The 121,896-nt window shown below is 41.4% G+C and overlaps 1 protein-coding gene across 1 annotated transcript; it reads left to right on the top strand.

The window, feature by feature from the left end:
* Positions 1-60,327: 60,327 nt before the first annotated feature.
* MAN1A1 (mannosidase alpha class 1A member 1) lies at positions 60,328-121,589 on the top strand. Its single transcript, XM_028723286.2, has 12 exons — positions 60,328-61,462; positions 72,154-72,250; positions 79,858-79,973; positions 84,106-84,186; positions 90,002-90,096; positions 95,628-95,751; positions 97,405-97,498; positions 102,440-102,555; positions 104,197-104,416; positions 112,559-112,731; positions 114,379-114,494; positions 116,688-121,589. Exons 1-12 carry the CDS (start codon positions 60,818-60,820, stop codon positions 116,809-116,811), a joined length of 2,001 nt encoding a protein of 666 aa, XP_028579119.2. The 5' UTR covers positions 60,328-60,817; the 3' UTR covers positions 116,812-121,589.
* Positions 121,590-121,896: the final 307 nt, after the last annotated feature.

Here is a 121,896-nt window from a genome sequence, read left to right on the forward strand (position 1 = left end):
TGCCACTGCTTCACGTATTATCTAAGCATGCTGATGCTTTGGGTCTATATGCATTGTGATTGCAGTAAAAAATTCAGCTCAGTCCAAGGAGACTAGCACTTATGCCAGCAACTCGTCCAGCACAAGCAAGCAGCCGTCTCTCAACATCAAATCCATGCAAGCCCAGTGTGGCAAAGTGACCAGCAGGTCCAGAACCTGGGTATGCCCACCATATGCTCCTTGGGGAAAAGGTGGGATATAAATGCAATGCAATGCAATAAATAAATATGCTCTGGAAGCCCCACCCTGAGGGTGGTGGGCTGCCTGTGTCCAACAGACAAGTCTGAATTTGATGAAAAGGGAGGCAGTATATGGGAAGGGAAATGGCCAACCTGAATGTGGCCATTTTGCATGTTCTATGTAAGGGGAGCTGTCGATAAAAGAAAGTTTTTTTATATAAAAAATGCAAAAATTTGTCATGGAAATAATTGGGGGGAAATGATAAATGTGGCATCACACTACTTTTAACTGCCTCCTCCCTGTTTGACAGTTTGTTATTAATTTGTTTACCAAGCAATTTATAACAACCTTATGGTCACAGTTTTTAATCACCATTTCACCCATTTAATTATGAGCAAGCTTTCGAAAGATGTCAAAATAGATTACCAGGAGTGCGTTTCCCCTTGCACTTTGCCAGGAAGAAGAAAGTAGAAGACTAGCCTAGAAGGGTGTATTTGGTACCCCCATCTTGTCACCATGAGCCCCCACTCTGAACGGCCCCTAGAACTCTGAGCCGCATTAGTAGGGGCCAATCAGGATAGTGATACCAGAGGCAACAGTGGTGGCTGGTCCATTAGAGCAACTGAGATACTCTCCCATCAACCTCACACCCACGCTTAGCCAGGATCTGCCTGACTACTATCTGACTTGCAACAAGGGGCTAGCCTTTCAGCTTCCTTCTCCTTAGTCTCAGTTTTGTCCTTGTAGAGCTCAGCAAGAGAGAACAGGGAAAGGGCAAAACTAGAGTTTGTTGGCTCAGCCTGTATTGGCTCTGGCTGCCTTCCACCTCTTCAGTCCCAAGGAACACCAGCCACCATGGAGAGACAGAGGTGTTGGATACAAACCCGGAGCCCAACATCCTGCCACAGCATGACAGTTAGGGACTCATAAAACCAGGGGCCTCATAACTGGAACACCTACAACAGGGTCTCTCACACACACAACTTTCCATCAACACTGGCAATTAGCCTGGAGAAACCTAACAGAGAAAGTAGAGTGTGAAGTTCCAGGCTGGACTTCTCCTTTAAGGGCTTCCACCCACTGGGAAGGAGCAGAAACTGGGATCTGGCTCTGCAGGGATTCTTAAAGAGAGAGAAAAGAAATGAAAACTCAAACAAATCTGCCACGGATTGAAATCAATAGATGGATTTCCTATGGACATATTACATGGGGTACAAAAAACCCCAGAAATGTCCATCCTTTCTGCCGGTTTTTGTACACAATGACACTAGAGAGCCATATTTTTATTACTTATGGTGCAGGGCCATCGCCAGCCAGCATGCTAGCAGCCAAACCATGCATGGGGTTTGTTTGTTTGTTTGTTTGTTTGTTTGTTTGTTTGTTTGTTTATATTTTTTATTTGCCACTTTTCATCATGAAGCTCTCAAAACAGTTTTGCAGGCAAAAAAAATCAGAAAACAGTTAAATAATGTACGAGGTATAAAACTCTAAAACAGCAGATAAAACATTGTAAAACATCAACATCCATAAAACTAGGCAGCATAAATCACAGTTTGCCCTTGAGTGCAAGCTTCTTCTTCTTTTGGTATTTTAAAGCCAAATGACACTTGACATTTATTATGTCGTTTGCAAGCTTTCTGTTTCATAAATTTCCAGCCTGGGACAGGGGGCTGTGCAAATCAGGACCCTGGTGTGGAGGTTGGGGGTGGGGCATTAACACTTTGCCCTCAGCTGTGGTCTCGATCCAAATCAGACCCCTTATAACTGCAGTGGGGGGGGCTGTTTGTGGAGAACTTCCATTGAAGTGAATGGAGACTTTCCTTCCTTTGCAAATAGAAGGCAGGGGTGCTGACCCAGGTGAGGACCCAAAGGTTTAAGCCCTCCTACCCACCCACCACACACACACAGGGTCCTTGCAAAGTACATGATAAGAAAGCAAATTCTGAGCTTTGATTCAGATCCATGTTAGTGTAGAAACGCGGAGGGAGGAACAGAAGGAGCAGTTAGAGTGGCACAATCCGACCTCACACCCCCTGTTCGGCATTGGATGGATCTGGTGGGGAAAGAGCTTGCTGGTGTGGGTGACTGCAATGTGTTTTAGGTACAGCTTCACACCCACATTAAAAGGTAAAGGTACCCCTGCCCATACAGGCCAGTCTTGACAGACTCGGGGGTTGTGCGCCCATCTCACTCAAGAGGCCAGGGGCCAGCACTGTCCGAAGAGACTTCCGGGTCACGTGGCCAGCGTGACAAAGCTGCATCTGGCGAGCCAGCGCAGCACACGGAACGCCGTTTACCTTCCCGCTGGTAAGCGGTCCCTATTTATCTACTTGCACCCGAGGGTGCTTTCGAACTGCTAGGTTGGCAGGCGCTGGGACCGAGCAGCGGGAGCGCACCCCGCCGCGGGGATTCGAACCGCCGACCTTTCGATCGGCAAGCCCTAGGCGCTGAGGCTTTTACCCACAGCACCACCCGCGTCCCACACACCTTAGCCAGTCCTCAAATCTAAAGCATGCATTGCGCCTCTGTTTACAGATGGTGCAACACATTCATGCAGGTATCTACGTAAAAATGTAAGAATAAGAATGACAGAACACAGGACCATCGAGGTTCAGCATGCTGCTTCCTACAGTGGCCACCCAGATGCATAGGGGAAGCCCACGAGTGGCAGTTTGAAAGCAACAGTCTACACCAATGGTTGTTTTCCATCAGCTAGTATTCACTGACATGTTGCCTATGAACCTACTGAAGTTGTTTTGTGTAGTCATTGTGACCTATCCTGCATGAAGAGAAATTGGCCGGCATCAGAGCATTGAAAAACAACAACAGCTCTAAGAAGTATTGCCATAGCTGTGAGATTTCCTAACCCTCATCAAATAGCAAACAATCCAGTGCTATTATAGATACTAATACAGAGTTCTTGTGAGTTGATAGAAAATAGATTCCTAACTGTGCTTCTGTGGCTCCCTAGAATATTATGGCACCTTACACAATGAAAACCCAAATCCCAGTGATGAACAGACTTCAGGAAAATAGAAGACTGAAAAACTACTTGTAAGATGTAGCCCTTGAAACAAACCAGGGATCACAATTATCACCTTTTCCTTCAATAACGTGCTGTTTCTTAACATCTCCACAACCTCTCCTAATCCCCAAAGTTCAAAGCTATTTGGATCCGAGTTTTTCAACCCTGACATTTCAGACTGACCCTGTTTTCACTTCGCACCAGTTCTACATCCCTGTGATGCTAGGATTGGCTAATGGGTATGAGGCATGTCTCCAGTGGCGAAATGCTGCACTATTAGAGCTTCTGGACTATTTTTACAATATTGCTTCATCCTAGCTGGCTGATGTAGAACGTGCTGTACCTGCAGGCCGCTCCTAAAAAGAGAGAGAGAGAGAAATCTCAACATGAGAGTTAAAGTGACCTTAAAAATCTTCTGTTCTATCCAATAACATATTTACAGCCCAGCCCTAGACATGTTTACACAGAAGTAAGCCCTGCCGAGTTCAGTGAGGCTCCCTTCCTGGTAAGAATGTTTAGGATTGTGCCCTTAGGCACTTTAATTCCCTACACTTCCACTTTTAAAGATTCTAGGAATTGATTCGTGCCTTAAATGTAGCATCCCTTCAGGCTATTGACAGCCCATTCGGCATTCCAGCATTTAACCAAAATGCATTTCATAACATCAAACACATTCGGAGATACATATCGCTGAAGGGAAGATGGAGAGTTATCGGCTGACAGGATTTCTAATCAGTTTTCCCTCACATGACTCCTGATACATCTTTAATATGCATTCTGGAAGAAGAAGAAATGGCGAGTTTTCTTCTCTAACACACTCAAACAAAGGAAACATAGCACAGCAGAGTTTTTGCCATGGTCCTCAGCCTAGGACTGGTAATTGAAGGGTAAAAGTAGAGATGAAATAATGAACAGCCGTTTTCATGTTCATGAAGTGGATTCACATTTTCAAATCCTTTGATCTTTCTTAAGGTTTATACTCAGTCCCCTGAGAGCTCTCCACTTTCTCAGCTCAATTCTCATACAAAAACTAGCCCACATGCACAGCCCTAGTATCTGGGTGCTTTTCACTCAGTTTGTTAATTCTCCCATTTATTTCTCTGACCATCAATGGTTAATATAACAAAAATCAGGAAAAAGCCTTATTCACACATTCGTAGTTGGGGTTAAAGAATCAGAAGGGGAGGGAAGAGCATGTATGGATATGTCAGCTCCACACTCCCTTCCTTGTGGCCCTACCCAAGTTCAAGGTCAAATCTTACCTGTACTCGTAGATTTAGGCTTCTCTCCAGTTCTCATTGTTCCAGTCTTAAGTTCAGTTCTCCATATTTCCTCATCTATTTGCAATTAAAAGAAGTCCTCGTGAAATTCCATCAGTGCTGATTTCTCACAATATGCACCTGTTGTTTGTGTGCAACTTTGACTAATATACACATTTCTGGAAAGCAATTTCCCCTAATACCATACATATCCATATGTTATTTTCATCAATATACCTTCCCAAAGTATATGCATATATGTGTCCATTACTCAGCTGGAGAAGTCAAGTGCATATTTCAGTGACGTGCATATTTCAAAGAATGACTTGTTTCGGTTTGCATATTGCCTTGGAAAGTTATTGTGTGTGAGTGACATAACACTATGAACTTGCAGCACAATCTTAGGCATGTTTACTCAGGGGGAAATGGGTAAAATGGGAAGAATTGCAACCTTTATCTCATTAATTCTAATCACTTACACAGAAATCCACAACTAAATACATATTTCAACCCCTAGATACACACACAGTCACTTCCTCCTCATGCAGCCCTACACTACTGGAGAATTTGTGTTGTTGTTGTTATTTCAATTAACTACTCACCTTTCATCATCAGGTCCCACAGTGGGTTATCATCAGGTAACCACAGCAGGCTTGCCATATGTCAGGAAAAATCCTGACATGTCCTGGTTTTCGGTTGTAAAAATGGTGGTGGGGGGGGGGGGATTTTGCCAAAACGGTAAAATGTCAGGGGAAACCCAGATGTATGGCAACAAAGAAAGAAACAGAAACAGCTCCCAAAGCTTAAAATCACTAATTTTGGGTTTCCTCAATGAAGCTCAACAATTTGGGTTTGTTCCCAAATAAAACTCAACAATCTTGGGGTGGTTTTGTGTGTCAGGAATTTTACTTTTTGAAATATGGCAACCCTAAACAACAGTTAACTGTGGCAGGTTACAACCATGTAAAATTGAATATTAAAAGCAGTTTGAACAAATTGCAATTACAGGAATATGGTGAGTTCTGAAAAAACATATTTCAGGTGTCAGAGGCCAGGGTGGAGAGGTTCATCTCCAACATACAGCAGAAACTATATATGGACCTGTGTGGGGAGGGACTACCACAGTCTTGGAACTTCCACAGAGAATGCCCTCTACCAGGCAGCCATTCCTTTAACTTTTGAAGGTGGTAGAACTACAAAGAGGGCACCCACGAATAATCTCAACACCCAAAAGTGTCTGTAGTAAAGGAAGTGGTCTTTCAGATATTTGAAGCATAAGCCATTGGGGCCTTTAAACACTAATTTGAACACCTTGAATTGGGCCCAGAAATGAATTGGCAACCAATATTCAGACCAATATCTCAGTCAATTACATGGATCTTTCCCACCTGGTTGGCAAGACACATGTGACTCCTTTGCAACTGGAGTAGCCTTATGCAAGAGAGATTATTGCATGAGGAACTGGCTTCCACCCTGTTGGTCAGGAGCTGGGTTCTCCAGCTCGTTCCTCCCAACATTCCTCTGTGCCCAACCAGTCCATGACGGTTATAGGTATCATCTGTGTGCTAAGCCTTGGATGTATGCTCATGAGTTCAAGAAAAGTCTTGTTTCTGAAATAGGGTAATTCCTTATGTGAAAGGTTGGGGATCTCATAAGCTCAGCATTGCACAGAAGAAGATGGAGCGTACTCAGGCACTGAAGAAAACCTTTCAAGGAAAAGGTGGGCACAAAGCAACGAACACACTAGTTAAGTGGCTAGCACTTAGTTGTAAGGGAAATGTTTCTGACAGTTGCCAAAAGGATAAGGTGGTAACTTTGAGTACAAGGCTGTAAAGAGGTACATGGTTAAAAAACAAGGTAAGGGTCAAGGGGACAAGATTGTGAAAGAAGTTACAGATCTAAGCATTTGCAACCTTTGCAGCTTCTTGCTCCAAAATGAACTTTATGCAGTGCAGATCAGTGGCTCCAACCCCACCTTGCATTTGGTCTCTCTTCTAAAATCTTTGTATCCAAAAGATCAGAAATCTAAATTTTAGGTCAGGAATGTAATATTTATACAGGTTTTCAAAAACTATTTCTGTAAGAATTATTTTTAATTGAGAACTATTAAGCCTGATCCTGCATGTCCCATTAATTACAATGAAACTCCCTCCCACAAAAAGGAGTTGCACAAGGATTGCCTTAAATTGGGGGTTGTCAAAATATACCAGAGAGAGAGAGAGAGAGAGAGAGAGAGAGAGAGAGAGAGAGAGAGAGAGAGAGAGCTTTGCTCCTGCTGCGTACAGTTTTGTTTTGTTTTGTTTTGTTATCACCAAGCCAAATCTCATTGGCTATATAGAGTTGTCAATGAAGCCAAATCAGAGTGAAGACAAAAAACATTGCCTCACTCTGATTTGGTTTGGGGATAATGCCACACAGCTAATTTATTTGGCTACATGATGCTCCCTGAAGCTAAACTAGATGAAAAACAATGGTTCCTGTCCACACATTTTGTGAATAAAAGAAGAAAAACCTGGCAACCTGAAGTTTTCAGGAGTACAGTTACTGCTGCTGCCAAGGCCATGAACAGACAAGAAAGAAGAGGTGGATAAGTTGAGCAAGAGAGTGCTTTCATGACATTTGCACTGGACCCCAACAAGGCCCCCTTCTGTGCTGAAAAGGTTATTTGAAGGAAAGAAAGAAAAAGCTCTTCCTTAGCAAATGTCATTAACACAATGACTTTGAGCAGGTTGTGAGTTTTTGGGGTAGACCACAGTTGTATTTCTAAGCTTGTTGTCAAGGTTTGGTTTATGTGGTAGGGTGCAGGGAAGATGGCAGGACGCAAGTTTGTTTTGTCTGAAACAGCACCTGTTGATGGGGATGCTTCCCCTCTAATCCCTCGTTGCAAGGTTCCCCATGCCCTGGCACTAAAAATAGGTGCCAGAGTTTAGGCCCAGAGACCCTGTAGCCATCCAGACATATGGCATCTGGTGTTGGGCAAGTGGGCATGGTTCGTTTGAAAGGGCATCACAGGCAAAATTGGGATCTATTCCAGGCCACAGGCCTGAGGTTCCCAACCTAAACAATAGCATAAGTAAGTTCCAGTTGTGCTCTTCACACAGGAATGCTCATCTCAGCATTTTAATTGAGAAGGAATGCTTGGACTTTTGACATCCCCAACTCAGTTTTAATATCTGTCTCTTCGAGACCCTAAGCATAGACTATTGGAATGTTTTCAATGTACATTTTTGTTGAAAATATATTATTTTATGTTATACTAAATCCCCAGGCAATGTAACCTACCTTTTTCTTTTACACATAATGTTCCAACTATTAAATGCCTTCTTCTGGATCTCTTCCATAAAGCAACTCTGCAGTGATGGAGATCAATCTATTACCAAGCTATTAATAGGGTCAAGTGTTTATTTCTGTCACTCCTTTTAAAAAAGCAGCAACAACAGGGTTTTGCCTTTCACTCTTTCAGAACATTAACATATATAATTATGTGCATACCCACATGGGAATAAGAACCATGATGTGATCTACTTGTGAGTAAACAAGGAAAGGATCAGTCTGTGGCTCAAATGCCACATTCAAGGTTAATTTAGGCATTCTAGATCTGCCATGTGATGTTAGCTCTGCCCCCTGGTGCCCTCCATTTCTTGGGGAGAGAACTTCTACAGTGGGGAGCCTGATCTCATAGGCTTCCTGCATGATTTAGACTCCTGGTTTTCCAGAGTTCTAAGCAGTGCTGGGTGCGTACATGAGTAAGGAAGGTTTCCTGCTCCAGAAATGAGCATTGCGATTTTACGAGGGTAGTGGTAATGGTGACATAGGGCAAAGGAAACCCATCCTGCCAATTATGATGATAATATTACCTATATTATGGGATAGCCAACACGGTGCCCTCCAGATTGTCTTGGACTCCAACTCCCATCATGCTCAACCAGCATGGCTAATTGTCAGGGATAGTGGAAGGTGGAATCCTCCAATATCCAGAAGGCACCAGTTGGCCTACCCCTGAGACTACCATTAGTCATATTTAATAATCTCTTACAATATTATACACATATAATGTTGTCTGCATATCATTTTAACACTCCTCTGGATCTTATTTTTCCCCGAGAAAAACAGGAAGGCACAAATGCTTTAAATTGTGCCAGACCATCCTACGTTTGCTTAATTCATTATTCTGTACTATTTTTAGTGTGACAAAATACCTTTGTTCTGAACAAAAGAGAGATTCTTTCAAGCCCTTGGGTAATGGCGGATAGGATTTTATGAAACCCTCAGGTGCCTCCAAGCCACTTTTGTCAAAGACTATTAGCAGAACAATGCAGAATTTAAACCAACTCTTGCTATTTTGTAAGCTTTCGTTTACTTACAATCCTGACTGATTTTCTCCTCCCATTGCGCTATCCTATTATTTTGCAAACTCAGATGCCCTGCCTCATTGCTCACATACCACCTCTCAAAACATTTTTACCTTCTTAGCACATAATCATGGCATCCTATTCCTGTCTGTCTGTATTACATTATCAAAGTTATCCCGCCTAACGGATTTTCAGCTTCTTATCCTAATAGCATATCTTTCCTGTTTTGTATTTTAACATATATAGAGTCTCCAGTTATTTTCTTTGCTATCTTTTTATGGAACCCTGCATGCATACATATAGTATTAATGTGGAGTGAATATATTCAAGGACAAAGGAGGATTAGAGTGGGTTAATCTCCAGATGTAGTTCTGAAAACAGCTAAAACAACTCAATTGCAAGCACTCTCAGAGCACCAGAATATGCCCAGAGATGCACAAATATGAACTGGGATGTACAAAATTCCCTTTGGAGGGCTGTTTTCTACATTAATGTATACCCCAAGCATTTTCCCCCCTTCTCAACTGGTCAGTGGTGCATTTAACTTGTGTTTTCGGAAACAATAATATTTCAGATAAATAGAACTGGCAGTGGGTGGAGCTCTTTTGCATAGTGAGAACTGCTTTGATGGAATCCACTAAGTTAGCAGTCCTCTGAACATTTAACTAGAGTCAGTCACATTAAATTCAATGGGAGTTTCTTCCAAATAAACATGCACAATTTTTTGCACCAAACCAGTTTCTGAATGACAGTCAATGGTATCCATCTTCCAGCAGAAGGGACTTGAATTTGTGCAACAGAACACCGCCTTCCTTTCCTCTCTCCTTTGCACTTCTAAAAGGTTGAGGGATGCTCTAAAGCAGAGGCTGTACCCAATACAATTGCTTTGAATAAACTGTGGATTTTCCTCATGCTCAGAGTGTAGCTGATCTCTAAGACACGGAGAAGAAATTGGGCCATCAGTGTAGTGAGATTGCTATATTGGACTGAGACTGTCCAGATTCAGATCCCCAGTCAGTCATTTAGCTCACTGGGTGACCTTGAGATACTTATATCTCTCAGCCCACCTTACTTCACAGAGTTGCTATGAGGATAACAAGGAGGAGAAATGTGTACATTGCCTTGAATTCCTTAGAGAAAAAGTACCTGAAGAGACAGATGCTCCCAAATCTTGAGGTCATCTGCAGGGGCTCTCCTCCAGATGCCGCAAGCATCTCAGGTGAGGTAGGTGGCAACTAGAGAGAAGGCCTTATTGGTGGTGGCACCTCATTTATGGAATTCCCTCCCCAATAAATTTGTTTGGCACCAATACTACAATAATGTCAGCGCCAAGCACAAATGCTTTGTATTCCCAAGCTTCTTTATGTATTATCATTTTAACATCCTACAGTTAACTACATTTTTGTTTGATATTTAAAAATCATGTCTTTGCAAACCACTCTGGATACATTGCTAAAGGGTGATGCATAAATATTTGAAAGAAATGAATAATGTAACAAATCAGGCATGAGTTAATAATCTGCTAGGGACAAATTGAAAGGTAGAGAAATCATCATGTTGTCTTCTATACATTATAAAGTACCTAACTGTTCCCTATACTAAAAACTGTGGCAGATCTTCAACCCAAAGTTTTAAGGCAGCTTCTACCTAAGGACAGTTCTTCTGAATCTTGAATTCTGGATGCTTTTTATATATGATGGCAATAGGTTTGAAATGGTTTATTTCTACATTCTGAAGGTGAGATAATATGCCTATTATAAAAAGCTTTAGTGCTTTCCAGTAAGTTAATGGACTTTGGAATTAGTTTGCTTATGTGTCTCTACACAGAAAGTGACTCAGTGGTGAATGACAGCAGCCCGCACTTTGAACTTAATAGAGCAATACAGCTCACATTCCTGTCTGCACCTGACTGAAGCAGGAAAGGAGGGAGGGTGCTTCTTACCTTCTAGAGCAGTCAAGGTATCATATCCTGCAGTATTCCACAGAGGGAAATAGAATATTCTTGTGTGACAGGGGATGGGGCAGATTATGGTAGCCCAATGCCATAGCCTACCAGATAACAAGGGGTCCAACACAATCCACTGTCAAGTGCACCACAACTAGGGACTCAGCTTTACAGCTGCAAGTATAATGTTTTAAGTGCATTATACAAATTTGACACTAGATGGTGATGGTGAGCTTATGGCAAATTCAATATATTTTTCAAAACGTTTTTTAAAAAAACATTTTCACAGCGTTTTTTAGATTCCACCAGGGAGCAGGAACTGAAACTGTATGCCGGTCGGCAAAAGCACTAAGACTAGCTCCACAATATACACCATGAATGCAATGCTGTAAGTTGATACATTGGCTGATAAGATATAGCAGATGTTATTACTCTGACACTGAGGACAAAACTCAAGGCCTAGATCCTTTGCGCTACCAGGCTACGGTTCTACAATGAGAATGAGCACTGCCAGTCAATGAGTCATCGGTGTGCTTGTTTTTTATTAGCTACATCTGAAGAGGTCCCACTCCAGCTGTTTTCTTTCATTTGAGAAAGACTCACTGTGACATAATTTGTGAACGTCATCTCAACTGGCTGATTCCCAATTTGGTCCCTGGTTGTTTATTATCATGTTTTCAGTTGCTCCTTCCATCCAGCTCCATGATTCCAGCCCTGAAGCCTCCCTGCTCCAGCTGCATTAGAGAACCATCAGTTCACACAGCACCTCAAAGCATGAAATCAAACAGAGGATGGGGAGAGAGAAATCCCTTCCCTTCTTCAGCAGGAGAGGCAGGGAGGGAGAAAGGGCAACTAAAGCAGAGGATAAAATGGTTACATGCCAACCCAATATCCAAACAGTGTGAGATTCCAGGCGCACTTACCCAGGGTCTATGTTTCCATTTGAACAATGAGGCACAGTCAAGACTGTGGTTTCTTTACGATACATTTATTATGATATCATACCCACTAACATTTCTCAGATGAAAATAGGGACATTCTATTCTACAACAGTATCACTGCTTTGGGGGGGGGGGGAGTTGCAGGCTAAGCTTTATTAAAGTTTTTCATGATACAAACAATACCCCCACCGCAGCCCAGTTAGCTTCCTCACCCACCCTCCACCCCTATAACTACCTTGCCCCCACCCCTCAAACTCGAGCCCCTGACAGGCCTGCCTGCCCTCTGCCAGCTACACCTTTCCACATCACCCCCCCCCCAACCCCAGGGCCTGCTCCTCCCCAAGGTCTCCTCCAGCTGACGCCCTCTCTGCAGGCTTGACCTGGCTCACTTTCTCCTCCTTGTTTTTATTTGGCATGGCCAGCTAGATGGGTGGCTGGGGGCCTGCAAGGCCAGAGCCTCCTACATCAGGGATGGTGGAGATATTGGTGGCGTCCCTGTTGCCTTGCTCCTTCTCCCGCTACTGGTGCTGCTGCTGCCTCCCTGGCTCCCTCCTTCAGACCCAGAGTAAGACTCTTCTCTCTTCCCCCCACCTTCTCCGACTCCCGGGAGAGGCAGCAAAGGAGGTGGCAAAGGAGGAGGAGGTTGCCTCAGACAGCAAGTACCTCTTCCCTCCGCTTCCCCCCACATGAAGCCATTTCCAGTTAGTGTACCTCAACAAAGATGGAAATTCAGGGTTCTGTGTGACAAAGTGAGAAGCCATGATGGCTTAATGGTTTTTGTGATGGTCCCAGCATTTTGGGGGCAGTTGGAGAGGATTGTGATATATGGCTATATGATATGTGGTTTATCTACACACACACACACACACACACCCCACACACACACACACACACACACACACCTGAGCCGGGGGGGGGGGGTACCCAGCATTACACAAGGGTTTCGCCTCCTCCATAAATGCAGCTTTAGGTTTCAATAGACACCAGCCATTTCTCTGCCTCCCCAGTCAGCTCACTGCTTGCGAACTTGCTTTGCTCCTGTGTCCTGCTAAGGACACAGCACCCTTATGCTAACACCTCTGCAGGAGGCTAGTCCTGGCTTAATTAGCCTTTCACATGTTGATTCCCTAGGATTAGAAAAGGTCTAATACACAATGTAATAAGTTTGCTGAATGTAATCAAAGGATTAAAGCGTTTAACACACATCTTAAGACACACAGGTTTGACATCCCATTTTAACACACAAACTGTAATTAAATTCTAACGTTTACTGAGCCCAGGCATTTAGCACACACAAACTTATAACAATATCCACAAATTGATGCCACTTAGGCTTTGTTGTGCCAGGGGTGATGACAAAGAAGCTGCGTTTCCACAAAGCAGGTGGATGGCATGCACCCCACCCCCAATATTCAAACAATATATTGCTCACAATGTACATTTTGCTTCCTTGACGTCTCTCCTTTTTGTTTCTTTGTTAATGAACAACTTGTCATGACATTATTCACTCTAGTAAGAAATTACTGACTGACAAGCATAATGAACATTTCCACCCCTCAGAGCTTGAACTTCTGAAAGCTTTTCTTACCAGGAATTGCAAGTTTACACATAAACACCTAACTTTAAAAAAAAAAAAATCCTCATCTTTCCCTACAATAATTTATAATGGAACATTGCACTGTATAATTAAGAGCATCCATATATAATGGAGCATCTCAGTCTGGCTTGCACAAACATTATCTGTATGGCTTGTTTACTGAACTTTACCTAGAGAAATTTAACCAGGTCACCCATCGCCACCACTCTTTAAAAAAATAACTAGTATTTTGGAAATTCTTATCTAACTTCCCCATTTGCTGTAGATGTTTCCTGGGAACAGAACGCTAGGCTGCATCACCAACGCACTGCCAGGTTTATCCTAAGCACTAGGCACTTGTGCCAGTATTGAAAGACAATGCAACATAAATAAGGCACAGGAATGAAATGGTTTCTTACAAGAAAAAGCAAACGGTCAAACCAAACACCAAAACAACAGCAACATTGTTTTCCCCAAATCTTAGTTAGCAACCTTAAGCTCCAGTAAGAGACAATGGTTTGGCAGCCTGCCTTTCTGAGAATACGGCCTATATGTGTGTGTGTGTCCTATACATAAAAAACAGATATAAACACTTAGTTCTTGCTCCTCGCATGCCTAATTTAAACACTAATGAACTACACACGTTAGCAGCAAGACTCAAACTACAGAAATAGACTATTGATTGAGCTGTGTTTGAAGATGGAGAATTCCTGTTGATCTACTTGCTGGGTGGACAATTCAAAGCACTCTGAGGGCCATTTTAATGTATTTATGAAGGGCCACATCAGTACCTGGAGTATATTTGTTTTGCCATTTTAACCCAGTATTTGTTTTTCTGTCTATTAACTGTTATCCCTCTCTGCACTCCATAGCAGCCTCTTGATCGACCAACCTAGGTAGCTGACTTTATGAAAGAGCAACAAACTGTGAGTTGTTTAATTCATTGCTATTGTATTCACTGCCGGGGGGGGGGTGCATGTGGGATTTTCTGCCTCAGGTGCCAAAATTACTTAACTGGCTTTGGGATCTATGCACCTCACCTTGGGACTGGGGTGGGGGCGAGCAGGAAACATCATTTAGGGAACCCTATGTTGTGAGGCCTGATCTGCTTTATACACATCAGCATGATGTTGCAACAAGAGACGCAGGGCAATGTGCTTTGCCAATTGTGCCCACCTCTGCTGTCCAAAGGTAATTTGTTTATGAAATATGAGTCTGCCATGCATTTAGCTAAATGTCAGTGATGGGGCTGACCTTCAGAACAACGTACTGAATACTCAAGTGCAGGGAAAATGTTTTTGTGAGGTTCATTTAGCACAATGGCTTTTTGATCTATAAATACAATGCAAGCATCTTTCATAAAGCTTCAGGGGAACTTCTGTAAAGGGGAGATAATGGGCCATGCATCCTGATCCAGTATGCTCCCGGCAAAGGCCAGCCTTGGTACCCAGGGACCGATTATGCAGCACAAAACCCCCTTTTGTGGTGTAACTCACTGCAGAGAGTGGCCACCTTGCAGTTAAGGACTTTGCAGAGAAATTAGAGAGCATTGCTCTGCCAAATAAGCATTGAAGACTACAAACTCAAAAAACAACAACACCTTAATAGGGTTCATCTAACTCAAGGGGACTTCAATAAATAACCTTAGGATTGCACTTCATTTTCAAGTCAATTGATTAATTGTATTTTCAGCCTTGGAAAAGTTCAAGGCTCGTCGTCTCCCCCGCTCTCATCCTCACAATAACCTTGTGAGGTAGAATAGGCTTTATGAGAGATTGCTTCAAAGTTGCCCTATTGGGTCCACAGCGGAGCATTTGAATCCAGCTTGTTCTATTGCTGAATGGTTGAGAAACATTCTGTAATTCAAGCCCAGCACTTTCATCCTACTCGTTGTTGCATGTGGATAACAATTGTGTTCTTGACCCACACAGCATTTTCTTCAAACTAAAATACATACTCTGTAATTCCAGCCTTTCTCGAAATAACTTTCTACCCACATCATTCATCATCCTTTTATGTCTCCACTGAATCCTTTCAAAATTGTCCAACATTCTCCTTATATGAATGTAGCGCCTACAGCCATGCACAGTATTGTTTGTGGTGGGGTGCCTATAAATGCAACCATCGTCATATAAAAAACAAGGAAAATGCCTGTGTTTCAAATAATCTCATTGGAATGCATGATATCATGCCAGATGAAGCAGAATGCTCACAAAGGCAATTACTGTTACTGCAAAATACAATTTTCATTGTGCTGAGCAGGAAAGAACAAACCTAACTTCTCTATGAAAATAAAATTCTAAATCACAGGATAAGCCAATAAGGCTCTATGCATTCTACATTTCTGATGTTCTGTTTGAAATAGGTTGATTTGTACAAGGATTTCAACTAGCTAGTCTCGAATTCTGATACCCACACCAGTGATTGTTCCAAGTATAAAAGTCCATGAACCATTTATTCTGCTAAAGGAGCTAATATTCATATATATAGTTTCCCCGCATAGAAATGTTGAACAAAGCTAGCTGTGAGATGGCGCTACTTAAGAGGCTTTTATATGAAACTGGCATGAAATGCTTCACTGCAGGGGAACAACATTTAAAACTCTGTTTTCAATTAGCAGGTTATACAGAAAATCTATTTGTTTTGATGCTGGACTGGATATGATCATGCCTACTGTTCAAAGACAGAACTAAGGATGTTGTTCCAAGGCAATTATTCCTTTATCACACGCTTGCACAGCATGAGTCTAAGCTTGGGTGGACTCCCGTTCAGGGTCGCCCAGGGTCCGTTTGATTGTGTATCCTTCCAATAAAAGTAGTACAACGGTTTTAATTGTAGAGAATGAAGGGAAAGAATTGGAGTATATGATTAAGCTTGCTCTGCAACAACCCAGGTGGGAAACAGCAGCATCACCATTACGGCATGTTTGCCATCTTATTCATTATTTAATGAATTCATACCATAGGCCCAATTCATACTTAAGACGTAGCTTAGCACAAATGAGCAAATATGCTGGGTCTTGGAGATCATGGCTGCTCTGCTTCTCCTCCAGTCCTGCTCCTGGTGCATGTTGTTGTTGTTTAGTCGTCTTAGTCATGTTCGACTCTCCGTGACCCCATGAACCAGAGCATGCCTTTAAAAACTCTCACTTTCCTCTCAAAGCTTCTCCTTTTTTATGTCCATGGAGTTTTCTTGGCAAAATACTGGAGTGGTTTGCCAGTTCCTTCTCCAGGTGGATCACATTGAGTCTAAACTCTTGGCTATGACCTGTCCATCTTGGGTGGCCCTGCATAGCATAGCTCAGAGCCTCTTGGAGTTATTCAAGGCCCTTCTCAACGACAAGGCAGTGATCCATGAAGGGGTTCTGGTGCATACCTTGTCTCAGATCACTTTGTCCCTGCTTCTTGTTTGTTCCCAAAGTCAAACTGATGCAGAGATTGCATTTTTTAAGCTTGAGTTCTAACTTTCCAATTCTGTGGAGTTTCACCATATTTTTATCCATTGAAACAATAGTATTTTTTATGTCCATATTTACGCAGAGGTCAAGCCCACTGTGTTCAGTGATCTATCTTCCTGGGAAAGTGGTCTTTCTTTTTTCTTTGGAAGATCTCAGAGTGGCACTGGTTAAAGTTAAACAGCAGTACATAAAAGTTAAACAGCAGTACATAAAGTACATTTCTAAACTGACTATATATGATTGCAGTTGGTTTGGCACTCTTTTAGCTAGATGAATTTGCCACAATCTACCAGAAGCATCCCATTTAGATGGGCTGGAACTGCAGCTGTAATTGCAGCTGTAATGGCTATCTTTGGGGGGGAACTTCCAGACTCAGAGAAACCTTCCTGTAACCATTGCTTCAGTCAGTCTTTCTTAAAAACTATGAATATTCTAGTCAGTCTTTTTTTAACACTATGCAGTTGACTTTTATTTCTTAGATACACCTCATCCTACCACCATTCTCTTTAACTCAATCCCATTGCAATGGAATATTAATTATCTGAACTGAATGTGTATTATATGGTTCAGCATTGTTGTTGTTGGCATCTGTCTGTCTCAAAAGACAATGGAGTGCGGCTCTGGGAGTGAAGTCAAACTGCTGCGTTAGCAGCACCAAAGTGACCTCCCTGGAACACAAGCCTGGGCAATGTGTGTGGAGGTCCTGGGCTGCCCAGATGACAGGACCCCCCTCTTGGCCTTGCTGATGTGGTTCAAAGGAAAGCAGAACAATATGTGTTTGGCACCAGCTTGACTGCAGGAGTTGCTAGAAGGAAGCATACAAGGTGCCATCCAACCATCTTAGAGACTCCACTGGATTAGTGTGGGGTTTACTCCTTGGCCTTTTCTTCACCTGAAAATATCATGCAAGGCAGCAGAGCCTGTTTTCACATGCAGAAAAAGTTCCTGAGACCCATCTGCTCCCCTCACCTAATTTAGCCAGCCAGTCGAAGCTGTTTCCTGGGGTGCAGCCGCTGTTGCAATCTGACAGCTTCCAGGAGCCACAGATGAGAGCTGAGTGAAGGGTGGGGACCAAAGGTAGACAAACTACCCCAGAAGGAGCATGACATGTCCCCCACCAGAGGTACCATCCCCCCTAACAATCCATATGCTCCAGCATTAACCTTCACTGGTTTTTCTTTTATTTATACAAGATCTCCCAACACTCTTGCAACTGATTCTGTTTATCTTACAAGTCCCATCTTGACATCAGCACTATTGTTGAAGAGCTTATCTGCTTTGGACATTCTAATCATACGCACACTCAAATTAAAGCTTTTGTCCTTGCATTCTACAGAGAATTGTCCACACAAGCTCTTAAGTGCTCCTCAAACAATCAAGACAAAGATAGTTGGCTGTGTTTAAGCCCATCCTGTCTTCTCAACACCACTGATTTGTACGTCAATGGAGGATATTAATTACTTAACCCTTACTGCAAGTATGGGGAACCTCCTAAGACCTCTCTTTCTGACCCCCTAAGACTCTCCCCAGGACATACCCTCTCCCTAGCCACACTTCCAACTATCCCTGCTTCACATCCTCCTAGAATATGTCCTTGAACCCTGAATATGCCTTTTGCCTAGATGGATGGAGGATTGAGAGGTGTGTGTAGAAAGCAGCCTGCTGTATAAAGGTAAAGTTCATATTAAATTCTCCATCCACTTTTTGGCATACCTAGAAGGGAATGCAGCCCTTGTTCCTGAAAAAAGTTACCCATCCCTACATTAGCGTTCTGGAGCCCTGCCCTCCTAGCATGTGGAGTGCTGTCCACTATACAGGAGAGTCCGTTTACTATGCAGCAAGGAAATGGAGATTTAAAAAAAACAAAATCCTCCTCTCATCACAGTGCAACAGAGCTACCAGGATAGGAATTGCTTCACAATCCAAGGACTCTGACGCAACAAGAGGCCACCACAACACTGTTCCCTAGCTAAGGAGCAAACTGTGAAAGCCTTTCCTTGATCTATTCTAGAGTTTGGGCAGAGTTGGCTAATTTCTTTTTTCTCAGTGCTAGAGTTTGGAAGCCCACCGATCCCTTCTAGTGATCTAGACTGAGAATGTGGAATCTGTGGCCCTTCATACATTATTCCATCAGATTCAGCTAACATGACCATCGGCAAGGGATGGTGGGAATTATAATATGACACATCTGGAGAGCCACAGGATACCCATTCCCAGTCTAAGGGTTGCATAAATGAAACCCATGTTATATTACTAGAGGACCAGCTTATTTCTTTGGGAGGCTGAATTAGCAACCACAGAATATAGGGCAGCAGAAGGAATGCACTGATCATCTGGGATCTTTTTTTCACAAAAGTGCTAGCAGTGTGCATTGCAAAAGTTCCTATTTGCATGAGGCAATCTGAGAAAACAAGTACTTTTTGTTCTCTGTTAGAGAAGGTTATCTGATGACACAGAAAAGTAAACAAGAATTGTAAATAAAATACCAAACTGAAGTCTTAAATGTTGTTCCTGAAAATGGGTGCAGGTATGTTTCTCGCATAGGGATAGCTTGTAATGTGCATTTATTAGCAACATATATGAATAGCAAATTACTTCATAAAATAAGGTGTTGGGTTACCGTGTGCCAACCCCCTTTTATTCTGCTGGTAGTGCAAATTTAAGAATAACACTTTTGTTACTAGGTCCTCCAACAAGATTAAACACAAAGTGGCATTATGCAGTAATTTGGATATTTTACTGCGTATATATTCCAGCATTATATTTCATGCCTCATTTGTTGGAAAACTCATTAGATTAGTGCGACACCAAGCTTTAATGCAGTAAGTTCAGAGTCTGCCCCCTCCCTTCAACCCCCCATGAAGCTGAACTCTGCTTGTTTTCTTTTGTGCTTGAATTAATAAGTGGCAAATGTGTTCATTCTCTTAGCATTTGTGTACAATGTGGTGGTAGATCTATATTTTGAGAGAATAGGAGGAGCTGTAAAAAGAAATTGTGCCCTTGGGCTTATGAGATAAAAAGTCTCCCCTCACACAGTTTACATTTGCAGGGTACAATCTCCTCATCTATTAAACTCTGCAGGAGTTTCCTTTGACTCGTACATAGATTATGCAATAGTTTTCTGAACTTTTGGTGTGTGGCCCAAGAGCAGCATTAAGCAAGAAACTGAAATGAATAATTGTTGACAAAGAGAAAGAGTGAGCAAGCAAAGAGCTGCACTTAAGCATAGTTTTAACCACTGGCTCACTGAAAGAATTACTATTATTCCATTGCTTTACCAGTGCACTCTAGGAGTGCTTCCAAATGGGCTCTTACTGAGGAGTAGGTACTATTCACACATGCAAATTTTTCATGAGATTCACCCAACATAATTGGCATCAAAACACTGGCCCATATTTTCCCCCATTTAATTCAGATTTCACTCCCCCCCCCCCCGCTCTTAAAAGCATAAATTATGATATCTGAATGAACCATCTGCAGTATTTAAGCTCCCATCTAGAAACCACTCTGTGTTTTGGGGAGGGGGGCATATAAAAATAATATGCCAACAAAAGGTAGTATGATAATCAGATGCTAATGAAGTGGTTAGTAGCAACCAAACCAGACAATTTTTGTTCTGACTACAGAGGGCAAAATCCAGCAGACCTTTATCATGATTAATCCCATTGAAATCAATAGAATTTAATCAAGACACAATCAAGTCACCTTCCACTTATTTTATTTGTTTTTAGCATATATCCCACCTACTTTCAAAGGAACTCAAGGCAGGTAACAAGTCACAATACCAAAACAGTATCTCAACTACAAACTATCTTCAAATTGAAAACAAAATGAAGCTCAGTAATAGTTCCAGCACTGCCAAGCACCAAGCAGAAAGATCAGTCAAAGGCCTTTTTGCCAAAGCACATCTGTTTCTGGTACTTCAAACCATAGAGTGATTGAGAATTGTGCCACTTGCTTGACCAGGCATTCCATGGGTTGTCCACAGAAAATGCTCTAGCCATTGTTGCCACCCACTCTGCTTCTTCACAAGGTCAAGGGATCTAGAGCAGGGCCTCGGATAATGATGGGAGCACATTGGGAGGCATGTATTGAAGAAGGCAGTCCCACTGCTTCCAATGGAACTTAATCACAACACAAAATGACTTCTGTTGGGATATGATACACTGTCAGATCTTTAAAAGGAGCAGTAAAAGAGAAGGGAAGACAAAATGATGCAGGTACCCCCTCCGATCAACAGGGGAAAGGCATGGACGTGCTCCCTTACAGAGAGATGCTTTTGCACCTCTCTTCAGTTCAGAGCAGACAGAAGGGTTGGTGTCCAGTCCTAGCATCTAGTGGCTTAGTTTAGTGTGGCATTAAAAAGGACTATTGAGGAACAAAGACACTGCACAGGCCATAGAGTAAGAATTTAGAGACACAAAACCCTAGTGTGCACTCCAGCATAGCATCCTCTGTGATTTTGGTCTGGAGTTTACTGAGGACTGAAGGGTCTTGGCCAGTTGGAGAGGTGATGATGCTCTAGAGCTTCAGATTCTCTTCTTGAGGCGCGTGAACTCCTGGCTTCGGCCGCAGAGCCAGATTGGGTGTTAAATTCTCTTCCTCTGAGTAGCCTGCAACATGCTCTTCATCAGACAGCATCCTTGTAGGAAGCTCCCACTAGCTCACATCTGCTGCCCAAGCACTGCCTGAGGCCTCTGGGATGTGGGATGCCTGTGCTTCCACACAACGCTCATTTGTTTTCCTAATACTCAATTTGCACTATAAGCCCTAACTGAATGGCTATGAAAAGAAAAATAAAATCCACTCTGAACTCTTGCCTCAGACACGCACAGGGAGGAAAGCTCAGTAAATCATTAGAGGTGGCAGCTGGCCCTGCTGGCACAGAGGTCTGGTATTCCTGGAACTTTTGGATGCTGAAAGTCTCTTATAAAATTAAAAGGTCTGACAAAGACCACTTAGCGCCAGCTGGAGGGAAGTGGCAGTTGCGGTCTGGCGCAGCCACAGTGGAGCTGGTCGGTCTTTTTGCTTCAGCACAACCAAGGGAGGTTGTCACTTGCTCCTGCACCAGCCACATCAATAGCAGCCCATCGTGGGAGAGCTAGGGGGCGCAGCGCTGGATTCCCCACCCCCACCCCTAATATTTATGGTGTATGACTGCCCGTGGGTAAGCGGGCAGGCCCTGCATAAGACCATAGGGAGTGGCTCGGGCAACTCAGTCAGATGGAATAATAAAAACATGATTAATTATTACTTGCTTTGGAAGTCTTCAGCCACCATATTTGTGACCAGGGAGGAATTTGCTTTCAGACAAATTGGGCCTGCCTAGGGCTTTCGCATACCTTACAGCAATTGTGACTACTCAATGGCAGATAAGGCATTGGGTTGCATCCATGGCCTAGATGGATGGCAGGGGTGGTTTGGAGCTCCACTCCCTGCTCCAAGGTATCAGGTTTTCCTGGTAAGGGATCCAAGGGAAGATGCATTTGTCCTGATGCCCAGATGCAGGATGATGGGCCATAGCACTCCCAAAATGGCGATCTTGGAGGGTGATCCTTAACCTTGGTTAACCCTGCTGACTAATCAACCAGCAGACAAGTTGAGCGATTCAGGATAAACAGCCAATGCCTGCTGACATCTGTAATCAATAAAGTTGTTGCCTGTTTTTAATTCTCCCCCCCCCCCCCGCAAAAAAATGGTTGTACTATGTTTATTGCAACTTCACCATGCCTTGGCTCCACCACTCCGCAGCTTCACTATGCTGGACCTGAAATTACAGAATTCAACAAAATGTGGTCTTTAAATCTCTTTGATATTCAATCTCTGGCATTAAAGCAACAGAAGAATGCTGATGGGAAAATTATGCACAAAATCTGGCCTAAGAAATAGTTTTTAGGCGGCTGCCTTGACCTGGTAGATACAGCTTGGCTGTGATATAGACCTGAGGGGATTCAGTTCAAATTCTAATTTTGCAACAGATTTGCTTACATTCTCACTTCTCCCTTTGTAAAACAGTAGCAGTGGAAGCATTATGGGTTGTATACAGAGTTTCACAAGTGGAAAGCAAGTTTGTGCAATTGATCTTGCCCTTCCCATCCCCACAGCCCCATAATCTCCAGAGGGTTGGGGGGATCTATGAACATTGTGGGCTGCAACACGTAGGGCTGTATTGAGACAAGTCACAAGAATATTTCTCAAAATTGGATACAGGAAGCTTGCATGAGTGGAGCTCTATTGATGCAACATAGGAACACAGGAACCCACCATATACTGGCTCAGACCATTGTTCTACCTAGTTCAATATTGTCCATACTGACCAACAGCACCTCTCTGGGATTTCAGACAAAATTCCCTCCCAAATCTAAACTGAGGATTGAACTGGTATTTTCCGCATGCAAAGCAGATGCTTACCATTAAGCAGTGGCATAGCGTGGGGGGTGCAGGGGGGGCCGGCCGCACCGGGCGCAACATCTGGGGTTAGGGCAAATCCACAGGTTAGGGGGCGCAAATCCACGGGTTAGGGGGCGCAAATCCACGGGTTAGGGGGCGCAAATTACTTGCCTTGCCCCGGGTGCTGACAACCCACGCTACGCCACTGCCATTAAGGTATAGTCCTTTGCCTGTGTCAGTCCTCCATTGCTGTCATAATAAACAATTTTTACAACAATTATAAAATTGTTCCCAGACGTTCCTGGGAACATGCCCTATTGAACATAATAGGACTTACTTCTGAGTAAGCAAACATGCATAAGTTTGCACCCCACACCCTGAAAAACAATTTAAATTTCCCACAGTCTAAAAAACCAACAACAAAGAAACTGTTTTTAGGTTTCTCTAAAAACATATGGGGCAAGACACAGTTTTGGATTTAACAGATGAGATCCAGATCCAAATAACTACATGAATCACAATGACACAGAGCAGATCTGAAACAGATTGGTCTGTTTTCAAATGCTACAGATTCAAGGTGAATCTTGTGGTCACCACAAGCCCCTAGTACACACTGTGGATGGGCCAAATTTGTCATTCGGTAAAGTGTGTTCTCCCTCATGGAGAGCACAGGTTGCAGGCGGGGCTGACAAGACACCTCACTGTTACTAGGCAAATGGTTTGGCCATCCTTTAAGCAGGGGCGGGCTGTTACTGGGGAAATCTAGATGTTACCATTTGTTGATTGACAGCCCTATTTGTTAAATACAATGCTCGCAGCGAGGAACTTCCTCTTTTCGCTGCTTACTTCGGATCACCCGCCCTCCCTTCCCTAATTTTAGGCTGTTTGCTTGACCTTGCTATGCCTGTCATGGGGTCGTCTGCTTTGGGGCAGGGGCCTGGTAGGAATTTTGTCCATTTGGCTGATTAGTGTGTGCCACTTGGTTTTTGCCTACTGCATAGCAAATCGTCACAACTTGTAAGGTTTGCGGTTAGGCATTGGTCTTGGAATTGGTTGGTGGAGGGGTATGGATTCGGCTGTGCCTGCCCCTCCAAAATGCTGCTGGTGGTGGAGGGGTATGAATTCGGCTGTGCTTGCCCCTCCAAAATGCTGCTGCTGCTGCTTCAAGGGTTTTCCGTTAAAGGAACCCAGGGGCTCCCCATGCTTTTGTCCGAAACCCCCTGGCAAGGGGCTAGGCCCACGCAAGCCCCTGGGAGCATTCTGGGGAGAGGTGAGGCATGGTTCCCAGTCCCGTCTCTCTCCCCAGGTGACTTACCCTTGCTGACTTCGCGGGGGGTGCGAATGTCAGAGCTGTCCCCGTGCGGGGTCAGTTAGTGCTACCAATGCCTAAGCAACCACTCACATTGCTGTAATTTGAATAAAGTTGTGGCCAAAATTATGCCAAAAACCTTAAACAAAAATTAAGTGTCAATTGTGTTTTTCTTTGGGGGGGTGTCTTGGGGACCTCGACGCACAACAGCCCATCAGGCCTCAAAGATGCTGTTCTGAAAAGTTCCACAGCCTTTCAGATAAATGTTTGTTTGTTTGTTTGTTTGTTTGTTTGTTTGGCATGGGGGACAGGACACTATAGCAGAAGATGAGAGCTTAAAAACCTCCAAGCATCGATAAGAAACTGGATGTGGTGTTTTGGGGTTCAAAGATGGTACATAATGAGACCTCCAGGTATAGGGTGGTATATAAATTCAATAAATAATAATGATAGATATAGCCCACAATCATCTTGGCCTAATCATACTTAACTTGGAAATATATTCTATTGAAATAATTGGACTTATTTCCAAGTAGCAGCAAAATGCATAATATGAAATGTAGGGAATCAGCATGCACATATGTGAACAGTCCAGTTGGCTTTTTTTAATGGGAGAGAGAGTTAAATTGCTAGAATAGGGTGTGAAATTTAAATATTGTATGTATATAACCTGTAAACAAGGGGTTTTATTGGAATGACAGCACCAAAGAGAATCTGTTATCTTTCAGGGGTGTGTGTGGAGGGAATGCAGAAGAGCATTATATATCAATATGATTGATAGTGAAGAAACAAAGAGTGACAATGTGGAAGAAACAGTATCAGTGTGCGGACTAAGATCACCTTGGGCAACACTGATAAAACAAACTCTGCCGGAGCTGCAAAGAAGGGGGGTTGGGGTCTGCTATGGATCCTTGCTGTTTAATCTGATTCCTTTTTTGTAAGATAATGGGTTTCTAGACAGTGGAAATGCTGATGATCCAGTCTATTTGGATTTCAGTACCCCATTTGATACACCACCACATGGGAAATTAATAGTTACACTGGAGAAGATGTGGATTAATACAGGTACTGGAAGATAAGCATGCAGTTAGATAAAGGTGAGAAGGCAAAACAGACTGACAAGCAAATGTCTGAACCAAGAGAGGATCGTAACTCCATGATAAGAGGCCACTCTATTCAACATTTCCACCCCTGTATCTCTCTGACAATGGAATAAGGAAAACATTAACAGAATTTGCTGAGACCCAAGATTTTGAATACATCATTGGTGCGGTTGAGGGCTAGGAACTACTAGAAGAGAATGAAAATGTAATAGACTACAAATTGCAAGGTTATGCATGAAGAGTAGTTAAAGGCTTTACTATGTGTTTCGCTATGTGCTTAGTTATATAGTTACAGTAGTATTTTGGTAGGGTGGTTTTTTTAAAAAAAAGTTTAACAAATTGAGAAGGAGAGAGACAGGGCTGTGAAATTGCATGCCACGGTTGTTCAAAAAGTATTATGATATCATGAGAACTCCTATACAATTGCTCCTTTGTTGTAACTATGAAATCAATGGAAACTTCCTAGTGAAAAATTGCAGGAGTGTGGGTTTTGTACCATGGATTCCCTGATATACTGAGCATACTTTGTTTTCTTGCCTCAGTGCTACAGACTGAACCAACCCCATCTGATGCAACCATCTGATGCCACAAAGGCTTTTGAGAAGAGGAGGTGTTGGATCAGGGTCTCCCCTAACACAATTTTGCCCTGAAATAATAAATGGGGAACCATCGTAGAGTTCCATGGTTAGGACCCTTTAGCTGAGAGAAGAAAACCCAGCAGCTAAGAAGGGCAGGAGGCTCTCCTCTCATGGACTTAATAGAAGTGAAGGTTCTTACAGTGTGTGGCAGATGGGGGCACACACTTAGCAACTTCTTAAAGGGGTTGCTGACACCATTTTGAAATACCCCTGGTTTTGAAGTATGTCAAATCTACCAGGGTGTAGGTGGGTGATGGCCCTTTTTGCCCATCTTGGAGATAATAGAATCATGGAATTGTAGAGTTGGAAGGGACTCCAAGGGTCAGCTAGTTCAACCCTCTGCAATGCAGGAATCTCAACTGGATTGGAATAGTACTTTGGGACTAGCTTGTTGTTGCTTAGTCATTTAGTCGTGTCCGACTCTTCGTGACCCCATGGACCAGAGCACGCCAGGCACGCCTGTCTTCTACTGCCTTCCGCAGTTTGGTCAGACTCATGTTTGTAGCTTCGAAAACACTGTCCAACCATCTCATCCTCTGTCATCCCCTTCTCCTTGTCCCCACCATCTTTCCCAACACCAGGGTCTTTTCCAGGGAATCTTCTCTTCTCATGAGATGGCCAAAGTATTGGAGCCTCAGCTTCACGATCTGTCCTTCCAGTGAGCACTCAGGGCTGATTTCCTTCAGAACGGATAGGTTTGAGCTTCTTGCAGTCCATGGGACTCTCAAGAGTCTCCTCCACTCCTCCTTTGGGACTAGCTAGCCAAGGGAAATAGCCAGAAAAGGTGTGAATTTGAGGACTTTTCTCCCTTCCTCCTTGGCAGATGGGAGGAAAGCAGGTATAAAGAAAGTCAGGTAACATAAAAGCACAACTAGGTGTGTCTATGTTTTGGCTCACTTTGGGGATCATGGACAACAATTACTTTCTCGGCCTTACTGGAGGGAAAGAGTCCACAGCAGACAAGGGATTGTTTTTAAGGGATAGAGGGCCTTGGGCTTGACTTTGTGATACTGCAGTGGGAAGACATTTACAAGTTATAGAGTGACAAACCCATTTTCAGAACAGATACTTGTTTTCCCTTTTAAGCAAGGTGTTTTTTTTTCAGGGGAACTCACAGGAACTCAGTTCCGGCTCCTCTCAGGTGGGCAACATTTCCATTCTAAGAGAATGAGAGGTGTTCATGGTGATTTCCAGCACCTCTTTTTAAATATATATAAATTGCACTGCTTTTAAGTAACATGTAACTCTGCAGATGTTTAATAACACATTGCGATACACACAGCATATTTTTCCTTTGAAAATGTAAGATTTTCTTTCAAAGTCTGGGGAAATAGTCACGGAGGTGTTCTGTGTTTGTTTGATGTGGAACATTCATCAACATTAACATCATGAATCTGTCAAAATAAAAAACAAAAAAGGGTTTTTAATGTTTCAAGAGCATCATGTCCATAGCTTGCATTGAAATTTTAATTACCAGGAAAATCGCCAAGAAATTATATTTCCCACTCAGCTCCAGCTGATTTGCACACTAGTCTTCTCATTTGACAAAATTCCCAGCTATAAAGAAAGAAACTCGTTTAATTATCTTCTAAATTATCACTTTTAAAAGACAAAAACTGATATTTATTCACTTAGAACAACAAATATTCATCAGGACAGACTTGAATGGCAGCCTAATCCAAATAGCAGAAGCAGTTTAACACAGCCATTTCATGATGCAGCAGAAGAAAGAAGTGTAAAATAAAGGAACAGATCTTTTAATCCTTGTAAGTTCCCAGGGGGCACTAACTAAATTCCCTGTGGTTTTCCAAAATACAGCAAGCAAGTTGCCTGCTGGTGCAGGTCAGCAGGACAGGGATTAACAGCAGAAATGACTCTGAAAAATATATGGCAGATTCTGTGGTTAGGCTCTTTTTAAATTAAAGGAGAGAGAGGGGAAAGCCCTTTCCATAACTGGCATCCTTCACAACAACCTCAGCGTGCAAGTGAACAGCTGCATGGATGCAGAATATGAACTAAGCTTCTCATACCATGGAAATCACTTTCAAGTCAGAGATGAGGCACATTTATGAGGTAGGCTGCAAGAACGCTGTAGTTCTATTATCAGTGAAGAGGCGATAAATTGAAAACTTCAGACTTTCTTATACATGTCTACTCAGAAGTAATTCACATGAAGGCTGATGGGTTCCTTGCAGTAAGGTGGTATAGGATTGCACCCTCTTTAAATATCTTTTTAAAGGTTTGGTTGGTGCTTTTTGTGGTAAAATAATCAGAACATTCCTCATGTACATCTAACATAGGAGCAAACTAAAGATTCAGGAAAAATTAGCCAGTTTTTGAATTCTTTAATGCAGTGCAGAATTTTTGTGATCTTGTTATTCAGTTGATATTTTGTGTGTATTGCCTAAATTCCTTATTCTGGATTAGAGCTGAACATTTTATTTTACATATGCATGATGTTGTTATATCTTGAAAGAACCCCCCAAAAAGTGGGGAAGTGAACACTGGACAGCGTCACTACTATCTTATTCTCTGCCCCCCCTTGTTTCTCTTATGAATTCAGCAGGAAATAACTGCATGCCATTAACCTGCCTCAAATTTCATCACTTTACTCCCGCATTTTTCTAGGTTAAAGTGGTTCCAAACGGATTTTTTTTTTCCATGTTTTGAAGCAATTAACACAGAAATGACCACCAAACATTCAACATTTCCCCTATAGGTTTCCAGTAGTGGCTTTTATGTCACATGAAAGCTCGGATAAGGTGCAGAAATTAGAAGTTAGTGAAATGTCATGGAAACAGATTCTACTTCTGTGTAAATGCAGCCTATGTTTCAAACAATACAGACAGTACTGTGTTTCTTTCTCTCCTGTACAAATAGTTTGCCGCTTGCTCCCCAGGCCCTGCAGGTATGTCTGTACTTCTGTCCAATGCTGAACTGGAACTGCCTTTTGCTCTGCAGATTATATGTCCGCTTCTGGGCCTGCAACAGATTAGTTCCATGAGCTACTTCCACTGGGCCCAATTTTCAGCCATATCTCCATTATCAAAGTCCATAGGAGATGGTTGCCAGGTGCTGGAGGCCATCTTTGATATTTGCTGTGGTGTTTTCATCTTGTAGCTCCGCTTTTCTCTGGCCTCTTGTTAGATCCCTGTTTTCTCACAAACAGACAGATACTATCCTGTCTTTGTAACAAGTACAACTTTCATTTGCTACTTTTTCTTTTAACAACAGCATAGTGTGCACTCTATTGCCCTCTCTGGTAGCCTGAGAGAATATTCTGAAATTTCAGTCATTCCTTTTATTTCACTTCTCAGACTTCCACTGCCAGTTGTCATCAAAGGGACAGGGGGATGGTGCTCCAGAGGGTCTGCACACAGATGTCACAATATCAAACCTTGACTATTTTGGATTTCTGAAAAGCTAACTAAAAAAAAACACGTCACCAGATTTTTGAGGGACTAGGAAAGACAGGGAAGTTGCTTTGAGAGAGAAACACAAAATGAAAAAATGTGGCTATCAGGATTCTACCAAACTGGAGGGAAGAGAATTTTTTTCTTCCTCTCTTTTCTATCTGTTTACCTTTGTTGTTCTTCCTTAAATTAATAAACATTTTTGTTCTTGGGGGAAAGTGACCAGCTTCTGTCTACTCACAGCTGCTAACCTACTGAGACTCTGACAGTGGCCTCTAAGAACTCTCATTATTATACAAATTAATAATAATAGGCAAGGTAATGAGATCTGCAAAATGAATTTAAACAGGGCACTTTCCCATAAGGTTACCAAGAGATGGATCTGTTGAAGGTCACAGAACTGGTGCACGTAAGCAGATGAAAGAAAGAAAGAAAGAAAGAAAGAAAGAAAGAAAGAAAGAAAGAAAGAAAGAAAGAAACTTATTTCAGGTTTGTGCTTGGTTTTTCCTTTGGTTTTCATCTCTCCATGAAGCTGGTCTAATCATATCTATACTTTTCTTCTTAATAACACACTTTTTTTTTTCAATTGCAGCAGACTTTTCATTCTTATGCTCTTGTTTGTTTCTCTTTAATTGTACATTTCTTTTTCGGTCATTTATGGGACAGCAATAGCAAGGAACAAGTTTCCCAACCCACTCTGAGGAACCCATTTCATAAATCACACAATCATTTCTGAAGAGAAAATGGCAAAGAGGCTTTACAAAAGTATGTCCGTTTGTTAGGATCACAGATTACTATACAAACACATTCCATATGTTACCATAGTACTGTTAATGTACAAGGGTGAGTCTTTTAAAAGAGGCCCCGTGGAACATGTGTGCTCTGTATCCACGGGGCCACTTTTAAAGGGCTCACCCTGTACTTATAACCCTGCTTTTGCCCTAGGAGCTCAGAGTGGCATATGTGTCTCTTCCCATTTTGTTTTGTCCTATCAACTAACCTCTACAGTAGGTTGGGCTGAGAGAATTTGACTTGGCCCAAGATCACCCAGTGAGATTTGTGGCAGAGTTAGGATTTGAACCTGAGTCTTCCCACACCTTCTCTGACCACTACATATTTCCGTATTCTAAAATTCACAATATATTTCCTATTTATTTATAATATGTATTATGGCTGGGGAGGACGACCCTCCCCAAGTCTCCAGCTGCATCAGCCCATGGCAAGCCAGCTACCTATACCTACTAACATGCACATGATCTAATATTAGCATGCCACTGCAAAGGGGTGCCAAATGCTACACTCTGTGTAGGATGGTAGCTTCACATAGTCACCTTGCATGGGCTAAATTATACAGAGGTGGGCCTATACAAACCTTTACCTACAGTCACTGGGTGCTGCACATATTTGTGGAAACAGGTGCTGTGTTAGGTCTGCCTCAGCACATATGTAATATGCTGGGTGTCATGGTTTCTCTGATGCTCAGTTCCACACAAGCAAACATCTCACTAAAGGTCTCGTTTCCAGCTTTTAGCTACAACACCCTTAAAAGTAAGCGAGACAAATCACAGGACAGCGTTTTGTTGGGTGTGGGTGGGTACAATAATGCCTTTGCATGAAATGGACCCTCAGTATTAAAAATAGCGTGTTCAGCATGTTGTAGAAAGCAACACTTGGTAGCTTGTAAATCATTTCCTTTGATATTTCCCTCCTGATATGTAGCTTAAAAAAAAAAATCAAAATTCCTAAAGGCATAGCCAAACTGAACACACACACACACACACACTGTATGTGTGTCTGTGTGTGTGTGTGTACGCGGAGAGAAAGAGAGAGAGAGAGAGAGAGAGAGAGAGAGAGAGAGAGAACATCAGCCATGGAGGAGGAAGCACTTCCTTCTTTAGTGAGAGTTGCAAACATTAGGGCAAAAGCTTGTATATACAGCTCAAAGGGATATAAAAACAGAAACAGAGATATTCAGTTTTCAAAAATTATTGGCCAACCTAGGACCAATTTTTAAATGACTAAGCCCCCTGTGATTGTCGCCTTCCAGAATTGCATTGGCTCATTCTCAGGCTTTGAGTTTTCTGTGCCCCATCAGTCCGCCAGCCCCTACAGAAATTACTTATTGTGATAATATTGCTACAATTCCTATGGACCCAGAATTATGGGAATTGGTAAAAATTAAACCAAAGCAGGTTGCAAATGGCCTATTTAATTTCAGCTGCCACAGGCAGACAGTTGCTGATTTCTGCAAACTGTTATCCCACCCTCCAAGAATGGCTGTCATCTCTCCGCTGTGTAAGCCTTGGTCATGGGTATCTGTCGCCTCTGTTGCACAAAGCAACAACTGCCTCTAGACTGTAATAGGCTGATTTATCACTGTCAGGGGTTTATTTTTTTATTTTATTTTAAATGACTATCATTATTAAGGCTCCTTTTGAGATTACATACATATTTATAAGTACATTATGCTAGGCTGAGGAAATCATTTCCAGGCTTATAAGAGAGCACTATTAGGGTCATGAAGTTTTTACAGCTTATTTGGTGTTTGTTAAGTGGTACTGGAGCTTTCCCATTCCCTCTGTATGGTAATTGCTGCCTGTAATTGAGAGCATCTGCTGTGTCTACTGCAAAGGGCATTGTTTTCATATTGATCTGTCATTTTCCTTCAGCCAAATAGGAGGAGATTTTTATCTTGATGACTAGCAACCGCCATGTTCATTTGAATGTATCACAGCAAAGAAGGATGTCAAGGTGCCCTCCTATGGAGGCAACACTTCTTCCGCTGCTGTATTCCATCCATTCCCTTCTATGCTAACAGCAGCCACCCATGTCATCCTGGGTTGCTGTTAGGTCCAGCTTCTGTGTAACTGAGGGGGACAAAGAGCTGTTCTCCCAGCTGCTCTGATCCGTAAGCAAGCCTTGACCCACAACTTTTCTAGGGGTCAGAAGGTGCATTACCCATCACACTCTAGCTAGCTTATCAGTGCTGGGAGGCTCCCGTGGCTGGTGTGTCTTTTGACCTATGGACTACACCCATTGATTTCATCTAATAAGCTGCTGCTATCAAAGTCTGTCACAGCCAATGTAATTCTTATTTTTAAAAGTAATTAGACTTAAGACCCATAAAGAAAAAACGGACCATTGCCTAGATTATTTGGATCCATTCCAGTCTGGCTTCAGGCCGGGTCATGGCACAGAAGCTGCCTTGGTCACCCTGGTTGATGACATTTATCAGGAGAGAGAGGCAGGGACCCTGCTTGTTCTCCTTGATCTCTCAGTGGCTTTTGATACTGTTGACCATGGTATCCTTCGAGAGCAGTGTTTCCCAAAGTTGGGTCTCCAGCTGTTTTTGGACTACAACTCCCACCATCTCTAGCTAGCAGGAGCAGTGGTCAGGGATGATGGGAATTGTAGTCCAAAAACAGCTGGAGACCCAACTTTGGGAAACACTGCTCTGGGGCCTCTCAGTAGGTTGGGGGAGCTGTGTTTTAGTGGCTCTGCTCCTACCCCCAGGGTCATTTCCAGAAAATAGTCCTGAGAAGCTACTGTTCAGCACCATGGACAATGCCATGGGATTCAACCCCTCCTCCCCAAAAAATGCTAGTTAACATTTATATGAATTCATAGAATGCTGAAGGTGTGCTTCTTTCCCCTGGTTTTTAACACTTAAGGTGTATATTTTTAGGAACCTCCTTATTTCTGTAATTGTTAATTGTTCTGAGCTGTTTTTTAATATTGCGTGATACTAGATTTTAATATTAATCTTGGGTTTTAATTCCAGTAACCTACCCTGGGACCTTATGGTGAAGGGCATGTAATAATAAACTGTAACAACTGCAACATGTATTATTATTTGGAATTTGGGATGAGCTGAAACTTTTCAAGGTTTTGGAAACAATTTGGCAATGTTAATGTCTCCCTCTTTGATGATTTTTGCAGTCCTTGCCATGGAAAAAAAATATGGCTCAATTACTCATTTAATGCATTTGGTGATATTTCCAAGCCCAATCTGTTTGGATACACAGCATTGTTATGTTATCCAGTTCATGAAGTGAGCCTTGATGGGGAGGAATTGTCCATGTGACTAATCCAGGAAGGAAAAAGGGAAAGCAGCCACGGGAAACATTAACATTGAACAGGATTGGAAATCTAACAGCATAAAAACATAAGAAGATCCCTGCTGGGCCAAACTAAAGATCTATCTTTTCCAACATCCTGTTTTCACAGTGGACAACCAGATGTCTATGGGACCTAAGCAAGACCTAAGCACAATGGCATTCTCTCAACCATGATCCCCAGCAATTGTTATTCAGAAGCATTCTTGCATCTGGTGCTAGAGGTAATATGGCCATTTATGGCCTTTTCCTCCATGAAATAACCTCACTCTTCATTGTATTATTTTTCAGGAGAAATGTCAACGCCACCCAAATGTCTTGTTTTAACCCAAAAATCAAAAGTGGAGAATATTCAGTATTGCTATTTTTAAAAAATATTGTATAAATTCCTCTGGTCATTTACACTGACTATATTGGCTACTCTGTTTTTACCGTTGATCATTATCAGCCAGTTTGAAAACTTTTCCGAGTCAATCAGTATTTCAGTGCTATCAGTGTAATACGCCATTACATCCCAGCCATTATAAATCTTATTCAAGGTTCAACAATTCCGACAGGTGGTAGTGTTTAATTCTGTAACCAATTGTGTCAGCTAGGTATACTCAATGACAAAAGTACCCAAGCATAAAACTTTGAGGTCAGACATTTTCACAAACCTTCTGCTAATGCTTCACCTTCATATTGACTATTGTCGGTTCACATGGAAATACAATGGGCACAATAGTAATAAGTTTGGGCCTCAGAAAGGATTTATTCTGGCTCCCTAATGTACATGATCCAACACATGTTTGCAATACATGCCTAACTCTGTTTTTCACCTCTCCCCTGCCCAAAACTATCTAGGTACACACTGGGTGTGGGGGGGAGAGAAGTAGTTTGTGAATCTGCCTTTAGAAACTAGATGTACTTTCACAGCTGCTTCATACAATACATGCATGACCCTTGCAAAGTTATACATTTTTAAATCCAGGCTCAGTGGGACAAGCTTTCAGTACATGCTTAACTCTCCCATCCAAATGAATAGGACTCAGAAGCTCTTGTTTTTTGGTTCAATCATGCCCTGTGTTTTCAATAACTCAATGGGTTTATGACAAATGCAGATGTCCAACTTTCTATATGAGTTATGTGTGTCATGGAATCAGGAATGGCTTTAGCTCCCACCACATGTATGAATGGCAGAAAACACACATTTTCCTACCATGTAACAGATGACATTGAGACCAGTTTACTGGCAAAGAGTGGGCAGAAAAATGGAAACCAAGACAAGGGGGAGTTGCGGATAGCCTTGCACAATCCTTCTGAGAACTATGTTCAATTTCTGTTCTCCTTTTTTGCACATCACTGCCAGTAGCTAAGCCTCTGCAGGCAGCATTTGGCCCTCATTTACAACTGGTTGTGTGCCTGCATAAATGTGATTGAGGCTTAATCAACTTTATGGATGCACAACTGCTAATAGAATCTTGCTCATTCTCTTTGCTGTATTTGGCTTTGCATCACTAGCTGAATTAAAAAGCAATAAAAGCGGGGGGGGGGGGGGGTTGCCACACAAAAAAAATAAGCAAACCTGGCACTTAATGTAAATAGGGAACAGATATTATCAGAGCAGGATGGTGACTATTCTTTTAATAGCTACCTTTCAGAACAGAATGACACTTTGAAAACATTGCATTAACATTGCGCTGAACTTGGGAATAAATGTAAGTACAATGATTTGACGTCAACTCAAGAGAACAGTGTTTTCGTAAATTTCTGACAAATCTATCTTTAAAGCAGTGACTTGGAAGGCAAAGCCAGATGAAGTTGTATGGCTTCTTCACTCACTGCGCTGCTTGTAGTATTAATGAGCACACTAATTGGAAAGTTGATAACTTTTAACTACTGTTATCTGACGCACATTGTGAAGTAGAAAAAGAATATACTAGAAATGCTATTAATAGCTAGGTGGCATCTTCAGGTTGGGAAAACTTTTTAGTTCTGAGGCTTACGAAAGTCTATGTAATAATGGACAGATTGGTCTATTTCCAGTTCATGACGGTTTTTCATGTGGTCATTCATAAATTCATTTCATTCCATTTTTTTAAAACAAAGGTGTATTTTAAAACATATTTATCTCAATATACACATTTCTAGACATATGAATTATCAACACACTTTGGTATGTTTTTCAAGCTGAGACCTGTATCTCAAAAGCTCAAAATCTACACATTAGTGCAGGAAGTGTGGATCAGGTTAATTCACATTGGAATTCACAAGAAATCAAATTTGTCAAGCATCCCTAAAACAAAGATACAGTTTGCATTTCACTTATCAACAGCAAATATCCTTGGCCAAGTGACTTCAGAGCAATTCTGGAAAAGGAATTCTGATTTCTAAAACCACCTTTGACCTGGCAGCAAGCAGCAGCATCAAATTGCTACGTTCTAAATTGGGTCCTGTGTTGCTGATGATTAATATGAAATTTTGTTGAAACCACTTTGCAGTTGTTGTTTTTTGCATCGGCTTGTTCCATTCCATAATGGTACATTACTTTTACTTAGGAGTCTTTATTCATGAATGTGAAAATAATCTAAAAGCATGTCTACTCAACAGCTTGGAGACATAAGGAAGATTAAACAGACAGAACTTTTGCTTCTCAACATCAGCCAGTGAGCCTGTGATTAATATAACATGTCAAGCATTGTAACACTGCACAGTGTTAGTCTTTTGAGTTTCCACTTTCCTTGTGCAGGAGATGTTACAGATTTGTTTTATACCAGGTGTGCTCCCCAATGGGTGTGCCCCATTGAGTTCCACCATGTGTCCACTCCACACCTTAAAGCATCCATTAAAAGCATTTTCTGTGTTAAACCTTAATCTTTTTTTTAAAAGATATTTATTAAGATTTTCAAAGTATTACAAAATGAAAAAAGAAAAATACAAAATAAAAATAGTTAAAAACAATTCCATCTTTCCATTACTTATCTTTCATTTGCTTGTTTCCCGGACCTCCTCACACCTCCCTTTTTTTGTATTCCAATTCAATTTGTTAGTTCAGCAAATCCTTTCCCTCTTTGTTTATCCTAGTCTTTAATCTTAAAATATAGTAACATTAAATTTTTACCTGTTAATAATCCATTTTTTCATATTCCTTATAGCATTATAGCTAAAAACCACTTAACTTCCAACATCATTCTAACATTCATTAATTTTACAGTATTTCTGTAAGTAGACTTTAAACTTTTTCCAATCTTCTTCCACCGACTCTTCTCCCTGGTCTCGGATTCTGCCAGTCATTTCCGCCAGTTCCATATAGTCCATCACCTTCATCTGCCATTCTTCCCGGGTGGGTAGATCTTGTGTCTTCCAATACTTTGCGATAAGTATTCTTGCTGCTGTCGTGGCATACATAAAGAAAGTTCTATCCTTCTTTGGCACCAATTGGCCGACCATGCCCAGGAGAAAGGCCTCTGGTTTCTTCAGGAAGGTATATTTAAATACCTTTTTCATTTCATTATATATCATCTCCCAGAAAGCCTTAATCCTTAATTAAGGTATTAATCCTTAATTAAGGTATTAAACCTTAATCAGTGCATCATGTGCAGAATGCAGTCACATAATCCTGGGAGAATGGTTTGGTCACAAAACCTTGCTGAATAGACAGGAAGCAGAAAATAAGTATCTGCTGCTGTCTAATGCACAATATGGCCCTCAGGCATGCCATTACCGGGACAGTGAAAGGGTAAGGTGAGATGGCAAGACTAGCTCTGGGTTGGTGGTGGCAGCTTCACAAGTGCATGTGCACCTGTAGGCTGCCACCAATGCCAACCCAAATCTTCCTCAACCTTACCACTGCCTGACCTGCCCCATTCCAGGGAATGCCCTGCTGGGAAGGCGCCACTGTCAATATGTCCCCTTCTTCATGAACCACTGCTGGTGGCTCATCATTCAGAGTTCCATGATGCAGAGTTCCCACTTGGTCACTTTTTATCCAGCTGGAACAAGGTGGAAACCAGGTGTGCAATTGTTAAGAATAAATGTGAGTACAAACAGAAATGGTGTGATGGCAAAGTGATAAATTCCATTTCAGCAAAATCCATCTCCATGTGTTGAATAAAGCAAAGCAACCCAACTCGATCCCCCATGGATGATTCAGATCTGTATAGGAAGCCATTTGAAGAGGGGGTGGGAATCTGGAAGGTGCTCCATATGGCAAGTGATTTGTGTGAGTAGCTGAGATTATTTCTATCGTGCTATTACAAAAACCCCAAGACAGATGTTTTGCAGTGGTTTCTTTAAAAATGGCCTTAACTGCACTTCCCGCAAGTGGTTGATAACATGCAGTTGCATTCAAAACATTTGCCCACCTGGTGTCTGCATGCATCAATCAGACCTCAGAAGAAGCAAATGAGAAAAGTCCAGATCCAAGGAGGATGCAGCTAGAAAAGTAAATTGAAGAAAGGGACTGCTTGCACCTAATTAGCCAAGGCTATGTGGCCTCCCTGTACTAAGATTTAATGTGCACCTCCCAAGAAAGCCCATAGGGACTGCACATTGAGATCCACTATGCCTTGAAAGTGCTCAGCATGTTCCATATTAATAATCTGGGGACAGGAGTGCAACCAGCGATTGAGAATTATCCGCTTGATCCTGGTCTGGGGTGTCTTGAAATTTGGCCAGATTATACAGCTTGGTGATAAGACGCTTCATCCCAGCTTTTACTTTCCTAGGACAAATTGTCTTGATTTTTTATGATGAATAGACTTTTCAAGTGTTATAATGGTAGAGCACTGAAAAAGCTGGCTGCCTTAATTATATTCAGCCGCTCTTGTAGCTGTATAATTTGTCTCTCTTTTTTGTCGCTGAATGACAGCTACAACTCAGGAATATGCTTTCTTTCTGCGGAAAAAGTCAGCAGAGACCTACTCTCTGATTTTGGGAGGCTGCGCTGGGATGAAATTCCACCTGCTTACTTTGTATTAACAATGCTTATGTCACCAAATAGCCAGTAATATGCATCTTTCTCAACAATAAGCCACTCCAGGGAGATGGCTAAAGAGGGGCTTGAGTGGCCTGACTAATAATCCTATCCCCTGATGCCACTTGTTGGGAATAACTGTGAGGAGAGGCCCTATTGTGCTCATGTCCTGCTTGTGGACATCCCATATAGGCAACCACTGTGAGAACAAGATGCTAGACTAAATGGGGTTTTGGCCTCATTCAACAAGGCTCTTATGTTCTTATTCAATGATCTTCTTAACTGGTGAATCATTCCCATTTCTAAAACCTCAATTAATTAATTTCCCAAGCTTCTGAAATAACAAAGTCAAAAATAGAAAATAGAAGCCAATTATTCCCTGTTGCTCCAGCTGATAGTCAGTGCCCTTGCCTTTAGAACAGAACACACTCTGGCCATTTAGAGTGAACCCAACCAACTGCTTTTACATAAATATATGGGGTGGGGAATAGCAACACATGGGAAACCATCACGTTTCCAATTCAAAAATATCTGACTTTCTAATTTAGTTTCCTCCACTTTCCCTTTGAGATTTGTCAAGCAGTATGAAAGCATGTTTTTGAAAGAAGGGTTGACAGAAAGCCAATAAAAGGACTTAGCTTGGAAAAAGCCACAGTGTTCTGAAGCTGCAGTAATGGCTATGTTACAAATGGCTTAATAATTTTGCAGAAACAACTGAAACCCGTAACACAATTGCTTTCCTCCAGCATGGTGAGATAGAAAAGAACAGTATCATTTCTGAGCTCTTCAGAACTAGATTTGGTCTATCAGTTTTGTTTGCAATGTGCCTGGCATATTGTACGCACAGCAAGAAACATATTGCTTTATTTGATAACTTGGCTAGTTTGAGTAATTGCATATAGCCAAACTTGTTTATTAAGCTACCCTGTGTGTTTACTAAGGAAAGGAAGATGTTGCACCCAGTAGAATAATTCCTTCTTATGATAAGGTCATTTGCACAGAAACAAAACAAATACTACATTGCAAATGCCAAGCCTATTTAAATCCATGCTGAAATTTGAATTTCTTTCAGAGTAGAAAAGAGTATTGAAACTGTGCTGCTTTTGAAGGACTGACTGCATTCACATTCACCCAGGAACTGCTCTTATTTGTTTTCGCACCAGCACCAGACCAATGAACATTTTGTTACTTCCACAGCAGTTTTATTCTCTTTCAAACTAAACTATACCATTCCATGCATGGACAAGAACAACTAACTCTTTATGCAAACATAAGGCTATAAAACCCATGATGCATTGTCACTGTATGAAATATGCATGGTTGAAAACATCTGAGGACTCTATAATTTTGAGCAAGGAGTTTACAATACTGTCAAGTACATCTGAGCAACAAGAATCAGCTGAAATCTGAAAAGCCAAAAAGATTTCCCCCACCCCAGAAATCCCTGCTTGGGGTTGGTATAACCATTTTAAAAACAAAACTCTCCTCCAGATTCTGCACATATCTATGCAAAACATCTCAAAGTGGGTTGAGAAGTGATCGATGATCTGATGTAGAGTAAGGCCATCCAATAATTGCTTTGGCACAGATTCGGTGTTCACTGTACCACACATCCTGCAATACTGAAAAGGTCATAAATCAGACCAAGTACTGTATGGTTCATTTTCTCTTTGGGACAATTCAGACATTGTGATAAACCACAGTTTATCAAGCTTTGTGTTTGCATGCTGCTTGGTATCCGATGTGTTCCTGAAAAGAAAATCTGAACCTTTTCACTTCCATTGTAGATTAACTACAGTTTAGCCTTACAATCAAACCCTAAACTGTAGAAAATCTTAACTATGGTTTGTTGAAACAATCTAGCTGCATAACTCATGGTTTGAAGTTGACTTGCTTCAAACAATCAACAGTTTATTGATTTAGATGAAATGACAAGCTGTGGTTAATCAAAAACAGGAGCTAAATCTCCTCTTTGGGGCTGTGGTGGAAGAGGGGAGGAGAGGTGTGAAAGGGCTAGACGCTTACTGTGGCTCATTCCCATCACAATAAAACATGGGTTACATGCATACATACATACATACATACATACATACATATATACATACTTACATCATTTTATTTGTATGCCACATTTCCACAGTTAAAACTGTGCTCTTTGTTTTCATGACTTTTGAACCATCTCTGTGTCATATGGTGTACGGTGTATTTCTGCTGATTTGTAACAATATAGTAATCATTCAGATGCAGTTTTCAGATAACAATTGCAGTTATCAATTTGCTATGCCTTTTGGAGGCAATCCTTTTGTGTTGATGCCCCTTTCCAATATTATACCTCAGGTATAGCCATCAATGGACTATCAAAGATTGGCTTGCCATGAAATTTGTTAACTATGAATGTGGCATCCTGATTGTCTCAGTGTATCACCAGATGTCTCTTTGAAATGCACAGTAGTATTACAACTACCTCTCCTTTTTCATGAATTCATTGCTTCATTAATAATTTCACATTTTGGATCCACCGTGTAACAAGTTAAGGTGATGGTTCACTTTATTGCTGAAATAATGGTGACTCTGAACATGGTGAGATACAAATTAACAATGTTTCCGGTTCATATATCATTACATAGCCATGTTGACATTTGCAAAGCTTTTATATTTTATTTTATTTTTAAAATTTGCCTTGTCTTAAGATGGTTCTCCCTCCCCCCTCCACCACCTCCAACTCAGGCATAGTTTCATACTTGAGAGTTACATGAAGCTTTACTAGGTGGCATGAATCAGTCAGCTGGGTGGCAAAAAAGAATATGACATGCTATCAAAAATCTTAACACCTACAGGCAATTCCGTAGACATAAATGAGAATATTAGCATAACATAACATCCAGCAAAAAGCTTTATATTTTAGTGTCTCAGAAACAAACACAAATGAAAGAAGAATATCTATGTCAGTTTGTTTTAACTGTGTGTGTGTCTATGTGTATAATATTTATTCCATATGTATCTGCCTTTCTGAAAACAACCTGTTGTAACCTAATGAAGTTATGTGTACTAAGCCACTGAGACCATAATTCTGAAACCACTTAGCACCAGTGCTGTCATACAGTGAGCAGCAAATAAGTCTGTGGCTGCTTTTTCACTAAGTGATGCTAACAAATTCCTTTTTGTTCTAACACGGGGGAGATGAGTGTTTGGAACATCAGAATATGGCCAATGCAGCATTTTAGAAATCACTATTTTCAATCATTAGGAATGCCCAAAGAAGTGTAGTTGTCCAACTTGGTCATCTTGTGTGTGTGGTTTTCCATGTCTCTGTAAGACCATTGGAGTGGTTCAGATGTAGCACCAAACCAGGGATGAGGAACCTGAGCTCTGAGGTTTGAATGGGGCCCTTCTCTCTCTGACCCTCAGGATTCTTTCCAGGCCATGCCCCTTCTTCCTCAGACAACATCCCTCATCAGCCCTGCTGTGCACCCTCCTTGAAAGTTTCTCTTTTGTTTTGTTTTCTTTCTTTTTTTGCCTGACTGATGAGGCTTCTTTCTTACCTGGATGGAGGATAGAGAGGGATGTGCGAGTGTGTGCAGAAAGAAGCCTACTGTACAAAGGCCAAATTAGCATTGGTTGCTCTAACCACTTTTGCTTTTGGCTCCACCCATCACCAGTTACAAGGTTGCTGAGGAAGGAACCTGGTCCATGAGCTGAGAAAAGTTCCCTACCTCTGCTCTACATCAACTATGGTTTGTTGAGTAAGGCTGCATGCACACTAAATATTTATAGCACATCTGGAACACATTCTTTCCCTCAAAGAATTCTGGGTACTGTGGTTTATTAAGGGTTCTTGTGAATTGTAACTCCGTGAGAGACAGACCAAGGTGGCCAGAATTCCTTGTGTGAAAGAATGTGTTTCGAACGTGTTTTAAGGGTATCCTGTGCACACAGCCTAAATCAAGACCAGGTTCACAAATGTTCAAGCAAGCCACCATTTATTTCACTTAATAAATGTTCTGTCCCCCCCTCTCCACCTTCTCTGTGAATAGCTGGTTGCAATACTGACACTTTTTGTGGCCTCCAAGGTCTGTTACTACCAATTCTCTTACCATTGGGGAGATGCAAAGACAGGCAGAGGCTAAGAGAGGAGCTAAAGAAATAATAGATATTTTAAATGGGGCATATTTTCTGAGGTTCTCTGGCAGCTCCTCTGTGTCATCGCACACCTTCCCAACCTGCAAAGAGGTCTCTTGTTCCCTTGCTTGTTGGTGTTGTGGAGGGAAACATACTGATTGCTGACCTGCTAGCTTGCATGAAGCAGACATTACTGCTACTCCAAACCATGCAAAGATGCCCAGCACTGCACCTGTAGCCTGCCCATTTCACTGATGAGCATCGATGTGAAGATCTTGTCAACTACGCTGGCAGGTAGATAGCCTACGAATTTTATTTAGCCTACCGGGGCTCAATAAAACTCCTGCCTTTGTTGCCCAGCTGCTTCAGAGAGCTGATGTAGCATAGCAACAGAGACCTAGGGAAAATAAAAACACAATAGCTGCTTTGAGCTTTGCTTCTGCCACACAGCTCACTAGGCAACCCCAAGCAGGCCTCTTGGACTTAGCCCTTGACCTATGGTATGGGGATAATACTCCTCACCAGGTCACCTGCGTGAAGTACTTTTGTGCTGTGTAGGGGCTAAATGCTAACTTGGCTTTGCAAACACGGGGGAAGTGGGTTGTCAAGCACTTGCAAGGCCCTGATGCATGGCTACGTGGTCTGCAATTTTGGTATTCTAGTGTTGTCATGAAGCTTGAACAAAATAAGAATTAAAGACAGGTGCACCTGTGGAAAGGGAAAGGTAAAGGACCCCTGGACAGTTAACTCCAGTCAAACACAACTATGGGGTTGCAGTGCTCATCTCACTTTCAGGCCAAGAGAGCTGGCATTTGCCCACAGACAGCATTCCAGGTCATGTGGCCAGCATGACTAAACACTTCTGGCACAACTGAACACAGAAATAGAAGCCAGAGCGCACAGAAACGCCGTTTACCTTCCAACCACAGCAATGCCTATTTATCTACTTGCACTGGTGTGCTTTCAAACTGCCAGGTTGGCAGGAGCTGGAACAGAGCAACGGAAACTCATTCCGTCGCAGGGATTCGAACCACCAACCTTCCAATCAGAAAGCCCAAGAGGCTCAGTGGTTTAGAGCACAGCACCACCTGCATCCAACTTGTGTGTACATTATACTGTAGCATTCTATAAAATGATGTGGGTGGGAACTGAGGTGTAAGGTAGTTTGTTTATTTTTCTTCTTCTTCTTCCTTACATTGACTACAGCATCACGTTTGTACCACAGTCAGAGAGTGGAACAAGAGGGCATGCATGAATGATGCCGGAGGAAATCACTTTTGTGTGCAATCCTTCAGAGAAATTGTTCAAGAACACTTCATCCGTGGAACAGATTTCCTCTAATTCTTCAAGGTCGGTGTCTGCATGGGTTATCTGCCAAGTAATTGTCAGTCACTTATCCTGAAAAGGAGCGGGGTCATTTTAAAGATCAATAGAAAACACAAACATTTTGTGTCATTTTCTACTTTTCATACGACACTATTAGAAAATTGCTACTTTGACAAAACACATTAGGAAAATGTACTGTGCTGGCATTTTAACCACTGAGGGAGCTGAGTGGAAAGCAAAATCAGGTGGATGGCAGCAGACTATTTATGCCAACTGGAAAAAGCAAATTTGTTCCCTCCTGCAGAAATAAGTCCAGACTTGTGCGTTCTTTGGAGCTCCTTAAAACAATACATTTCAATGACAATAGAACAATCAGGAGCTTTGAACTGTCCACCAGTGGAGTTTCTCCTTTGTCTCCTCTTGACAAGAATGTTTTGTCCATTTATGTCCCCAAAGCTCAGGCTACCTCCATATTCCAGTGCACAAGATGTTATCAGGAGGGCTAAATAAGAAGTCCTGAAGAGGGTGGCGCCAGCTCTGAGTGAAAGAATAAGGAGAGGAGTTTCTCATATGTTATCACTATGCTCTTAGCGCTCAATCGTTCATTCTGTTGTTACTTTCGTATTGGACTGAGCCTTTGACTATAGCTAGGCAGCTGTCCACACATGCTGAAAGAAAATAAACCATTTTTTTAAAAAAAAAATATAGGTATGTAAATTAACCCAATACAACTATGCTAGGCAATTGTGTTTATTTGTTTTGAAATTTTTTAGCCCATTCTTCATCAGTATTGATCCCAGGGCAGATTATAGAAAACAAAATATCAACAAAAGACAATGCAAACAAACAAAAGCAATTAAAAAGTAATTTAAATAACAGCCATAAGTGCACTCTGAAACAACCTCTAATACTGCAGCTGGCTCCATCCTTCCAGCACTGAACTAGCAGTACAATCCTCATCATTTCTATTCAGTTCTGTTGAATCCATTGCAACTTACTGCCAGGCAAGTGAGGACTGCGACCTTAGTTAGCCTCCTCACATATGCCTGGACAAATTGGTATATTTTAAGTTGGCACTGAAACAAACAAAACCCAAAGTAGGCACCAGGCACACCTCATAAATGGAGCACCATCCCAGAGAAGGCCCTTTCCTAGACACGTAGGATGCTTCCTCCTAGTGAGTCAGACCACTGGTCCATCCAGCTCAGAATAGTTTATTTTGATTAGCAGCAGCCCTCTATGATTTCAGGCTGGGTTCCCTCCCAGTCCTACCCAGAGATGCTGTGGACTGAACCTGAGACCTTCTGCATGCAAGCAGATGCTCTACCACTGAGCTACATAGGAGCCTTCCTCCTATGGCACTGCATAATGCCATATAATTTATTATGATGGAATATCAAGAAGAGCAATCTTTAGCATACATTATGGCTCAAGCAGAGACATCACCTTGCCAACAAAGGTCCGTATAGTAAAAGCTATGGTTTTCCCAGTAGTGATGTATGGAAGTGAGAGCTGGACCATAAAGAAGGCTGATCACCGAAGAATTGATGCTTTTGAATTATGGTGCTGGAGGAGACTCTTGAGAGTCCCGTGGACTGCAGGAAGACCAAACCTCTCCATTCTTAAGGAAATCAGCCCTGAGTGCTCACTGGAAGGACAGGTCCTGAAGCTGAGGCTCCAGTACTTTGGTCACCTCAAGAGAAGAGAAGACTCCCTGGAAAAGACCCTGATGCTGGGAGAGGTTGAGATCACAAGGAGAAGGGGACGACAGAGGAAGAGATGGTTAGACAGTGTTCTCGAAGCTACCAGCGTGAGTTTGACCAAACTGCGGGAGGCAGTGGAAGACAGAAGTGCCTGGCGTGCTCTGGTCCATGGGGTCACGAAGAGTCGGACACGACTAAACAACAACAACAACAACATGGCTCCAGTGCAGCCTCCATCGCTGAACAAGAGGCCCACCTTGGGGTTATCCTGTTCAGTGCCTTGTTCCATTACTGGACCCAGGTCTGGCGAAAGGTGATAAAGGGACAAGGCCAGTCAACATTACATACTGGAAAGGTTGTCAGTGTGATCAACAAACCATTTGTACAGGAAGCCTTCTGAAATCAGTAAATCATTCCCCCCCCACACACACACACAAAGGGTATTAACAAGAACCTCTTTGCTCCTCTATAGAAAGAACATGCTGGGTAAATATTTCATACAAGCAAGGTTTGCTGTGGTTGTCCCCTATCCCCATGGGAATTATTTAGCAGGACTCATTGTTTCTGTCTGGTTGCACAGATGTTGCAAGTGAGAGATGTGAGCTACTGGCCAGCTTCAGGCTCAAGAGACACTTACCTAGACAAGGCAATAAAAATTACGCGGCAAAAAAAAAGAATTTGCAATTAAATGGCAATGTTCATGTAGAAGAAATAGCAAAACTTCATGAATTAAGCAAGTTTGTATTATTTTTAGTGCTATGATTATGTAAAATTATGCAGCCTTTTCATTATATTTTCTGTGGTGAATATTTTATTTCATCTACAACTGGGGAATGCCTCGAATTCTCTAGCATGGACATTGTTTCAGATTCCATAGTGAATTATGTTCATTACTGACAGCTCAAGTCAGATTCCCCGATTCTGAAAACAAATCTTTCTCACAAGGGAAAGAGGTACGCTCCATAAGGACTGTTGCCACATATTTTCCACCCGTTCCAGTGAGAATTATGTTGAGTATATGTAATCCTAGTTCTTAGTGGATTGTGCTCTGGAATATTAAGGATACTGCTTGGCAGTTTCCATTCCTTAACACAACATTTCCATATCAATAGCCTTCCTATCTCAAACAGATTTTGGAATTCAGAATCCTCTAATAATTCCATTCCCAATCTCCTAATACTGTACCTTATTATGGTTATCAACAAATTCTACCAACAAAGCTTCGTGAAAATTCAGCCAATTCTAAATTATCACATCTCTAGTATATGATGAGCAAATGGAAATACAATTTCAATCAATAGGAGACTATCTGGTATGGCAGAAAAATAAATAAATATAAATGATCAATGGCCATATAACTTCATTTGACAATATATGACTTGTACAATACTCTGGAGCAGATTTGAGGCAGGAGCTGAATGAGATAAAGTGTATTGCCAAATATTACTTCACTCCATGTTCCACTGACAGCAGTCTTATTATCAGTAGAGTAACCTATGGATTTCTTGTATTTCTCTTGTCTAACTTGTTGCAAGTCAGAGGGAAATGTAGCAAGCTAGCAATGCTCAGTTGGTTAGAGTGTGGTGCTGATAACGCCAAGGTTGCAGGTTCGATCCCCCTATGGGATAGCTGCATATTCCTACATTGCAGGGAGTTGGACTAGATGATCCTCAGGGTCCCTTACAACTCTACAATTCTGTGATTCTATGATTTGATTCTATTATACTTTGATACTTCTGTCTTGCTTATACAATGCGCTTCAGTTAGTACTTTTTGAACGCTTTAGATGCATGTTTTTCTTCTTTTAAATGTGTCTGAATAGGAAGGATTTGTAAGGCAGCTGATGTTTCTCCAAAGCAATGGGAAACACCAAAAGAATGGCAAACTGTAGAGAAAAACAACATTTTCATAGAGAGAACAGGATATGTTTGGGACAGGCTACAGAGCATCCCATCTTATTGGCCAAGTTGAAAATAAAAACTTTCTACATTTTCTTGCACATTACCAACAAAGGCATGCCATCCTAAGCTTCTTTGGGAAGAAGGATGGGATGTAAATATAAACTGAATCATCATCCAAATGATAGGACAGCAAGATCTTACAGATTCCTATTGTTATGCATCAGGCACATTATTGTTCTACCTAGTGAGCAAAAAAAGATAAGATACACCATATGGCCTCTCACAAATAAAGCGTCTTTAAAAAAAAGAACTTCAGAAGAAAAGTAAGTATGCAAGTCACTTTTATAGCAAGATCTTCAGAGTGCATTTATTCCACGGATAGATGAAAAGGTAAATCTAGGATTTAATGGGCATCCTTATTCAGAACAACAGTGTCATCCCTCGTTCTGCTCCTGTTAAAATTGTCTTTCTGAGTCCATGTACAATTAATGATTAACTTCCATTATAGTTGCTCACCAACACTGTGTTGGGATGAAGTTTTGTCTCTCAATCACTTAGTCAAGGGAAGTTAGTAGATGCCTCTAAAGAAATTGAGAGGTAGCTGGAATGTAATCTATTGTGGCAATGCAATATTTGGATGTGGGAAACAAGGTTCAAATCCCAGTTCAGCTATTTGCTCACTGAACAAGCCACTCTCTCTAAGCCTGAACTAGCTCACAGAGTTGTCATGGGGCTAAAATGCTGCTCTAGATTCCATGAAGTTAAATACAACAGACTGAAATGCTATGCACATTTTCCTTAGAGTAGGTCCTACATTACACATATTAATAAGTTGGTTTGTTTTTTTGTTTTTTTGTTTTTTGATGTAGGTATGTTCTATGTCCTGTCTGTTCTTCATTCATGAGAGTCCTGTGCCCCCAGTCAAATTTCTATATCTCTGTACCTCTATTACTTTTCTTTATAAAGTGCCTTTACCTTTCTACAATATAGTCATTCAATGTATACCTGTCTTTAATGCCTTCAGTGTAACATGAATCCATTGTAAATGGTGTGAGTGAGTTTCATTTGGGGTGGGGAAGCAACTATACAACCACAGCAGCAGCAACAACAACAACAACAACAATAAAGGAATTCCAGGTTGCCTGCTATCTATATTAAAAACTCATGCAACCAGAAGAACTACATTTCCCAGTGTCCATGGGACCCTGCTTGTTCAGTACTGAAGATACCAAGGACCAATAAAGGCCTTTTAGAGAGCATTCCCTGCAGTTGCTACCAAGGAAGTTTCAATGAAGGAATTGTTACTGTACTTTGATCCTATGCTGTCATATTAGCATATTGTACACTTGAGTAAAATTATTCCCACTGCAGATGTTTTAGCATAAATGACTATTAAACCCTCACTCAATCAATTGTTGGTAGGGAGCCTCATATTTGTGCAGCTCAAGGTCCCCCGTGATTCAAATGATCCTACACTGCAATCCTCTTAAAGGCTGTACAAGACCCTCACATACAAAAAGGAAGGGTAATAAATTCTAAGAAAAAGTTCTATGCTACACTCAAAAGTTAGAGCACAAAATTGCACAGAAGAGGCTTATTAAAAGTTACAACATATTATTAAAATACCCTTTGAAATATAAAGCATAAATTAAATACAATGTTCCATTTTTTGTGTCTCCATAATATTTCCCTTATTTCCAATTTGTTATCTATTGCCGAGCACTGTACAGTTGTGTATTTCACAGATTTTCATTAAGGTGATGTTCACTGCCGGGGCTGCATTTTACCAATGGATGTTGAAAGTTGTATATTGACAATTTTCCCGGTATGTGTTTGTAAAGTGATATATGTGCATTTAATTACTTCTGCATTGCTAGAGACCTGAACTGAATACCTTAAGCTCTTTCAGTCTGAATATCTTGCACCAATATGCACATTGCATTTAACAGGTGCTTCATATTTCAAAATATATTTTAACAGTGTATTATTACTTTAAATAAATCTGCTTTGTGCCATTTTGTAGCCTAACTCCCTGGGTACAGGGTCCTCTTAAAAGCTTCAGATTTAATCTACAATTCTGAACATGCCTTACAAAATAAGGCTGCAATCTAAACCCCACAATCTGAAATACTGGGGAGGGAGGTGTTGGATGGGGCAGATGTCTCTCTCTCTCTGTGCGCAGCCTAAAACAGTTCCGCTAGTCTCTGTCCATGGATTGATGCTGGCATCTCTCCTCCAGTGCAGAGCTCCCCATTCTGCCCGGCAAAATTATTGGCAGCAGGATTCCCACCAGCAGTAGCCCATGGAAAACTCCCAAACAAAACATTCCAGGGGCAGAGAAGGGCTGGACAGACCTGGAATACACTAGTTTCCAAGCCAGGCTGACTGCCATCGTTTGAAGACAGTGAGTCTGATTTGGGCTCAGTTGCTATATCAGCTCCAGGCTGGCAGAGCACTGAGCAGGATTTTGCCTGCCTTGTGTCCCTGCTGGCATGAATGGCAAGGCTGCAGATGCAGCAATGGCTATGCCACTTCTACACACCCCACTGATGTCCAGGCAAGTTTAGGATTAGTCTTATTGGAATAGGACTTACTTCTGAGTAAACATGCCTAGAATTGTTGTGTTAGGTTTCTTACATGCATGTTTCGGAATGATTCTCCTGGTTCTTATCTGTTGGTATGTCTGGAGTGTACAGGCACAAGACCAGCCTAGGCTCTGCACCCCTTGAGGAGTGTCCAAGAGGTATCTGTCTTTTCCCAGGAAGCAGCACAATCAATGCCATAAACACAGAGAAACTGAGATCACAGGCCCTGTAAATCAACGAAATCACCCGTTTGTATAGCAGTGTGAAAAACATGCTGCATCTCTTACACAGCATGCCCTTTTGGTCTACTTTGTTAAAACCAATGGCAGCAAAAAGGGGCATTGCTAGATATCTAAAAGACTCAGGGCAAAGGCCCGTGATACACATTGATATAACATTTGTATATTCTAACTAAGTTGTATAGATGCAAATTTAGGCTGACTTTCAGCGAAAGAGGACCCCCTCCCCACCCACCCCCAAAAAATCTAGCTGTCAGGTATTTCCCTGAGCTATGTGGTACCAAGAGGATTTTCTCTGCCCAGTACATGGCACATGAATTGGGCTCTCTCCCACCCAAAATCTACTGGCAAAAACTGATGCTTAGCAAAATGTAACAAACATCTCTGGGGAAATTAAGAGGGTGAGTGTCTGGGGTCTCACTAGCACTCGGCTTTGTAGCCATCTTAGTCACCATGTAAGCGAAGACTCGGTGCTCAGGCCCTCAACAATAAATAACACTTCTCTCTATGGTTATATATGTGTACCTACTATGCACTTAGGTGATTATGAACTGACAAAATGGTCTCTCTGGCCAATGGAAATATATACCACCATAAATCTGTCCATCTTCTAAGTGCCAAATAAATCATGGTTGTTTTTGCTGCAACACACTAACACAACTACCCCTTTTCCAAAGTTTGGGCTTAGCTATACCAGATAATCCAGAAGAAGTCTGGAGAGCAGACAAGTTTGGATTTTTGTTCCTGATTAGTCTTTCCCCTATTAAAAAGTAAGCCAACCGAGTAAATCAATGGAATAAGCACCCTAAGGCTAGAAAACTAAGGAGAAAGTCCTTGATCTCATTTGGAAAAAGACAAATATTCATAGTGGTATGGCCTGAACACAGGCATCCCAGCTGCATTAGTCAACACATGGCAGTCCACCCCCCTGAGAACTGCCATCTTCTGAGTGATTGCACGAAATGAAATTCATGGGGCTAGGCTGAGAATGGCGGAACAAAACTGGCCTGTTATAACACGGCCACAAAAGTGAGACAGGTTGCAAGGGCTCTTAAAATGAAGGCTTTCTAAATCATTGGGAAGGCATAATAATTAAAGTCTTAGAATACAACCATTACGGACAATAAAATTAAAGCCATAAAATATAAGCACTTGGGCAGCAGTGGTCAACAGGCACCAACCATTCTTTAAAAGTACAGTGTTGATTCATATTAGAAAACCCTTTTCTCCACCATTATATTACTTGCCCATGGGAACAGTGTGCCTGTTCAGATGACACATGCTAAAAAGAAATTGAGGTATGTCTTGAGGCATTGCCAATGGGCTAATCTGGCCCTTTATTTTTTTCAAGGTATCTTTTTTTTCTCTTCCCAAAATCTTATGTTCAAAGAACAGAATAAGTACTCTAAATGGTGGAGGAAACATAAGACACAAAATAAATAAATATTTCCACTTACTTTCTGGATAGCATTTTTTATTGATATAAAAGAAATATAAAAAGGGCTTGCAGCATAAGTTTTAAAGTTATTTTTTAAGGAACACAACAGAAGGAAAACAGAGAAATTGTTAACCAAACCTAGTATCTTAATGTTTTATTTAGAGGCATCAATGTTGAGTTGTAATCTGGAAATATACCCTAATGTCATATTTCCTTATTGGACTAGAAAGAAATCTAACACATTTACTACTACTGTTCCCTCTTATTGTGCTTTTATTTGCCTATGAAGTTGAATCTATTCTGAAATGCAGCACCAAGATTTGAAGGGGGGGGGGACCTACAATGATTAAAGGCCAGAGATCAAAGAAAGAGAGTGAATTGTGTGTGCATCCAAGTATAAAAGCTGCAATAGGTGTAAAGACTGCAATGCTTTTAGATCACTACCACACAGAGTATGAGAGTGCAACTTGGTATTGTTGAAGAACATTACAGGAGGTTGTTGGGAAATAGTTCTTACAACTCAGATAAATCATAAAGGTAGAAGGCACTACTAAAACTCTACTTTTAGAATCTTGCTGCATCGGGTACCACTACCATTTAACATGTTTTATTGTCAACAGTTTCTTAGGCACTGGACAGAAAATAAGTAAGCACAGGGGGAGTATAGGGAGAGGTCACAGTGTGATGAATGAACAACGGGGAAAGGACACAGAGTCCACTGTTAAAAGTAAAGTTGCAGGTAGAGGCTTTGCTGAAGAAATGGATTTTGTGTAAGGTTGCAATGAATATTCAGGAGTGAACATTTTTGATATGAAATGAGGGGTGTATGAGAGGTGGGGTGTCCAAAAATGTCTCTCCAAAGACCATCAAATGTTGACTTTTTCACACAGCCATTTGCCCATGTTCATTTTCACTTTGGACAGCCATTTAGGCACTTTTTTAATTCCACTTCTCCTTATTTTGCACACTGTATTAACTAGCCAATCAGGGATCACATGGTGAATGTGATTACTGTATGTTACAATTCCATACTGCCAATCAGATTTCACATTGTCGCAATATTACAAACATAGCTAATTCATTGTGGGGGTCATTCTTTTACTCAGTTGCTTCACACTGCATGGATGAGTGGGAAGGAACACATAATGAGTGGTGGAAAAGAGCAGTGTGCATACAAATGTTGCAGCTTACAAGATAAGATGGGCAAAAATCATCAGACCTGCTACTACCCTCCCCGAACCATCACCCATGGAGAGGGGTTTTTCAATGTCTGTGAACAGGGCTGTGAAGTCTAGAGATTTGTTTTGATTCAGCCACAATGTCATGTATAGAATAAGAAAGGCAAGCACCTTCATGAACAGAGAAGGGGAGGGTGCCACACCATAGGAAGAATTCTATCAGAAGCCACTGAGACAGGAGTTGAAAAAGAAAAGCATTAATAGCAGATGAGTTGGTACAGAATGAAGAATGCAGGAAAAGATGAGAAGGAAGAAATGGGAAGACTGCCTTAAGTACTAAAAGCTTGGTATGGAGAAAGTGCAATACTTGTGTAAATTCCCTGGGGGGGGGAGAGACAGGGGGGATGTGGGCCCCTGTCACACCAGTGCGAAGGGATCATAGACTGCCTATGAGCCACTGAGCCAGTTTTACAGTATTCTTACATATAAAGCCCTAAGCAACTCTAGAGCAGGTTGTCATCTTGGCTGTAAGTCCTGGAAGACCTGTTTCCTGCCTTACAGGCCTTTTTCTACTGGCCTGGGAGGATGGGGCCCAGGAATCACTCCAGTTGCAAAAGCTAAGGCGGCTGTCTTGGCTGTCTCTGAGTGCAGATCTGGGTCATTGAACCTAAGCTTCCACAGCCACTGCCCAGTAGATGTTCTATGCTTATGATAATAATTTATTCTCTTGCTAACTATGCTCTTTTAAATGTGCATTTTTATACTTGACTTCCTATAGTAAGGCTTTGTTTTGATATATTTTTTTTGTTAATTTTGCTGCGTTAAGTGTGCATTCTGTAGTTGACCTCCTTTGCAATGTTTTATTTTGAAATCTTTAATATTTTAGTTTCCTGCCAATTATGTTGCCTTAAATGCATACTTTGATGTTTTTATGTCTTATTAACCGCTTTGAGGATTTTTAAAAATAAAAATATAAAGTGGTATAAACATGAAATGAATAAGAAGAATAAGAATACCTGGAAGATCAACTCTCCACCCCATTGCTCAGTAAGGGCATTGATATCTACAACTGGAACCTGGTTAGTCCTATGATAGCCTGATGATTTATGGTGAGACAGAGGTGGGGTTTTCACGGGTAGTACTGGTGTTGTGGTAGGCATTTCCTGCAGAAATATGAGGCCCCATCTATACTGGCATTCCACCAGTTCTTGAAGATGCACCTGTTCACAAAGGCATTCCCTTGATCTCTAGACACAAGACTTGTTTTTTATCACTTTTAATTGGATTCTTTTATTGTACATTTTAACTAGGAGTGTTTACATTGTAATGTTTTAATGTGATTGGGTTTTTTATTTTAATTACGGTTTTCTTTTAACTATTGTGTATTTTAATCATGTCTGTCTTGTGTAACTAATTTCCTTATTTTGCAAACTGCTTAGAGCCTCCATTACAGAACTCTGTCACTACAAGTTTCATCAGGCCCTTTAAAACCATATATCGTAAATGAATGCACCAAAATATGTATATAGCTGTATTCCATGCAGCAATGGCATTTGAATTTAAAGCATTGCAGCTAGCAACAGAAATTATGATCTGTAAATGCCTTTCCAGTTGGTGAGGATAAGATCATCTGAACCCTCAGCAAGCAATTTCCATAGTGTTTAATTGGTGGAGTCATATTGGGAATCATCAAAAAAGAAAAAACATCAGGCATACACTGCATATTTGCTAAGAGAAGGAAGGAAATGGGCAATAACAACAAAGGGATAATTGAGGGCACAAGATTGTTAAAACTTAGGCAATATCCACATAATCTTTCACAAGACATAATACAGTACACCACCTGCAGATAGTACAATTAACACAATTGTGGTTAGCTTGAATATCTTTAATCCGTAGTCATCTTAATTTCCTAAATATCCTTGGCAGTAATTCCTAAACTGTGGTGTAAGGACTGCTTGTGGTCCACAGGGTGTTTGCAGGTAAAGTTCCATAGTCACAAAGAAATAACACAGCAAAGTACTGAAGGCCTTTCCAGACCAAGCAGTGATAAATGCTGAATTAACACTCAGTTTCTCATTGTTTCTTTATTAAAAACAACAAGTGTGTGTGTGTGTGTGTGTGTGTGTGTGTGTGTGTGTGTGTGTGTTTCAAACATACAAATAATTGCAATAAAAACAGCACTGCACCATCTCTTTTATTAAAAGCAGTCAGCTCCCCAAAACCTGTTGGAACAAGAAGCTGGCAGAAGGACAAGGAGGGAACCAGTCTATCTTCTCTGGGGAGGGAGTTCCAGTCTGGGAGCAGCTACTGAAAAAGCCCCTTTCCCACATCCCCACCAAGTGTGCCTGTGAGGGTGGTGGGACTGAGAGGCCTCCCCCAAAGATCTCAAAACCAGAGGAACACGGTCTTTCATATAGTTTGAACCTAAGACATACATAGCACTTTACAGATTGCAATGTAAGGATCTGTCAGTTTGAGTTCTCCCAGTTTCTTCTTTTTCCAACCTTAAATTCAGTTCTTCACATTTCTGCAGCAATTTGTGATAAAAAACACTTCTGCATTTTAGTGCAAATTTCTCCTAATAAACATTTCTATGCATTTTGTAAGCATTTTCTCCTAACAGAATGCCTTTCTCACGTTATGTTCACTAATACATTCATTCGTCTGCACATTTTACATAATATATGCATTTTTGTTATCATTGGTTGGTAAGAGAGCTGCATCACAAAATTCAGATAAGTATGAATTGCAAAGGATAGAAGTGAAAATTTGATAAATTCGCCTTTAAATACAAACAGACTTGAATTTCTCCTCCATCCCAACTCAAGAGACAGTGAGCACGTGCAATCCAACCAAACAATACTTTCCCTTTCTCTTCACTTCATATGCCCAGTTGCATTTGAGTGCCAACAAACTGAGTTTTAATTCGATTTCTAGCAGCCTCTTATGTTGTGGCCATAACATAATACAATGTGCTGGTGCACAAAGAACAAGCAAACTAAACAGCGGTCTCCAGTACAATGTAGCACTAGCCTAAGAGGAATATAGTCACATAAATGACTGTGTTAAGAGTTGACAAAGATTTTCTGTTGTCTGCTAAAATTCTAGTCACAAGTAAAATAAATCTTCCATGAAAAATTCCAATCCCTTCCCTTAAAAAATAAATAAAAAGATGGTGATTATAGGGTTCTGATTTGGTTTGTTTCTTCACCACATTTTTCTTAACCATATGGTGAAGTGTAGCTGCATGGTCACTGGAGATGCTCTGGGGTACTGTACGTACTATAAATGTGCTTTTTAATGTCAAAGACTTCGCAGGCTATTGTTAAACCATTTTATAGCTGTTCCTTTCATTTCTATGTTCATTACAACACCACTGTATAATTTACTGCTTGGCAAGGGCTTTGGGCATAGAGCCATGTACAATAAATGTGTAGCTTTACATAACTTCTTATAGAAAAAATTAGCTTTGTAAGTTTGGTAAAGCGTTGAGTCATTGTTCATTGCAAACTTTTAATTAAACAAAACATTCAATTTCTTTTTCTTTTGCAACATATCAGATGATTGTTTTCCCTTTACTTCAAGCACTTGCAAACTTTTTCTACCCAGGGAGGCCATCCCCCTCCCTTCTTCTTCTTTTTAATTGTTTTTATTAAAGATTTTCTGGGGTTACAAAAGTACATACATCGTTTCTATTTTCAGATCGTAAAGTACTTTCTATGGATCATTTTGTTCAATGTGAGACTTTGATGTCGTATACAGTATTATTCTGAATTTAAGAATGTTCTGGTGAAAGTCCACAACCACCATTTTCAATCCCCTTCACAACCACACACAAACCCTTTTGCCTAGCACAATTCCCACCTAGAGCTCCCAGAGTACCATGGACCCTAAATGAGCATACGTTTTATCTGTCGAGTGCACCACAGCAACACAACAGCTGTGCAGCAAAGTATAACATGCAGAGGCCCAGGTGAGCCTTTATGTTGCTAAATAAGGATAGCCAAATCTTTATGCAAGGCTCTCCTTGGCAATAATTCACAAGTATTAGCCAATGCAAAATATTGCAGCCCACCTTCTAATGGTGACTCGCCCAGACCTTATTCTCCCAGTATTTGCATTGACCCTGCATTACCTTCCAAGCTGAATTCAAGCTGCTGGTGGCTATGAACCACCCTGTAGCTATGAGAGCATCTCTATCATAATGTTTAAGCATACCACTGCTATGAACCAAATAATGCCTGCAAGGGAATATAAACAAGTGTCATGGATGGCTGCACCTAAACTCTAGAATTACTTTCTTAAGAAGACTTGCCCAAGGTTGTAGGGATGTAAGGCTACTGTGGATGTTTTTGGTCACATGGATGGAGTGGTGTGGACAGTGGCGTAGCGTGGGGGGTGCAGGGGGGGCCGGCCGCACCGGGCGCAACATCTGGGGTTAGGGCAAATCCATGGGTTAGGGGGCGCAAATCCACAGGTTAGGGGGCGCAAATCCACGGGTTAGGGGGCGCAAATTACTTGCCTTGCCCCGGGTGCTGACAACCCACGCTACGCCGCTGGGTGTGGAGTATAAGGCAGAACGGGTTAGGGGGCGCAAATTACTTGCCTTGCCCCGGGTGCTGACAACCCACGCTACGCCGCTGGGTGTGGAGTATAAGGTGGGGGATGAGTGTTCAGACCCCTGGGCCCTCACTTGTGGGGTGCCCCAGGGTTCTGTCCTCTCCCCCATGCTTTTCAACATCTACATGCAGCCACTGGGAGAGATCATCAGGAGGTTTGGGCTGGGTGTTCATCAGTATGCGGATGATACCCAGCTCTACCTCTCTTTTAAATCAGAACCAGTGAAGGCGGTGAAGGTCCTGTGTGAGTGCCTGGAGGCGGTTGGAGGATGGATGGCGGCTAACAGATTGAGGTTGAATCCTGACAAGACAGAAGTACTGTTTTTGGGGGACAGGAGGCGGGCAGGTGTGGAGGATTCCCTGGTCCTGAATGGGGTAACTGTGCCCCTGAAGGACCAGGTGCGCAGCCTGGGAGTCATTTTGGACTCACAGCTGTCCATGGAGGCACAGGTCAAATCTGTATCCAGGGCAGCTGTTTACCAGCTCCATCTGGTACGTAGGCTGAGACCCTATCTGCCTGCGGACTGTCTCGCCAGAGTGGTACATGCTCTGGTTATCTCCCGCTTGGACTACTGCAATGCGCTCTACGTGGGGCTACCTTTGAAGGTGACCCGGAAACTACAACTAATCCAGAATGCGGCAGCTAGACTGGTGACTGGGTGCGGCCACCGAGACCATATAACACCGGTCTTGAAAGACCTACATTGGCTCCCAGTAAGTTTCCGAGCACAATTCAAAGTGTTGGTGCTGACCTTTAAAGCCCTAAACGGCCTTGGTCCAGTATATCTGAAGGAGCGTCTCCACCCCCATCGTTCTGCCCGGACACTGAGGTCCAGCTCCGAGGGCCTTCTGGCGGTTCCCTCACTACGAGAGGTCAAGTTACAGGGAACCAGGCAGAGGGCCTTCTCGGTAGTGGCGCCCGTCCTGTGGAACGCCCTCCCATCAGATGTCAAAGCGATAAACAACTACCTGACATTCAGGAGACATCTGAAGGCAGCCCTGTTCAGGGAAGTTTTTAATATGTGACATTTTAGTGTATTTTTTATCTTTGTTGGAAGCCGCCCAGAGTGGCTGGGGAAACCCAGCCAGATGGGCGGGGTACAAATAATAAATTATTATTATTATTATTATTATTATTAATTAGTACACTGCTAACAGTCCCAAGTCTTTGGGATAGGGCAGGCTACGTCCAGTAAATAAACAACCGTCAGACTCCACCTTCATTACCACAGTCGTGCAACATCCACATAGTACATTTAAAGCACATGGCTTCCCCCAAAGAATCCTGGGAACAGTATCTTACCCTCCACAGAGCTATTAGTCCCAGAACCTTTGACAAACTACAGTTTCCAGCATTCTTTGGGGGAGGCAACGTGATTTAAATCGGAGTCATAACTGTCAACTTTCCCCCCTTTTTAAGGGAAATTCCCTTATTCCGAATAAGACTCCTCGCAAGAAAAGGAAAAAGTTGACAGCTCCATTTGATCAGGTCGTCCTCAGGACACCGTGCAAAACTTTTGTGCATTTGCAGCAGAGTCTGGAAGCCCCGCTAGATTATTGTGGTGGAAAAACCCAGTTGGTCACTTCAGCCAATGCATTGTTTAATTCCAGAAAAGTTCGGGGGGAGGCTGTGCACGTTTACCCAGTCTCGCTTAGTCAATCAAGTAAGCGGCACAGGAAGCCCAGCGCGCCCGTTATTGCCTAGCAATGTATCGATCGGTCTGTATATTTACAGCCGGTGTCAGATTTCGGCCTCAATTCCTCCCTTCCCATAAACTGTCGCCACATAATAAGTAAACAAAACAAACAAACAAAAATGCACGCAGCCGGCCGTCCATAGGAAGATCCTTTATCGACAAGTGTTAAAACTTGAGTTTTGTAGTGGGGGGACGGGACGGTGCGCGTCATGCTGCAATCTCGCGCTAGAATCAAAGCCCCACTTATTGCAGCAGGACTGGTTGATCAAGAAACGCAACTACTACTGCACGTGTGCATGCATGAACGGACCCGGGGTTAATGATCCCTAGGCAGGGAGGTGGGCCAGGCACGAGGATTTCGCCTAACCTCCTGCGTGGCGTCACGTACGCCCGAGCAGGGGAAGTCGACGACGATGCAGAGCAAGCCATCATCTGTCTGTGTGTTTGTGTGCGAGTGTGAGCGCGCGCCCGCCCGCGCACGTTTGCAACCAGCGGCTCTGTCACCCCGCGCGTGCTGCACGGGCAACGCCCCCCTCCGCCCGGGACGCTCTATTTCTCAACTGTAAAAAAAAAACCACAAACCCACACGCCACGCCCCTCGCTCCTTGGAATGCCCCGCCCCTTCTCTTCCCGTAACCGCCTCCTCCTCTCGCCCGCCACCACCCAGCCCCGCCTACTCTGTGATTGGTCCAGCGCGCTCCTTCGCCGAGAAGCAGGGGCCTCCCTCTCGCGGCTGCTTCAGTTCCGCGCTCCGTGCTCGAGTAAGCAGTTGTCCTCCGCTTCCGAGTGCCAGGCGCCGCCGCCGCCGCCTCTGAGGGGAGAGAGGGAGGGAGGGAGGAGGGGAGAGAGGGAGCGAAGTGTCATCATTCCTATGAATTGGCTGGGCGGCCACAGCGATAACAGCAGCGCCGCTCCGCCTTCCTCTCGCCGGATACCTGAGGGCAGGCGGCAGCGCCGGCGTCAAATGGGCAGCGGCGACAGCAGCCGCACCAGCCGAGGGGGCGGCGGCGGCAGGAGCTGACAGAGCCGCAAACACACCTCGGGTCCGAACTTCCCTCGCCGGGCAAAAGGCAGCCGCTTCCCGTGAGGGGAGAACTCGAGGAGGAGGCAGCGGCGGCCGAGCAAAACTTCCTGCCGCCGAAGAGGACGAAGAAAGTTGCCGCCGGCAGCCGAGGGCAGGAAGCGCGGGCTGGTCCCGCCGGCCCGCTCTGGCTGTGACGGCGCCCGCCGCGGCTGTGGCGGTTTGGTGACGACGGGTTGCCCCGCGGGCGGCGCCGGCCTACAGGGGGCGCTGAGTCCCGGAGCCCCGCGCGATGCCCGCCGTCAGCCTGTTGCCGCTCTTCGGCAGCCCCGCCGGCCCGGGCGCCCTGGGCGGCCCTCTGGGCGGAGGTCCCTTGGGCGGGCCCGGAGGCAGGAAAGCCCCCGGCCCCAGCGGCGCCTTCCGCCTGACGGAGAAGTTCGTGCTGCTGCTGGTCTTCAGCGCCTTCATCACGCTCTGCTTCGGGGCCATCTTCTTCCTGCCGGACTCCCCCAAGCTGCTCAGCGGCGTCTTCTTCCACTCCAGCAGCAACCTCCAGCAGCAGCCGCCGCCGCCCCCGGCGCACGGGGAACACCAGCGCCCGCCGCAGCCGCCCGGAGCCGGGAGTAGTAGCAGCGGCTATGGGGCCGGCGCCGCCGCTGCTGCTGTTGCAGAGGAAGCCGCGGAGAACTTGGCCAAGATCCGCGAGGACCACGAGCGAGCTTTGCGGGAGGCGAAAGAAACCCTCCAGAAGCTGCCCGACGAGATCCGCAGGGACATCCACCAGGACAAGGCGAAGTTTCTGCTGCAGGACAAGTTGGGCAGGAGGGAGGCGGGGGCCGCCGGGCTGCCGGACTTGCCGTTCCGCAAACCCGTCGGGGCCGTGGGAGGGGAACCGACAGACCCCGCCATCCGGAAGAAAAGGGAGAAGATCAAAGAGGTGGGTGACTCCTTCAAAGCAGCTCTCCCCCCCCCCCCGCAAGTAATAATAACAATGATAATACAGAAATTGACTTCCTTCCCTACGATCCTGAAAAGTCACCCTCTCGCTTTTGTGTGGCTCGGTCTTGTGTTCTTCTTGAGTACTCTTGCCGCCACCTTGGCGACCCTCCCTCCCATTCTTTCCTGCAATAATTCCACTGTTGTCGTTGTCGGGCACGGTCCTGTGTGAGGAGGAGGAGGAGGGCTTTGACGTGAGGAGGAACTTCTAATGGGGAAAAGACACGTTTCATTCAAAATAGTTTAAGCGCTTCTGGTTTCCTTCGAGCTCACGGGATGATGATTTAAATAGCCTACGTCAGCTCTCCGATCTTATCTGAAGCTCAGCTTTCTCTTGTGTTGGCTTGAATCTTATGTTTTGTCTCGAGATCTCTCTCTCTCTCTCTCTCTCTCTCTCTCTCTCTCTCTGTGTGTGTGTGTGTGTGTGTGTGTTTGCTTGTAGGGGTGTATTTTGTGCCAGAGTACATTTCTGCTTAAGTGCTACTTGAGATTTCAGCGTTCAAAAGAAAAATCTAGCAGGCGTGCTGGACAACATAACAAATCCTGATGATATTATGTAATTTTCTAAACTAAATACATCTGTGTTACGTAACTTCCTCAACTAAATTTGTCTAACTTTTCAAGTCAGATTGCTAAGAGGGCTTAAAAGTTAACTCCAGCATTTTGCTTAGTAGCAGAAGTAACTGTCATAAAGCATTTTAATGACTGATGGACGTCCTTAACTGTCAATATATTAGTGATAGCCTGGATAAATGTGCAATTTTGTCTTCATCCATCTGCCAATTTTACAATGTTCAGTTTTCTCCCTGCTCATCTGCTTTGTCAGTGTTACTGGAAGTTTTCCACATGTGCAATATTTTCCTACTATTTGGGAAAAGTTGGGAGGAATTGTACTATTACTGTAATTGAGGCCATATGTTGGATAAATTATAGGATTATATTGATACCACTTCTTAAACATCATGCTTTATGGATAATACACTTCATTGTTCACTTGGATCTTGTTAAACTTTTAAAACATAGTAACAGTTGAAAAGTGGTCCTGCTTGTGAGGCACTTCTATTAATCATGAAACACACAGAGATGTAGCAATCCTATGCATACCCTGTGGGCAAAATGGCATACATTTTCTTGCACCCTAATTCTTCATGGGACTAACTTGCCCATAAGAATTGTTTAATATGTGAAGTGGCCCACATAATGTCTTTCATGTTCTTGCCCAAACTTTTGATTAGTGCACAAACAAGTTTAAAAAGCCCACATACACAGACACTTTATTGAACACCTAAGTTACTAAGTGTGTGTCCATGTGTGCTTTTAAATAACTGCCCTATTCCTGGTGAAAGTCTTAGTAGTAGTACTGCTGCTACTACTACTACCAATAATAAAAAGCTGGTATCAGAGAAGACTTGGGTGAAAATCTTGAGTAGGCATACCTAACATCAATACAGTAACTGATTGCTAATGTGTGGCTATGTACATTGCTTTTGACTTGGTGCAGTATGAGACTTTTGAAATAGACAACTCTGAAAATGTTCTGATGACTGTACCAATAGTGATTGCTACAGACCAGCTGTAATTGTGTGTATGCCTGCTAAGAATTAATTTTTTTACAATGTTGAATTGCTTGAATTCCCAGTCTAAATCCCAGCTTGAATCACTCAGTAAATCATCTAATTAAATTTAAGATCAAAGCTGCTACTGTTATCAGTGACTATTTGGCTGACACATCAGGCTTGTAATTACAGGAGTCTGATTTTGTGGGTCTGTGATTTTTACCTGTGCTGCGTCTTTCTATGATAAGGGCAAAGTGGTAGTTCAAGTTCCTATATCAAATGCTTGGTGAAATAAGCTCAAGTTTGTTTCAGAAGTTTTTTGTTTCAATAAAAAGGGGACACACAGTGATACATTGTCATATCTGTTGTGGTTCCCTTGGTTTCTGTTTAAAGTTTTGCACACCTTTTAAACTAAATCTTATGAACAGATGGCAGTTAAGCAAAACAAGCCATCACCACTTAGGAATGTGTTACCAAATCTTTTGATGCTCTGGCCTGCATCTTAAGAAGCTACTGTAATAGTTCTTTATCAAGCATTTTCCCAGGAACTACTAGGATCATGTATTCAATTAGATACTGTGTGGGCAAGTGGTATGGTCATTGTCATATTTGCAGTAAGTGAAAAACAGTAGGGAGAAAGGCAGCAGTGGTACAAAATCACATTGTTGACCATGGATTGTGACAGAACCATGTCTGTCCTTTTAAAGTGACAGTAGCTTCCCAGGTGTACGCTACCTGGGAAAGCAGTTAATTTGCCTGCTAGCTTTCTTAGGTAGTTCAGCTTACAATGTTCTATGCACCTTTTCAGGTCAATCACCACTGAATTTCAATGAGGCTTCCTAGTAAATGTAAAACAAGGATTCTGTCACATGTAGGGTAGGCTATGGTACATAGTCGGCTGCTTCCACAGGAGAACTTCTTTATTGGTCAGTCCTAAGTCTGAAAGTAAGGGCTGTGTATGGAAAGGGATCATGTTTTGGATTCAGAAGGCTTCAAGTTCAGTCATACTGAGTTCAATGGAATATTTCTAAGTATATGTGCCTAGGCTGAATTTTTGTGTGTATCTTACTTGCAGCAATCATAAGTAGCATTGTCTTGTTAATCTAGTAAACTGCAGTTCCCCTCATTAGAATTTCTTTCATTGGTTATCAACTGTTCATATTTACGTGCATCACAGTCCTCTTATCTAGAAACAGGAAACTCTATTTTTGTATCCTGTATAACCCCTTCCTGTTGCCTCAAAGCTAACATCATATTTGCAGAGGAGGCCTTCAGATTCATTTTTTCTTTTTAGAACCTGGCTGTTAATGTATTAAAGCTTTTCTCTTGTGCCTACTACAATATTAAGATGCTTTGTTGGATTTATATCTGTCCAAGAATTACATAAGTTTCTGGGATTTGTATAGTGTTCTGCAGGCAAAAACCTGGTCGGGCATGATGCCCGATTCATGCAGGCTGACGTGGACATCTGCAACTTTTCACCTTTCTTTTGAATATTGCAAACTGGATTTATGATTAAGTGGTATGAAATTTGAGTACATATAGCTGCATCTACCAGTGCTGCTATATATTGACTTTATTGGTGACAACTGCTACTTTCCCAAATACATGGTGTTAGCACTTGAAACTATATCTTGACTCAAGCCAAAATGAAAGTATCATGACAGCCTTACTTTGTCTGTGTTTGCTTGGCAATCCTCATGGATTTCAGTGGGTCTTCCTTGTAAGTGTGTTAGAATGTAGCCAAAGTGCAGTGTTGTAAATTGCACCATTGAAATAATAGATAAGTGGTGTTGGCAGCAAAACTTACTAGAGAAGTATTCTTTGGTTACATATATGGCAAACACACTGATAAATGCTGATGGAAAGTCTTAGTGAAGTTGGTAGGCTGGTTTCCACAAGTAATGTGTGTTAATTCCATATGTATGTGGTGCATGCAGCTGCTTCATAACAGCAAAACTGTTATGTTAAAAAAACTTGCTTTTTAAGGATTACAGTTTTGGTAACTCACAACTTGATTTTAATGGGCTGTTCATTTAATGTGCTTGGAATTACAAATGGAAGTAAATTGTAGCTTATTCTAGAGGAAATAAAAGTAAATGGAATTTGAGCAACAATAACACAGCTCTCCTAACTTTGTAATGAGAGCTGATGTGTTGTGATCAGAGCAAAATGGATTCAGTGTTGTTTGAGTAGGTTTAGTATCGTAACTTATAAGATAAATTATATTTTGGTTAGGCTGTTCCAACAACAATGGCTCATTGCAGATCACCAGGAATAATATCTAAACACTTCACATTGCTTTTAATCTCATTAGCGTTGAGGAATATCACGGGTCTTATAGAACAAGACTAAAATCCTATTACAGTTCATTGGAAGCAAGTTCCATTGTACTTGCAGGGACTTACTTTTGAGTAGGTAAGCATAGGAATGAACTGTACTTGTTTCCTGAATTTTATGTGTTCTCAAGATTGTTTGTTTACCCCCTCCAAACAATAAATAAGTTGTATGGTCCAAAATTGCAACACAGTTTAGGACAGAGGTCTAGTGTTTTTAAGGGTTGAATAAAAGTGTTAAACTATTTATGTAAGGCATAAGAACTGTATCTTACATTGAATCTAACAGCCTTAGGGCCCTTAATTAAAGAAAGCAAAACTTTGCATTGGAGGCAATTGACAGTGGTTTAGTATTTCACTGACTAAAATTCACATGGAGACATGTGATTAAACTTTCCTGACACTGCTTTTTTAGCTCTACCTTTGATAATTGCTGAATAATTATTAAAATATAGCTTTGCTAGTTCTGTTGTATAAAAAGAAGAGTAGGGCTGGCTTATGTGGTTCTCGTTCTCCACCCATCTGTAGCTCTGAGAAATGCACTCCATATGTAGCCTTTCAAGATTAAAAGTAAAAGTTTCACTATGAATATCACTGTTAGTTTGACATTATAATTAATAGATTTATCTTGGTAAAACATGTTCCATCTTTGAAACTTAGATCTATTTGCACCTGCTAAAGTAATTATGAATAGTTTGCAAATTGTGCTGGACCAAGTGAAGTTTCAGTGAGAGTACTATCATTGGAACTTAGCAGAAATCTCCCAAGTCAAATGCATGGCATAACTATGCTGACAGAGCTTTAGTTTTTCATTTAAAATAAATCCATGGTTACTATACTATAACAAAATTTAGTTTTTAAAATGTGGGTTTTTTAGTCATAATTGTTTTTAATAAACTTTGTGAAGGACACCTGGAACCTAGTCACTTTCTTCCACAAGGCATGCCTTTTGCTGCTTGTGGGGAAACTACCCATATGTCCTTTCTTCTACCTGTGACAGTGCAAAATCTGATGATCCCAAGATGCTGACTACTCAGTTTACTCACATCTCGCTCCACAAAAATATTCTTCCCATTTGGATATGAGCATGGAATTGCTATTGATCTTTGTGCCTTATCAAAATAATATACAAAAAATCTAAACATAAACAAAATTGCATGTGGCAAGATTTGAAAAGGAAGTGCATAGAGGATATTTAATATTTTTTTATTTAGTTATTCTACAGGACTCTCTTATGTTATTCCATCAGGGTTCTATAGAAACACAATCCCTTACAATGTCATCATCTCCAACTTAAAGTATCAACAAGTATAGATGGTCACAACATCCAAATTTGTAGTGATGTGGCTGATAATGTATTTTGTAAACTTCATTCATATACAAAATAAACAACCATCAAATAGCATAAAAGGAGTCAGTTCACCCCTCCTTCCTTTCATCTCTATTACATTATTGGTTGCTTTCTCAGCTATAGACGACCTCCATATGTTTCCTATTATATCATAGGTCTACTCCCAAACCAGTATTCTCATAGCTGTGTTCAGTAGTTCGGCCAGAATTGTAGCTCTGTGAGAGGCAAATATAGTTCCCAGGATGCTTTCCATCTTAATAAAGTACTGCATTCACATTTGAGCTAGTTTTGATAACTTGCTGACTTTAATAATTTTGATAACTTGCTGACTTTAATAATGCCTGGGGAGGCATTATTAAATGGTGTAATTGCATCAGCCTACCTGGGCTGCAAAGACATCCCAAAAATGACTTGGAAAAGGCAGGAATTTGAAATTGTACCTTTAGGAACATTTGGGAGTGGACCTCAAGTTTACCTTTCTTTTAAAAAAAAAGTGTTTGCTTGCAAATAGTGCAGTCCTAATTATAATTCAGACCATGGTTGTGATTTTTTTTCCTTTTTGATTTTTCTAGCTAAAATTCAACTTATTGCTGGGATATTCAAGAAATTATTGCAGAAAGACCTGAGTATGTTTATATTTATGGTCCTAGTGTAGGGTTTCACACCACTGCAGTAGCACAGGTGAAAGAGTTTGTGGTTTTACCAGATGGACTTGCAGAGCTGGAAAAAAGTGTGTGTGTGAACATGCAGAAAAAGAAGCATTAAGGGTTGTGAGTATGGGTGGTTCAGTAAAGATGTGGAAAGTGTTGGGGCCATGCAGTGCTGTTCTGAAATAAATGCACTTTCTTCAAGTAGGTAGAAGTTGCAGGAGCAGCTTTATTATGTGGTGATAGCAAGACACAGAAATAAAATGCCGAAACAGAATAGCCACTGCTGGACAACAGTGTATTTGATAGAGGAGGAGCATCCTCAATCTGTCTCTCTGTCCAAACACCAGGGGCAGACTCTTGAAGTTTATCCCAACATCAAGAGGTTTTGTGGTGAAGAAGAGAGAGGCACAGCTGAGTTAGGTTAGGTCCACCCAGCTTACGCATCCAAGTTTCAGTAATACATGGTAGGTCAGCCAATTTGATTGTGGATGAGTGTAGTCTTATTATAAACTGATCTGACATTCATTAATAGCGCCATCAGGCCAGAAGACTCGGTGGATAATCTACCCGTAACTTCTGGAAAAGTGGGAGGGCTGAAATGGGAGACGGGGTATGCATTCTAGACCTCTGCCCCAGGTGGTCAGCTCCTCCATTCAGACTGTACCTTACCCTACTCACTAACACTGACATCAAGGTAGCATCTTCTTAACTCGCTGCTACCTGCTCGCCTAGACACATCTCAGCACCATCATCATATACAGTGGTACCTCGGGTTAAGTACTTAATTCGTTCTGGAGGTCTGTTCTTAACCTGAAACTGTTCTTAACCTGAAGCACCACTTTAGCTAATGGGGCCTCCTGCTGCCGCTGCACTGCCAGAACACAATTTCTGTTCTCATCCTGAAGCAAAGTTCTTAACCCGAGGTACTATTTCTGGGTTAGCAGAGTCTGTAACCTGAAGCGTATGTAACCTGAGGTACCACTGTAGTTGATAGGGCCACAGATAGTAGACTAAGTAAGGCCCAGTAGTGGACAAATCCCACGCTGTCAGTCAGAACACAACTACAGCATTTGTTCCCCTGTTTCTCACTCAAGGGAAACAACAGCAAACCAAACTTCCCCTCTCCCCGGGTCTCACAGGCCTGTCACCCACTGTACCTGGCCTAAAATTCTGTATCCTGATGCACCCATACTCCTATAACTCCTGCAAGTGGAAATCCCCTTTGGTGTTAATCCTGCTGCCCGCAGCACGATTTGCCTTTGTGATAAGATGTGCTCTGGATCACATCCCAGCTCATCTAGTCAGTCAGCAACCAAACAACACTGCACTCTGCTGTCAGCCAAAAAAACCTCTTGCAGGCAGGAATCACACCAGGAAGGAAACTCTCAGACTGATGCAGGTGAAACACTACTGTCTCGCCTCCTGGGATTGCAGATCAGACTATAAATGCAATATAGAAGAGTGTATGTATGTGTATATATAAGAAGAGTGTGAGTGTGTGTACATGTGAACTTTCCTCAGTACAGTTGAGCAACCCTGGTTGTATTTGTGCTTATCTTGAAAATGGAGAATAGACTTAGGTCAAAGTTTAATTGGTTTGTGATCACATCATAATCTATAAAACATACACCAGAATGGTTTCTCTTCTTACAATCTAGTACTTGACTATTAGCATATGTGGAAAGCCAGGTTTCAGTCTGCTTCATGTTTGACAGGTATAAATTTGGCACTTGGCTATGAACAGCTGGTACACTAATAAGGACCAATAATCCTGTTAACATGGGGGTGCTCACCTCACATGTGGTCCAGGTCCAGTTTTGGGTTTTGTTTCAAGGGCTTATGATGGAAGATTGGCATTGGAATGTGTATTGTAGATAAGCAGCACTTTATTAAAGTATTTCAGGTGTTTTACTGACATAAAATTCTGAGATGAGAGAAAACTAAATAGTCAGAACACTTGAAATATGAAATCTCAACCAAGATAAGGAGCAACACTACTGTGTTTTAAAATTACTGATTTTATATATACAGTGGTACCTCGGGTTAAGTACTTAATTCGTTCCGGAGGTCCGTACTTAACCTGAAGCACCACTTTCGCTAATGGGCCTCCTGCCGCTGCCGCGCTGCCGGAGCACGATTTCTGTTCTCATCCTGAAGCAAAGTTCTTAACCCGAGGTACTATTTCTGGGTTAGCGGAGTCTGTAACCTGAAGCGTATGTAACCTGAGGTACCACTGTATATATTTATAAATATGTAACTTTTAATATTTTTATTGGCATTTTTAATGAATGCTTTAGATTATCTACTATTAAACCACTTAGAGGGGGGGGGTGTATTCATACACACACACACACACACACACACACACACACACACACACACACACACACAACATAGAATAGCAAGAGAACAAGCAATAATGAAAATTTAAGTTTTCACCAGGTTTTGTTGTTGGCTAAAATGGTTTAGGAAGAACTCTGTCCAAATGAGGAGCAGCAGATAACTTTGGAGAGTAATTAAGAAGAAAAAAGCAAGGGCTGCCAAAGGACAGTGTGTTCACATTGTCACCTTAGAGTGCAGTAAAGTTTTCCTCCCCGTGCCTTGTCCACTTTACAGCTTCCCTTCCTCCCAGTTGTTCACATCAGCACAGCTTTATTAGTGTCAGGTTTGTTTTTGTTTGTGCATATACCAAGCAGTGTTGAGGGGACACGGATGCCTTTACTCTATGCAAAGGTATTTACATATTGGCTAGAGACAAGTAAAAGCAACTTAAAGACTCCAACTGGTGTGAAGCTGGTTTGACAAGTTACAACAAAACATATGGAAAATATAAACAAACAAACAACTAAACATGCAACAAGACATATAGGAAAGCTTTCAGACAGTAAGAGCTGTTAGTGGAATTGTCTCCCTCGGGAGGTTGGGGACTCCCCTTCCTTAGGTGTTTTTAGCTGAAGATTCCTGCATTGCAGGGGATTGGAGTAGATGACCCTTGGGGTCCCTTCCAACTCTACAATTCTATCATCCTATGATTCTAACAACTCATCAGGCTGTAGTACTTTATAGCAAAGTACAGACTTGATCTGCATTTTGGATAACGTCAAATGAACAGGGATGAAAAACGCAGCACTGGAAATGCATTGAGTGCACTGTAAATGGGAATGTGAGCACAGTCTGAGTGAACACACAGTTGTTGCTGCCTTCCCCATTATCAGATTTGTCAGACCAGACATATTAGAAGCATATGTTCCGCTATTTTTCATAAGATGGCACTCATAGTGTTAAAATTAGCCATACCAAGGAACAACCACATTTAAAACTATCAGGGAGCAGAGGAAAGTGGGAAATCTATTTCTAATTCTACTGCCTTTCCTCCTTTTATAACCTTTCCTTCACATGATTGGTCTAAGCACCACTGATCACATCAAACAAAAATGTCAAGAATAATGCTTCCTCCCCAAAGATCTGTCTGCTTTTCCCCTCAACATATAGATTGGCTATTGTATTGCTTTCAAAAACTGGGCTGTGGCACAAGTATACACACCAACCAAAATGTAGTAGCTTTATAAATTATATTCTTGACATTTTTGTTTGATGTGATCAGTGGCACTTAGACCAATCATGTGAAGGAAATGTCATTTTCTGTGAAGTTGTCTTCTTGAATCTTTTATGAAAAGCTGCCTAAACTTTTAGAAAGTCTATTTGAATGGAAGTTCCAGTGGTACCTTGGTTTACGAACTTAATCCGTTCCGGAAGTCCATTCTTAAACCAAAGCGTTCTTAAACCGAAGCGTGCTTTCCCATAGCAGCGGGGCACTCAATTTACAAATGGAACACTCTCAACAGGAAGCGAAACATGTTCTGCTTCCAAGGCAAAGTTCACAAACCAAAACACTTACTTCCAGGTTTGCAGCATTCTTCATCCAAGTTGTTCATAAACTAAGCTGTTCTTAAACCAAGGTACCACTGTATTTACTCAGCTGTTGCTTAGTGGCAACCATGGCATGGGGATGGAACAAAGACTGTGCTGCTGTGGGAGTCCTGTGAAATATTAGAACACCAGTCTTTCATCTAGTAAATATGGGAAAGCATCTAGTTCTTGGGTAGTCCTATTACAGGATTTGATCATTTAGCATATTTCATAAAACTCCAGTGCTTGCTAGAATGTATTCTGCTGTCATTGATTTGGTACATTCTTTTCTTTTCTTTTCTTTTCTTTTCTTTTCTTTTCTTTTCTTTTCTTTTCTTTTCTTTTCTTTTCTTTTCTCTTTTCTTTCAAGTTGTTTCAGTCTGCTAGCTTGTAACCAAACTGCAGTCTCTACCAGACATATGATTTATCTCTCATAACTTTGTAAGCATATGTTGTGGGGGAATAAAATATATTTTCTGTAGTTCCCAGCTTCAGAAGCCTGTTGTCTTAGAGGGAAATTCTTAATTGGATTAATAGTCTTTTAGCTAAACTTCTTAATGAGAATTAATGGGTGCGCATTACAAATTCCTAATTAACAACAGAGAATGGAATTGAATAAAAGACTCCCTACTATAACTAAAACACCACAACAGCAACTTAATGTTAATAATGCTTTATGTTAAAGTAGTATGTCTACAATACAATATGGATTTAATTAACCACTGAATTCAACACATTGATTCTCAGTGTACAGTATATTTTCTGCTAGCATTTACTGCAATGGTTTCTTGCTAAATCAACATTATAATCCTGCTTTCATTTCCCACCAGATGATGAAACATGCCTGGGATAATTATAAACATTACGCATGGGGATTAAATGAACTGAAACCCATATCGAAACAAGGACACTCAAGCAATTTATTTGGTAAGTAATATGTGCTTTTGTACTTAGTGACATCATCTGATTTACTGCTTTGAAGTTAGAGATTACATTAGAAGCATGTGGGCTCTTAGCACATGTCACAACAGCTGGTTATCTGTAAATGGTTGATTATTGAAAATAACCAAAGCAGCATTGTCTTATTAGTTTGTTCCCCACTTACAAGGAAGATCATACAAGGTATACTACAGTGTTGCACTCCTTATATGGGGATTTTTATCCCACCAGCATGACTCCATAGGGCCCTTGAGTGGCTTCAAGTATCAAACATAATAATTTAAAATGGTAAGCTTATCATATGTTGACCATGGAACCTGGCCAAACTGATAAAGATTTTAAGCACTCTTCAAAATAGGCATGCTAGCTACATAAGAATGGCAATTAGAATCATTCAGTTAAGCTTTTTCTTGTTGTATTACCATCTTTGAACATCTATATCCTTTATTAATAGATGATAGTTTACAGTAGGAATTTTTGGAATATTTTGAGGGAGCCTTGTTTCTTAATTTAAGAACTTCCATAACAGCAACAAAAATAGCCGCCTTGTCCTGTAGATCTTTTCTCCTTTAGCTGCTTCTATTTTCTGCTTAAAATAGTGGAATCCAAGCTTTTGTTTCATTTAATGTTCTTTAGCCAGCCAGAACTCTAAAGTGATAAATTCAGTTGTCTTTTGGGCCGGATGTTCATGGTAATCTCCATCTCATGTTTGGAAACTTCTCTTTAGCTGCTCAGTAGTGAAGTAAAAGAGCCTAAAGTGCAGTAGTGTTTAGAGTGTCAGACAAAGGGCAGGGATACCAGGTTCAAATTCCCACTAGAATATAAAGTTTACTAAGTGGCCTTGTGCACTTGGAGCCTAGCTAATATCACAGGGTTGTGGTATGAAATGGAAGGGGGGCAGGACTACCTTTGAGCTCCTTGGAGGAAAGGCAAAATATGAAAGGCATAGCTGCCATCAAAAACAGCAGCCCTGTATCTCCTTCCCTATAATGTTGAGGAAACAGTACATGCAATCACCATCCAGATTTCCCAGTTCATGCTCTTTTTACTATGATCATGGAATTATTTATTGCCTTCTATAACACTGTATCAAGGCAACGTGTTCCACTTCATTCATGATGAGAGAGGGGGAAATCTGTTAAATATTACCTCACATAGGAATGAGATGGAGAAAATGAAATATGAGGTTGTTCTTAGTGACAACCTTTTGCTTGCTGCAATTCTGCATGAAGTTTTCTACTCTGGGGAAAAATCTAGATGAAAGGCTTGTTGTATAGACTATGTCTTAGCTCCCATGGTGTACACCCATGTGCATTATGGCAAATGTTATGAGAAGCTGAATATTTGCTATGCCACAGTACTTAGAATATACTCTTTACTGACACTTTTTTCTTCTACCAAAAGGCCATTAAATTTATGCTCCCACTTTTGGAAGAATTGTTAAATATAGTGGAGAGCAATCTTGGTAGCTGGCTCTTTTGATTAACAGTTCAAGTTTGTTGCTGCTTCTTTTAAAACTGTGGTCTAAAATGCCAAGGTTGGAAAGGAAATAACAGCTTTTCTATGGGGCTTTACATATATTGACCTTGGCACATGTTAATAATTATTCACTTCTGGCAACATAGATTGCAAACTAAACAAATACTGTCAAGGAAAGGTCTAATAGCACAGAGAGCAGGTGTAACACCACATTCTTGCTGACTCAATGGTTTAGCCTGGTGTAATTGAAGAGGCTCTGTTACGTTGTGAGCACCACAGCGCTCATTGTGGCTGTGTTATCTGTAGGGTATGGTAGTGGGTGTAAACTTCACCATCACCTTTAGGAGCATCTGTTAAATCCTCGACCCAGTGGTAATTGGGATAAATCATCAATACCCCCATTTTGGAGAAGCTGCTTGAGAGGGTAGTGACAGTTCAAGTACATTCACTCTTGTATGATGCAGATTATCTTGACCATTACTAGTCTCGGTTGTGATCTGGTTTTTGGGTCTGAGTCGTCCTCGGTCATCTTGATAGATGACATTGCTTGCGAGAGGGACAGTGGAAGTGCAATCATGTTACTCGTTCTTGATATTTCAACAACATTTGATGCCGTCAACCATGACATCCTTTTGGATCTCTTCTGTTGGTTGGGAGTTGAAGGCACTGATCTTCAGTGGTTCCACTTCTATCTGCAAGTCCAGAAAGCAGCAAAGGAAACAGCTTATATTGTCTGCACTGACTGGCAGCAACCCTGCAGCATTTCAAATAGGGGATGTACTTAGCTATACCTGGAAATACCAGGGATTAAACATAGGACCTTCTGCATGCTACATAGATGCTCTGCCACTGAGCTCTAGGGACTTCCAAATGTGCTTGCCCTCTAGTAGTTAGGCTGTGGGGTGCTATTTTGTCCCCAATGCTATTTATCATCTATATGAAGCTATTGGGGGTGGCCATTACAAGATTTGGAGAACAATGGCTTCAATAAGCGGATGGTTCTATCTCTCTGTAACACCCAAGTCAGGAGTCAACATGCAAGCCCTGAGCTGGTTTCTGGATGCAATGGTGGACTGGATAAGGGCCAGTAAGGTGAGCATGAATACTGGCAAGATGGAGGCACTGTGGATAGGTAGTCCTCAGGTCCAGAAAATTTGTCTGGATGTAGTTTTATTCCTTCTGAAGGACCAAGCTTGTAGTCAGAATGTAGTCATTCATCTTCATTACTAGAGGCTCAACTGACTTCAGGAGCTAGCTTTGGTTGGTATGCCCACTATGTCTATTCCTGGGCAAAGATAATCTAGCCACAGTGGTCCATGCATTGGTAATCTAAAATTTTGATTTCTGCAAGGATACTATATGCAAAATACTGTGTGTGGTCACAGGGTGGGGAAATTCCCCACCTGAAAGAATGGTGTATTAAATCATAGGAAATAACAGTTTTGAGTAAAATTACTTGGTGTATCTGGGTTCAACAAGTTACAGAATGAGCAGGTTCAAACATGAGTGGGCACAGTTTGAACAATGAAATAGCAAACAGATGAGAATTTTTAAATCCTTTGTCAGAGTTATGAGATAGGACTATGATATTTTTACTTCTAAAGTTATTTTTGCTGGTCTTTCTCTTTTTATAACCTTAATTTTTATTACAGTTTAGATCTACATGTTGTATGACATATGTATAAATTGATTTACTTCTGTGTGCACGCAGATGTGAAGATCACTGCTATGCACTCTGTGAGACTGTCTGCTCTTGAAAAACAAAGTTTTAAACTTAGCCTTAGTTCACATTGCATACATCTTCTTCATACAAAGAAAAAAACTATTGTCGTACCTTGGGTTTCGAACAGCTTAGTTCATGAACAACTTGGAACTCAAATGTCGCAAAGCCGGAAGTAAGTGTTCTGGTTTGCGAACTTTGCCTTGGAAGCTGAACGTCCGGTGGACTTCCAGAACGCATTCTGTTCGAAAACCAAGATATGACTGTATAGGTAAATCTAGTACCAATAGTATGAACAAACATCATTTTTTTACAAGTTTAGTTTGGGTTATAGTAAGTAGCAAATGTATAGCAAACCCTGTATGAGCTAATTTGTTTCAGGTCCTAATGGCTTAAGTGATGAGGTACTGGATATAAAACAATAGCAGGAAAAAAGGCAGCAACAAAGAAGTTCTTTCTAAAATATAAGCAGATTTGAGAATTTAGATTAAAGTTCTTTTTATATTGGAGGCTCAAGCTGCAGGCCATTGAATACAGCCTCTCTCTTAGTACTTTCCTGTAAGGCCATGAAATGTAATGCTTTTACTCTGACAATTTGTTGCTAGTCTGTTGCAAATCACAGGTCAGGCAAACATCCTTGTGAGAACTGCTAACCTACCCTCCCCTCCCCTTGATGTCTACCTGCTTCATTATATTGTGCAGTACACACACACACACACACACACACACATATATATATATATATATATATATATATATATATATATATATGACATGGCATACTTAAAACTCTGATCCAAGGTTCTTCTGCAGATGCTAAGCATCACAATTCAGTGTGTCCTGCTTTTAGAGACTTAAGAAACATGCTATTTCAGTGGGTAAATTGTCCTGCTGGAGCCATACACTGAAGTTTGTATTTATAGCTTATGCTGATTTAATAAGATAAACTATTTTAAATCCAATAACAATTCTTCTGGCAGCATAACTAGTTCCAGGATTTATTGGTAAATCAAATAACTTTATCCTGTTCATGCTATTAAATTGCATTACCCTATTTTGTCCTCTAAATGATGTCATGTCAAGTAGCATATTTGTCTTGGAAGGCTTTTCTGAGTTTGTTTCACAGAGGAATGTTGGTTAAAGATGGTTAAAGTATAGGAATAAAAACATGATATTTGTCTTCACAATATAACTAAACTAAACTAAATTGCTGGAGTGTTGTGAGTAGTACCACTTGATAATGCATTTATTTCCCTGTAAACATCCAGGGCTAGTTCCCACCGCTTGACTGCAAGCCATGTTATCTAACACAGAAAAACCAATAGCAGTGGTGTTTGATTTGGGATTATACTATCTCACACTTGGAATAAACATGCAGGCCAATCCAATACATATTTAATTAGAGGCAAGTCATTGGGAGTTACCCCCTTGTAAGTGTACATAGGGATGCAGCTTCAAGTAGTATAAGAGAATAAAATTGTAGGTTCTCATAATAGGGTATGCTGAATTTTTCAACTTTAAATTTCAAAAAATGAGCATTGCTAAAAAGTTGTAACATGAATTGGGAATTCAAAAGATATTTTGGTTAAATAAATATACCTTGGTTCTCAAACTTAATCCGTTCCGGGAGTCTGTTTGACTCCCAAAACCATTCAAAAACCAAGGCGTGGCTTCTGATTGGCTGCAGGAGCTTCCTGCACTCAAGCAGAAGCTGCATCAGACGTTCGGCTTCCGAAAAACATTTGCAAACCAGAACACTTACTTCTGGGTTTGCGGCATACGGGAGCTGATTTGTTCGGCAACTAAGCCGTTCGAGAACCAAGGTACAACTGTAATTTAGTTTTGATTTGTACTTTGCAAACAAATATTGACTTTTTAACATTTTGTGGAATTTTCAGTAATTTAAAACTTGTCATTTTTTTAAACAATGTGTGTAAAATTGCATAATAATCATTAAAATGATAATCTAGTACCGTATTTTTCGCCCTATAGGACGCACTTTTCCCCCTCCAAAACGGAAGGGGAAATCTGGGTGCGTCCTATGGGGCGAATGCAGGCTTTCGCTGAAGCTTGGAGAGCGAGAGGGGTCGGTGCGCACCGACCCCTCTCGCTCTCCAGGCTTCAGGAAGACATCCGCAGCCTGCTTCCCGGAGCGTCGGGCGCCCTGAAAGCAGAGCGCCCGGCGCTTCGGGAAGACATCTGCAGCGTGGGGAGCCCTGCAGGAGTTCCCCGCAGGGCTGTCTAGGCTGCGGATAGCAGCCTGCCGCCCGCCGGACAGACATCCACAGTGTGGGGAGCCCTGCAGGAGTTCCCCGCAAGGCTCCCCACACTGCGGATAGCAGCCTTCCGCCCGGCGCGCAGGACACCCTGAAGCAGGGCGCCCCTCGCGCCGGGCAGACATCGGCCAGCCCCACAAGCTCAGGGGACAGCAGGGAGGCGCAGCGCCGCCATCCCGCTGTTCCTCGACCTGGTTTGGTTTCCCCGACCTGCTTTTGGGGGGGGGGAATAAAGGAAAAACATTTTTCCTTTATCCCCCCCCAAAAAACTAGGTGCGTCCTATGGGACGGAGCGTCCTATGGGACGAAAAATACGGTAATCACAAGTGTATTACATATGCTTGAGCATAACAAACAAGCGGAAGCAGCAAGAAGATGAGAGAAGGCTTGTTGAATATAAGCATAGAAGTAGATTAGATGATTCAATACCATCAAACAAAATAATTTTCTGTGCTGATGAAAATGAATAACACAGAGATGATGACCAAGATGGAAATGATGGAAGTTATGAATTGACGTTAGAAAAACCAAATACACCTTCCACTTCTGATAAAAAGGCAGAGTGCAGAGTACATCATAGAAATGCATAATGTTGGTATGCAGAGCATCAGATATGGTATTGGCCTGCTTGCCACAGCTGCCTTTATGGATGCCAGCTTGATCACTGAAGAAAAGAGACTTGCAGTCAAGAGGGCCTAAGAAAAAGTTCTGAAATCCCTGGCTCAGGAATTTGATGTTCTTTGTTAGATGGGTGAAATTCACTGCATTTTCTTTGATGGCCATGGAGATACAACTAAAGTTATGCTGAAAGCAGACAATTCAGATCAGCAATTGTTCCCAGCATCATCATAGAGCATGGGGAGGGGATGCTGCAGGTGGCAGGGAAGGCCTCTATGGGTGCTTCCAGGTGCCACATTGGTTGACTCATGAATCAGAGCGTGCAATCTCCCTGTAGGCAAGTGTTATGCTTTCTTTCTACTTTAGAATTGAGCACTTGAGAATTCAGCCAGTTTTCAAGTTCATGCATTCAAACCTTTTAAAAGATGGGGTATGCCTTTCACTTTCTCTTACTGTTCTTAGTGAATGGAGAGTCATATGTTGGTGTGGGACGTGTGGTTCAGCTTATTATTTGTGCTTTTATTGCTGGTTTTACAGAAAGGACATTCACACTGATGTGTGTTGTTTCAAGACACTTATATGATTTTGCAATTGCCTGTTGCGGCCCATTCAGAAGTTGTTCGCCAAAAGAATTGCTTACATTTTCTTTACATGCTAATGTTCTTGCATTGTTTGCAAGATATCTCATATCTTTTTCTGTAAAATATTTGTCGTTGTACACAGCTATAACATTTCAGTAGTTAATGAATAACAAATGCACTGTTACAAGAAAGACTTGTGTTAACTGAGGGGCCAGGTAGAGGAGAAATAGCTAAAATGATGTGATTCAGAATAGAAATGCTGAGATTTTTTTAAAAAATAAAAACCTAACAAACTACCACCTTTCTTGCACCCAACCTTCTCATCATGGTGAGACGCAATATCATTATATTCTGTAACAGAATAAGAGCATCTTATAGACAGGGCCTGGAGGATAATAGAACTGAGGCACAGAATCCAAAATGTATTATTTGAGGAATATGGAGTGTGAAGAAATGTCGCATGCTTGCAGGGGGCTGTGTGAACAAAAGGATGGTGTTCAGGTAGTATAGCAGGATAGGAAAGAATCCCAAATAGTGCTCTTAATTCAGGGATCATAGTTATTATTCAACATATTCTGTTTCAATCATAAGCTTTCTACAAAATGAAGTATTTTATTATTTATGGACTGATATTTGATTTGTAGGCCTGTTGACAAGAAATTTAGTTTCACAACTGCAGACAACTAGACCATAGCGCACAAGTGTGCATCAGATTTTCAGTGCCATAGAATAGGACACTAAAGCAAATTTAAAAATCCAGTTACTGTCAGGATTTTCCCTTCATAATATCTGCAACTCTACTGTACTTAGTGTAGACTGAGAACCCTGAAAGTTATTACGATCTTTGTCTGCTTTATAAATATTTCTTGATAGAGCAGCAAAAAAAAGCTTATCATTAATTACAGTGCTGGCCCTTTTCAGGTAATATTCAAGGAGCAACAATTGTCGATGCCTTGGATACACTGTACATCATGGAAATGAAAGATGAATTTAAAGAAGCTAAAGAATGGGTAGAGAAAAATCTGGATTTCAATGTGGTGAGTATTGTGTTCTTTTTCTACTGCTTGCACACATAGCAACAACCCTGACTTGAAGAATGTTCAGAGATACTGGGTTTTTTTAGCAGTCCTCAGAAGAGAATCATAGTACTGTAGAGATGGAGGGCACCACAAGTGTCATCTAGTCCAGCCCCTTGCAATCCAGGAATCTTTTGCCCAACATGGGTTTCAAACCCAGAACAGGCCTAGGCAAGTTTCATTCTAAGCAAGTTACTTATCTCACCCTTATGACAGTTCTTTTTCTCTTCAAATGAGACAGAGCTTTAAACTTTAAATCTTTAGCTAATTAGCACAATTCAAATGGGACTTCCAGTATGTCATTTTGCTTTACTACCTATTTAAAATGTAAAATCCTTTAGTAAGAATCTTTTTAAAAGGTAATTGTGGGAGGTGTATATTATAAAATAAAATTTAAATGCTAGTTAAACTGTGTTCTTACTTAGAAAACATATGTTAGGTAGACAGTTACTTTAAAAGACCTTCATAACTACCTCTGTCCCAAGAGCTGCAAACCTGGGTGTCATATTTCTGTAGTAATTGTGTTTTCCCACCCCATGGGCTGTTCTAGAGAGGATCTGAATGTAATGCTAGAATGTGAACAATATTTTGTTACACCTAGGCAGCAATTAATAATCTGCCCCCTATTCTTAAAGTTGAAAAGAGGCTGTATCACCTCAATTTTTCTCAGCATATAGCAATTAAAATTTCAGGAAATCCCATTCAAACACAAAATTATAAGCAGCAGCACCTTTCCATTTATCTGTTTCCTGCATGTCTCACTGAAAGAAAAATCTTTCTGCCAAGGTATTGTTTGTCAGGTCATTGTGGAATTGGTATTTATAATTACCTTGATGTTTCCCAGAAATCTTTATGTATTTAAATCTAGCCTTTGCTGCATATTGTGATGATGTTACCAAAGGAATATCTAACTAAATACATTTTTAGTTTTAATCCTTCCTAATAAATGGGAGTAATTTCATGCAAGATTTAATGAAATTAATTCACAAACAGTGGCATGCCTATGTTATAAATAGGGATCAACTAGTTAATAAACAGGAACCAGAGGATAGCTAAAAATGGAATAAAGTCATAAAAATTGAGTGCTTCAATGTTCTGTACTAAGACTAACAGCATTTAGTGTGAAAACTGGAGGCAAGGGTAATTGGTGAGATAGCAAAACTTGTGGAAGACAGTATACAGGATAGAAAATTCCAAGCAGACCATGAAGAGCTCCAAAAGCAGTACCAGGGAAAATGTAGTATGTGTAAACACAAAGTGATGCTGTTTGGGACATAGAATTCTAACTTCCTTTGTGATAAACTTTAAATTTATTATTTCTTTTTTATGTAAAGTCACTTTGAGTCGCCTGCGGCAACAAATAGCATCTAATAAATGTAATTGATAATAATGATAGTAATTGGGCTTACTCAAAGAAAGAAACTTCTAATGAACAACAAAATAGACAAATGGGTGGAAGAATCCAATGATTAAGGACAGGCTTCCTCAAACTCGGTCCCCCAGATGTTTTTGGCCTACAACTCCCATGATCCCTAGCTAGCAGGACCAGTGCTCAGGGATGATGGGAATTGCAGTCTCAAAATATCTGGAGGGCTGAGGTTGAGGAAGCCTGATTAAGGGAGATGAAGAATGTGTGATGGCAGAGCTTTCAAATTCTGAACTTAGAGTTCTGCAGAAGGTAGAGAGTAAATAAGTTCACTCCTGAATTATCTGATTTTAAAAGAACAAAGGTGATCTTAGTATAGCATAAACAGACCTTACAGCTGGTAGTTTGCCAACATCTGGGCAACTATTCAATCAGGGGGCCATATTACCAAATCTGACCCTGGTAATAGCCAGTGCTGACTTGACTGGAGTTGAAAATCCACATCTGACCCAGCAACTTTTAGAAAAGGCTTGCTCTGCAACTTTCAGTTCAGTGAGCTAGTACATATTCTTCCCCCTTCCCCCACTAAAAAGACATATTGGAAGGAAGTCTTCATATTCCCCTGCCACTTCCTGATTCTAGATCTGCTCCTCCCAACTTTTATACAAATTATGTCCAAAAATTATGTTCAAAATTGTGGGTCGTCTTGTACACGGATACAATATCCCCCCCCCCACTTTCTCAATTTGGAGTCTCCCAAAATAGGGGGCATCTTATACATGGAGGCGTGTTATACATGGAAGAATACAGTGCATTATTTCTCTTTCCTGACCTTTATGGTATACTTGCTATAGAAACAGGTTGCTGACAGACAATTAGTGTTAAAATCCATGATCCCTGTGTTACATTTTTCATCTTCATCATCACATATGGCATACTGATTTTCAACTGCATTCATCAGATATTTTATTTCTTACATTTACACATGATATATCTTGATAGTTTTCTGAAGCTTGCGAGAGGGGAGAGAATATTTTAAGTGCCCCCCACCATCTTTGATTTGAGACTTCATTATCTGCTCATAGGGAAATCTGATACAGGCTTGAATAAGACTCCTCATTGTCTTCTTCCCCACATTCCCATTCAAATGCAGACTGGTTTCCTAGAAGTTAAGTAAAGCCTCTTCAGCTTCTCTTCAAATCTCTCTCATCCACATGTTTTCCCAGGGTGATGCTAGCTTGCCATAATGAGCTTAAGGATAGCTCTCCTATTAAATACAGAGCTTTCATGTCTACGCTGACTACAATCTCTTGCTTCATTTGTTCCACATGCCTCAGTGGATTGTGTAACGTACTCTAGAAATGCTATGGTTTGTACAGTTGTTAGCTTCAGCAAATCTGCAAGGTTTATTTAGGGCTATAATTTAAAATGATAGTATCCTTAGATTGTATGAGAGAAAGTTGAGTAATATATGATAAAAAGTTTTAAGTTTTTGTGATATCTTTTCTCTCCACATTTAAAACAAAATTTATCATGTTATGGAATTAATATACTAATAAAGAGAGCTGTAGCTGTATGCAAAGTTTTTGCCTTGTTATAAAAAAATTGGCATAAGCTAGGCAGTAATTAATGGCCTAACTACATGTTAAGCACAGGCTGTTGTTTTTAAGTGCTTAATTTTGCTTTCTGGATGAAAATCAGCTCCATAGAGTACTAAACAGAAGAATCGCCTACAGCTGCCAGTTCTCCACCAAGAAGTTATTCTGTGGCTGCTCCTGCTCCTGGCAGTGATGTTTATAGCAGACAGTCCATTCAGGGGCAAATAGGAGATGGGGGAATTTGGATGAGAAACCACTGCAGAGTCCCAGTCAAGATCACGATCATGTGAATAGTGTAACAAGCAATACATGATATATTAATTGTTGGAAAATGGTGTAACTATTTGCAACAAAGAAATGGGCATAAAGAATCTAGGAAGAACTGTCTTCTCTGGAAAGACAGGGAATAATAACAACATCCTGAAAATGTGTTTGTCCCATAGAGGTATGATTCACAAAGAGCTTTTGCCAATAATCCTATTCTTAGGAGGTTATTTAAAACAAAAACGTAGTGCTGTGGACATGGTAAGGGTGTGAGGTTCAAATGATTTTAGTAGTCTGTTAAACTCTTCCTTAGGTGAACTATTTCCTTCATTGTGGAAACAAGAAATACATTTTCTTAGAATTTAACTGATATTTCTGTCTTTGTGAAGCATCGTTTTATTTCTGCTTCTGGATATAAACTTTTTCATACTGCATTTTGAAGCTTAAAACTGGCATAAACACTGAATGCAAATTGGGCAAGAATTATGCTTCAATCTTTGGATAGTGTATCCTCCTGGAGGCAAAGAGTTCATAGTGACTTCCCTGTCTGTGATATGGAGCCAAGTTTGTAAAAAATCATGGATACATTTTGTGTTTAGTGAGGAGAGAACCTCACCGTGAGCTTGGGTTCGAACAACGTGCTCAGCCAAACCTTGACTTAGCTCAGTGCAGCACAGGAGTTAAAAGCACCAGGAGGAGCAAAGCAGCTGCAAGCTCCTCTCGAGGTGCCTGCCAAAATTGGCTTACCATGTCATGCAAACCAGACCCTAGAAACAACTGGAGACTACTGCAGACATTGTATTTCCTTTTCATGTTGAAAATTCACTATAATTTACCTAAAAATGTATTGTATTTGTATTCATAGAATGCAGAAGTTTCCGTTTTTGAAGTGAACATTCGCTTTGTTGGTGGGCTGCTTTCAGCATACTACCTTTCTGGAGAAGAGGTAAGATCATTTATGGTCTTCAATAGTAGCTCTAAATCTATAATACTGAGTAACAGGTTAAAGCCCAAAGTTTGGCTTAGAGGACTGGAAGTTAGCCAACAACACACCAGGGATTGGCTAATTGGAGAAATGCTGCCAGCACATAGTGTTCAAAAGCTTGCACTACCTCCTCATACGCTACCAGGCTGGGTTCAAAGCCATTAACAACTTGGGTCTGGGATGTCTCAAGAATGGGAAGACCTAATCGCTGAGCTCTTCAAGAGAGTCATAGAATCAGAGTTGGAAGGGACCCAAGGGTCGTCTAGTCCAACCCCTCAATGCAGGAACTTCAGCTCAAGCATCCATGACAGATGACCATCCAACCTCTGCTTAAAAACCTCCAAGGAAGGAGAGTCCATCATCTCTTGCGGGAGTCTGTGCCACTCCCAGACTCTCACTCCCAAAGTTCCTGTAAACTACCCTGTATGTACATACTCCAAATGAGGAGTTCATCCCCCATAACAAGTATGCAAATAACTTTGAGAGTCTAGAAAGGTGGGTGTCCCCTTTTTCTTTCTTACATACACAGTAGTTGAAAAGACAAAAATGGGAATTCTTTTGCTTTTCTTTGAGAAGTCTTGGGATACTGTTCTTAGGGTGCCTGTACTTAAGTGTAGGGTGGTAGCAGGGCAGGGAGACAGTGTGAGCTTGCGCTGTATCATGCTGCCTAAAATCAGCACAACTATTTTTCCCTGAGGGCAGGATTCAGCTTATGAGTCCCCTCAGCAGAGACCTTGTGCAAGGACTTCTATTTGCATAATGGGGCTTCTCCCTGGTCAACTCCCCACACTGCTCCCCACCTCCAAAATTTGCTTGGTGAGGACTTGGGAGAACCAATGGAACAGCACACGATAGAAGGAGAGAGGAAATCTTCCCATGCAGCAAATGTGGTGTTCAGTTTCTCTGAATTTCCTTCTTGATGCTGTGCTGTAGACTCCATCTTACTTGTGGTAACACTTTCACCAACTTTACACCATCAGGCAACTTTGTCTGATAGCCTCCGCTTTACATCCACAGTTTTCTGGTCCCACAGCAAACTTTGCTTATGTTCCATACATTACGCCATTTTGTGGTTATCAGTATTATAGCCATATTTTATTAGGATCTCTGAGATTGCGAAGTAATTTGACTTGTCCTAAATGTAATTTGGCTTATAAGAATGGAGACCTTTTCATGTGTCTCCCTGAAAGAATAAATTACTTCAACTACTTAATAGATAAAACAGTAGGAAAATGACATTCCAATTAACTTTTAACACCTGCATACCCAATTGGATTGCTACTTAAAAGATGCAACAGTTTAGAGCATTGAATTTGGACATTATTTACTTACCTTACCAGCTTATTGAAACTGAAGAAAATGCTAGGGGTGTGTATAAACCACAAGATTCGGTTTGGACCCCACTTCATTGGTTTGGAAAAGAGCAACATTTGATCCCTTCTAAGTGGATGAATCCTGCCAAATTTCAGAAGGATAGCTGTAGCAGTTCTGCAACACAGCCTTTGCAGATTTCACATTGTGGTAACAAGGCTATCGGGTTGGGTCTATGGCCCCACCTAGTGGTTGAAAGGCAGGACAACTGCTCCCAATATGCCTTTGACGAAAGCTGTACACATCTTCTCTGGCTCATGTTACTGATTTCTCCTCAGGTGTTTCCTCTGTCTCTTTAAAGCTTATTTTTTCTAATTATTCTTTATATGAGTGGTGTGTGGCATGATGTGTTTTCCAGAGTGTTTTTGTCTGTTTGGTTGGTATGATTGAGGGTTGGTTGTTGTTTTTTCCTCCTCAACTTAGTCTTTTACCAGTCACCATTTTGTTTTGTTTCCCAACTTTATTCCTGTCCACCATCTTTACTGCTGGCTTGTTCCTTTCCTTTCTTGCCTGCTTTTCCTTTGCATGGCGTGTGTGTGAATCCCTATTGTGTGTTGCCGTTCCCCCTTCCCTTCTGTCTTCTACTGCTTTGGGAGAAGAGATTGAAGTGATTTGCCAGACTTTGCGTCTGATACCACTTTGGGGCATCGCCATATAGCTTGTTGGATTAACCATACCTATATTCTTGGTGGGTGGGTGTTACACCTGAGCTGGCGGGCACTTTACTGTAGGGCAACAATTTTATTATGAAGATGTTGTACATTGTAGAGGTTTCCCTAGGAAAGTAACTTGCAAAATTTCAGGACGTTGAGTGTTGTGGCTAGGGAGTTATGATGAATGAAAGAAACAGCTTCAGGCTTGTGTTGTGCTCAGTTGGCACCAAAAGTCACAGAAACTAAGCACAAAGCTGATTTGATAGGAGTGGATATTTTTGGCATGTGGCACAAAGGCAGAAGGGCTTTAATGTTCAGTGTTTTCCAAGCAGTCACCACTGGCAGAGCACAAAGAATTGACAAAGCACAGAAAAGACAAAAACTAGGTGATTGGACAGCCCTGGTAAAATGATATCCTCTGATTAAAAGCTAGACCTGTCTGTCACAAAAGACATGTCCCTCTCCCAGCTCTGGCATTTTTCTTCTATGACAAACTAGAGGAGAATTTTTTGGAGACTCAGTTTGCTGTGATTAAACATCAGAATTCCCATAGTGCTTTGTAGAGATCCACTTCAGACAAACCTTTTTGAAGTGACTCTGCTTCGGTTCTTGATTCAGGATTTGTCAATTGTTTGTGCAGTCCTAGATAATTCAATTTTTGTGACACTGAACCTGCATTTTTGTTTCGTTGGAATAAATGTTTTTCTGTTTGTCATGAATTGACCTTAGATCAGCTAAAGATTTCAGTCCCTGATGTTCTGAAGCCAACAAAACAAGTATTGACCAATTAGATGTAGAGTTTTGTTCTGCTAAGAGATTAAAGGTTGATCAGGCAAAAGATTGTGTATGTAACCGAGTACGAAAACTTACAGGGCACTTCCTGGAACTTTCAGTGTCTCCTCCAGACTGAGGTTCTTTTCAAGTAATATGTAGATAAGAATTTTATTTTTATTTTTTTTATAAATATTTCATTAAGTTTTCTTTCAGATATTCAAAAGTTTACAGAATAAAAAGTAGAAAGTAAAAGTAAGAAAAAGAAAGTATACATAAATTCCAACTTTCCAAAATACTTTGACACTTCCAATTGGACTTCCCCACATCTTCCGAATTCTGCGTTCCTTGCAATTGTAACATCAGCAATTTGTTACCTTATTTCATGTCTTACTGTATCTTTCAAATACTATGTTTCCACATTTAAAATACTGTATCTCAGTTATTTGTACCCTATAAATAAACATAGCATGGTTACTTCATGTTGTCTGCCTCATCTTTCTTATAGCTTAATTTCCAATTCACCTATTCAAGTTGCTGAAGCAAAAATTTCCAAATCGTACACATTCTTAACATTCATACAACTTATAATGTTTTTGCAAATAGTCCTTAAATTTTTTCCAGTCCTCCTCCATTATTTCTTCTCCCAAATCACGGATTCTGCCACTCATTTCAGCCAGTTCCATGTAGTCCATCAACTGCGTCTGCCATTCTTCCAGCGTGGGTAAATCTGGTGTCTTCCAGTGCTTTGCGATGAGAATTCTTGCTGCTGTAGTAGCATACATAAACAAAGTTCTATCCTTCTTTAACACTTTCTGGTCCACCATGCCCAGGAGGAAGGCCTCTGGTTTCTTGGGAAAGGTATGCCTAAATACCTTTTTTAGCTCATTGTGTATCATTTCCCAGAAGGCCTTCACTTTTGGGCAGGTCCACCAGAGGTGAAAGAATGTCCCTTCAGCCTCCTTACATTTCCAGCATTTATTGTCAGACAAATGGTATATCTTAGCAAGCTTGACTGGGGTCATGTACCACCGGTATATCATTTTCATAATGTTTTCCTTCAAGGCATTACATGCCGTGAATTTCATTCCGGTGTTCCATAACCTTTCCCAGTCCTCAAACATAATGTTATGCCCAATGTCCTGCGCCCACTTTATCATGGCAGATTTTACTGTCTCATCCTGTGTATTCCATTTAAGCAGCAAGTTGTACATTCTAGAAAGTATCTTAGTCTTTGGTTCTAACAGTTCCGTCTCTAATTTCGATTTTTCCACCTGGAAACCAACTTTTTTATCTATTTTAAACACCTCTTGAATTTGAGCATAATGTAACCAGTCTCGCACCTTATTTTTTAGTTTCTCCTGGCTCTGCAGCCTCCAATTGTCTCCAATTTTTTCAATTATTTCCCAATATTTTGGCCAGTAGGCCTCCATGTTAGGTCTTTTTCGAGCCTTGGCCTCCATCGGTGATAGCCACCTCGGGGTCTTGCCCTCTAGCAAGTCCTTGTATTTCATCCAGACCATGAATAATGCTTTTCTGACAATATGGTTTTTAAACAATTTGTGAGCTTTAACCTTGTTGTACCACAAATATGCATGCCAACCAAAGGCATTGTCAAACCCTTCCAGATCTAGGACATCAGTGTTCTCCAACAAAAACCAGTCCTTCAACCAGCAGAAGGCTGCAGATTCATATATAGAATTTTATTTAGAGCAATGACTTTCATGTGCATTGAGTTATCTGCAAACTCTGTGCCCTGTCTACATTTTTCATTTTTCTTCTCTGTGTTTTTACAGGGAATTTTAGTTACATTTAAAAAAAAAATCTTTCCTTAGGTTTATAATCCGTTTGTGTCGTTCAGATAGGTAAGGCGTCTGTTAGCAGAATGGGGAAGGAAGCAGTTTTCAGCTATTCCCCCTTTCATCAACCTCTCTCTAAATTTACTCCAGATCATCCTCCCAGTCCTTCAGAGCAGATTTAGGGAGACATGGCGGATTGCAGAGAGAGAGGGAGTAGCTGAAAAGTGCTTCCTTCCCCATTCTGCTAACAGAAGTTTTACTGTTAGCTGAATTAAACTTTTTTCCACTGGGTTTTTGCTCCTCTTCTCATAAGATAACAAAACCTAATTAGCAAATTGCAATAGTCATTTTTTGTAATGCGAGCAAAATCTGGACATATGAAGTGTTTTCTGTTCCTAACTCTGCTTTGTGCCAATGTTATTCATCGTTCTCCTTTCATCTTTAAGTGCTGGTGAACAGAGACATAGATTAGAGGCAACGGATTCAAGTGGGTGAACTGTCAGATCCACTCAGTTTAGTTACCAGCATTCTTGAAAAAACTACCTGTGCACATGAATGAAATTGGCAAGTCTTGTCTAGAACCAGTACCCTGATGTGGTGATGGACTGCCACTTGTCTATTGAATGGGTTTGAAGGATGGCCACTAGAGCACATGCAAATAAATGTGTGAATCATTGGTGGTAAATCGGATTAGCTTGATTAAGTTTGATTTTATGTTGTATGCCTCCCAGGGATCACTATGTGAAGGGTGGGTTTATAAATTGGGAACTAAATAATAAAATGCATGATTGTCTGAATGAAGAATAGAGTTGTATGTTGGACATAATTTTTATGGCTTGATAAAAAGAGGAAGTGTGAAATTATTTTTTCTTTGTTGGAGTTATGGATTTTTTATGTTCAATTTTTATTCTATTTTGTTTTTCATATATGTAATCTGTTCTGGGGTCTACAAGTCTCATAAATGAATGGATTTTCCAGGATCCTTTCCAAAAATGTTCAGCTTTCACTTAAAAATTAGAACAAAGCTTCTAACTCAATTTGTTATGGGAAAGTGTCCATGAAGTATTCCAAATCCTACTTACCATGTGTTGGACTCTGACCTGGGAGAGTTCCACAGCTCCAGGTGAATTAGAGTTTATTGTTTCTTGATTTGTCTGACTATTGCTGATTTTAATTTTACAGGTATTTCGGAAGAAAGCAGTAGAACTAGGAGAGAAACTGCTTCCAGCCTTTAACACGCCAACAGGAATTCCTTGGGCATTGTTAAATATCAAAAGGTAAAAACAAGGAATAGCTTCTGTTTGCCCTTTATTTATTGGGATGGACAATCAGGTGACAATTTTCTGTATTATCTTACCTTTTAGGCTCCTGGCTTGTGTGAATACATAACACGAGATGACACATAATTGCTCTCTCATTTTCCTCATTTGTTGCAATTTGCAGACATTCTGCAAACTGAAACAACTTTTGTGGTCTCAGTTGAATAGAAGTCCAGTCTTCTCAAAGTCTACTCTGAATATTTGTAAGGAGGTAGTGAAGCCACAGTATTCTAGGTTTAAAGTTAATATGCCTGAATTTCACATTGAGACTTTCTAAAATTGGTGCAACTTAATTATTTCAATTCCTTTCTTAATTTACTTCAACTGGCAAATGGTAAATTAATTAACTAACTAGTGTATTTTTTTTATGCACACCCATGCTCTTGTGTTGGTCATCTTTTTATTCTATCATACAATAGCAAATTGTACAAATTGTGCATGAGAGTCAGCTTGATGCAAGGACAGTGCAAATATTTACTCTTCTTTTTATTGCAATTTTTAAATCAATATATACTAATTGCACCCTCCTTCTCAAAGTGTGTGACATGGCGAAAATAGACAGACTTGAGGGAACTCAAGGCTTGTTGAAGTACCAGATTTGTTTTTATTTATTGTTTTAAGAAAAAACCTTCAGAAGAGAACACAAACCACTCAATGAGGAGTGAGCATGCTCAGAGGGCACAGAATGGTGACCGACTGAGGGGTGGAGGGTAGAATTCAAAACAGGAAGGGGAATTGAATGGCTTATGCTGAAAAGGAAATCACTAGCAGGAATACTGAATGGGAACACACTACACACTGTGACTTTGTTAGGGATCACCCTTATATTCAGTCTGTTTTCAGGTTTCTTTGCTACTTGGAAGGGTTGTACAAACTGTTGACAGTAGAAGTCAGTAGGGCTGTGTTACTGACCTGTCTTCCCAATGCCAACAGCTATGTTGAATGAATTGCCTTTTAATCTATTTGACTTCCCTGCGGCTTTGGAGTGGTTCTGGTACTGAATCTCCCTATTATACAAGATGCTGTTGTAGGGGGATTTAGATCTAACAGATTTCTTTTTCAGAGATAATTTATTATCATCACATGGCTCATAGAATAATAGATTCATATTCATGGTTCTCTGATTTAGTGTTCAGCTTGCTTTTGCTTTAGGGAACTGCTTTAAGGCTGGCTCTCACTGTTACATATAATCTTACAGCTTTCTTATATTTTATTCCCCCCTGCTATGTGTGAAACTCTAGGAAGAATGATTAATCAAACCCTTAGCACATAAAGCAATGGGAAACTTGTATTGTTTGCCTTTATTAATCAGTGCTACATAAGTGTATTCTGAAAGATGATAAAAAGTATGTTTGAGATTTACAGAAGCTGGAATGTACTTCCTAATGAGGAACTAAGCTATAAACTCAATACCTAAAGAAGTATGTACGTACTTAAAATGCACTCGGATCTGGATTTTTCAATAATTAAATTGCCTTCATGTACCTGCTTCTTAGGGACGCGGGTGGCGCTGTGGGTTAAAGCCTCAGCGCCTAGGATTTGCCGATCGAAAGGTTGGCGGTTCGAATCCCCGCGGCGGGGTGCGCTCCCATCACTCGGTCCCAGCGCCTGCCAACCTAGCAGTTCGAAAGCACCTTCGGGTGCAAGTAGATAAATAGGGACCGCTTACTAGCGGGAAGGTAAACGGCGTTCCGTGTGTTGCGCTGGCTCGCCAGATGCAGCTTTGTCACGCTGGCCACGTGACCCGGAAGTGTCTGCGGACAGCGCTGGCCCCCGGCCTCTTAAGTGAGATGGGCGCACAACCCCAGAGTCTGGCAAGACTGGCCCGTACGGGCAGGGGTACCTTTACCTTTACCTTTACCTGCTTCTTGAATGGAATAACTATTGTGCTAATCTAGGAAAAGACTGACTAATCATATTTAAAAACAGGATTTTTTTGTCCGACATGTTTATTCATTCCTATATAAACAGATGCATTACACACAAAACAGTAAGCCAAGGATGACTATAAAGATCTAAATCAGCCATCTGTACATCTGAGGTACTTGGGTTCACGCCACAGTAAGAGACCAAACAGCTTACGGCTTTTTACTGAAGGGATGTGTTAGGGCAAGTGTATGAGAAAGATAGGAAAAGCTATGGTTTGCTCCTCCTATCTTTCTCAAACACATGCACATTTCTTCAGGGGTGTAGCATGGGTTGCCAGTGCCTTGGGCGGGGCAAGTGTTGTGCCCCCTAGTGGACTGGGCAGCAGTCAGTCCCTTCGCCGGCCAGCATCCAATCAAGGGAATCTCCTTGCAAACTAGCCCCAACCTGAGGGCAGAGATAAGGCAGAGAAACGTGAAGCCAGGAGCTTCGCTGTGTAACCTCGTCCTCCTGTCCCTGCAGCGAGGTTCTCTGGGCAACGCACATGGCTCTGGCAGTGCTTTCTTCATCCCTCCCTCTTGGCTATCCCAGGGGCGGAGCATGCACAAGTGTCCCTTTGCCAGCCATGAGGAAAAGAAGGTGCTGCCCCAGCCCTGAAGGCCCGCCCTGTGCACGGTTTGCCTCCCCACAGCTCCGGCCTTGATGAGGGAGCTGGTGGTGATGGTGCCTGATTGTACCCCCTCAGAAATTTGTACCCAGGGCTACACCCTTCCTTCCCCCCGCCCCCCCCACTGCACTACTGCATTTCCTCATTCATGCATGGAACAAAGATTGGATGTTCTCATTTACTGAGTTCAGTGGAACTTACTTGAGGTAAATGTGCATTTAATTGCAACCTAAATGTATATGTAGGGCAAGAAATAATTTATAGTTTCTGTTGATTCCTGCAGATTTGCCTACAACTGCAGGTGAAATATTCAAATAAAGCCATGTTGGAGAAACTCCATAACTATTCTTTTCCATTCAGTTGTTACACCAAAGTAGCTAAATGTTTATGAAATGTATGTAAATACAGTATTATTTATTTTTTTAAATGCATATTTCTGCTACTGGCTGAAATTACCCATGCCTGCCCCACATTTGACGTGCTTCATACACCTTGGCTCCAACTGATTATCTGAAACTCTTCAGCAGCACTATTCCTGTAATTTGTTACAAAAAATCCCTGAATTTAAGCCCACATACTTTGAAAGCATAAATACCTGAAGAATTTTAATGAATGCCCCTCTGGCAGGAAGAAAGTGCAGATCTTTGTTTCTGTCCCTCTGGTATTTTCATCTCTTTGACAGTTGAGTTTGCTATCTTTATTTCAACCTATGCATAAAAAATAGTTATTAGTTTCTTGAACTTATCTCATGGTGATGAAAGTAAAATAAATCCCAGACATGAAGTGCTGCACATTTTTCTTCGGGTTTCCAAGTAGGCACGGAGCGGTGTTGATGTATCTCCATTTTGTTGAGAGAGAATAATAAATCATAAGCAGCTATGAAAATATACATAGCTAAAAGTTCAGTCCCATGCATATTTTACCTAGCTGTCCTACTGTATTCAGTGGGCCATAGTCTTAGGAAACATGCACAGGATTGCAGACTAAATCTCTTGCTACCAGTTCTTCTACTGTAATTTATATTTATTGAGATCAGATTTTTAAAAACACTTATACACATAATTTAAGATGGTTTACAACAAATAGATCAGATTCACATTAAAGCCCCGGTAAAGGCAAAATGCATTCAAGAACAGCTGAAAAGAAACAGGAAGCAGAGATAAAACTGTCTCTTCTGATAGTCCATCAGCAAAAGCCAGCTGAAAGAAAAGCATCTTCACAAACCCATGGAAAACAAGAGAATGAACAACCTAGGCTTCAGCAGACAACATGTTGCACAATGTGGGGGCTGCCCACTGAGAAGGCCTTGCTATCTCCACAGTAAAATAAGTCTCCCTGATGGATGGGAGTCTCTCCCATAGCTTAGCAACACACAGGCGAAGGCATTCCATCAGATATCTTAAGCCAGAGCCATTTGGGGTTTTAAAAACCATCTCTGATATTTTGACTTGTACATGAAAATAAATATGTAACCAGTGCAGTTGTCACAGGATAGGTGTAGCCTGATCCAGGGGTGAGCTCCCACTAACATTCTTGCTGCTCCATTCTGGACTGGTTGAAGCTTCCTGCAGTCTGCAAAGGTACCCCTATATAGAGTCCATTGCCATAGCCAGGTCTGATTTACTTTCATGCAAGGATGTACATGATAATATAAGCATATTGAGAATATTTGTTTTGTTGCAAAATAGTGTCTTGGCCAGGATCATTTTTATATCAAGTTTTGCCCAAGGCCTCAAAAACTGAATTCCATTTTGTTCAGCTGACTCTTGAAAGAGGTTGCCTTATTGCTTTCATCAGAAATTTCAAAGTAAACGCATCGTGTATTGAACTTGTGGACCTAGAAATCCTTGGTGCTTTCTATTTTGGAAGTTCTTATTGTTAACCACAATGTAAAATAAGTAACAGAAGATTCACACAGAAAGCTTTTTAATGTAATATTTGGTTTCTATTTCACTGGAAGGTCAAGGCTTTGTTTAACAGCCCATGCTTTGTATCAGGTATAGCATGAAGTATAATATTGTGGTTTAAAGTTTTGAAAAGAGACTCCATTTTTATACAACTTTCTATTTTGAAAATAAACTACATGGATTTTTTGCCATCATAGTTTTAGACACCTTTGAAGAAAAGAAATACGGGTTGCGCATCAGTTGTAGTCACGTCAAGAGTTCACTCACGTGGATAACTGATTCATGAGCATAACTAGCCTGAGATGACAGACTAGTAAGTTCCATGCAAGAGCTGGAAGAGAATACCAAGGATGGATGCTGGTTCAGTTTTCATCGCATAAAGCTGGCCAAGTGTCACAAGGAGTCAACGTCCATTGGGCATAAGCACCTTTGAACTAATTTGGGCTTATTTCATAGGATTGAGGCTGTTAGACAAGTTCACTCAAGGAAACATGTGACAGTAATGTATGGTACTCTGGAGGAAAGAGAAGATCTGCTTGGGAAGGGCTAGTATCTCTAAGCCTTCTCCTTCATGGTCTGTGTATAACGAGCTTATTGCTAAATTGGGCATCCTCTCAACTTGCAATAGTACCAAAGCAGTGCAGATAGGTTAAATGTGCTAATATTGAAAAGGAACTGAATAATACATTTTATTTTGGCTCCATCCTATAGTTACAAATAGCTAATTTAGGTGAACAGCACTCTTTGGAGGGTATTCAGGTTCACATAAAAATGATTTGGTAATGCAGCTCTTCTAAGTATTGTGAACTAGGCATACTCCAAAGGAAGTGCTGCTCTGACTGCTTAACAGCGTTAACAGGAAATAAAAGCAAAGTACATGTGAACATTGAAGAGATGCAAATGTGATTAAATAAGAGACTGCGTATTAGGGGCTTTTTATTGCGTTTAGCATTTAGTATTCAGGGCTTTTATGTTTCTTGTCAAGCTACTACGTAGTTTATGATGTAACTTTTATTTCTCAATCTCACATCACTTTTTTTCCTTTTTAGTGGCATTGGTCGCAACTGGCCCTGGGCTTCAGGAGGAAGCAGTATTTTGGCGGAATTTGGAACTCTGCATTTGGAATTTATGCATCTAAGCCACTTATCTGGAAATCCAGTGTTTGCTGAAAAGGTCAGTTAAGAGTTTTTGCCAGTAGTTGCATCACACTTTTGGAAGTGTGACAATTGCCAGTTGTCGGGAATATCTCCATTTTTGTTCTTTGGATCCTCTGAACTTCTTTTCTGAGTACAAATGATTTGGTTTCCGGCACTTCTTTCAAATGTTTTATGATAGTAGGATGGTAGAAGTGTACACATTTTACGTATCTTAGGTTGACCTTATACTGCAAACAAGGGAGAGAAAGTGTGTGTGGATTTTCTCTGCATTAGGTTTTTTTGTATCCAGCTTATTAGTAGTTTCACGGGTAGTAATCATCCCTAAATCATGTTGTGCTTGCCTGTTATGGCACAACAGTCTGTTTTAGGTGTTGATTCAAAAGAAATGTTTTCCAGCTAACTTGAGTGTGGGATTAAAAACATAGGGCTTATTAGGTATATTTCACCCCATCAGAGGAAGCCCTGTGTAGCTGCTTTTGCAGTAAGGCCTCCCCTTGTGTGCCCCCTGCACCCATGAAATTGGCTCTGAAGTGGTTGGATGATCCCCTAGAGTAGCACATGGGGGGATGGACACCCTTCCGCCTGGCAAGCTGATATAGCTGCTCAGATGAAACATTTGTAATAGCCCAACATGGAACACAACCCATAATTGCCCCTAATACAGTCTGCATTCTTATGCTTCATTTGTATATAATGATAAGCAGTTAACAAATTAGCCTGTTCGTCCAGCCCAGGCTCTTCCACTTCAGGATCAGGGAAACAAACCACACAGGGCTGCTTAGTCCAAAGCAGCACTCTTGGTTTGCTTCTCTCTCTCCCTCTCTCTCTCCAAACCACAATCTGCAACTAAGAACAAACCTTGGCTTCGGGTTTAGAGAGTGAAACAAACGGCTGGTTTGGATATAATGCTAAGCCAACCAGTTTGTGGTTTGTTTCCTTGCTCAACTCAAGGAGCAGCAAAACAGGATTGCTAGGACAGCAAGCAGCTTGTGCACAGGTTATTTGCATTTTTTAACTATAGTTACTGAATACCCAAGTTTAAATGCAGCCATAGGTTCTCAAACATATATTGAGGAGTTACGGAACCAGATTACTTTTCAGCTAATGTTCAACACTAATCTAGCAAGAAGTCATTAATTAGCTACACAAAATAGCTCTGGACAATGTCCATCCCAGTATGGGCTGTGTGTGAGAGTGGGACAGGGGGAGAGTGCAAGCCAGTATAAAATGATGGCTTGAATCCTAACAACTCATCTGTAAATGGAAGAGTTGCTTCTGTTTATATAGGCAACTGGAATCCTGCAGAAGGTCTGGTTGGAGTATGGGCGGGGCAGCATTTTTGTCAATCTCCTCTTCCCATTTTGTTGCTTCTCATGATTTTCCAGCAGATTTTCAAGGGGCAGCAGTGGGAAGGAAAGATTGGCAAAAGCATTTCCTCTTTCCTCCTTCCTTTTCACTGTGGAATGTGTCCCAAAAGCAAAATTCTGCTCATGAGACTGTCAGCAGAAGTTTAGTTAGAATATAATCCAGTACTCTTGAAAGAGTTGCTTCCCTTAAGTTTGAATAGTCATACATTTCTTTTCTTTTTGCAAAGAATAAATTCTTTATGTAAAATACACCAAAAAATGTGCATATGAAACACCATAATTGTTTTTGTTATTTGACATAGGTTATGAACATTAGAAAAGTTTTAAAACGATTGGATAAGCCAGAAGGTCTTTATCCTAATTACCTAAATCCGAGTAGTGGTCAGTGGGGTCAACGTAAGTATATCATTTTCACTAGCGGTATGTAAAGGGAAGTCTTCTTTCTGCACATAACTGTTAGTCTCTTTCTGCACAAAACTGCCCCATTTTGGGGAAGCCTTGCTCCTCTTTTCTCTTGCTTTCTGAGAAGTCTTGCTCGTAGGGTTTTCCCTGCTTTTGCACACACTGTACGAACCTGCTCTTCTACAGGTATGCACACATTTCAGTTATTTTGTTTAAAAACAAAACGTTTAAAAGACTTCTTAAAAAGCTACTTGAACTATATTGTCAATGTGGCTTTTCTTTGTCCCTTCATTATTTGTGTTTGTTTATAAAATGTATACTAAACATACTCTGAACCAAAATAATTATGATAGTTTTGTTTTCAGGAAATAGAAATGCATTTTCATAATTTATAAGTGGTTATAGCAAAGTTGTCCTGTTCATGCAAGCACAATGAGTCTCCCCTCCCTCTCCCATCTCCTCTGGAGGGATTTGGGAACACTCAGAAAAGAAAGGGGGGTTGCATGGGGGAGAAGAGAGAGGGGAAATTATCTTGTGCAGGTGGGACTCGTTTTGTGAATGGGACAATTCTTTTGGACACAGTTCGTTACAAATGCAGCAGTCTTGAGAGCACATGTATCTATTTTATTTGTTAATTATAAATATTTAACAAAAGATTTACCGATACAAAATTTCAAAATTCATAAAGTGTTATTGCAGACACGTTTATTTGATTTGTTGCTCTGGTTGTAAATCTGGATCAGGCTCTGTCTTATTTTACAAATTTCCAAAATCACATTGCCTGGCATTGCAGAATAAAAGCTACAATAACTTGCTTTTTTGACATAGAAACATGCAAACTGGGGGCATGGTAACCTCTCTAGAGGGGAGTAACTGCCTAGTTGCAGATAGAGAGCTGCAGGTCTTTTTGTGCTGTACACCTTTAAAATTTGCTTTTCAAAAAAAGTAATTAAAAAAATAGACTCAGTGCTCAATCATGTCATTTCTCACGCTCCTGTGTTTGCTGATAAATTATGATAATATTGCATTCAGTAGGCTGTGGCCACAAGGTTTGGCTGGATGGCAAATACAGTGGTACCTTGGTTCTCCAACTTAATCCGTTCCGGAAGTCCTTTACAAAACCAAAGCATTACAAAACCAAGGTGCTCTTTCCCATAGAAAGTAATGCAAAACGGATTGATCTGTTCCAGACTTTTAAAAGCGACTCCTAAAACAGCAATTTAACATGAATTTTACTATCTAACGAGACCATTGATCTATAAAATGAAAGCAATAATCAATGTACTGTACTATAAAATAAATAAGACTGTATTGTAGATGATAAAAAAAAAAAAAAAATTCTTACCTGCACTGATTATAGTCATTCCGCAGTCACACAATCAATCAGTAGCTGAACTGGGTTCCACACAGTCACAAAAACAAATTAACCGAAAAAGCCTTAAAAACAAAAACGCAAAATAAATAGCAAAAACAAAAAAACCAAATTTAATCCATTCCGAAAGTCCATTTGACTTCCGAAATGTTCGAAAACCAAGACACAGCTTCTGATTGGTACAGGTGCACCGGAAACAATAGCTGACAGCTGCATCAGACGTTCAGCTTCTGAAAAACATTCGAAAACAGGAACACTTACTTCCAGGTTTTCAGCGTTTGAGAACCAAGGTACCACTGTAGAGATAAAAAGGTAAAACACCTCTAGGCTACAAAACACAAGCTAGATCCTTCTTGTAGTTTGTGGTTGGCAATGGATAATCAAAATGCAATATTCTTAGCAATGAGAAGATAATAAAATAAAAAATAAAACAGCAAACATTTCAAAACAAACAAACGAGGGAACTGGGGTTGTTTGACAAATGAGAGAAAACAAACACAAGCTGAAGAAATGCAACCAGACACATCAAGTGCTTTATAAGAGACAGGACTTCCAAAAGTGTTTCTCATTTTAAGACTTCTCATACACACCAGGAGCCTTCTAGGTAGCCCCGCAGCATGCATGAAGCAAAGTCCAGCTCATCCCTATAAGCCTGTGATTAGCACATGTTTGGTAGGAGGAGATCATGCTAGCCTTCCTCCAGATCCCCTTCTCTCCACACTAGAATTCTTATATGGTATTGTAATTAATAATTGAATCATTGGCCTGGCTTTCTGTGAGACTGTTTGGAGCTACAGATTGGCCTAGATCTGTACAAATATTTTTGGGACAAGCCCATTTGCCCTGTAGTGATTCGTTGCTGCTTCTACCCACTCTAGGCAGGACACAAATCAACCTGATTCAGTTTGGACTTTCGGCTTTGGCTGAATCTGGTGTACACCCTACCTTTTACTAAATACCACCAAAATGTTGACACTGGGCCTTAGAGAATATTGAGACTACAACAATAGCCACTGTGAGGCAGAATATTTTCTACTACAATTAGACTAGCAGTACTATAGTTCCGAACTATTTTATTGCTATTGTTCCTGTACATTTATTTAGCCTTTGTTACTTCAGTTGCAAATTGAAAGTGATTTTCAGCGTCATGGGTCAATTAGATTTGTCTCTAGCAATAATGGATATAATAGCAGGACTTATTATTGATGAGACTCTGCTTGTGCTATTTAGTCTGCAAATGTCAAGAGTTTCTGAGGTAATTCATTTAGGAAACTGCAAAGGTCATTTAAATGCTGCTATTCAGAGATCAACCTTCCATCACAGAGAGTGCACTCATTCTTCTGAGAAAAGCTTCTTTCTTCTTTGTATTGTGGACACTCGTGTAATTAATGAGGTATTTCTTTACTTTAAAAAAAAGTGTTCTGTTTTGTTAGTTCTTCGTAATTCTATCTTGCCATCACAGAACATTTCTTTGGAAATGGATAGCAAAGGTAACATTTCAGAAAACTAAATACCAGGTCACAGGCTGATAGTTAAAGATGCACACTGTAAAGGTGAAACCTTTAATAGGAAAAAGTAGGCCAGATTACTTGTTTGGTTTAAAGCCTTAAAGAGTAAACAAGCATGTCTGTCCTTTCCATTTTGAAGGCATAATTTGGAAAGGAAGAACTTCATGAAGTTAAATAGACTTCTTTTCAGGATATTTGGTATAGGTGTGAAAGGGAAAGCTGCCCCCCATCCCTCCCAGAATAGACATAATCCTCAATTTTCCAGATTTCATTTAATATAAATAAATTTCTGGTCCATTGTTCCAGCAGTATTCTGCTCATTAGCTTTATTCTTCCTTTCACTCACTTTATTCTTCCTGCTCACTTTATTCTTCCTTTCACTGTTTTGCTCTGATTGAAGTCATAGCAATGACTGACATTTAGGAAATCTGTCATTATGGTCAATGACCAGATTTTTTTTTGCAAAAATATAAAATAATATCAACCAAAACAAAATAGATAGCCCTAACAATAAAATCACTAGTAACTGTATCATACTATAAAAGCACCAGACACAGAAAACAAAATGGTGTTTGCTACAATTAGTTCCTGGTGACTAATTTACATGCAGCAGCACAATATTTAGCCACTTTAGAGGAGGTAGATGCACTATGATCTGGAAAAAGCAAGAAAGCATAAAATGTATCGCATCATCCTAGAAATATTCATTTGAAAGGTTCAATAATTTAACCTAAAGGAGAATCAACTTGCAAAATCAAACAACATGACTTAAAATCAAACCTAAAATTAGACTGGTTCACCTTTTTAAACCGATGTTGCGTTTGCAAAGTGAAGGAAGGATTGGACCCTGATTAAAAATCATGACACGAGGCTTTGACCAGCAAGGCTCTCGGAGAAAAGTGTGTCAACCACACCCCTCACCAGGCCATTTTATTAGCAAAAGAATCTTTTACACAGTGCTCGTAAGAACCAATCATATTTCCTCTGAGCATTTGATCAAACCCCACGTGGGGAAAAAGTTACACTACAACACTAATTAGCATGCATATATTTTGGGGTAAATAAGTTGAGAACTACAAAGGGGTGGTAAATAAGTTGAGAACTACAAAGAAGAGTATCTGGCAACCCCGGAGGTCATAAACAATCAGTACACATGATAAGGAGGATGGCCAGGAGGATAGCAATCAATATCACCTTCATGTGAGATCTGTTTCCTGGCCCTAAGATTAACATCCTAAGATTAATATACATTAGAGAGCTGCTTCAAATAAGCTTGCCCACAATCTTTATGGCCCAGGATGCCTGCCTGGCGAAGCAACTGCTGTGCTGCTGTGTACGTGACATGTGAGGGGAGAGAAATGGGCAGTAGGGTCAAAAGGGCCAGAGATGCAGAGGTGTAGATTGATCAAAAATCATATCAAAATAATTTAAACCCAGTCAACGCAATGCTTTCATTGCTGACACAGATGGCTTACTCTATATCTGTTATAATTCCTCATAGCAATCCCACCTGATCACTACATCTCTGGATATTTGCACTCCGACAACCGAGATGATGATATGCATTGCATTTGAACCATCTGTCAGTCCCACCTATAGAATAGAAAGAATAGAATGAGTTCATCAAATCAGGTTGAATGGGAGGGCTTTTAAACTTTATGTTAGGGGTAGAGTGCAGCTAAATGGGCCAAATGCTTGACATTCTTTCATGCTCGCAGAGCACTATATTTTGAAGTAATACAATGCAGAGTGATTGGATTTATATATAATCAGCTTATCAAAAAGTGTTGTTTGTAGAGCACTTTTATTCTGAAGAATGGCTTGCAGCCCAATCCTTTGCATATCTTCTTGGAAGTCAGCCTCACTTTGTTCAATGGCAATTACACCTAGATAAGTGTGCACAGGGTTACAAATTAAAATAATTTCTTGGGTTTTGGGCTTTACTGTGCAAAGAGTTATTTTACAGTTCATCTTTAAAATTAGGTGGGGAGTGTACAGACACTTAAATTGAAGGTAAAATTAGTTTAGAGTGCTTTTCTGTTTGTTTGTTTTCAGATCATGTGTCAATTGGAGGGCTTGGAGATAGCTTTTATGAATATTTGCTGAAGGCATGGCTAATGTCAGACAAGACAGATGAAGAAGGCATGCAGATGTATTATGATGCTGTTCAGGTAAATGAAATATATAAATCTACTTAAGATTTTCTAATATGAAACACCTTCTAAAGAAAGGGGGTTTGCAGCATATGTTAAGAGTCTGGATTGTTTAAATGTTTTAAACAATAAATTTTGAGTGAATAAGTATTCCTTTAAACAAAACTTTTAAGTATATTCATCTACTTTACATGAATGTCATTGTTCCTAATTTATGAATAGACCGTGATTTCGTCCTACATCTGTCTTCACATTGTACTGATTATGTACCTGTGTCTGGTGGTCAGATTCCCAGTTTCCCTCTAGTTGTAAGATTAGCTGAAGCCTATTCATCTGTGAAAAGAGGTACAGTACTAACAAAGCACATAATTTACTCCATGCTTGGCAGTAGAAAAATTCTGTAAATGTAATGGGTTTGACCCATAGATAGACTCTGCTCGCATGCCAAGGATTTCCCAAACTCCTCCCCTCAGAAGCTGCTCCCAGGATCGAGGGTCCTTTTGGAATGGTGTGTGATAGGGCATGAGGGAAGCAGGACTGCTCACACAAAACATCTCTTGAACCAGACCTACATGGTTATTAAACATGTGTCAATTCTGTTTCAAAACATCATGACAGCACATTTTTCAATAGCTTTTATGTTGACAGCATTAGTTGATGGAATGTGTATAGTGGCCTTGCAGGACACCCCCCCCCCCAATGGCTACAAGGAACAGCAATAACTAAATATTGAAAATCTATTATTTCTGAATGAAGCCCTCACTGGCTGTTGAGACTAAAATGTATCTTTGTGACTATTCAAAGATGGTGGGTTTTTTAAAGCAAAAATAACAGGTGTGTGATATGTGGCAGTCCTGTACTAAATGTAGCCCTTTGCCTCAGGTAAAGGGAAGCATAATAAGTTGGGTTTCCATCTTTTTAAAAAGTTTAATCGGATATGTCAACTAAGCCCATGCTGTACAGAGGCCACTGCATATGTGAAACACTAGTAACATACTGTGTGTGCCAAAATCTGCCCTTGCCATGACAGCTGCTCATTCTTCATGAAATACTATACGAAGCTATGGAAGTTGCTTATGGGGAGGGGGACTGCTGCCAGGCAGACTAAGAAGCCCCTAAATCTTTTCACATTAGAGTTCAAGAATGCTAGAGTAGATACTATCTGGATCTGGCAAGTTGTTTGTTTTAAATATGTCAGTAAGGCCTAGAATTTTGTCCTTTGTCACTATTTGCTTCTGTTCACGTCGCTCCCAGAAAATGTCACTTCAGACAGTAAAGACAGACACAACAAATGTATTCAGCTCCTTTGTACACTCCTTTTCCTCCCCTGCTTTCTATTGATGCAGCCACCTACCTAGCTGGTTTCCTGCTTCTGGTGTATTTAAAGACTATTTTATTGTTTGTCTTAATGTTTTTAGCAACATGCTTCCTTTTTACAACCATTACCGTCTGCTAGCATTTTGGTACAAATTTGTTTTTCATATTGTTCTAATTTGGGCAACGCTTCTAGTTTCTGAGGGAAGCCTTCCTGTCTCAAAACAACTTCCTTGATTCTTCTTGTTAGCTATGACAACATCCTCTGGTACCCTTTCTGATCTGCAGTATGCCTTCCAGCTGAGCGCCTATTTCTAATACAGAAATATTTTTGCATTTTTCTAGTCTATCGAAACCCATCTGCTCCGAAAATCTAGCACTGGTTTGATGTACATTGCTGAGTGGAAGGGTGGGCTGCTTGAACACAAAATGGGCCACCTCACTTGCTTTGCTGGAGGGATGTTCGTTCTGGGTGCAGATGGAGCCCCTGCTGATAAAACTGGACGTCACATTGAACTTGGTGCTGAAATTGCCCGCACATGTCACGAGTCTTATGATCGCACAAGTAAGCATTAAACTTTGTGGAGTAGCTCTTTTCCAGAGGGTTTCCCCCCCCAAAAAAAAAACTTGCCCAATTCTATATTGATGGTTAGTGCTGTGCGTTTTGCTTTCCCCCACCCCAACATAGTTAATACATTTTACTTTTTCTGCATTGAATTTGTGTTACTTGTCACCACAGAATCGCAGACTTGGAGAGTTGGAAGGGTCCACGAGGGTCATCTATTATTTTTACATGCCCTTCACCACCAGATCCCAGAGCAGATTGACGCGCAGCGTAAATTAATAATGCAGAGTCTTCTTCAGTAAAAGAATAAAAGCTTTACCTTGTTAAAACTTGTTTCCAAATAAACAGCATAGTGAACAGAAGATTTAAACTAGCTTCAGAGCATACACAGAGTACAGGCTTCACTTCTGAGTCAGGCTCCATACACACAGACACACACACTGACTGACTGACTGAGTCTGCCTGCAGACAGATACAATACGTATACAGAGAATGAGTCACCCTCAAGATGAGTCACAGTGATTCAGCATGCTAAGTGATTCTGCAGCTTTTCAGCACTTCACAACATTTCTAGACTCCTTTACTGCTTCCCTTACTGCTTCTGCTCTCAAATACCTTTGTCACATGACACAGATTACAGCAATTTAAAATTTAGTATTAAAAACAGTTAAAATAAATTACAGTCAGCAGAGTACAGTGGTATCTCAGTTTAAGAACAGCCCTGTTTACGAACGATTACAAACTCCGCAAAACTGGAAGTAGTTTGAGAACTTTACCTTGGTCTATGTCAGGGAACTGCCATCGGAGGAACAGGTGGTGGAGGGGCTCAGGGAGGCTGGGAGAGACTCAACAGCTGAAGCAGGAACCAGCCGGGGGAGGAGTGGATCTCTGAGGGAATGCGAGCAGGAGGGAGGGCTCAGAGACGCTTCCAGCGAGAACAGTGGGGAGGTATCTGAAGCTCCCATAGGGAGACCCACGCCTCGCCGGAAACTGTCACGCCGTGAGTCCAGAAGACGTGTTTCCGTTAAGGAGCTTTTATGCTGGAAACGATTCCGAAAGCAACCACTGTCGGAATCTGCAAGTGACTAGAGCAGCCATGTCTGAGGGGCTCCGTCACAGACAGAGGTTTGTGAACGTGCACAGACTCTGAGGGACTACGCTTTTACGCACAAGCAGCTCATCATCCCATCACAGCATTCCGACAGTCTTTGTAAGCTGCTGGTGCAGGAAAAGGCATCATGAGTGATCCAGCCGGAACCGGAGAAGCAGGGGTTGGAGCTGGTCCAAGCTTGGAAGAAAGGTACCGAGCGTTGGAGATCCAACTGGCGCTGCAGACGGCGAGGCTTGAGGAGAGAAGGGCGCAGGATGCAGACAAGAAGGGGAAAACCACCCAGTTCACCAGAAAGGTACCAGGATTGGTGCAGAAGTTTGGGGGGGACCCCAAGGACTACCATGCCTTTAGAACAGAGATGCAATATGCTCTCAATGTGCAGTTTGAGGAATTCCCTGACGAGGAATCGCGAGTGGCTTTCGTGATTGGGCATCTTGAAAAGGGGGCGCGGGACTGGGTTCGGCCCCTGATGGCAACGCATAATGACATCCTAAAGGACACAATGAAGTTCTTTCGTGCAATGGATCTCATGTTTTCCAGCGATATTGAGAAGGGAGTGGTGCGCAGACAGCTAATGGCTTGCAAGCAGGGAAGCCGATCTGTCCGTGAGTACTGGACTGAATTCACCATGCTGGTGCACAGATTGGGGTGGGACTTATCGGCGGAACCCATTCAAATGCTTTTTGAAGAAGGTCTTGCTTCGGCGGTGAAAGATGAGCTTTCCCGGGGGCCCAGGGCGGATTCTATGGATCAGCTGACCAAATCTGCGCTGACCATAGGAGCGCGCCAGGAGGCGAGAGCTTTGGAGAGGCGGGAAGGGAAGGGGGAACGTTGCAAGGAGTTCCGCATTCCAGACATTCCAGAGCCAGCTTTCCCGCCGGCAGAGCCGATGGAAATCGGAACAGCGCGCGCGCAGTTTCAAAGCCCAGTGAAGGGGGGAAGAAGGAGGGAAAAGGCGCCCGGAAATGCTATCTCTGCCAACAGCCAGGTCACTTTGCCAGAGTATGCCCCCAGAGGAAGGAATGGCAAGGGATGGTGGGGGCTGTGGAGGGAGGAGTGGAGGAAATACCGGAGCAAGTAAAAGCCAACGCCTGGCTGCCACCGTCGGGGCACAGCAGCCAGGCCAAAGAGCAGTGAAAGTGCCCACGCCAGAACCTCCTAAACCTGCCCTAGTGATAGAAGTGTCACTAGAGTTGCAAAACGGATACCCTCTAAAGATAAAGGCGCTGTTGGACTCAGGCAGCTCCTGCAATTTCATGAGCAAAGAGTTTGCAGCTGAACACCAGATACGGACGATCCCTTTAAGCAATCCCCTGCAGGTGACCACGATCGATGGCAGGGAACTGTTGGGAGGAGAAGTCAGCTTGCAGACCGTCCCAATGATAATGAAGGTGGCAAGGCACACAGAACTGATAGCGTTTAATGTGGCCACCTTGGGAGGGGCTCACATTATTTTGGGGATGAGCTGGCTGGCGTTACATGATCCGCTGGTGGGCTGGCATCAGAGAGTGGTTTCCTTTGGCTCCGCACATTGCTTAGAACACTGCAAGGAGGGAAAGGGTTCAGCAGGAGCCCAAGCTACCCTAGCAGGGACGGAAGTAACGGAGAAAGTGAAGGTACCACGACAATATGCAGATCTCAGCGACGTGTTCAGCGAAAGGGAAGCTGACCAATTACCACCGCATAGACCCTTTGATTGTCAAATCAATTTACTGCCTGGGGCACAGCTCCCTGTAGGCAAGTTGTATGCCATGTCAGACAGAGAGATACAGGTGCTAAGAGAGTTTATTGACAAAAACCTGAAGAGAGGTTTCATCAGAGAGTCAAGAGCGGTGGGAGGTAGCCCAGTGTTTTTTGTGGATAAAAAAAAACGGACAAGCCGAGACTTGTGTGTGACTTTAGGGCCCTGAACGCAGTGTCAGAGCCCCTGGCTTTCCCCATGCCCAGGATTGATGACATTTTGAACAGGGTGCGGAAGGGAAAGATTTTTACAAAGCTGGACCTAAGGGGGGCGTACAACCTGATACGTATAAGGAAAGGGGATGAATGGAAAACCACCATGTTCACCCCTTTGGGGGCATTTGAATATCTCGTTATGCCATTTGGATTACAAGCAGGCTCGGCGTGCTTTCAATCGCTGATGAACCACGTACTAGGGCCTTTGCTTTACAAGAATTGTGTGGCCTTCCTAGATGACGTGTTGGTGTATTCTGAGAATGAGGAGCAACATGTAAGAGACGTCAGAGAAGTGTTGAGCAGGCTGCTAGCCAACCGGCTGTGGGTGAAACTGGAGAAGTGTCAGTTTCATACCAAGGAGGTGGAGTTCCTGGGGTACCGCCTGTCAGACAAGGGATTGGCCATGGATCCCGGCAAGGTCCAGGCAGTGCTGGAATGGAAAACACCCAAAACAAAGAAGGATGTGCAGAGGTTCCTAGGGTTTGGGAACTTTTATCGTAAGTTCATCCGAAACTTTGCCCACCTGACGGCGCCCATTATGGACTGTCTCAGCAGTAAGAAGAAATTCGTTTGGACTGAGGAGGCGGAGCGAGCTTTTGAGGAGCTAAAAAGGGCCTTCGCCTCTGAAGAACAACTTCTGCATGTGGATTTACAAAAAAAGATGAGAGTCGAAACGGACGCATCAGACAGAGCCATAGGGGCGGTGCTTCTTCTGCAGCCAGGGAAGGAGGAATCAGAGTGGAGGCCGTGTGCTTTTTTCTCGCGAAAGCTGAACAAATCCGAGAGGAACTACACGGTGTACGATCGAGAACTTCTTGCTATTCATGAGGCTTTTCGGAGATGGAGGCACCTGCTAATTGGCGCACAACATAAGGTGCAAGTGTGCACTGACCACAAGAACCTAGAGTATTGGAGAACGGCACGAGTGCTCAACCAACGGCAGTTGAGGTGGCCCCAGGAGTTCTCCAAATTTAACTTTGAGATTCGTTACGTGCCAGGCCCAGAGAACGTTAGGGCGGACGCTCTCTCACGCAAACCTGAATATTTGGAGGGGGAGGGAGCACCCGAAGAAAGACATGTCATTCCAGAGGACCGCTGGGTGTGTGGGGCGGCATTGGTGGGGCAAAGAGAACTGGTAGAGGGAACGGAGAATGATGAATACGCCCAGGACAAACTCAGGGGACTCAGGAGGGAGGGAGATAAACCCGGAGGTTTTGAGGAGAGAAACGGGGCGTTGTACTACAAGGGAGCGTTATATATACCTGAAGGAGAGTTGAGGGGGAAGGTACTCAAGCAGCTGCACGATAGCCCCACAGCGGGGCATTTTGGGCAACACAGAACCATGTGGCTGGTGACCAGGGAATTTTGGTGGCCCAAGGTCAGGGAAGACGTGCGGGAGTATGTGAGGAGTTGTGACCAATGCCAGCGAGCCAAAGGGGAAAGGCGGGCGCCGGCAGGGTTATTAGAACCGCTACCCACACCAGAAAGACCATGGGAAGCAGTGGCCATAGATTTTATGACTGATCTGCCAAGGTCCAGAGGGAAAACAGCCATCATGGTTGTGGTAGACCTGTTAACCAAAATGGCACACTTTATAGCCTGCTCACATGCTGTCACAGCAGAAGAAACAGCTAAATTGTTTGTAGAAAATGTGTTTAGGTTGCATGGCGCCCCCTTGAGGGTGGTTTCTGACCGAGGGAAACAATTTACTTCCAGGTTCTGGAGGAAGCTCATGAGCTTACTGCAGGTAGAGGTTAATTTCTCGACTGCCCGGCATCCTGAGACCAATGGGCAGGCGGAAAGAGCCAATGGCATCCTCCAGCAATATTTGAGGTGTTATGTCAATGACAGAGAGAATGATTGGGTGGAGAAGTTGGCATTGGCGGAATTTGCCTACAAAAATGCGGAGAACGTGTCCACGGGGATGAGCCCCTTTTTGGCTAATTACGGGTGCCATCCCAGGGCTTTCCCAGGGGGGGAAGGGGAGAGATGGAGCGTTCCAGCTGCCGAACAGTTCGTAGAAGAAATGGAAGCGATCCATCGCCAGCTCCAACTTAACTTAGACAGGGCCAAGGAGGAATATAAGAGGCAGGCAGACAAACACAGGAGAGAAGGTGAAACCATTAGGGTGGGGGACCAAGTGTGGCTGTCAACCCAAGGGTTACCCTTCAAAGGGGGTTGTAAAAAGTTAAGACCCAAAAGATTGGGCCCATTTGAAATCACACAACAGGTCAACCCAGTGGCTTTCAGACTCCGGTTACCGAACCACATGAAGCTGCACCCAGTTTTCCACAGGTCATTGCTGTCACTGTATAAAGGGGACAGAGAAGGGAGGGTCACTCGGGGACCAGCAATGGAGGAAAGGGAACAAAGCTACCATGTAGCGGAGATCGTCGATTCCAGGTGGAAGGGAGATCAAGTAGAGTATTTGGTAATGTGGGAAGGGGAACCGGAGTCGGAAAACACCTGGGTCAGGGCAGAGGATGTCAATGACGAGGTTTTAATAGAAACTTTTCATCAGAGGTTCCCACGCAAGCCTCAGCCTGTAGCGAGGTTCCGGAGGGAATACTTTGCCACCACCGACGAAGAAGAGGAGTTGGAGGGGTTCACAGAGTCCGAGGAGGAGGAGGATTCAGTGAGCCGGGACGGCGACCGATGGAGGGAAATGTTCGAGACGTCTGAAGATGAAGAAGATTCCTTTTGGGGTTTTACCTCCTCACCTCCCAGAGGAGAGGAAACGGGAGGGAGTGAAGGGGGCCCTGGAGGGGAGGTGGATGTCAGGGAACTGCCATCGGAGGAACAGGTGGTGGAGGGGCTCAGGGAGGCTGGGAGAGACTCAACAGCTGAAGCAGGAACCAGCCGGGGGAGGAGTGGATCTCTGAGGGAATGCGAGCAGGAGGGAGGGCTCAGAGACGCTTCCAGCGAGAACAGTGGGGAGGTATCTGAAGCTCCCATAGGGAGACCCACGCCTCGCCGGAAACTGTCACGCCGTGAGTCCAGAAGACGTGTTTCCGTTAAGGAGCTTTTATGCTGGAAACGATTCTGAAAGCAACCACTGTCGGAATCTGCAAGTGACTAGAGCAGCCATGTCTGAGGGGCTCCGTCACAGACAGAGGTTTGTGAACGTGCACAGACTCTGAGGGACTACGCTTTTACGCACAAGCAGCTCATCATCCCATCACAGTCTAGGAATGGAATCCGAACGGTGAAAGGGCACCGGTGGCGGGAGGCCTCATGAGGGAAAGCACGCCTCGGTTTAAAAACGGTTTCGGTTTAAGAACGGACTTCCGGAACGGATTAAGTTCATAAACCGAGGTACCACTGTTATGTTGTTTGGAGGGAAGTTTTTTGAGGGGGAGTTTCCCCTAGATATTAAGACCCAGAGTGGTATATTCATGCATTCAAAGATAAGCTGTAGAACTGCTTTTGACAACCACCTTCTGTCCTTGGAGTAGTTAGACAACACCACTGAAACTATGATTGGTACAGGATGACACTACCTGTAATCTATTTTCTTATTGACTAAAGAGTGTTTCTTGCTCTCTCTTTTAACACTGGTAGCAAGTTTTGTAGTGGGCTATCAGCCAGTGAGTGCCTGTGTTAGTTTGACAGACGTGTAAAAAGCTAGACTAGCTTTTCCAACCTGGTGCCTTCAAGATGTTGTTGACTTCCAACTCCTCATCAGCCCCAGCTAGCATGGCCAGTGGTATGGGGTGATGGAAGACATAGTCCAAAACATCTGGAGGGCGCTACATTGGAGAAGGCTGTGCTAGAAATCAGTTCCACTTAGTTTACTTGGAAGCTTCCCCATTTCAGCACACATGCATTATGTATCATTTTGCCTCTGTTAAAACACATTCAATAGATATTGTACACAGTTGTCCAATATCCATGTACATCAATGGGAAAACTTCTAAAGGGTTTGTTTTTACAGGTATTTTTAAAAAGCTAAAAAGATGCAACATGTTCCCAGCAGATTTAAATGTATTCCTATGTCTTGGACTTAACTGCCTTTACTAACGACTACTTTGTAGATTTCAGTAGCGTTTTAATAGTTGCTTCTGCTTCCAGAGGAACGGGCACTTGTCTTGTGAACTTCCAAGTTACACCAAACTGTCCAGTAAAGGGAAAAGTAGCAGACTTTTGTATCAACTTTGGCTGCAAAGTATGATCAATGCATGCGAGAGCTTAATTTTGAATTGCCTAGAACTTGAAACAAGCACAGATCAATATTTATTAAAGTATTTATATGCTACAGTCTCTGGCGGCATACTTCAATAAAACACAAAAATAGTTAAAAACAGTACAAAACAATAATTAAAATGGCGGGCCAGACTAAAAGAACTCAAACCAATGCAAGACTTGTCAGTATAAAAAGATATTGAAGAGACACCTAAGAGTCACAAGTGAGGGTGCTTGCTGAATCTCGGCTGAAGGAGTGTTCCCTGACCTGACTTCTAGTTGAGATCAATTGAGCCTATTTAAAACAGGCTAAACTGTTGCCATATAAACCCTTTCAACCAATTGGCATTATGTACTCAAAAAATAATAAGATTTTAAATATTCAAGCTAAAGTTTCATCAAGGACATGTTTCCTTTTCCAATAAAACCTGGAATGAGAGAAAGCAATATTGCTAGAAAACTTAGAGTGGTTCATACATAAGGCCTATTCATAGTCCAACATTACCTTTGACCCAACTTTCAGCTTGGAAATATTGTTGCCTACAATTTTTAAGCAGATTCATTCTTCTAGTTTTGTTTCCCCAGTTTGCTCTTTTTATTCTGCATTATTTCCTGGAAGGGACAGGGATATCAATAAATGTCATAGAAGAGGTGTGTTTTTATAAGTTTTATTGGGATGCTTTCAAAATATTTGTGCCCTCCACACTAAAATGTCATGCATTAATGACACAAGCATTGAATAGTGGAGTTCATAAATGGCAAAAATATTTCTGTGGCATAGTACTAACCTTATATGAATGATTCACATAAATTAATAAAGCTCTACCACATGCTGAAGAGTTGAAAGTTTTTCATGTGCCACCTCAGTTGGATATTGCACATTGTTTGTGTAGGCATGAAGCTGGGACCAGAAGCCTTCAGGTTTGATGGTGGAGTTGAGGCAATTGCTACTAGACAGAATGAAAAATACTACATCTTACGGCCTGAAGTTATCGAAACCTACATGTATATGTGGAGATTCACTCATGATCCAAAGTACCGGCAGTGGGGCTGGGAAGCTGTAGAGGTAATATATTTGTTTGTTTCTTTAAAGGCTTAAATTTGAATAATGTGTTTTATTTTCATTCAAAATAAGCTTGCCTAGTAAAAATTAATGATTTTTCTGCCTCATGTGAATTTTATAATTAACCAGTTCCTTAAATAATTCCTCATTAACAGTGTCCTTATTCATTCCTTCTAACTCCTTGATTTTAGTTCCTTAGTGCCCTCCCACCTTGTGCATTAGCTGGAAATACTGATAAATACTCAGCTTATGAGTCTTAAACATACGGGAGGAAAATATTAATCCTTGTGACCCAAATGTAAATAACAAAAGAATCCGCTGGGTGCCCAGATTCAAAACATGGAGCTTTGCACACACTGTAGCAGAAGAGAGCCCCCAATAGAGTTTAAACACACAAAAGTCTAGCAGCAATATCAATAGGAATATAGGTTGGTAGACCCTTTTACAGTGTACCTCTTTTTCTACCATTCTTGCAATGAACTGACTACACACTGGTAGGTACGTTTAAAATACTTTATTTACAAAATGTTCCAGAGGTTCCAAAGATTCATGCATTTGTCCAAGCAGCAGCAAGGAAAACACTGGCAGAACACTCTTGGGTAGAAAATACAGAAAGCATCAAACACATGCTCTAAGCTTGGCGCTTGCTTAGACAAATCTTCTTGACCAGTTACATGGCACAGGGAAAGGGAACAGGAAGAGAAGGCTTCACTTCCTCCCACATCACAGAAGTGTGACCTTAGTCTAGGAACAAACTTCTCTGTTCTTAACCCCTTCATGTACTAACCAGCACTCATGCATAGTTATGTTTGACTGCAGTTTCCCACAAAATATCCCAGACAGTTCTCCACAAATCTCCTATTTCCTTTTGTTTGAAAAATAACTATTAATTCTTTTTTAGTATCCATCAGTACCTAACTCTATTTTAACATGAATATATTCAGTGTCCAATTCCTTGGATTTATTGGCTGCCGGTCATGTCAAAAGTGATTTCAAAGCAATATATAGTAATTACAGAGCAAATACCACAGCCAAATATAAACTTCAATGCAACTGTAATCATAAATATCAAAACATGAACATCAGACAAATATTGAAATAGTAAAACCATAATAGTAACAGCAGCTGCAATCACTCACTGGTGCACTTCTCAGTAGGGCCCCATCAGCAGATACCAGGATAACGTCAAGTATTTAGGTCCCAAGTCATACTGTGCCCAGTATCTTTCAGTATCTTCGACTTCCATCAGAATGGTTGGTGAGCTGGGAAACACATCAGTACAATAGGAGCTTTGTCTAGGTGTGGAATAAAGATGGTAGTTTTTCTACTCTGCATGTCCTTTGAGTTCAGGAACTGTATCTGTTTGAAAAAACTACAGTGTAGGGAATTTGAGGACTCCATTTTGAAGTTGTGTGTTAAATGGCTCAAAATCAATCAATGAGACTTTAAATAGCAATCATTAACTGGTCTTGTTGGCTTCAGTTGGGCAGTTGTTTTACATTTGTTGTGATGCTGGTGTTTAATTGTGCTATTTTATATTGTTTAAATTTTTAACTTTGTGCTATTAGGTGCCCTGAAGATGTTTTACATTAAAGCGCAGGGTGTAAGTTATAAAATATCAAACTCCTCTTTTCCTTTCTTTGAATTCAGGCATTGGAAAAATACTGCAGAGTAGATGGCGGCTATTCTGGTGTTAGGGATGTTTACAGCAACCGTCAAACCCATGATGATGTGCAGCAGAGTTTCTTCCTTTCAGAAACACTCAAGTAAGCAATTGAAACCCTTCAGTTTAAAAGTTGAAGAGCTAAGAGTCATTCATCTTTGTATGGGCTGGCGTACAGGGCAGCAGAACAAAAAAGGGGTATGGGAATATGGGGAGTCAGAACCAGGAGAAGCAAGCAGGTTATCTCTAGTGGTCTTTCAAAGACACTATGGTACTTCAGCAAACAGACCATCTTATTTTAACAGATGGGAGTTTTGCACATAATCTTGGTGTGTGGTGGAGAAAACGAGTTCTGCTTTTTTTGGCAAAGAATTGTGTGGAAATGCTGTTCGGGGCCAGAATAGAAGCAGGGGGCTTCAGGGGGTACTGCTGATGTCTTCAGCAAGCATGTCAGTTCAGACAAGGACAAAGAAATGTAACTGTGACCAGGAACGCCAGGGCTGTGATCAGGCAGATTGGTTCCAAGTAAGGGTGAGACTGCAGTCATTTGGTTCTGTGCCTCTGAAAACTGACCTGTGGGTAGTGTCGGACCTAGGACTTAGGAGAACCATGGTCAAATTCCCACTCAACCTTGAGCATTGAGCCCATCCCTGTTTCTCCACTTACCCCCAGTGTTTTATGAGAATAGACTGGAGGAGAGAAGCATTTATGCTGCTATGAGCTCACTGAAAGAAAGTCAAGATATAAACAAATACTGGCAGAGCAGGTGCTCTAGAAAGTCCTGTGATTCATTTCATATCATATAGAAATTTGCTTAGTTACCTTGAATTCTCCATTTTCTGACCCAACCCTACTTTCTGTAACATGGGAATAATAAATATTATTAGTGAGAATTTATGAAGTGTTTTGAACTCTGGCTATGTGTTATACAGTGGTACCTCGGGTTAAGTACTTAATTCGTTCTGGAGGTCCGTTCTTAACCTGAAACTGTTCTTAACCTGAAGCACCACTTTAGCTAATGGGGCCTCCTGCTGCTGCCGCGCCGCTGGAGCACAATTTCTGTTCTCATCCTGAAGCAAAGTTATTAACCTGAAGCACTATTTTTGGGTTAGCGGAGTCTGTAACCTGAAGCGTATGTAACCTGAAGTGTATGTAACCCAAGGTACCACTGTATAAGCTTTAGTATCTGTGGAGCCTGGCAGAGAGCAGTTGCCCAGGCAGATGGAGGGGGCTGATGGAAACAGAAGGTTGGCAAACTTTAGTTACATGCAGTTGTTTCAGTTGCTTTTCTCCAGAAGTCTGAACTTCTCAAGGAAATGTTAAGGAAGTAAAGGTGCTTCCAAATCAGGTAGGCGAGACCCTTTCAAAAGTCTCTCGAAGCAAGCTTGAACACCTAAGCATTAATTCTTAAATACTATCTGAAATGTAGTTCTGTGCAGCAAAGTAATCTAGTTTTCATAGTTGAGCATGGTTTGATTTATGAAGGAGTCATTCCTTTCTGTGTCACAGAGCAAATTGAGCAGTGGATTTGGCAAGCTATCCACCTAAAACGAATAGTTAACACTACCTGGACAAATACTTTATTACAGATACTATGTTCCCAATAGATAATTTGTGAAGGGACAAAAGAGGGCTGTGTGCTCTCGAAGGGGAGGCTCTTGAGCAACTGAGTATCATCTGGCATCTGCGTGAAAACTATGGAAACTAGATGGGCCTTTGGTCTGATCCACCAGGGCTGATCTTCTGTATATCATCCCTTCCAGAGGCAGCAGGGGCTTTCTAAGCCCCATTTAAGCTTCTGGAGCATCAGTATATTGAAGAGCAAAAAAGTCCCATAGCTGCATTTCCATGTTTCCTTCGAGGAAATCTCTTCTTTCCCCATGTGTCATTTTGAGTGCTAAGCTGCTTTGTGCACACACACAAATGTGAGCTTAGAAAGGGAACTAAAATTTAGATGCAGTCAGGTATTTTCCTAGCTATTCCTTTATATTTTGTTTTATTTATATCCCACCTTTCGTCCAAGGAGCTCAGGTGGCAGACATGGGTTTTCCTTGCCCCATTTTATCCTCGCAACAACCCGGTGAGGTAGTTTAGGCACAGACTGGCCCAAAGTCACATAATAAGCTTGAACCCTGTTCTCCCAGGTCCTAGTTCAACACTAACCACTATGCCACATTGAAGATATATTGTACTTTTATTGATCTAGGTGTTTTGAGAGATACAAATGATTCCATTATTATTCCTATGTGAGCCTTCCAGTTGTGTAGTTTGTTAAATATCCTTTTCTTTTTGCCAGGTATCTATATTTATTATTTTCTGAAGATGATCTTCTACCGTTTGAACATTGGGTCTTTAACACTGAGGCACACCCTCTACCAGTTCTGAAAAAAGAAGAGGAGGAAAAAAGAAAAAGCCAATAAAATAATGCTGAATTCTGTTTGGGGCACACAACGTAGTAATTAAAATTCCATCATTTTTTAGTTTTGAACCAATTATTTGCAGTCTGGTGTCTACCCGTACAATATTTAACAAGGGACCTAAAGTAATTAATTATAATTAAACATATTTATGTTTTGACAGGAATTGTAACTTGTCATCTCTAGATTTTGTTAGGCTGCAGTATGCATCTGGCCAAATAGAATACAGAGGTCAGCATGTTACTTGTTTTCCATTTTGTTTTTGACTGCAAAATCTTTTCCTCCTCTGTGAGGAGATGTCTGCTTTAAGCTGTAATACTTTGCTGTGTTGCAAAAAGCCATAAAGAATTAAGTATGAAGAGCTTTTTCTTTTTTAATATATGTTAATGTGGTTTGTCTATTACTAGAGACAAATCTGACTGTGACAGCCTCTTCTTATGCGGGTCTATCATTAATTGGTAATTTGAATACTTTAGAAGGTGTTCTGTTCATAAGAATAGTTTCATCTCATCTTTGTGCACTATTATGTTAAACTGTGGCTTTTCTTGATAGGCAAAGTCCAGATGTTGAAACCCTTATCTAATAACAATTTTAGAACATAACTGCAAATCAACTTAAATACAAGTAAATTTAGGGCCCTTTTTTTTCTTTTCCTGTATTTGGTTTCACAAGCAGCCACAACACCCAAGAGCATAGCAGCTGCCATCTGAACTTACCCTTATCTACAACAATTTGCAAATCTCAAAACCTTCTGTTAGTGCAAAGTTTCAGCATGATTTGCATTTGAAGGCACAACCTGGTTTCTCCTGAAACTTGTAATTTCTTATGAGAAATGGGTTGATCTGTGAAATCCTTTGTGTTAAGCCTTTGCCCATTTAGAGACTAGGACTGGCTAGTCTTGCAAGTATGTTGATTGCCATTTCAGACATTCCACTGTGTGACCCTTGGTAGATACCAGGAACAATGCTGTGGAAGTAGGAAGAGAAGGTGCTATGCTTTAGAAATCCACATTTCAGCTTTCATTCACATTTGAGAGATGGAAAAAAACCACTACTGCTTTAAATGCTTTGCTTTAAAAAAGATTCTACTCTGTACTCATATTAATCAGTGTTAATCAAAGTGACAGAAATGGAATGTTGGTTGAGACAGCCCAATTTTTTTCAATAACTGTGGTTAGTAGTCTAATCAGAGGATGAAACAGCACCGCTTTTTCCAGTTTACCAGTTGGGATGCCTTTCTGAGCAGAATAGCCTTTAATTAGTGATAGCCTTTAATTAGTAAAGCTACTTGGCCACATAGGTGCCTGTGATTTAACAGGCACACACTGTTATTCTATTGCAAACCTTTTTATGCTAAGAAATATGAGAACCACAGATTTGATTCAACACAGGTAACTCCTTGGTAGCTGAAGGACTTTTTGGAATGGTGCATAAAATGAGTGATCCACAGATTTAAAAAAACCTGGTGATAATCTGCATCAGTTTCTGTGCTGAAGAACAGCTTTACACAATTCTAACTTTCAATATAATAGATTTACCCAGGGCTATGCCACAGCATTTGTGAAGGCCATAGGAATGAAATCTCTTATATTTCGATCTGGTAGAATAGTGAGAGAACACAAGCAATAATTCCCCCCAAATTTATGTATTATTCCTCTTTCTGTGCCTCTCCGTGCTACATTCATTCCCTACTCACCCATCCCAATTTTTTTTAAAAAAAAATTATTCTAAGATCAGGCATGGCAGCTGAAGAATCAAAGGAAACCATGCGAGTTGCTGGCACACATGAATCTCTGGTTATTACAAATGAGTTGCCTAGCAAATTTTCTTACACTAAAACTTGATTATTATTCAAGACTGATGTTCAGGTAATTGGATATGGTGTTGGTGTATGGATTTTTAAGCCATCACAAGAACCACTATAATAAAGTATAATAATGAAAATACAAGCATTTTTTTTCCCTTTATTTAACTAGAATCGGTGTCACATTTCTGATTCTGGACTTCTGCTAACATCTTTACAGTCCAGAAAATCAGTTAGACAAATTAAAAGAAGCCTTTCATATGCTATGCTCTTCTGCTATGTGTCTGTGTGCTCAATTCTTTACTCATTTATGTGAAACATTAATTCCGATGTTATTCACTTTAAACATTTTTATTTGAAAATAGTTGGATAGCCTGATGTATAGAAAATTAATACTGTGGTAAATCTAAACATTCCTTTACTTTCTGTTATGAGAAACTTCATATTTTATCCTCCCCCCCCCCCCTTGAAGGAATGAAGGGGAAAGAAGCTTCTGGTTTATTTCTAGCTCACAGGCTATAATGCATTTTTCAAACTACAAAGAACATCCTATTGTATCACCCAAAGCACTATTCAAAGTCTAAATGCAGAATGGAATTAAATTCTCTAATGTTTTTAGGAAATAGTGGTGGCTTCTGCCATATAAAGAAAATATATGCAACACACAAGCGAGAGGACAGGATCAAAATATACTCAGCCATACAGGTATTCTCATCTGGTAACTTGGAATGATGTAAGTCTGCTGGTGTTGACTGGCAGACCTCTGTTTTTAAGGTTAATTGGTTCTTCAAAACCTAAAATGGAAAAGCAAATGCAAGACACCAATTAAATGTAGGGCTGCAGAGTCACCAAATTTTTGAAAGTTGCTAACTGTATAAGTTTTTTTATTTTTAAATGATTTCCCAAGCTTAAGTTACAGCTTCAACGAAAGAACCCCTCTTACTTTCTGTGGAAGCTAGTGTCAGTGGGGGGAATCCATCTTCTGAGCAAGTTCTCCCACAGAGCCATCGTAGTAGAATGTGAATTATCCCATTTGAGATCCTATATGAGGAATAAACGTTAGAACCAAAAGCAGAGGGCATCTTCTAAGACTGAGTCAATAAAAATGGCAGTGATCTTGGATTACCTAGTATGGTTTTCAGTTTTCTAATATAGTATTCCATTTTTGCCTTCTGACTGAAGTCCTGCCAGCCTCCATTTTAAACAGGCTGCCTTGTAGAATTACCACACCCTTTTTTGTGCCAATCGATTGCTTCTCTTCACGTATAAATCTGGAACATTTTGTTTAAAAAATGTTCTGTAGAGATATAATCTGCTATGTATAGCTAAGACAAATTGTCCTGATTTTCAAAGGCCACAATCCAGATAGTATTTTCTGTTCAGTTTCATAGGCTTTTAAACATTCCAAGAGATGGCATCATTGAACATAAGTAGCCCTTTGTAACTTGCTCTTCTGGGCTTTCAGCAGATGCTCATACATAGAAGTATTGTCTGGTTAAGCAAAGCTCAGTAAACCCTATAGCCCTCAAACTGTGTAATGCCATATGTAGTGAATTGTTAAAAATAATATTCAGTCCAACCCCATATTCTAGGCAGGATACATCACACCTTAAGCATCCTGTTTCTCAAAAATGTCCTGATAGAAGCCTTTAAAGGGAATCATTTTTCCAACACTCTCTAACAGTAGTATTTTGTCAGTGGCTCAGGTCCAGTTGACATCTTTTATTGCCTAATGCAGGCATAGGCAAACTCGGCTCTCCAGATGTTTTGGGACTACAACTCCCATCATCCCTGACCACTGGTCCTGTTAGCAAGGGATGGTGGGAGTTGTAGTCCCAAAACATCTGGAGGGCCAAGTTTGCCTATGCCTGGCCTAATGCATAGATTTCTCCCCTATTTGTTGCCAATCTTCCAGTGTGGACCTCATCAAAACCCACTGGTGCCATTTTGGAGGAACCTGGCCAAATGTGTGAAATGGTTACTGTGCTTCTGTGAAACTTTTTTTTGTCAGTCACTATAAACAGAGTGGAAATAGAAATTTATAAATGCAGCAGGAATTGTACTGGATATTTCTTATTTTCCTCTTGCAGGCAATTTAGTGATTATTTCATCAGGTTTATTTTCCCTAATGTATTTGACACAAGTGTTTTGATCAGTTACATATTTCTCTTTATGGGAAGTTGTGATTATGGTAGTTTTTTGTTCATTGGTCTTATTATTTGAAAGAGCACAATGTTTCTATAACATACAGTAATCAGGTTGTATGTACAAGCTGCACTATAATGTACCTTTTTTGTAAAGTGATGTAAGTAGACAAGAAGATTGTATCTCCCTGTAGAACTGCAAAGTGTAAGAGAAACATGTTTTTATATCTTCAAAGCAGTAATTTATGTTAACACAAAACACCAAAGTATAAAACTTCAGAGTGATCACCATTTAAAAAGTTGTAGCTACAGTCCTGAAATTATTTACAGTGGTGTAAATAGCTTCAGAATTAACTTTTAGTATTTCCTAGAATTTGTCACACAATTAAGCTGGAAATAACACTGTGTTTACATTCAGTAGGAGTAACTATGGGTGACTGAGCTAATGCTGACCACTGTATGTGTAATTTAAGGCAATTTTTAATTTTTTTAAAGTGTCTCTTCCTGTTTCAACAGTGTCTAAATTTACATTGCTCTTCAGCATATCACACTGCAGTTGTTTAAATATATATTAAATCCTGAAATGCGAATTTAAAGTCCATGTTTGTTTATATGACAGCTCTATGATACCCAGTGACACCTTGTTGATTCAGTAAACTTGTGTGGTCATATTGTGTATTTTTTTAATTATTATTTCTGCATATCCCACTTAGTTTTCTTCCACCTTTATAGAAATCTCTGAAGTTATAAGAGAACAAAATGCTTACTTTTTAAGAACTATATTTGTAAAACAAAACAAAAAAAATCTATTGTGAATAAAGTCTTTTAATACAGCCTCTTATTTTGGTGGATTTTTTTCCTTGCACTGAAGTGCCGAAAGAGTTAAATTTCCTGTAAAGAGGAAAAGTTATGCTGGATAGCTGTATGGGAGGTAATGAACCAAAACTGGTTCTGTAGATTTCTACTGCAGTAAGGTAAAGGGTAAAGGGACCCCTGACCGTTAGGTCCAGTTGTGGCCGACTCTGGGGTTGCGGCGTTCATCTCGCTCTATAGGCTGAGGGAGCCAGCGTACAGCTTCTGGGTCATGTGGCCAGCATGACTAAGCCGCTTCTGGCGAACCAGAGCAGCGCACGGAAACGCC

Source organism: Podarcis muralis, chromosome 3 (assembly GCF_964188315.1).
Source record: "Podarcis muralis chromosome 3, rPodMur119.hap1.1, whole genome shotgun sequence".
Taxonomy (NCBI): Eukaryota; Metazoa; Chordata; class Lepidosauria; order Squamata; family Lacertidae; genus Podarcis; species Podarcis muralis.

Excerpts from the sequence above, each read along its gene's own strand:
- MAN1A1 (XM_028723286.2), top strand. The coding sequence starts at position 60,818 with ATGCCCGCCGTCAGCCTGTTGCCGCTCTTCGGCAGCCCCGCCGGCCCG. Across the intron at positions 79,974-84,105 it reads AAAATCTGGATTTCAATGTG|AATGCAGAAGTTTCCGTTTT; the intron begins GTGAGTATTGTG and ends TTGTATTCATAG. Across the intron at positions 90,097-95,627 it reads GCATTGTTAAATATCAAAAG|TGGCATTGGTCGCAACTGGC; the intron begins GTAAAAACAAGG and ends TTTCCTTTTTAG.